General features: G+C 45.5%; 1 protein-coding gene across 1 annotated transcript; it reads right to left on the bottom strand.

The window, feature by feature from the left end:
* Positions 1–35,174: 35,174 nt before the first annotated feature.
* KIRREL2 (kirre like nephrin family adhesion molecule 2) lies at positions 35,175–93,442 on the bottom strand. The gene is made up of 15 exons (XM_068241849.1): positions 93,131–93,442; positions 57,538–57,687; positions 56,678–56,827; positions 54,871–55,028; positions 54,624–54,774; positions 52,554–52,659; positions 51,470–51,615; positions 51,243–51,370; positions 48,841–48,967; positions 48,626–48,726; positions 47,550–47,748; positions 47,324–47,428; positions 45,409–45,506; positions 40,362–40,427; positions 35,175–38,015 (listed from the first exon to the last, which is right to left on the bottom strand). The coding sequence occupies exons 1-15, from the start codon at positions 93,204–93,206 to the stop codon at positions 37,608–37,610; spliced, it is 2,169 nt and encodes a 722-aa protein (XP_068097950.1). The 5' UTR covers positions 93,207–93,442; the 3' UTR covers positions 35,175–37,607.
* Between the last annotated feature and the right edge of the window lie 50,737 nt (positions 93,443–144,179).

Genomic DNA, 144,179 nt, shown 5'->3' with positions numbered 1-144,179 from the left:
GCTATTCCTGGCTACCTATACTGGGGCAGCTATTCCTGGCTACCTATACTGGGGCACCTATTCCTGGCTACCTATACAGGGGCACCTATTCCTGGCTACCTATACTGAGGCACCTATTCCTGGCTACCTATACTGAGACACCTATGCCTGGCTACCTATACTGAGACACCTATGCCTGGCTACCTATACTGGGGGCACCTATTCCTGGCTACCTATACTGGGGCACCTATTCCTGGCTACCTATACTGAGGCACCTATTCCTGGCTACCTATACTGGGGCAACTATTCCTGGCTACCTATACTGGGGCAACTATTCCTGGCTACCTATACTGGGGCAACTATTCTGGCTACCTATACTGAGGCACCTATTCCTGGCTACCTATACTGGGGCAACTATTCCTGGCTTTCTATACTGGGGCACCTATTCCTGGCTACCTATACTGGGGCACCTATTCCTGGCTACCTATACCGGGGCACCTATTCCTGGCTACCTATACCGGGGCACCTATTCCTGGCTACCTATACTGAGACACCTATGCCTGGCTACCTAAACTGGGGACACCTATTCCTGGCTACCTATACTGAGGCACCTATTCCTGGCTACCTATACTGATGCAACTATTCCTGGCTACCTATACTGGGGCAACTATTCCTGGCTACCTATACTGGGGCAGCTATTCCTGGCTACCTATACTGGGGCAGCTATTCCTGGCTACCTATACTGGGGCAGCTATTCCTGGCTACCTATACTGGGGCAGCTATTCCTGGCTACCTATACTGGGGCAGCTATTACTGGCTATCTATACTGTGAGCATATATTCATGGCTACCTATACTGAGGCACCTATTCCTGGCTACCCATACTGGGGGCACCTATTCCTGGCTACCTATACTGGGGCACCTATTCCTGGCTACTAATACCGAGGCACCTATACCTGGCTACCTATACTGGGGCACCTATTACTGGCTATCAATACTTAGGCACCTATTCCTGGCTACCTATACTGGGGCACCTATTACTGGCTACCTACACTGAGGCACCTATTCCTGGCTACCTATACTGAGGTACCTAATCCTGGTTACCTATACTGAGGCACCTATTCCTGGTTACCTATACTGAGGCACCTATTCCTGGCTACCTATACTGGGGCACGTATTCCTGGCTACCTACACTGAGGCACCTATTCCTGCATACCTATACTGAGGCACCTATGCCTGGCTACTTATACTGAGGCACCTATGCCTGGCTACTTATACTGAGGCACCTATGCCTGGCTACCTATACTGGGGCACCTATTCCTGGCTAGCTATACTGGGGCACCTATTCCTGGCTACCTATACTGGGACACCTATTCCTGGCTACCTATACTGAGGCACCTATGCCTGGCTACCTATACTGGGGCACCTATTCCTGGCTAGCTATACTGGGGCACCTATTCCTGGCTAACTATACTGAGGCACCTATTCCTGGCTACCTATACTGGGGCACCTATTCCTGGCTATCTATACTGAGGCACCTATTCCTGGCTACCTATACTGGGGCACCTATTCCTGGCTACCTATACTGGGGCACCTATTCCTGGCTACCTATACTGAGGCACCTACTCCTGGCTACCTATACTGAGGCACCTATGCCTGGCTACTTATACTGAGGCACCTATTCCTGGCTACCTACACTGAGGCACCTATTCCTGGCTACCTATACTGGGGGAACTTATTCCTGGCTACCTATATTGAGGCACCTATTCCTGGCTACCTATACTGGGGCACCTATTCCTGGCTACCTATACAGGGTGCACCTATCCCTGGCTACCTATACTGAGGCACCTATTCCTGGCTACCTATACTGGGGGCACCTATTCCTGGCTACCTATACTGAGGCACCTATTTCTGGCTACCTATACTGGGGCACCTATTACTGGCTACCTATACTGAGGCACCTATACCTGGCTACTTATACTGAGGCACCTATGCCTGGCTACCTATACTGGGGCAACTATTCCTGGCTAGCTATACTGGGGCACCTATTCCTGGCTACCTATACTGAGGCACCTATTCCTGGCTACCTATACTGGGGGAACCTATTCCTGGCTACCTATACTGGGGCACCTATTCCTGGCTACCTATACAGGGTGCACCTCTCCCTGGCTACCTATACTGAGGCACCTATTCCTGGATACCTATACTGGGGGCACCTATTCCTGGCTACCTATACTGAGGCACCTATTCCTGGCTACCTATACTGGGGCACCTATTACTGGCTACCTATACTGAGGCACCTATTCCTGGCTACTTATACTGAGGCACCTATGCCTGGCTACTTATACTGAGGCACCTATGCCTGGCTACCTATACTGGGGGCACCTATTCCTGGCTACCTATACTGAGGCACCTATGCCTGGCTACCTATACTGGGGGCATCTATACCTGGCTATTTAATGTAGGGATTTCGCATCAGGGCCCCGAGGTTTGTTGCTACGCCACTACATGGGGGCGCCTGTCTGCCGCTCATGCTGAGCACTAGCAAGTGCCCAGCCAGTGGACAGGAGCAGCTGACAGGTGGAGAATTCACTGCCTGTCAGCTGCTCATGGGTAAAGAAGGCCTGAAGCCAAGCCAACAGAGGTGCTTAACTTGAATCCTTGTGCAGATCGCTTGATACTCCTCCCTGTATTGCCTGATGAAGCGGGATTGAGCCTGCGAAACGCGTTGCAAATTTTTTTTTGGGAGTTTCTAATAAATGTGTTTGACTGTCTGAATTGCAGTCGTTGAATCTGCTTGAGGGAGGTAAGACCACCACTTCCTCCTTCATTTTTGCCATTTGAGTTGGTTTTTAAGCTCATTTAATCTAATTTTATACTTTTGGCGCCTCTGTTCATTGTATACAAGGAGAGATTGGTGTCTCTTGGATCATTGCCTGCATAGCAGCAGCATTGAAGAGCTAATACTGTGATTGAGAAAGGCCCCCCCCCCCCAGGTGCAAGGGCCCCGATGCAGTCGCAACCTCTGCTTCCCATATTGCTACATCACTGGCTGCTAGATTTATTTCCTTTTAAACAATACCAGTTTCCTGGCAGCCCTGCTGATCTACAGGGGTTGGACAAAATAATGGAAACTCAACAAAATATATTTTAATATGGTGTAGGTCCACCTTTTGCGGCGATTTGAATTGTTTCCAAAGGAATTTTAGCCCATTCTTCAGTTAAAAAAACCCTCCAGTTCTTTTAGAGACGATGGTGGCGAAAATCGACTTCATACTTCAAGCTCTAACAATGACCATAAATGCTCAATAATGTTGAGGTCTGAGGATTGTGGCGGCCAGATGAGATGCTCAACTTCATTAGAATGTTCCTCGTGCCATTCTTTAACAATTCTAGCTGAGTGGATTGGGGAATTATCATCTTGAAAGATGGCATACCATAGGATGAACTTGGTCGCCCAAAATTCCTAAATAGTCTCGGCTATTTGGCTGCAGCAGTGGCTGAATCACACACCTGAAACAGGCATGCAGCTAATCCAGTCTGACTTCAGTCAGAGCACCTGATCTGCATGCTTGTTCAGGGGCTGTGGCTAAATGTATTAGGTTTTGTTCACACTACAAAATCGCTAAACGCAAACGCTGAGCGGTTTTCTCAATAGTATTTTGAGCGTTTTTTAACTGTATGGGATAGCTTGGTACTTATCCGTTAGCCGGGCGCATCCTCTAGGTGGCGACAAAACTCCACCAGAGTTACATTTTTCCCTACTATCCATGTCGGCCTGGAGGGGGAATAGTAATTAGCGCCACCTGCCGGATGCGCCGAGCTAACGGATAAGTACCGATAGCTTTTTCCTGCTTTTTCCAGCGCTTTGCATTTACCGATTTTACTGCACGTGTGTCGCTCTCCCATACAGGAAATGGCCACTACACAGGAAACAGGTGTTTTATGGGTAAACTGCAGTGTTTTATGGGTAATCTGCAATATTTACTGAGTAAAAGCGCAGGAAAAACGCTGATTATTATCAACAGCCCAGCGCTTCTGGGGCGATTTTGAAGTGCTCCTATCTTTAACATTGAAGTGCTAATCGCTCAAAATCGCCCAGAAATGGTGCAGGTTACGCGTTTGTGTTTCAGCTAATCACTGAAAAACGCAAAACGCTTAAATGAGAACAGCCACATTTACTTAACATTGACCAAACGCTTTTCAAAACGCTAGCGATTTCCAGCGATGCTGAAATCACCTGAAAAGCGCTTTAGTGTAAATGGGCCCTTAGAGACACAGGATCAGCAGGATAACAGACAAGCAAGAGGCAACTGGTATTGCTTAAAAGAAAATAAATATGGCAGCCTCCATAGCCCTCTAACTTCACGTAACTTTTAAAGTACACCTGAGGTGAGAGGTTTTAAAAATGTTATACATACCTGGGGCATTAGATTGGCCAGTCAGGGCATACTACACATGCGGGTCCCAGCCATGCGCACGCACCTGCCGCGCTCCCATTGCCGGCAGCGTTCTGCTCCTGTGCAGTACTACTTTGCAGACACCAAACTCTCCCGGCCGCTGGAGAGCGACGGGGGAGAGTGGGCGGCGGACTGCGCTGACTGACCCCAACTGGTGAATATAACGGGGCACCTACCGGACAATCCAGGAGGCGGAGGACGTCGGCAAAGGGAGCGATCGACGTGGAGGCAGTTGGAGTCAGGGCTCATTTCCACTATCGCGAATTCGCATGCGTTTTTCGCATGCAAATTCGCATAGCAATACAAGTGAATGGGACTGGGTACTTATCCGTTAGCCGGGCGCATCCGGCAGGTGGCGCTAATTACTATTCTCCCTCCAGGCCGACATGGATAGTAGGGAAAGATGTAACTTTGGTGGAGTTTTGTCGCCACCTAGAGGATGCGCCCGGCTAACGGATAAGTACCTGGGACTGTTTCCACTTGTCAGGATTCCTGTGCGTTTTTCTGTGCAGAAAAAATTCGGATGGCAGAGCCATCAGAATTCGCATACCGCATACCGCTATGCGAATCACATACAATGCATTTAATAGGAAATTCGCATGCGGTTTGGGTATGCGAATTTTCATGCGAATTCGCATACAAACAATGGAAAAAGCACACCAGCACTGCCATGGTTAAATTCGCATACATTGTCATCCATGCGAATTCGCATGCGACTTCGTATGAAAATTCGCATACACCCGCATGCGAAATTCGCATCTGCATGCGAATTTTTACAGCGGCGATTCGCACCGCACAAGTGGAAATGCAGCCTAAGCCCCAGGTATGTATGAAATGGTGATGGTCAAGTAGATGCAAATAACTTCGAGTTGATACAAATATATGCAAATTTATGTGCACATTTATGCAGCTTGAAAATGCACCAATCAAATTTTACCTCAGCAGTATCTGATTGGTTCATGTTCAAGCTGCATACATTTGCATAAACATGTACATAAATTTGCATCAACTCGAAGTTATTTGCATCTACTTGACCATCACTAGAATGAGGCCACATACACACATCAGACTATAGTCTTTGGAAAATGAAAGATCACAGACCAATTTTACCCCCTACCATGTAGTAGGAGAGCCATACTCTACACAGTCTATTCTATGGAGCTGAACTCCACATCAGATAGAAATCTTTGCAAGATGCTGCACACAAAGATGCTGTACACATGCAACAGATCAGTATCTGCAAAAGATCTGTTCCTGCCAAAGATCCGTTCCTGCAAATTGCACTCATAGTCTAGGAGATCTGCAGATCATCATACACACATGATTTAACTGACATTCATCTGCAGATCAGACAATCCTCTGCAGATCTGAAAATCCATCCTGGTGGATCTGATCTGCAGATCAATGTCAGTTAAACAAGGTGTGTACGAGATCTGCAGATCTCAGACTATGAATGCATTTTGCAGGAACGGATCTTTTGCAGGAACAGATTTTTTGCAGATACTGATCTTTTGAATGTGTACAGCATCTTTGTGTGCAGCATCTTGTAAAGATTTCTGTCTGATGGGGAGTTCAGCTCCATAGAATAGACTGTGTAGGTATGGCTCTCATACTACATGGAAGAGGGTAAGATTGGTCTGTGATCTTTCATTTTCAAAAGACTATGGTCTGATGTGTGTATGAGCCTTAAAGGTGGGTACACACGTCAGATAAAAGTCTTTGGAAAATGAAAGATCACAGACCAATTTTACCCCCTTCCATGTAGTATGAGAGCCACACCTACACAGTCTATTCTATGGAGCTGAAATCCCCATCAGGGCTCGTTTCCACTGTAGCGGTGCGGAATCGCCTGGATTCCACCGCTGAAGAAATTGCATGCGGCTGCGTTTCCCCATGCGGATTTCGCATGCGATTTCGCATGGCAAGGAGCCAGGCAAATTTAACCATGTCACTGCCTGTGTAAAGTTCCATTGCCTTTCATGCGAAATCGCATGCGAAATCGCATGCGAAATCGCGGGGAAATCCGCATGACAAATCCGCATGCGATTTCCCTATTGAATGCATTAGCGGCTATTCGCCCGCATTCCTGCCGCACGCGAAATCTGACGACCTTGGCGTGCAGATTTTTCCCGCACCGAAAAACGCCGCCGCCGCCGCACACGTGGAATCAGCCCCATCCACTTACATTGAGTATGCGAATCCGCATGCAGTGCCCGCATGCGGATTCGCTATAGTGGAAACGAGCCCTCAGACAGAAATCTTTGCAAGATGCTGCACACAAAGACCGCTGTACACATGCAAAAGATCATTATCTGCAAAAGATCAATTCCTGCAAAAGATCCGTTCCTGCAAACCGCATTCATAGTCTATGATATCTGCAGATCTCATACACACCTTGTTTAACAGACAATTATCTGCAGATCAGATCCACCAGGATGGATCTTCAGATCGGCAGATATTTGTCTGATCTGCAGATGAATGTCCATTAAACAAGGTGTGTATGATGATCTGCAGATCTCATAGACTATGAATGCATTTTGCAGGAATGGATCTTTTGCAGGGATTGATCTTTTGCAGATACTGATCTTTTGAGTGTGTGCAGCATGTTTGTGTGCAGCATCTTGCAAAGATTTTTATCTGATGGGGAGTTCAGCTCCATAGAATAGACTGTGTAGGTATGGCTCTCATACTACATGGAAGGGGGTAAAATTGGTCTGTGATCTTTCATTTTCCAAAGACTTTTATCTGATGTGTGTACGCACCTTAAAGGTGCGTACACACATGCGACTATAGTCGTTTGAAACAATCGTTCCCCGATCGTTTCAAACGACGATTGTTTAAAAAAAAGCAACCAACGATCATTAAGTCTAACGACGGACGAGCTAGATCGTTAAAAACGAACGATCTAGCTTGGCGGATTTTTACCAACGACGATCGTTTGCAAAAGTAGTACATCGTTGGAAACGGTCGTTCGTACTAGGCTTGACATGCGCATTTCGCTATTTCTCCATGAAACTTCTCATTTTTATGCGCAAGCGCAATAGTTGCTTTACGTGATGTAACGTTCGTTCTAACGATCAGATCGTTACACACATTTTAAAACTAACTTTACTTAGGTCGTTCTTTCATCAATTAAAAGTTCGTTCGCCGTTCTCAACGAACGATCGTTGTCGCATGTGTGTACGTAGCATTAGGGTGCATACACACATCAGACCATAGTCTTTGGAAAATAAAAGATCACAGACCAATTTTACCCCCTTCCATGTAGTATGAGAGCCACACCTACACAGTCTATTCTATGGAGCTGCACTCCCCATCAGACAGAAATCTATGCAAGATGCTGCACACAAAGATGCTGTACACATTCAAAAGTTCAGTATCTGCAAAATGCATTCATAGTCTATGATATCTGCAGATCATCATACACACCTTGTTTAACAAACATTCATCTGCAGATCAGATCCACCGGGATGGATCTTCAGATCTGCAGATCATTGTGTGATCTGCAGATGAATGTCTGTTAAACAAGGTGTGTATGAGGATCTGCAGATATCATAGACTATGAATGCAATTTGCAGGAACAGATCTTTTGCAGATACTGTTACAGCATCTTTGTGTGCAGCATCTTGCAAAGATTTCTGTCTGATGGGGAGTTCAGCTCCATAGAATAGACTGTGTAGGTGTGGCTCTCATACTACATGGAAGGGGGTAAGATTTCTGTCTGATGGGGAGTTCAGCTCCATAGAAAAGACTGTGTAGGTATGGCTCTCATACTACATGGAAGGGGGTAAGATCTCTGTCTGATGGGGAGTTCAGCTCCATAGAATAGACTGTGTAGGTATGGCTCTCATACTACATGGAAGGGGGTAAAATTGGTCTGTGATCTTTCATTTTCCAAAGACTATGGTCTGATGTGTGTATGCACCCTAAAAGTTTTATACCCTGTCATCTCAGGTACACTTTAACCACTTGAAGACCATAGGCCCCCTAGTGACCAGGCTTTTTTTTTACAATTTAGGCCACTGCAGCTTTAAGACCTTACTGCAGGGCCGTACAACTAAGTGATTTCCCCCCCCCCCCCCCCCCCCATCCCTTTTCTGCCCACAAAAAAAGAGCTTTCTGCTGGTGGGTTCTGATCACTCCCAGGATGTGTATTTTATTTTTTTATTGACTTTTCTTTTTTAAATAAATTTACGTATCTTTTTTTTTTTTAATTACAATCCCTCCCTCCCCCCACCAGCCAGTCACAGCGATCAGCCTATGACAGCTGGTCGCTTTTGTGCCTCCCAGGGGGACAGCCACGTCACACGGCTGTCCCCAGTACAGCGCTGCCTTAGATCGCAGCACTGTACTATGTAACAGTCTCCTAGCTGCGATCGCCGCTGGGAGGCTGATGACGGAGCGGAAATGCGCAATCTCCTGCAAAATCTCACCCCAGGACTTCATGCCAGTTGCCGTTGTGCGGTCCTGGGGCTGCCGCCGCGTTCACGCCAATTGGCGCAGATTTGAATCCGGTTTTTCACATGTGTAAATATCATACCGCCCATCCTGGGACACATTCGGTGTAAATTGAGAATTTTGGAGTTGATTCACCAAACCCCAGTAACATTTCTGCGGTTGTTTTACCGCTGTGTACATAGCGAGAGTTGCGCTACGTGCGCAGCACACAGTATCCTGCGTGCATTAATACCAGTGAAATTGCCATGCTCTGCCTTTATGTTCAGTGAATCCGCCCCATCGTTCTGTATTCTGTGCGGTTATCTGTGCGGCGTTAGAAGCAGGTCTTGTTCACGTCGGCGGAGCTGAGTGCAGAATTGGCCTCAATCTACGCTCGCTGTCTTGTCGCTCTTGTCACCGGCCTGTTCAGCCCCCCCTCCCACCTAGTCCAGCTCTCATTGTCCCTTGTCAGCCTGACGCGGCGGCAGATAGTGGATCGGCCGCCGCGTTTTGTATTCCTGAAAGGAAGTCCCATCAGCCACCTTCCTCTTATTGATGTCCTGCCTGTCACCGCCAATTAGTGGCATCCGAAGTCGCTGTCACTGTGACACTGTGGTCCGCTGTCAGCGCTGACGAGCGCCGGTGACCTCCCCCGCCCACGCACCGCGCAATTAGCCGCATGTTAATCCACTTAGTCTGCATTTTTTACAATAAAAAGTACAGGAATGATTTGTGTTTTCAGAGCAGAATAGACACTGCAGTCACAACCTCTTTTCAGGCAATTACAGTGAGGTCAGCTGTACCGGGTGAGAGTGTCTTGGCTGCATTCTCAGCGCTTCATGTCAATGCCAAAGACTTGATTGTTTATCTCCTGTGGCCTCAGTATAATCTTCCACTGGAAAGTCTCTGACACGGGAAATAGAGTGATACTGCTGCTTGCATTATGTCTGCTGTGTGTTATCAGTGACGATGATCAGCACTGACAGAGTACATAGTCATGTCACTGACTGTCCTCAGAGGAGCTCACAATCTAATCCTACCATAGTCATAGTCTAATCTCCTACCATATTATTATTATGTATTTATATAGCACTGACATCTTCTGCAGCACATTACAGAGTACATAGTCATGTCACTGACTGTCCTCAGAAGAGCTCACAGTGTAATCCTACCACAGTCATAGTGTAATGTCCTACCATATTATTATAATTATGTATTTATATAGCACTGCCATCTTCTGCAGCACATTACAGAGTACAAAGTCATGTCACTGACTGTCCTCAGAGGAGCTCACAATCTAATCCTACCATAGTCTAATGTCCTACCATATTATTATTATTATGTATTTATATAGCACTGACATCTTCTGCAGCACATTACAGAGTACATAGTCATGTCACTGACTGTCCTCAGAGGAGCTCACAATCTAATCCTACCATAGTCATAGTCTAATCTCCTACCATATTATTATTATGTATTTATATAGCACTGACATCTTCTGCAGCACATTACAGAGTACATAGTCATGTCACTGACTGTCCTCAGAAGGGCTCACAATCTAATCCTACCATAGTCATAGTATAATGCCCTACCATATTATTATTATGTATTTATATAGCACTGGCATCTTCTGCAGCACATTACAGAGTACATAGTCATGTCACTGACTGTCCTCAGAGGAGCTCACAATCTAATCCTACCATAGTCTAATGTCCTACCATATTATTATTATTATGTATTTATATAGCACTGACATCTTCTGCAGCACATTACAGAGTACACAGCCATGTCACTGACTGTCCTCAGAGAAGCTCACAATCTAATCCTACCATAGTCATAGTCTAATGTCCTACCATATCTATATATATAATAGACTAAGTGCCTCAACCTTCAAACAAGAAGAAGAAGTACTTTGCATGAGAAAATTTATGCACGCTCAAACACCAAGTTTAAGGCCTCTTTTCCACGGACTGTTGAGCTGTGTGCTCAGCAAGCAGTTACCAGGCAGCAGTGAGCAGATACCAGGCAGCAACAAGCAGTTACCAGGCAGCAGCAAGCAGTTATCAGTCAGCAGTGAGCAGATACCAGGCAGCAACAAGCAGTTACCAGGCAGCAGCAAGCAGTTACCAGGCAGCAGTGAGCAGATACCAGGCAGCAACAAGCAGTTACCAGGCAGCAGCAAGCAGTTACCAGGCAGCAGCAAGCAGTTACCAGGCAGCAGCAAGCAGTTACCAGGCAGCAGTGAGCAGATACCAGGCAGCAACAAGCAGTTACCAGGCAGCAACAAGCAGTTACCAGGCAGCAGCAAGCAGTTACCAGGCAGCAGCAAGCAGTTACCAGGCAGCAGCAAGCAGTTACCAGGCAGCAGCAAGCAGTTACCAGGCAGCAGCGAGCAGTTACCAGGCAGCAGTGAGCAGTTACCAGGCAGCAGTGAGCAGTTGTGAGAGTTTGAGAGCCATTTCACTGCCTATTCACAGTCCATGGAAAAAAGGGCTTACCCTAGCAAGTCTGACATTGCAAATCTGGCCTAATTGGCTATTCATGAGGCAATGCTCATGCAAATGCATGCACAAACCAATACCACAAAGCAGTCACCCTGCTACATGCTACATTAGCACTATCCGGCTTAGTGCACACCAGAGCGGTTCGGCAGCGTTTTGCGATCCACTTGCGGCTGCGGATACGCTTGGGTAATGTATTTCAATGGGCTGGTGCACACCAGAGCGGGAGGCGTTTTGCTGAAACGCATACTCCCGAGGTGAGGCATTTTTTGGATTGCGGAGGCGTTTCTGCCTCCAATGTAAAGTATAGGAAAAACGCAAACCGCTCTGAAAAACGGCAGTTCAGAGCGGTTTTGCAGGCGTTTTTGTTACAGAAGCTGTTCAGTAACAGCTTTACTGTAACAATATATGAAATCTACTACACCAAAAACGCTTTACAAAACCGCAAAATGCTAGGTGAAATGCTACAGAAAAATAAGAAAAAGCGTTTCAAAATCTGCTAGCATTTTGCGGATCTGCTAGCAGTTTTTGGTGTGCTCCAGGCCTCCAGGAGCGCCACGGGGAGGATTCCCAATGCCCCCTTTTTATACAACTGGGGGGAGCGCAGGGTCCCAGGCTCTCTCACTGCCTGGAAACCACAGCGGCATCCCGGAGGGGGAGGCTGGGTGGCGTGGACGACCCCCCCCCAAATGTGGCCAGCGCCGGGGAGAGCCGTCTGCACCCACCTCCCAATATTAAAAACAGGCACTTACCTTAACGTCCATTGCGTTCTGCTACATGCGCATTAATTTGGGGGCACCACATGAGAAAGGAGAGAAGCATGGGTCACCCCGAGCTTTAGAGCTCAGGGCTGCCTCACATACAGCGCTCCAGAGGGGGGAGGACAGGCGCACTCACTCCAGGGTTCACACCACCGGAGCAAGCCATCCACCACCTGCCTCCAAAGGATACAAACTGCATAAAATGCTTTCCATGAGAAAATTAATGCGCATGTAGCAGAACCCAATGGACGTTAAGGTAAGTGGCTGTTTTTAATATTAGGAGGTGGGTGCGGACGGCTCTCCCCAGCGCTGGCCACGCTTGGGGAGGGGGCTGCTGCGCCACCCAGCCTCCCACTCCGGGGTGCCGCTGTGGTTCCCAGGCAGCGAGAGAGCACATTGCAGTATTGGTTTTTTGACCCTGCATAGTTTGGCATGCGAAAGCAAATGCATATTTGCATGAGCATTGCCTCATGAATACCCAATTAGGCCGGATTTGCAAAGCCAGACTTGCTAGGGTTAAACTTGGTGTTTGAGCACACATACATTTTCTCATGGAAAGCCTACTTCTTCTTGCTTCAAGGTTGAGGCACGTACTCTATTAGATAGATAGATGCGGTGTATGCTACGACGCGGGTTGGCTAGTGTATTTATATAGCACTGACATCTTCTGCAGCACTTTACAGAGTACATAGTCATGTCGCTGACTGTCCTCAGAAGAGCTCACAATCTAATCTTACCATAGTCATATGTCCTACCATATCTATCTATCTATATATATAATAGAGTAAGTACGTCAACCTTCGAGCAAGAAGAAGAAGTAGCGCCCTGCCCCCAGGGCCGGTCCAAGCAAGAAGAAGGGGCTGGTCCAAGCAGGAAGAAGAAGTAGTGCCATATCAAACCAAGGGCGAAGAGGGATAATTTGCATATTCAGTAGCAGTGCATTGTGGGTAACCACAAATGTTCACTTATAGCTGAATTATTGCATATTTGCTTCTGTTTTAGGAAGGCATATTACACCAAGCTTTGCTTTTTTTAGTAGGAGGTCTTTTTCGTCCCTTTTATCCCCCTATACATTCCGAGTGGTTTGGGTCACCCTGAGCTGCTTGGTTACTCTGTTGTACTGGTCCAAGCCCTATCTCATACAGCCGTATCAATCCCGCTATGTACTGATGAGGACCAAAGGTTGAACCAGGCTGTCACATGTGGGTTTGAAATGGCTGTGTAAAATTTAAAGCTATAGGCTTGCTATACATCAGCGGTTCTGGATGCTTGCTTGGCTTACTAAGAGTGAAAAGGAATTATTTGCATATTTAGTAGCAGTGCATTGTGGGTAACCACAAATGTTACTTATAGCTGAATTATTGCATATTTCCTTCTGTTTTAGGAAGGCAAATTACACCAAGCTTTGCTTTTTTTAGTAGGAGGTCTTTTTGGTCTCTTTTATCCCCCTATACCAGGGATCAGGAACCTTTTTGGCTGAGAGAGCCATAAACGCCACATATTTTAAAATGTAATTCTGTGAAAGCCATACAATATGTTTCAAACTGGCACAGTGTGCATGCGCAGAGGGGGGCTCACGCCCCTGTTGCCATGGTGATGTTTATACAGATGATCCGCCGGGCAGCGGAAGTGTCAGACACGTCTTCAGCTTCTCTTGGGTTTCAGCAACATCAGCAATTTCCCCGAGAGCCAGACAGGAGAAATACTGACTAACAGCTTGTATAATTAGCTAGCTGGCTTCGGGGTTGATTCACTTTGTAGGACGAGATCCTCGCACTTTGGCCCAATAGGCTGCCCAACAGGCAAGTGACAGGCAGCCTGTTGGGCCAATCAAAGTGTGGGAATCTGGTCCTACAAAGTCATTGGACCTGACAGGGTCCAGTGTGGGGCAACTGGAGCAGCTGTTTGTTTTGGGGGAGTGTGAGTAAGTCAGTAGTGCATGCTACAGCAGTAGCGTTCCTACTTTGAAAATGTTATTTGCGCTTCCACACTAAGCTGTGCTGCTTGAGCAGTGTAGCTTAGTGTATCAACTCCTACTGATTTGTATGTGAGCCAGATGTAGCCATCAAAAGAGCCATATCGGGCTCCCGAGCCATACATAGGTTCCCTAGCCCTGCCCTATACATTCCGAGTGGTTTGGGTCTCCCTGAGCTGCTTGGTTACTCTGTTGTACTGGTCCGAGCCCTATCTCATACAGCCATATCAATCCCTGCCATGTACTGAGGACCAAAAGTCTGAAACAGGCTGTCACATGTGGGTTTGATATGGCTGTGTAAAATGTAAAGCTATAGGCTTGTTATACACCAGCAGCTCTGGATGCTTGCTTGGCCTACCAAGGGGGAAAAGGGGATAATTTGCATATTCAGTAGCAGTGCATTGTGGGTAACCACAAATGTTCACTTATAGCTGAATTATTGCAGATTTCCTTCTGTTTTAAAAAGTCAAATTACACCAATACAGTGTGCGGCATTGCAGGAAGTGACGGCAGTGGAACGCACGATGGAACACGGAAGAGGTGAGTCATCCCCGCCCACTGTTTCTTACTAATAGTGGCAGCTGCTGCTGAGCTTAAGCAGGAGGGGGAGCGCACATGGAGGACCCAGGTGAGGGGGGGGGGGGTTCCTGCTGAGCTTAAGGAGGAGGGGGAGTGCACATGGGGGACGCAGTTGAGGGGGGTCGAACCCCCCTCCCCGCCGCTGTGCCCAATACCCCCTTCCTGCCCTCTACCCTCTTATGTGGCGTATGCTACGCCGCGGGTCGGCTAGTTATTATTATTATTATGTACTAGCTGACTGCCCGGCGTTGCCCGGGTATGTATTTGGCTGGTGTTGGCTCCGCCCACTTTTTCTAGCCCTAACACACAATTACTCAATGACCAAGTTTGTGAGCTTTGCGGTCTTTGGTATCAATAATTTGCATTGAAATTAAAAAAATCTGATTGGCTGTTTGTAGCTCCACCCCCTTTTCTGAATTTGAACCCCAGTCACCCAATAACCAACTGTATCAGGTTTGAGGCCTGTGGCATTAACAGTGCAAGAATAGCAGCAATTAAATATTCCCCTTGAAAAGCAATAGGTGAAGATTGATTCACTTTTGTAGGCTCCACCCACTTTTCTGAATATTAATCCCAGTCACCCAGTGACCAACTGTACAAAGTTTGGGAACCCTGCCATTAACAGTGTAAGAATGGCAGCAGTTTACATTTTCCCAGTGAAATTTGTATTTGTCTCCACCCACTGATGACCTGGCCGGAATTGCCCGGGTATGTATTCCACTGGTGTTAGCTCCGCCCACTTTCTAACCCTAACGCACAAACACTCAATGACCAAGTTTGTGAGCTTTGGGGTCCTTGGCAACAATAATTTGTATATTCCAATAGAAATTAAACAAATCAGATTGGCTGTTTGTGGCTTCACCCCCTCTCCAGCATTTGAATCCCAGTCACCCAATGACCAACTGTAGCAGGTTTGAGGCCTCTGCTATTAACAGTGTAAAAATGGCAGCAATTTAAATATTCCACTTGAAAATCAACAGGTGAATTTTGATTGGCTATTATAGGCTCCTCCCACTTCCCTGAATATTCATCTGGGCAAAGTGTTATGATCGCTTCTGCAGCGTTTACTGCTGACTGCAGTGGTATTGCAAACCAAGCAGTTCTAATGTCATTACATGCATTTGCTTGCATAGTTTGGTTTGCACTTAAAGAGAACCAGAGATGAAGCACCCTCTTGTATTTTATCTTATAAATCAGTGGGAACATGACAGTAAACACCTAATCTGCCCTTTGTTTCATTGTTCTCTGTGTAATCTGACTGTTATCACGTCTGATAAGAATCCCCGACTGAGAAGTCAGGCTGCTCCGTCTAGCTTTGCTACAGAAAGATTATAGCTAAGTCTGTATTCTGTGGTGTTATTTCAAGCCCAAGCCTGCCCCCTTGTGGCTTTGCTATAATGACTCAGCTATAATCATTCCCAGCAAAGCCAGATTTAATTGCTCAGTCTGGGATTCTTGTGACTGCTGTTAACAGACACTTTTAGCAGTAAGGAGGAAACAGAGAGCATGGTAAGTGTTTTCTCTAATGTTCTTACTGATATACATGGTAAAATACACAAGGGTGCTTCGTCTCTGGTTCCCTTTAATGACAGTTTAATATGCTTTTGTGTAAACAAACATTGTCTGCTGCAATGGAGGGGCAGTCCCTTTCCTGCAGGCTGCATATCATTGTCTGCCTTTTCCTGCTATCAGCCTGTGATTAATTACCATTCACTTGTGTGGGAATCTGCAGGTCTGCTCCCATTGGATGACCTCAGTATAAAGAACTGCTTCCTGCAATGCCTCATGGGCTACCATAGTCTCAGATTCTGTCTGTTACTCTGCTCGTGCCCCACCTCGTTCCTAGTCCGTGTGGACTGCGCTGACTCCTGCGAAGGGGTCAGCGAGTCCTCCTAGTTCTGCTCTTGTTCTAGAAGTTGTTACTCTGCTTGTCTTGTGTCATATATTGGTTCATCGCCAATATATACGCATACTTGCGCATTTTGTTATTTTCCTTGTATTCGTGTTACGTTGATACATCAGTGTCGCTGATATATACGTACACGAACTGTTTATTTCCTGTGTTCAGTTAGTCAGCCTTCCAGCACGTTTTGGTAGTTTGCGCGTATCGTGAGCACCCGTGCTGAGCTAGTATCCTGCTCCTGGTCCTGTTTGTGGATTGCGTTCATCTCTGCGAGGAGATAACGAATCCTTCTGAATCCTGTCCTGTTACTGCTTGTGGATTGCGTTCATCTCTGCGAAGAGATAGCGAATCCTTCTGAGTCCTGTTCCCTGTATTGTTCCAGTGCTAGTCAGTGTTCCTGCTTATGTCATATATCGGTTCATTGCCGATATATACATATGTTAGTCAGACGTTACAAATAGTTTCATTGATAGCTGTAATTGTAATACGCTAGGAAAACATACTTGTTGTATATTTGTCTGTGTTACGTTCATCTATCTTGATCCTGCTATTTCCTGACTATCTTGTCCTGTCTTTATGAGGCACGCCATCGCTGCTAACGCATTGGCTGCCTCATTCCAGTCTGTCTTATTGTGGACGCTTGCTGTCACTAAGTAGTGGCTAGTTAAGCAAGCGTTCATTCTGTCTACCTGTCCTGATCTCCTCAGTCCTGGTTTATGCGCTCAGCGCTACTTTGCGCTGAGACGTTATTACGAAAGTGTTGTTTGTGGCTGTTCGGATCTGCACTGGCTCTGTGCACCACAATCTCCTATTGGAGTCAGTCCTCTCCTCCACTAAACTGGGGATATCCTGATCCCTTGTGCTGGTGTGTGTACCTCCTTCACGTCAGCCTTTGTGTTGCATGCTGACTGTGGAGATTACACCTCCAAGCCTAACACAAAGTTTGGGAACCCTGCCATAAACAGTGTAAGAAGGGCTGCAGTTTACATTTTACCAGTGAAATTTGTTTTTGGCTCCGCCCACTGTTTGTAACCTGGACATACAGTCTCTGAATGACCAAGTTTGTGAGCTTTCGGGTCCTTGGCATCAATAATTTGTATTTTCCCATGAAATGAAACAAATCTGATCCACTGTTTGTGGATCTGCCCCCTTTTCTGAATTTGATTCCCAGTGACCCAATGACCAACTGTACCAGGTTTGAGGCTTGTGTGCCATTAACAGTGCAAGAATGGCAGCAATTTTAATATTCTCCTTGAAAAGCGACATGTGATTTTTGATTGGCATTTTAGGCTCCACCCACTTTTTTGAATATTATTCCCTGTCACCCAATAACCAGCTGTGCATAGTTTGAGAACCCTGCCATTAACAGTGAAGAAAGGCTGCAGTTTACAATTTCCCAGAAAAATCTGTTTTTAACTCCACCCACTTTTTGTAACCTTGACACACAGTCACTCAATGACCAAGTTTGTGAGCTTTTGGGTTCCTGGCATCAAAATTGTGTGACTGGAAGCAGTTCATCCAGCAAAGAAATCTGGTTATTTATGGTTCCACCCCTTTACTGAATTTGAACCCCAGACACTTAAAGAGAATCTGTATTGTTAAAATCGCACAAAAGTAAACATACCAGTGCGTTAGGGGACATCTCCTATTACCCTCTGTCACAATTTTGCCGCTCCTCGACCGCATTAAAAGTGGTTAAAAACAGTTTTAAAAAGTTTGTTTATAAACAAACAAAATGGCCACCAAAACAGGAAGTAGGTTGATGTACAGTATGTCCACACATAGAAAATACATCCATACACAAGCAGGCTGTATACACCCTTCCTTTTGAATCTCAAGAGATCATTTGTGTGTTTCTTTCCCCCTGCAGCTATCTTCCACTGAAGTGTCAGGCTGTTTCTTCCTGCAGAGTGCAGACAGCTGTGCCTGTATGTAATTCCTCAGTATGTGAAAGCCCAGCCAGCTCAGAGGAGGATTTATCCAGCTTGTAAAAGATAAGAGAGAAGAGAGAAGCTGCTCTAATCTAAATAATACACAGGCAGTGTGCATAGAGGGGCCTGGATGGGGGAGATGCATCACAGAACCACAACACTGAAGAACTTGGCAGCCTTCCAGACACAGGCCTGACAAGTCTGACAAGAGAGAGATAAGTTGATTTATTACAGAGATGGTGATAGTAGAACGTGCTGCAGTAAGCCAGAACACATTAGAATAGCTTTTGGAACTTGTAGGATGATAAAAAACAGGATGCAATTTTTGTTACGGAGTCTCTTTAACGACCGACTGTAGCAGGTTTGAGGCCTCTGCCACTAACAGTGTAAGAATGGCTGCAGTTTCAATATTCCCCTTGAAAATCAATAGGTGAATTTTGATTGGCTCTTGTAGGCTCCACCTACTTTTCCAAATATTAATCCTAGTCACCCAGTGACCAATTGTGCAAAGTTTGAAAACCCTGCCAATAACAGTGTAAGAATAGCTGCAGTTTACATTTTCCCATGAAAAAAGTTAGTTGTTTTTGGCTCCGCCCACTATTTGTAATCTTGATATAGTCACTCAATGACCAATTTTATGAGCTTTGGGGTCCTTGGCATCAATAAGTTGCATTTTGCCATTGAAATTAAACAAATCTGATTGGCTGTTTTTGGCCCGCTCCCTTCAGAATTTAAACCCCAGTCTCCCAGTGACTGACTGTAGCAGATTTTAGGCCTCTGCCATTAAGAGTGTAAGAATGGCAGCAATGTAAATATTCCTCTTGAAAATCAAAAGGTGAATTTTGATTGGCTGCTGAAGGCTCCACCCACTTTCCTGAATATTTGTGCCAGTCATCCAGTGACCAACTGTGTCACCTACCCACCCAGTTTGAGAGCCCTGCCAATAACAGGATGGCTGAAATCAATCTAACAAATCTGATTGGCTGTTTGTGGCTCCGCCCCCTTTAGTGAATTTATACCCCAGTCACCCAATGACTGACTGTATCAAGTTTGAGGCCTCTGCCATTAACACAGTGTAAGAATGGTAGCAATGTGAATATTCCCCTTCAAAATCAATAGGTGAATTTTTATTGGCTGTTGTAGGCTCCACCCACCTTCCAAAATCTTAATCTCATTCACCCAGTGACAAACTGTGCAAAGTTTGAGAACACTGCCATTAACGGTGTAAGAATGGCTGCAGTTTATATTTTCCCAAGGAAATTTGTTTTTGGCTCCACCCACTTTTTGTAACCTTGACACACAGTCACTCAATGACCAAGTTTGTGAGCTTTCAGGTTCCTGGCATCAAAAATGTGTGAATGGAAGCAGTTTATCCACCAAGGAAATCTGATTGGCTGTTCGTGGCCCCACCCCTTTAGTGAATTTGAACCCCAGTCACTCAATGACCGACTGTAGCAAGTTTGAAGCCTGTGCCATTAACAGTATAAGAATGGCAGCAGTTTAAATATTCCCCTTGAAAATCAATAGGTGAATTTTGATTGGCTGTTGTAGGCTCCACCCACTTTCTTGAATCTTAATTTCATTCACCCAGTGACCAACTGTGGCAAGTTTGAGAACCCTGCGATTAACAGTCTAAGAATGGCTGCAGTTTACATTTTCCCATTTAAAATTAATGGCTGAAATTTGATTGGCTGTTTTATGCTCCGCCCACTTTTCCTGGATTTGTAACCTCAGTCACCAAGTGACCAACTGTGCCAAGTGTGGGGACTCTGGCTTGATTACTGTGAGAATGGCAGCCTTTTAAATTTTTTCCATTGACATGAATGGGTGGAATCTGATTTGCTGTTTGTAGCTCCACACACGTGTGCAGGGGGGACGCGAGACCCCCAGAACATATCATCCCAGGTAGTAAGGGATCTGTATACCAAGTTTCGTTCAAATCGGTCAAGCCGTTTTCGAGTGATCGCGGCACACACACACACACACACACACACACACACACACACACACACACACACACACACACACACACACACACACACACACACACACACACACACACACACACACACACACACACACACACACACACACACACACACACACACACACACACACACACACACACACACACACACACACACACACACACACACACACACACACACACACACACACACACACATACATCCGATTTTATATATATACTAGCTGATTGCCCGGCGTTGCCCGTGTATGTATTTGGCTGGTGTTGGCTCCGCCTACTTTTTCTAACCCTAACACACAATTACTCACTGACCAAGTTTGTGAGCTTTGCGGTCTTTGGTATCAATAATCTGCATTGAAATGAAACAAATCTGATTGGCTGTGTGTGGCTCCACCCCTTTTTCTGAATTTGAACCCCAGTCACCCAATAACCAACTGTACCAAGTTTGAGGCCTGTGCCATTAACAGTTCAAGAATGGTAGCAATTAAATATTCCGCTTGAAAAGCAATAGGTGAAGTTTGATTCACTTTTGTAGGCTCCACCCACTTTTCTGAATATTAATCCCAGTCACCCAGTGACCAACTGTGCAAAGTTTAAAAACCCTGCCATTAACAGAATGGCTGCAGTTTACATTTTCCCAGTGAAAGTTGTAATTGTCTCCACCCACTGATGACCTGGTGTTGCCCGGGTATGTATTTGACTGGTGTTGGCTCCGCCCATTTTCTAACCCTAACACACAAACACTCAATGACCAAGTTTGTGAGCTTTGGGGTCCTTGGCATCAATAATTTGTATATTCCCATAGAAAAAAAAAAAAAAAATTCCACGAAGCTGGCACCACCGAATGTAGTAAAAAAGCTCTTTATTCAAACGTCATTAAAATGACATTCAGTCAGTAATCAAAAATATATAGCAGTATGGCTTGACAAAGGACGTCAAGTTCGAAACAGCGGGCTGTCGCCATTGCTACATTTTTGATTACTGACTGAATGTCATTTTAATGACGTTTGAATAAAGAGCTTTTTTACTACATTCGGTGGTGCCAGCTTCGTGGAATTTTTGTTACTGGGTCACTAGGTACTGTGACCATGAGCTAAGGCACACAGAGGTCTTCTTGCATGGGTGCTTCTCCATTTTTGTGAATTGTGTATATTCCCATAGAAATTAAACAAATCAGGCTGTTTGTGGCTCCACCCCTCTCCAGCATTTGAACCCCAGTCACCCAATGACCAACTGTAGCAGGTTTGAGGCATCTGCTATTAACAGTGTAAAAATGGCAGCAATTTAAATAATCCACTTGAAAATCAACAGGTGAATTTTGATTGGCCATTATAGGCTCCACCCACTTCCCCTGAATATTAATCTCAGTCACTCAGTGATCATCTGGGCAAAGATTGGGAACATTGAAATAAACAGTGTAAGAAGGGCTGCAGTTTACACTTTCCCAGTGAAATTTGTTTTTGGCACCGCCCACTTTTTGTAACCTGAACACAAAGTCACTAATCAATGCCCACGTTTGTGAGTTTTTGGGGTCCTTGGCATCAATAATTTGTATTTTCCCATGAAATGAAACAAATCTGATTCACTGTTTGTGGCTCTGTCCCCTTTTCTGAATTTGAACATCAGTGACCCAATGACCGACTGTACCAGGTTTGCGGCTTGTGCCATTAACAGTTCAAGAATGGCAGCAATTTTAATATTCTCCTTGAAAAGTGACATGTGATTTTTGATTGGCATTTTTAGGCTCCACCCACTTTTCTGAATATTAATCCTAGTCACCCAGTAACCAGCTATGCTAAGTTTGAGAACCCTGCCATTAACAGTGAAGAAGGGCTGCAGTATACAATTTCCTAGAAAAATCTGTTTTTAAAGAGAACCAGAGATGAAGCACCCTCTTGTATTTTACCTTATAAATCAGTGGGAACATGACAGTAAACACCTAATCTGCCCTTTGTTTCATTGTTCTCTGTGTAATCTGACTGTTATCACCTCTGATAAGAATCCCCGACTGAGAAGTCAGGCTGCTCCGTCTAGCTTTGCTACAGAAAGATTATAGCTAAGTCTGTCTTCTGTGGTGTTATTTCAAGCCCAAGCCTGCCCCCTTGTGGCTTTGCTATAATGACTCAGCAATAATCATTCCCAGCAAAGCCAGATTTAATTGCTCAGTCTGGGATTCTTGTGACTGCTGATAACAGACACTTTTAGCAGTGAGGACGAAACAGACAGCATGGTAAGTGTTTTCTCTAATGTTCTTACTGATATACATGGTAAAATACACAAGGGTGCTTCCTCTCTGGTTCCCTTTAACTCCACCGACTTTTTGTAACCTTGACACACAGTCACTACTCAATGACCAAGTTTGTGAGCTTTTGGGTTCCTGGCATCAAAATTGTGCTAATGGAAGCAGTTTATCCAGCAAAGAAATCTGGCTGTTTTTGGCTCTGCCCCTTTACTGAATTTGAACCCCAAACACTTAACGACCGACTGTAGCAGGTTTGAGGCCTCTGCTATTAACAGTGTGAGAATGGCTGCAATTTCAATATTCCCCTTCAAAATCAATAGGTGAATTTTGATTGGCTCTTGTAGGCGCCACCTACTTTTCCGAATATTAATCCTAGTCACCCAGTGACCAACTGTGTGAAGTTTGAGAACCCTGCCATTAACAGTGTAAGAAAAGCTGCAGTTTACATTTCCCCATGTAAAAAGTTAGTTGTTTTTGGCTCCGCCCACTATTTCTAATCTTGACATACAGTCACTTACTGACCAAGTTTATGAGCTTTGGGGTCTTTGGCATCAATAAGTTGCATTTTACCATTGAAATTAAACAAATCTGATTGGCTGTTTTTGGCCCGCTCCCTTCAGAATTTAAACCCCAGTCTCCCAGTGACTGACTGTAGCAGATGTTAGGCCTCTGCCATTAAGAGTGCATGAATGGCAGCAATGTAAATATTCCCCTTGAAAATCAAAATGTGAATTTTGATTGGCTGCTGTAGGCTCCACCAACTTTTCTGAATATTAGTCCCAGTCACCCAGAGGCCAACTGTGTCACGTTTGAGAACCCTGCCAATAACAGAATGGTTGAAATAAATCTAACAAATCTGATTGGCTGTTTGTGGCTCCACCCCTTTAGTGAATTTGGACCCCAGTCACCCAATGACTGACTGTATCAAGTTTGAGGCCTCTGCCACTAACAGTGTAAGAATGGTAGCAATGTGAATATTCCCCTTGAAAATCAATAGGTACATTTTGATTGGCTGTTGTAGGCTCCACCCACATTTCTGAATATTTATCCCAGTCACCCAGTGGCCAATTGTGTAAAGTTTGAGAACCCTGCAATGTAAAAAATGAAGTTGTTGGTCCGCCCACTTTTTCAAACCTTGACATACAGTCACTCAATTATCAAGTTTATCAGCTTTGGGGTCCTTGGTATCAATACTTTGTATATTCCCATTGAAAAATAAACAAATCTGGCTGTTTGTGGCTCCGCCCCCTTCCTGAATTTGGACCCTAGTCACCCAGTGTCCAACTGTACCAGGTTTGAGGCATCTGCTTTTAACAGTATAAGAGAATGGTAGCAGATGAAATATTCCCTTTGAAAATCAAAAGGTGAATTTTTATTGGCTGTTGTAGGCTCCACCCACCTTTCAAAATCTTAATCTGTCACCCAATGACCAACTGTGCAAAGTTTGAGAACCCTGCCATTAAAGGTGTAAGAATGGCTGCCGTTTATATTTTCCCAGTAAAAGTTGTTTTGGCTCCGCCCACTTTTTGTAACCTTGACACACAGTCACTCAATGACCACATTTGTGAGCTTTCAGGTTCCTGGCATCAAAAATGTGTGAATGGAAGCAGTTTATCCACCAAGGAAATCTGATTGGCTGTATGTGGCCCCGCCCCTTTAGTGAATTTGGACCCCAGTCACCCAATGACCGACTGTAGCAAGTTTGAAGCCTCTGCCATTAAAAGTGTAAGAATAGCAGCAGTTTAAATATTCCCCTTGAAAATCAATAGGTGAATTTTGATTGGCTGTTGTAGGCTCCACCCACTTTCTTGAATCTTAATTTCATTCACCCAGTGACCAACTGTGCCAAGTTTGAGAACCCTGCGATTAACAGTCTAAGAATGGCTGCAGTTTACATTTTCCCATTGAAAATGAACGGCTGAAATTTGATTGGCTGTTTTATGCTCCGCCCACTTTTCCTGGATTTGTAACCTCGGTCCCCAAGTGACCAACTGTGCAAAGTGTGGGGACTGTGGCTTGATTACTGTGAGAATGGCAGCCTTTTACATTTTTTCCATTGACTTGGATGGGTGGAATCTGATTTGTTGTTTGTAGCTCCGCCCAGGTGTGCAGGGGGGCCGCGAGACCCCCAGAACATATCATCCCAGGTAGTAAGGGATCTGTGTACCAAGTTTCGTTCAAATCGGTCAAGCCGTTTTCGAGTGATCGCGGCACATACACACACACACACACACACACGCACGCACGCACGCACGCACGCACGCACGCACGCACGCACACACACGCACGCACGCACGCACGCACGCACGCACGCACGCACGCACGCACACACACACACACATACACATACATCCGATTTTATATATATAATACTAGCTGATTGCCCGGCGTTGCCCGGGTATGTATTTGGCTAGTGTTGGCTCCGCCCACTTTTTCTAACCCTAACACACAATTACTCAATGACCAAGTTTGTGAGCTTTGCGGTCTTTGGAAACAATAATTTGCATTGAAATGAAAAAAATCTGATTGGCTGTTTGTGGCTCCACCCCTTTTCTGAATTTGAACCCCAGTCACCCAATGACCAACTGTAGCAGGTTTGAGGCCTGTGCCATTAACAGTGCAAGAATGGCAGCAATTAAATATTCCCCTTGAGAAGCAATAGGTGAAGTTTGATTCACTTTTGTAGGCTCCACCCACTTTTCTGAATATTTAACCCAGTCACCCAGTGACCAACTGTGCAAAGTTTGAGAACCCTACCATTAACAGTGTAAGTATGGCTGCAGTTTACATTTTCCCAGTGAAATTTGCATTTGTCTCCACCCACTAATGACGTGGAACTGCCTGTGTATGTATTTGACCGGTTCTGGCTCCGCCCACTTTTTCTAACCCTAATGCACGAACACTCAATGACCAAGTTTGTGAACTTCGGGGTCTTTGGCATCAATAATTTGTATATTCCCATAGAAATTAAACAAATCAGATTGGCTGTCTGTGGCTGCACTCCTCTCCAACATTTGAACCCCAGTCACCCAATGACCAACTATAGCAGGTTTGAGGCATCTGCTACAGCCCCGTTTCTATGGGTGTGTGATACGTGCAATCGCCCGGGGTGCTTTATTGTGCGGCAGGAGGGGGGGCGCCGGAGCGGGGGAACGGACATAATAGTTATAACTCACCTTCTTCATCCGTTCCCCGCAGTTTCAATATCTTTCCTCTCCCGGCGTCCGTCGCCTGGTAACAGCGCCCCCTGTGATGGCATACCGCATGTCATCACAGGAAGCACTGTGACTAATGAGATAGATGCCGGGAAAGGAAGGACATTGAAGCAGCGCGGGTTCGGCGGAAGCAGGTGAGTTATTACTATTATGTTCGCTCCCCCCGCTCCTGCGCCCAACTCATACCGCCCATACCAACTAACCTAAACTGTGGGAACCTACCTAACTAACCTAAACTGCAGGAACCTACCTATTTATCCTACACTGCAGGAACCTACCTACCTAACTAACCTATACTGCGGGAACCTACCTAACTAACCTATACTGCGGGAACCTACCTAACTAACCTATACTGCGGGAACCTACCTAACTAACCTATACTGCGGGAACCTACCTAACTAACCTATACTGCGGGAACCTACCTAGCCAAGCTATACTGTAGGAACCTACCTAACTATCCTATACTGCGGGAACCTACCTAACTAACCTATACTGCGGGAACCTACCTAACTAACCTATACTGTGGGAACCTACCTAACTAACCTATACTGCGAGAACCTACCTAGCCAAGCTATACTGTGGGAACCTACCTAACTATCCTATACTGCGGGAACTTACCTAACTAACCTATACTGCGGGAACCTACCTAACTAACCTATACTGCGGGAACCTACCTAGCCAAGCTATACTGCGGGAACCTACCTAACTATCCTAAACTGCAGGAACCTACCTATCTAACCCATACTGGGGGGACCTACCTATCTAACCTATACTGGGGGAACCTACCTATTGAACCTATACTGGGGGAACCTACCGATCTAACCCATACTGGGGGAACCTACCTATCGAACCTATACTGCGGGAACCTACCTATCTAACCTATACTGCGGGCACCTACCTATCTAAACTATAATGGGGGCACCTACCTATCTAACCCACACTGGTGGCAACTATACGGGCTACCCTATACTGGAGGCACCAACGTAGATAACCTATAAAGCAGGCACCTACCTATCTAACCTACACTGGGGGCAACTATGCAGGCTACCCTATACTGGAGGCACCTACGTAGCTAACCTGTTCAACCTGTACTGCGGGCACCTATGCCTGGCTCCATGGGGGTGGGGTGGGGGGCGATTTTTACACCCTCGCCCTGGGTGAAATTTAGCCTAGAAACTGCTCTGATCTGCTAATACCAGTGTAAAAATGGCAGCAATTTAAATATTCCTTTTGAAAATCAACAGGTGAATTTTGACTATTTGGGCTATTTTGGCTATTATAGGCTCCACCCACTTCCCTGAATATTAATCTCAGTCACCCAGTGACCATCTTGGCAAAGTTTGAGATCCCTGCCATTAACAGTGAAGAAGGGCTGCAGTTTACATTTTCCCATTGAAATTTGTTTTTGGCTCCGCCCACTTTTTGTAAACTGGACACACAGTCACTCAATGACCATGTTTGTGAGCTTTGGGTCCTTGGCATCAATAATTTGTATTTTCCCAGTGAAATGAAACATCTGATTGGCTGTTTGTGGCTCTATCACAGGCATGGGCAAACTTGGCCCTCCAGCTGTTAAGGAACTACAAATCCCACAATGCATTTGCCTTTATGAGTCATGACTGTGGCTGTCAGACTCCTGCAATGCATTGTGGGACTTGTAGTTCCTCAACAGCTGGAGGGCCAAGTTTGCCCATGCCTCCTCTATCCCCTTTTCTGAATTTGAACCCCAGTGACCCAATGATCAACTGTACCAGGTTTGAGGCTTGTGCCATTAACAGTGCAAGAATGGCAGCAATTTTAATATTCCCTTTGAAAATCAACAGGTGAATTTTGATTGTTTTTTTTAGGCCCCACCCACTTTTCTGTATAATAATCTGTGCCATTAACAGTGCAAGAATGGCAGCAATGTAAATATTCCCCTTGAAAATCAAAAGATGAATTTTGATTGGCTGCTGTACACTCCACCCACTTTCCTAAATATTAATCCTAGTCACCCAGTGGCCAACTGTGTCAAGTTTGAGAACCCTGCCAATAACAGAATGGCTGAAATCAATCTAACAAATCTGATTGGCTGTTTGTGGCTCCACCGCCTTTAGTGAATTTGGTCCCCAGTCACCCAATTACTGACTGTATCAGGTTTGAGGCCTCTGCCATTAACAGTGTAAGAATGGTAGCAATGTAAATATTCCCCATGAAAATCAATAGCTGAATTTTGATTGGCTGTTGTAGGCTCCACCCACATTTCTGAATAATAATCCCAGGCACCCAGTGGCCAATTGTATCAAGTTTGGGAACCCTGCCATGTAAAAAATTAAGTTTCTGGCACCGCCCACTTTTTGTAACCTTGACATATAGTCACTCAATTACCAAGTTTATCAGCTTTGGGATCCTTGGTATCAATACTTTGTATATCTGATTGGCTGTTTGTGGCTCCGCCCCTTTCTGAATTTGAACCCCAGTCACCCAGTGCCCAGCTGTACCAGGTTTGAGGCATCTGCTATTAACAGTATAAGAATGGTTGCAGTTTAAATATTCCCTTTGACAATCAAAAGTTGAATTTTGATTGGCTGTTGTAGACTCTACCCACTTCCCAAAATCTTAATCACATTCACTCAATGACCAACTGTGCAAAGTTTGACAACCCTGCCATTAACAGTGTAAGAATGGCTGCAGTTTATATTTTCCCAGTAAAATGTGTTTTTGGCTCCACCCACTTTGTGTAACCTTGTCACACAGTCACTCAATGACCAATTTTGTGAGCTTTCAGGTTCCTGGCATCAAAATTGTGTGAATGGAAGCAGTTTATCCAGCAAAGAAATCTGATTGGCTGTTTGTGGCCCCGCCCCTTTAGTGAATTTGGACCCCAGTCACCTAATGACTGACTGCAGCAAGTCTGAAGCCTCTGCCATAAACAGTGTAAGAATGGCAGCAGTTTAAATATTCCCCTTTAAACGCAATAGGTGAATTTTGATTGGCTGTTGTAGGCTCCACCCACTTTCCAAAATCTTAATCTTATTCACCCAGTGGCGAAGTGTGGCAAGTTTGAGAACCCTGCGATTAACAGTGTAAGAATGGCTGCATTTTTTCCCATTTAAAAGGAATGGCTGAATTTTGATTGGCTGTTTTATGCTCCACCCGCTTTTCCTGGATTTGTAACCTCGGTCACCAAGTGACCAACTGTGCCAAGTGTGGGGACTCTGGCTTGATTACTGTGAGAATGGCAGCCTTTTACATTTTTTCCATTGACTTGAATGGGTGGAATCTGATTTGCTGTTTGTAGCTCCGCCCAGGTGGGCAGGGGGGCCGCGAGACCCCCAGAACCTATCATCCCAGGTAGTAAGGAACCTGTATACCAAGTTTCGTTCAAATCGGTCAAGGGGTTTTCGAGTGATCGCGGCACATACACACACACACACACACACATACACACACACACACACACACACATACATCCGATTTTATATATATAGATAGATATACCGTAGATTTATATAGCACTGAAATCATCTGCATTCCGCAGCACTTTACAGGGTACATAGTCGTGTCACTGACTGTCCTCAGGGGAGCTCACAATCTATTTCCTACCATATTATGCATTTATATAGTACTGACATCTTCTGCAGCACTTTACAGAGTACATAGTCATGTCTCTGACTTGTACTGCTGGAAGACGAGAATGTCATCCAGTGTCATGTTGCTCATGCAGTTAGTTAGATAGTTAGTTAGAAAAATGCTATTGTTTTTCAGAAGTTACAGCATTTTGTCACCTTTATTTGAGAAAGAGCTATCCTTCTATCCCATACTGAATGCTGGGGGGAGTGGACTGATCCTGAGGAGGGTACCTTGACAATTGACACCTGAAGCGAGAGAGACATGGTGGCTGACATATTTCCTTTTAAACAATGCAGAGTGCTGGGTTGACCTGCTGATCCTCTTGCTCTAATGCTTTAAGCCAGGGGTCTCAAACTCACGGCCCTCGATACAATATTTTGTGGCCCTCGCCTGCAAAAGCTTCCTTATAGTTCGCTTCAGTGCTCCCAAGTAATCCTCCGCATCCCCGCCGCTAAACGAGGGCTGCAGAGCCCCCAAATCGCCCGGGGGGCAATCTGCCGGCATTTCCTTGAAGGGGCAGAGCTTTCAGCTTCAGCTCTGCCCCTCCTGACGTCAATCGTCGCACGGATCGCCGCCTCTCCCCGCCCCTCTCTGTGAAGGAAGAGTGAGAGGGGCGGGCAGAGGCGGCGATGCGCCGCGATTGTGAAATTCCTTATGCGGCCCAGCCTCATCCTGACTTTGCCTCCTGCGGCCCCCAGGTAAATTGAGTTTGAGACCCCTGATTTAAGCCATAGACCCTGAACAAGCATGCAGATCAGGTGCTCTGACTGAAGTCTGACTAGATTACCTGCAATGCTTGTTTCAGGGCCCTTTCACACCGAGGCAGTGCGGTATTTTTACTGCACCCCACCGCCATGCAATGACGGCACAACGGAAGTGACGTTTTTGCCGCACCCCCAACGCAGGTCAAGAGCTACGTTACTGCGTGGCTTCTGCGTCGATCTGCATCAGCCCGGAATTCATGTTAGTCTATGGCGACGCGTGGATTTTTAAAAAATTACCGACGCGACGTTGCGGCGCGGATGTGTATTTTAACAATACACTTCCGCATACCCAAAGCATGAAGTGACGGCAACGAACGAGTCACTTGCACGTCACTTCCTGCTTGGCTGGTGACAAAACAGGAAACACCACGCAATAGTGCACACGATGTTCCCTGAAGGACTGTTTTTGGCATGCGATGCACCGGGCGTGACGCACCGCATCGCTAACGCTGGTTTCTAGTGTGAAATGAGCCTCAGGTGTGCGATAAAAGATCAGCAGGACTGTCAGACATCGAAGGCAGATGCCATATTCCTCTGACTTCAGGTGTCCTTTCATTTGAGAATGTTGCAGCTTTTTTTTTGGAGAACTAAGATTCTCCATTTTGTTTTGCAGAGGGGAGGAGGAGAGGGAATTAGGTTTTCACAGGCTGAGGGCTGGAGATGCAGATCAGCTTGCCTGTGTGTAATGTTTACAAACAACATGGCTGCCATCATTGTGTCACAGGAAGAAATAATCATATTCTATTGAAGCTGTTGGCAGCTCGATTTGCTGTGTAAACGATCTAAACTTTAGATAAGATATATAGACAAGTTACTTGTTATAGTTAGTTTTTCATCTCGGATCCGCTTTAATCTGCCCATCATCGCTACATGTATGGCTTTCTTTAGCTTAAACTAAGGAGTTTGCAGAGTTTTTCAAGATCAGCAGGAATTAAGAATGTGTGGAATTCTATGAAGGCTTCACCCATTCTCATGACATTTGCACACAAAGCTCAGTTTTTCCTTGATAACAGCAGAAATTTCACGCCAGTCTTTTCCAATGATTTAATTATTAAATATAAATATCTTTCATAGCTTTTACATATATAAAAAAAAGGATCGTTACGTCTTCTCATACATACGTGTAAAATCTCAGAGGAGGGGGTCATACAGGTGATGGCATTGCAATTTGTACAAATAATAATAATAATAGTAGTAATAATAATAGTTAAGGCAGGATGATGCAACTAACGGCCTGGAAGTGTCAGAGATTATCCTCCAGATAAGTGCAAAACACTTTATGATACAACACGCTTCAAGTCTTTTAAAACTGCAACTTTTTTTCTTTTTTACTTTGAAAAACTTGACATGTTATTAAAGGGCCACTATAGTGAAAAATTATAAAATTGAAAATACATGTAAACACATTCAAATAAGAAGTACGCAACTTCCAGAGTAAAATGAGCCATAATTTCCTTTTCTCCTATGTTGCTGTCAGTTACAGTAGGTAGTAGAAATCTGACATTACTGACAGGTTTTGGGCTAGTCCATCTCTTCATGGCCTTTATTCTTTATGAAGGCACTCCCTGAAAAGCATTTATACAAAGATACTAGCTAGTTTCCCTGCTCACCTTTTTGGCAGTTGGATGGAACAACTGCTATTCTTGAAATGCTTTTGCAAATAAAGAAAACACTTAGAACACCCCCATAAGGAGATGGACTAGTCCAAGTACGTGTCGGTTCTATCAGATTTCTACTACCTACTGTAAGTGACAGCAACATAGGAGAAAAGTAATTTATGGCTCATTTTACTCTGGAAGAAACATACTTCTTATTTGTATGTGTTTACAGGTATTTTACATTTTTACTATTTTCGCAATAGTGGTCCTTTAAAGAGGACCTGTATCCCAGGATTGAACTTAGCCCCTTTCCCATAAGAAATCTTAACCTTTCCTCTAATAGATCATCAGGGACATCTGTATGGCTGATATTGTGGTGAAACCCCTCCCACAGTGTGATGTCATGACCGTGGCCCTGACAGCTTGCTGTCTGTGAACCTCATTGCATTGTGGGAAATACGGCTTTTTCCAACTGCCAAGCAAGCAGTAATATCTCTCTCTGTACACAGAACTCTCAGTAATGAACATTCCGTACAGATCACCTGGCATGACTAAAGGTGTCGTCACCAGTGATAAATGTCAGACGGTAAATCAGGGAGAGGAAATATTTTACAATGTGCAAACACTGATTAAATAATCTATAAATAAATATTTTCAACAATTAGCAATTGTATTCAATGTTATTTTCAATACAATTCCTCTTTAAGAGTTGTGGTTAGTTGTGTAGCAGGACTCATGAAGAATTGAGTGATCAGTTTCATCAGGCACGGCTCTGATTGGCTGGTTAAGATCATGTGTCGCAGCTGTTTCCTGTGTAGAATGAAACAGGAAGTGATTGACGGCAAATCAGAGTCTTACAATCACATCACCTGATCAAGCCAGTCACATGCTACTTCCATGCGTTCTGCTGCACACAACTCTGCAGATTATTCCTCAAGTAAGGCCAATGTCGCCTAAAACCAAGTTATTTATGTTGAGTTAGAGTACTTAGCAGCTGTCTCCGCAGACCCCCCAGCTCACGGCTGGCTCAAATTTGACCTCGTTCGCGGCAGCACCCAGATCTGCTGAGCTGACAATGCTGTACAATATACATAGTATACACCACATTTAATGCCACGCAGTCCTCTAAAAGTTCTCTTTATACTTAAGTGTGCTTAAAATGTCTTAAAACTGGGCACTGACTATAAGCGCAAAATAATTTCCTTAGGCTTGGCTCACAGATAAATCTGCCACAAGAAAAAGTTGCCCTTCTGCTCACACTGCATTCATCATTTTTCTTTTACCAGGGAGTCTACCAGTCCGCACCCGGATCCTAAGGCTAATTTCACACCAGGACGTTGCGTTAGAGGGGGCGTTAAGATCGCATAACGTCCCCCTAACGAAACGCCTGGTGGTGCTGGATCTGGACGTCAGAGTGAGCCGCGTTGTGCAGCTCACTCTGGCGTCAGTGATGCCGTGATGCGTACTCTTGTGCGCATGCGGCATCACGTGGTCCCGCCGGCCAATCGCCGCTCAGAGCGGCTGCTCCAGGAAGTAAACACTGCACGTCGCACCGTGTAGTGCATATTAATTAGCCATGTCACCTGGCCGCTCTCCGCTCCTCCACAACATTACTGAGCATGTGCAAGCAGTCTAACGCGGCTCAGCCGCGTCTAAAGTACTGCATGCAGTACGTTGTCTTGTGACGCAGCGTTACAATGTAACGCAACGTGGGCACTGTGAACAGCCCCATTGATTTTTCATTACTGTGCGGTGGGCTGCGTTACAGGCTGCTCTAACGTGCGCCTGTAACGTCCCACTGTGAAAGCAGCCTAAGGGTGTGAATGCTGCAACCAAGGTAAGGAAAAATACACACGACGTTTCGGCCTGCGGCCTTTATCACTTGATAAAGGCCGCAGGCCGAAACGTCGTGTGTATTTTTGTACTATGGTATAAATAAATTATAGCAATTTTTGCACGAAATCCAGGTGGAGACCCAGTCACTTTTTCCCTACCTTGGTCACAGATAAATCTGTACATTTCCGGTCCAGTCAGTTTTGCATCAGTTTTCTATCAGTTTTACCTTACTGGACCAGAAAGGTACATCTTTCATGTGTAAACACACCCATAGAAACGCATACAAAACTGACAGGACTGGACATGTACAGCTTTTGTACACATCCACAGAAACACATTACAAAACTAATACCAACTGTCAAAGACTGACAGGACAGGACTGGACAGCTGTTTATGTGTGAAGCCAGCCTAACTGATTTTAGCCTCATTTTAGGATACTGGCGTGACACCGGGAATACGTACAGTGCAAGCTGTTTACTTTGTGCTTATACTGATATTAAACTAGCTGCAGTGTGTTCTGACATAAAAACAGTATGTTCACACTCTACATACTAAAGGGTGAAATGTCAGTATCTCAAAATGGCAGTGAGATCGATAATGCGACTATACTGCTTAAGGTCCTGTTTGCACTAAGTGCGAAATCGTAACGCAATTATTCGCATTGAAACCGGAACCAATGCATGTCCATGGAGTCATTTCTATTGAATGAATTTTCGTATGCGCAGATAATAAATATGGACTGCATGCTGCAGATTCCTACAACGCGTTTCCAATGTAATGATTGTTAGACGCATACACATTTCACATCAACTCACATTAAAATTCGCATTAAAATGCAAAAATGCGCATAGAGGAAAACATGTGCAAAATGTAATATCCTAGTGGAAATAGACCCTTAATGGTCAAAGTCTCAATTAAAGATATTTTAACTACACTTAAAGGGACACTTAAGTCAAACAAAAAAAATGAGTTTTACTCACCTAGGGCTTCCAATAGACCCCTGCAGCTGTCCGGTGTCCTCGCTGTCTCCCTCCGATCCCCCTGGCCCCGCCAGCAGCCACTTCCTGTTTCGGTGACAGGAGCTGACAGGCTGGGGACGCGAGTGATTCTTCGCGTTCCCAGACACATTAGCACCCTCTATGCTGCTATATGGTATATAATATATGCTATAGCAGCATAGATGGCACTATTGTGGCCAGGAACGCGAAGAATCACTAGCGTCCCCAGCCTGTCAGCTCCTGTCACCGAAACAGGAAGTGGCTGCCGGCGGGGCCAGGAGGATCTGAGGGAGATGGCGAGGGCACCGGACAGCTGCAGCGGGCTATTGGAAGCCCCAGGTGAGTAAAACTCATTTTTTTTGTTTGACTTAAGTGTCCCTTTAAGTATAATTACTTAGACACTTCTACTTGTCAGGAGCTCACAAAAGCCAGTAAGAATCAGCTAAACCTCTCCCACTGTCTGAAGCCAAATAGTTTTCTTGTTTTTCACTATAAAATTAAAGTTTAACGTTTATTCCTCTTTCACAGTAGGACATTGCGTTTTGATGCGACGTTAAAGTGGCAACGCAAATTACAACGCCCCCAAAAAGTAACAACGCAACTTATTGCCCCGTTACGGTCGCATACAGTGGAGCATACAAGCAATGAAAAGTATGCTTGCAAGTCCTTACTGAGCATGTGCAAACAGTCCAACGCAGCTGATAACGTGTATAACGCACTGCATTCAGCACTTTACCTTAACATGCAGTGTTTAGACACCAACGCAATGTGTGCACTGTGAGCGGCGCATTGATTTTTCATTGAAGTATGTAATTCTGCGTTAAATGTTGTTTTAACGTGCGACTTCAACGCCCCGCTGTGAAAGAGGCCTAAAATATAGAGTGGCAGCTGCAGGGAGAGAGCGTTGATGGTATTTCTACATGTCCCAGGTTTCTCTCCTCTGCACGGCCATTTTCACAAAATCACACTGGGATTTGCAGTGCTCCCCAAAATACTCATTTAGGTGAGCATAAGGGCCCAATCACACAAGGCTCTCTGCCACAGCCTTCTGGATCTTAAAGGTGCGTACACACATGCGACTATAGTCGTTTGTAACGATCGTTCCCCGATCTTTACCAACGACGATCGTTACAAAAAACGAACCACCGACTATTAAGGCAAACGACGAACGAGCCAAATCGCTACAAAAGAAAGTTCTGTCTCGGCGGATTTTAACCAACGACGATCGTTTGCAAAAGTAGTACATCGTTGGAAACGGTCGTTCGTACTAGGCTTGACATGCGCATTTCACTATTTCTCCATGGAACTTCTCATTTTTATGCGCAGGCGCAATAGTTGCTTTACGTGATGTAACGTTCGTTCTAACGATCAGATCGTTACACACATTTTAAAACTACCTTTACTTAGGTCGTTCTTTCATCAATTAAAAGTTCATTCGTCGTTCTTAACGAACGATCGTTGTCGCATGTGTGTACGTAGCATAAGAGTAGGACAGCTTTGGACTGAGCTAATCAACCTTTTATTTCCCTATTGTACACCTCTTTCACACTAAATCCAGGAGGGGATATACTAAAGTGGCAGCACAGGTGAGAGAAATCTGAGACACGTATAAATACCGCCAACTCCTTTCCCACTCTGTCCCTGCAACTGCCACACTATACATAAGTAAGTATTCCTATACAGTTCATTTTTCAATTTCTTAAAGATAAGCAAAAAACATAAAACAAAGCTATACAGTCTTAAAAATGTTATTTTTTGAATCCGTTAATCCGTCAAGATCCTGAAGCGATTCCGTAGCATAATTAAATATAACTCCATATTATTTACATTATCTATATATAGACGCAACATTTTGCACTTATCTGGGGAATATGACATATGTTGTGTCTCGCATGAAAACCACCTATAATAAATTAAATCATGTCCCAGAGTAATAATGTTTTGGATCTGGTCTTTGGAAAATGCAGGCACCATCTCGCGATTTCTGCCATAAAAAGGGTTAATAAAGAATCTACTGTCCTCTTCCTCAACGAACAGGGAAGGAAAAATAATTACCCCTAAGAAATCCCCCCCAAAACGGCCCCCCTACTATAAATGGTTTTTTATCGTGCCCTCTCAAATCACACAGTGCTCAAGAAAGCAATTCCTTATGGACATATGTACAGAATTTTCTTACCATAGATATTTACATTTTTAAGATCGATATATATATATATAGATATATATACACATTGCATCTAGTAGTAATAAAAATATATAAAAACAAAAAAAAATTGCAGTACATGTAGGAGCCACAGTGGGGCACTGTCTCTCCATAACAACTTCAAGGCATTCGACTTTAGTAATACCTAAGGAGTATCACTACGATTGACGTTATTAGCGTTGATCCGCAGTGGATTTTCGCAATGCTGCTTCAAAGCGCAAAAACGTTTTAATACCGCATTTTGCATTAAACTGGATCACTGCTCAGATTTTCAATTAATTAGAAATGCTCCAAAAATGGAATATTGGAGCTGTAGATAAAAACCCCAAAAATTCTTGTAAAACAAAAATTCTTATTCTAACTGGCCATCGGATTTTAGTCCAGTCTTAATTCCCTTGGAGATGGCCTCTTCTATATCGTTTCCCCAGCAAAGCTATTTCATTTTCTACGTAGGCTTTGGGTACCAAAAAAAAAAAAAATGTTCCTCAGCTTGTAACGTCAACAGGAAGACAAAAGCAGCCATTTTGTTCAAGATGGCCGACAGCCTGACTCTCCCAAGTCACAGTCCGTTTTGGACTTGAGATTCCTCAGTTGTGCCGAAGGGTTTGGCGGGACAATCCAGCCGGGTCACACATGAGTTTGCATGCGCTGTTGTGCCGGTCGCCCATAGTCACAGTGTGTGGTGAGTGAGGCGTAGGAGAGCCTCGTGGAACCCGTTTCCAGAGTCTCAAATCGGTCTGGGCGGACATAGCTGCAGAAGGCTCTGGCGTAAGGTGCTGGTTGGCTACCGGAGATGCTGCACGGGCCTTGAGGTATGTGGACCCGCTCACTTCCTTGTCGTGGGGTGGTGGCGTAGCGGTGGGCGTAGTCATAAAGTTTGGGAGCGCCGGGTAATGACGGCGTTGGACACAGAGGAGACAGACTTGTGGTTGCGGAGTAGAGAGGGCGAGGAGGGGAGGAGAACTCTGGGTAGGCAACTGTGGTTGGCCGAGAGTCATCGTGGGCCCGGACTTTATAATAGCCATTAGTCGGGTCCTAAAAAAAAATGACAAAAATTTCCAGATTAATACAAAGTCAATATTTTAAAACATAACTTCTCAAAATTTCCATCTCACACTATTCCATAAAATAACCTGTAGACCCCTATGAAATGAGTTTGTTTTTCCGTAGAAACGTTGTTTCCTCACACATGTACCTCTTAAATAAAGAGAACCTAAACTGAGAGGGATATGGAGTTTTCCTTTTAAACAATACCAATTGCCTGGCTGCCCTTCTGATCTCTTTGGCTGCAGTATTGGCTGAATCACACACCTGAAACAAGCATGCAGCTAATCCAGTCTGACTTCAGTCAGAGCACCTGATCTGCTGCATGCTTGTTCAGGGGCTGTAGCTAAAAGTATTAGAGACACAGGATCAGCAGGAGAGTCAGGCAACTGGTATTATTTTAAAAGGAAAAATCCATATCCTTCTCAGTTTAGGTTCCCTTTAAAGCACAGCTGAAGTGAAAGGAATATGGAGGCTGCCATATTTATATATTTTTGAACAATGCAAATTGCCTGGCTATCCTGCGGATCCTCTGCCTCTTTTCGCCATAGGCCCTGAATAAGCATGCAGATCAGGTGCTCTGACTGAAGTCTGACTAGATTAGCTGCATGCTTGTTTCAGGTGTGTGATTCAGACACTGCTGCAGACAAAGATATCAGCAGGACTGCCAGGTAACTGGTATAGTTTAATAGGACATATATATGGCAGCCTCCATTTCACTCTAACTTCAGATGCCCTTTAAAGACTGAGGTTGCCAAGAACTGTATGTTGTAGGTAACATTTCAATCCCCCCCCAAACACTTACATCTCTGATAGAAATACTTTATTGGCCTCTTTCACATCTAAAAACGAAAACGCAATTGCCGCATTGTGCGTTTTTATAAGCGGTAAGCGCTTTTTCTATACCTTCCATCATACGAAAAACGCCCCAGAAATGGTACAGGCACCGCTTTGCTGACCGCACAGCGGACGAACCACGCTGATATGAACCTTCTCATAGAGATTCATTGCACAAGCGTTTTGTGGGCGATTTTGAAAATCGCCGCTGCTGGAAAAAAGGTGGAAAACGCCCCTAATGTCAATAGGCCCTAACAGTGTATACATTCTTTTCAAACAGTCCTTTACACTTTTAGTTAACACATGTATTGACAAGTTCAAGATCCTACCAAGATTAGCCTGTGGGGTGTATATATATGTGTGTGTGTGTGTGTGTGTGTGTGTGTGTGTGTGTGTGTGTGTGTGTGTGTGTGTGTGTGTGTGTGTGTGTGTGTGTGTGTGTGTGTGTGTGTGTGTGTGTGTGTGTGTGTGTGTGTGTGTGTGTGTGTGTGTGTGTGTGTGTGTGTGTGTGTGTGTGTGTGTGTGTGTGTGTGTGTGTGTGTGTGTGTGTATATATATATATATATATATATATATATATATATATATGTGCCATAGGTTGAGAAGCTGGGATCTACAACACAAACACAGTATAACCCTAGGCCCATCCAAGATAGGCAGCTAGCAAGGAGGGCGGAGCTAGTAAGCTTTCGCCTGCAGATCTTATATATCCCCCTATAAACGACCACTAGGAAGTCCCAGCTTACCATGTAGGCATGCAATGCATTATGTTCTACTCAACGCACGTAATTCCGCTTAACGCAGTTTAGTGCACGTAATCCATGGTTGCTACTGCAATGCAGGGATGCTGGGAAATGCAATTTATCATTCCTTCTTTTTCTATGCAGCATGGTCAGACCTGACTAGCAGCTGCAGACAGACAGGACAGGAAGTGGGCTGCACTGCAGTGTCCAGCATATCTGACTCATAACACATGTATTCTTCCAATCATGTCACTCCTATTCACAGTTTATATTTGCTTATCAACCTGTTTGCTGTTAGAATTCACTGCGTCCAGATTTGGATTAAAGTGGACCTGAACTCTTGCACAAGACAGAAGGAAAACAGAAATAAATGCACCCTGTATGTATTTAGTGAGTTTAGCTCTGTCATATTTCAAAGAATGTGTGATTGAGCAAAAACTATAAAACAGTTAAAACTTAAAAAAGTAGATTTAAACATAAAATATAACTGTGGAATATCTTAAAAAGTCTTTTTTAGGAGAAGGAGGATAAATACAATCATTTATTTAATTTGTCTATTTTCGCCTCGGGTGTCCTTTAAACATTATTATGCCATATCTTTTACAGCAGAGAGGAAGTTCTGAGTTCAGGTCCACTTTAAGTTGCACTTTCTTTCTCTCTCTCTCATTCTGCACATGAGAGTTACATTTATCCTAATTTGAATTACGATTGTTATGTGGGCGGCACAGGCCACCTACGCAATGACAGGGCCACTTACCTGCGAGTCATCGGGGATGTCGCTGTGCTCCGTCTGGGAGGTCCCCCGAGATTCGGTGTCAGTGTGCTGCGGAGACAGAACAATAGCGGTAATTAGGATTTACTGCAAGCGTTTAGGAGACGGTTTGTGTTCCTGCGTCCCTACAGAGCCGGGGGAACGCGATATATAACGCTCCGCTAATCGGAGACATAAACACCACAACTTTCCTAAAGGAAGAGGGAACTTTCACGGTGTCCACTTTAAAGAGGCCCTGTAGTGACATACAGTACAATGCAGTAAAGAGGCCCTGTAGTGATATATACAGGGACGGATCTAGGGGGGAGCAAGCGGGTCTCTTGCCCCAGGCGCAGTTTGTTGAATTCTTAAAAAGGCGGCAAAATGTGGATGGGGAATGGCAGTTTAGGCGCCAAAACCTGACCTTGCCCCAGGCGCAACTTGGGGTAACTTGGTCTAGATCCGTCCCTGGATATATAGTAGAATGCAGTAAAGAGGCCCTGTAGTGACATATAGTAGTAAAGAGGCCCTGTAGTGACATATAGTAGAATGCAGTAAAGAGGCCCTGTAGTGACATACAGTACAATACAGTAAAGAGGCCCTGTAGTGACATATAGTAGTAAAGAGGCCCTGTAGTGACATATAGTACAATACAGTAAAGAAGCCCTGTAGTGACATATAGTAGAATGCAGTAAAGAGGCCCTGTAGTGACATATAGTAGAATGCAGTAAAGAGGCCCTGTAGTGACATACAGTACAATGCAGTAAAGAGGCCCTGTAGTGATATATAGTAGAATGCAGTAAAGAGGCCCTGTAGTGACATATAGTAGTAAAGAGGCCCTGTAGTGACATATAGTAGAATGCAGTAAAGAGGCCCTGTAGTGACATACAGTACAATACAGTAAAGAGGCCCTGTAGTGACATATAGTAGTAAAGAGGCCCTGTAGTGACATATAGTACAATACAGTAAAGAAGCCCTGTAGTGACATATAGTAGAATGCAGTAAAGAGGCCCTGTAGTGACATATAGTAGAATGCAGTAAAGAGGCCCTGTAGTGACATACAGTACAATGCAGTAAAGAGGCCCTGTAGTGATATATAGTAGAATGCAGTAAAGAGGCCCTGTAGTGACATATAGTAGTAAAGAGGCCCTGTAGTGACATATAGTAGAATTCAGTAAAGAGGCCCTGTAGTGACATACAGTACAATACAGTAAAGAGGCCCTGTAGTGACATATAGTAGTAAAGAGGCCCTGTAGTGACATATAGTACAATACAGTAAAGAAGCCCTGTAGTGACATATAGTAGAATGCAGTAAAGAGGCCCTGTAGTGACATATAGTAGAATGCAGTAAAGAGGCCCTGTAGTGACATATAGTAGAATGCAGTAAAGAGGCCCTGTAGTGACATACAGTACAATGCAGTAAAGAGGCCCTGTAGTGATATATAGTAGAATGCAGTAAAGAGGCCCTGTAGTGACATTATAGTAGAATGCAGTAAAGAGGCCCTGTAGTGACATACAGTACAATGCAGTAAAGAGGCCCTGTAGTGATATATAGTAGAATGCAGTAAAGAGGCCCTGTAGTGACATATAGCAGAATGCAGTAAATAGGCCCTGTGGTGACAGATAGTAGAATGCAGTAAAGAGGCCCTGTAGTGACATATAGTAGAATGCAGTAAAGGGGCCCTGTAGTGATATGTAGCAGAATGCAGTAAAGAGGCCCTGTAGTGACATATAGCAGAATGCAGTAAAGAGGCCCTGTAGTGACATATAGTAGAATGCAGTAAAGAAGCCCTGTAGTGACATATAGTAGAATGCAGTAAAGAGGCCCTGTAGTGACTTATAGTAAAATGCAGTAAAGAGGCCCTGTAGTGACATATAGTAGAATGCAGTAAAGAGGCCCTGTAGTGACATATAGTAGAATGCAGTAAAGAGGCCCTGTAGTGACATATAGTAGAATGCAGTAAAGAGGCCCTGTAGTGACATATAGTAGAATGCAGTAAAGAGGCCCTGTAGTGACGTATAGTAGAATGCAGTAAAGAGGCCCTGTAGTGACGTATAGTAGAATGCAGTAAAGAAGCCCTGTAGTGACATATAGTAGAATGCAGTAAAGAGGCCCTGTAGTGACATATAGTAAAATGCAGTAAAGCGGCCCTGTAGTGATGTATAGTAGAATACAGTAAAGAGGCCCTGTAGTGACATATAGCAGAATGCAGTAAAGAGGCCCTGTAGTGACATATAGCAGAATGCAGTAAAGAGGCCCTGTAGTGACATATAGCAGAATGCAGTAAAGAGGCCCTGTAGTGACATATAGCAGAATGCAGTAAAGAGGCCCTGTAGTGATATATAGTAGAATGCAGTAAAGAGGCCCTGTAGTGACATTATAGTAGAATGCAGTAAAGAGGCCCTGTAGTGACATACAGTACAATGCAGTAAAGAGGCCCTGTAGTGATATATAGTAGAATGCAGTAAAGAGGCCCTGTAGTGACATATAGCAGAATGCAGTAAATAGGCCCTGTGGTGACAGATAGTAGAATGCAGTAAAGAGGCCCTGTAGTGACATATAGTAGAATGCAGTAAAGGGGCCCTGTAGTGATATGTAGCAGAATGCAGTAAAGAGGCCCTGTAGTGACATATAGCAGAATGCAGTAAAGAGGCCCTGTAGTGACATATAGTAGAATGCAGTAAAGAAGCCCTGTAGTGACATATAGTAGAATGCAGTAAAGAGGCCCTGTAGTGACTTATAGTAAAATGCAGTAAAGAGGCCCTGTAGTGACATATAGTAGAATGCAGTAAAGAGGCCCTGTAGTGACATATAGTAGAATGCAGTAAAGAGGCCCTGTAGTGACATATAGTAGAATGCAGTAAAGAGGCCCTGTAGTGACATATAGTAGAATGCAGTAAAGAGGCCCTGTAGTGACATATAGTAGAATGCAGTAAAGAGGCCCTGTAGTGACGTATAGTAGAATGCAGTAAAGAGGCCCTGTAGTGACGTATAGTAGAATGCAGTAAAGAAGCCCTGTAGTGACATATAGTAGAATGCAGTAAAGAGGCCCTGTAGTGACATATAGTAAAATGCAGTAAAGAGGCCCTGTAGTGATGTATAGTAGAATACAGTAAAGAAGCCCTGTAGTGACATATAGTAGAATGCAGTAAAGAGGCCCTGCAGTGACATATAGTAGAATGCAGTAAAGAGGCCCTGTAGTGACATATAGTAGAATGCAGTAAAGAGGCCCTGTAGTGACGTATAGCAGAATGCAGTAAAGAGGCCCTGTAGTGACGTATAGTAGAATGCAGTAAAGAGGCCCTGTAGTGACATATAGTAGAATGCAGTAAAGAGGCCCTGTAGTGACATATAGTAGAATGCAGTAAAGAGGCCCTGTAGTGACGTATAGTAGAATGCAGTAAAGAAGCCCTGTAGTGACATATAGTAGAATGCAGTAAAGAGGCCCTGTAGTGATAGATAGTAGAATGCAGTAAAGAGGCCCTGTAGTGATAGATAGTAGAATGCAGTAAAGAAGCCCTGTAGTGACATAAAGTAGAATGCAGTAAAGAGGCCCTGTAGTAACATATAGTAGAATGCAGTAAAGAGGCCCTGTAGTGACATATAGTAGAATGCAGTAAAGAGGCCCTGTAGTGATAGATAGTAGAATGCAGTAAAGAGGCCCTGCAGTGACATATAGTAGACTGCAGTAAAGAGGCCCTGTAGTGACATATAGCAGAATGCAGTAAAAAAGCCCTGTAGTGACATATAGTAGAATGCAGTAAAGAGGCCCTGTAGTGATAGATAGTAGAATGCAGTAAAATATTCAGGATAGCCACTTTTATGGTAATTTTCCTGGTTTTAGCATCAGAAACATTTCCTATATGTATATATAGCTGTAAATTCGTATGTAACTCCTCCCTCCCTGATGCTTAGCCTAGGCTGTTTAGCTATGCTGAATTCTCCTCCCAGGGCATTCTGTGAAACCAGGTATAAGTTTCACTGGCTTTGGAACTCTCTGTAAACAAACATTCCACAGAGGTGCACCTGACAGGACTAAAGATTTTGTCACCTGTGATACATTTGAGAATGTAAAACGGGGTGAGAAGACTAAATAATTTATAAATGAATATTGTAAAAAATGAAGTAAATATTGTAAATTAATTGTATTTATTTTCACTACAATCCCTCCTTAAAGGGAACCTGAAGTAAATAAAATTATTTAGAATAAACACATGACGTAGCTGAAAATGAATATTACATACTAACCTCGCCGTCAGTTCCCCTCAGAAGCTCACCATTTTCTTCTTACAGTGATCCCTTCCAGTTCTGACAATATTTTGTCAGAGCTGAAATATACCAGTTGCTGTCAGTTATATATCAGCAGCTGTCAGTTACAAATGAATGTGTAAGGTAATGTCCATGTTTCCCTATGGCTCAAGTGGGTGATATTACAAATTAACAGTGTGCTGACCAGGAAGCTGTTATGGGGTAATGACCATTTTTAGAATGGAGGACTGAGAATTCCACTGATCACAGTGGACGAATGGGACGCAGGAGAGGAGAAAGAGATTGAGGAGTAGACTACACAAGAGGTAAGTATGACCTGTGTATGGTTATTTTGACTTTTTATTTTCAGTTCAGGTTCTCTTTAAAATGAACCCAAGGCAAGAGGTATATGTAGGCTGCCATATTTATTTCCTTTTGACCCTCTGCCTCTAATACTTTTAGCCATAGCCCCTGAACAAGCATGCAGCAGATCAGATGTTTCTGACATTATTGTCAGATCTGACAAGATTAGCTGCATGCTTGTTTCTGGTGTTATAATTATGGCAGCCTTAAAAATTCACCCAAAACAACCACCCAGGCTGTTTTACTGCGTATCAGGTGAAAAGGCGGAGGAAGGAGGGGGAGGGGGTGATGGAGGCAATTAGGGTTCTACTTCCTTTCCCTGACATCTGCATGGCCATTATTCCTATCAATCTTCATTAACTGTTGATGCTGCCAAAAATATGAACAAGATCTCTTCCATAATGAAGAAGTGTGAATCCTGTCCACTCTGTAGACACTCACCAACGGTTCTTTGAGGTCTTCTTCGGAATCGCTGGGGTGTCGGTCGCTGTGTTCGCTGCCCGAAACATCCACGGCAAGAATCTGGGTGTCCTTTACCTCTGTTGGAGGACACAACAAAAGAACTGTTGGAGCAGATGGAGGAAAACAGCTTTGGTAAAGAAAAAGAGACATCTATGAAACCTGAGAAGTTCCTGATGGCAAAACTGTGGATCATGTGAAATAGAAGACTGGAGGCCAAACAACGAGGGTTAAGGAGATGTGTTGAAAACATGAGAAGAAGGGCTGGTGACATCGTAAAAGAAAAAGTTGTCAGCGCTTCGCTTTCATGCTGGAGAAGTTTATCAAGAAGACCCTGAAAAGCTCTCAAGTGAGAGGAAAGCAGTTTGGAAACAACGTAGAGTAGGTTGGGGTGAAATTGAAGACAGGTGAGCGAAGTGAGCAGAGAGGGGTTTACTTTGAAGAGGTCCGTCCAAAACACTTGAAAATTTTCAGCTTTGTAAACTTCTGAAACGTAGACAAGTCATCTTGGAAGGGTCAAGACAACCCAACAAAAGGAGATTAGTGAGGAAACCGAGAGTGGAGAGTGGCAGATGTGTTTTTGAGAAGATATGGTCAGGTTAAACAATGGAGACAGTTTTTTAAATGTCTTCTTCCGCTGAATGGCCAGTTCACACCACAGTAAAAAAACCTGCATTTTTCGGGAATGTAAAAAAACGCAAAATTGGGCAGTGAACGCATCCTGTGTTATTAAAAGTTTGTTAAAGAGAACCAGAGACGAAGCACCCTCTTGTATTTTACCTTATAAATCAGTGGGAACATGACAGTAAACACCTAATCTGCTCTTTGTTTCATTGTTCTCTGTTTAATCTGACTGTTATCACCTCTGATAAGAATCCCCGACTGAGCTGGCTTTGCTACGGAATGATTATAGCTGAGTCTGTCTTCTCTGGTGTTTTTTCAAGCCCAAGCCTGCCCCCTTGTGGCTCTGCTATAATGACTCAGCTATAATTATTCCCTGCAAAGCCAGACTGAATGCTCAGTCCGGGATTCTTATCAAAGCTGCTAACAGACACTTTTAGCAGTGAGGATGAAACAGAGGGCATGGTAAGTGTTTTCTCTAATGTTCTTACTGATAAATATGGTAAAATACACAAGGGTGCTTCGTCTCTGGTTCACTTTAAACACACCATGGAAAAATCCCAACGTGCTGTATTTTTGAGCGACCAAATCACTTGCGCTGCAAATCAGAACGCAATGGAAGCTTGTCCGTTCCCACTAGGCTGATTGCAAAACGCTGACTCCCCTGTCCCGTGGATTTGGTTCCGCTGCCGTTTACACGTGGTGCACTGCAGGGAAGAAGCAGATCGGAGGCCAGCAGAACCACACAGCACCCCAATGGTTTGCAAAAAAATCAATGGGAATCCTGTTTCAATAGGGAAAGTTCTCATTGGATCATGGCGGACCAATGAGAATCCTCTCTGTTGCTAGGTAGAACTCCAGTTGACTTTTTAAAAAAAATTAAGATCAGTTTCAGGATGACCAGTAGAGCAGCATCGGTGGACAGTGCAGTTGACGAGCGGCGTTGCGATTGGAGCTGATGCAAAATGGCAGGTTGGTGAACAACGCACCATTTCTGCATCTCCTGTATTTGTGTCATAATGGGCCCTAACACCTAAATCATTTTCATGTATCTTGAAAGGTTCCCTAATTTTAGGGTACTTCCCAATTCCTTGCCCTACTGGACCTGCAGTATTTATTAGTATTGCAACTGGCTTCCATGTGTGGCAAAGAGCTGGAGGTGGAGTTGACCCTAGTCCTTCTGCTGAGTAGGGGTTATTTAGTTCTGCATTACTCTAGCTCCGTGGGTTAATCTTGGGATTTTTAAACAATTATTTAGTCAACAGGCCACCCTTACCTTTCCGTGGTCGGCGGCAGCAGAGGACGCAGATGGTGACCAGCACACACAGGCACAGCGTCCCCAGACCCAACGCGATCAGCAGCAGCATTAGAGGCAAAGTGGCTGGAAGAGACAAAAACACTGGTTAGATGTTGCCCTACCTGATGCCGAATGGTTATTGGCCAAATAATTACGGCAGAGGAAAATGACACTCTGGATGGAGAAATCAAGGGTTGCTCCTCACCTTCCTGTTTCAGGGAAATGAGTACGGAGTCCTCTCCGAACTGATTAACGGCGGTGCAATTGTACTGCATGGTGTAATCGGACAGCTCTGTCCCGTCGATAATGAGGTAGGAGGCGGCACCGGTATTGGTTACCCGTGTTTCCACTGAGAAGCGTCCCTGTGTCCCTTCATCCAGACTGTGCTTGTCCCACGTCCAGACCTGATGAAGAGAAGAGGAGAACTGTGAAGACTGGCGGAGTGGCCACCCATCAGAGCAGAACCAGTTTGTAGTAGGGATGGTCAACAATACGCTATTAACTCCAACTTCATGCAAATGTCATGTAAATGTATGCAGCTTTGGAAATGGATTTGGGTCATAGCCAAGTGCCATAAAATTAGCATCAACTCGGATTTCCTAGCATCTCATCGATCCTCCCTAGATTTTAGCTTATATCAGATGAACACCAACTCCAAACATCAAGTAAATAAGAGAGTTACAAAAGTTTGGAGGAGACGTCTAAAAGTCCGACAAAAGTTCTAAAAAGTTAAAGTACACGATGCTCCAGAAAAAATAACTCTTCATATAAGATAACAGATTGAATGCACAGAAGCCCAGATTATTATTAGCCTTGATCCTGTGAAGATTAAAATAAGGTCCCGTTTCCACTGAGCGCGATTCCCTCCGTTTTCCCGCACGCAAATTCCAATCCGAAATGACAGCCTATTGAATTCAATAGGCTGTTTCCAATTGTATCTGCAGCATTTTTTTTTCTGAAAATGCTTTAAAAAAAAAAAAATCACAATTGCAGTATATTGACACAGTAGGGGGATTTTGGATGCAATTTCGCATCAGCACAGGTGCGCCGTCCGTTTCAGAAATTAACGAGGCACTCAAGCGGAAGTGGAGTCTTAAGGTTTGTTGTACTTTTAGCACAAGGGAGGCATCAGTCTCTCTGGACTCGAAGTGTAAGAAACCACTTCTGTGTGACAGTTAAGCAATTTTAGTTTTGTGCAGAGTTGCACTTTAAAGCATTAAATGTATAAGACTTGATGAACATGGCTGGACTTGGGTGGTGGTCATGTCACATCGTACTTACAATTCTATCAGGAATCGGCGTGGTTTCAACGAGGCACTCCAGCCGAGCTTTTCCCCCAAGGACACTCTCGTAGTTTACTTCACTGGTGATGACAGGTGGTCCTACAAACAAACACACAAGGTCATCTCAATGGGCTGGATCCTCACAATAAAACAAAACAAACTACTGTTCCTCAGCTGAGGTGGCTTGTTGCTGTACAGAGCTGAACTTCTCACCTCGGACAACCAGGACCACTTCTTTCTCCATGGTTCCGATTCGCGGCACGATGGCCTTGCACACATAGGTCCCGGCATCCTCTCGAGTCACCTTGTTCAGAGATAAAGTGTTGCCATTACTCAACACCTGAGGGACAGAGATAGAAAGAGCTCTTCAGAACTAACATTCATAGAGATCTTGTGACTATCCACGTGCAAAATAAATGTTGGCATCTGTTTACAAAGAGGGAGGTTTGGGGATTTTATGGACTGCTCATAACGACATGTCTATGAAATCAGGAACAGGTTTTGTTTCTGGTAATCTGGTCTTGAAAACTGGAGAACTTGGGTACTGTACACACCCTAAAGTAGGTTAGGAACACAGTAGGTGGGTAGGGGTGGGGGGGACAGAGGGATGCGTAACTGCTCAGCTGTACAGTTAGGGCATTGATGAGGGAGGGTTAGGCCGAAAGGAACAGGGGGTGTTTTGAGGGCTTGCTTGAAGGTGTTGAAGGAGGGGTTGAGTCTGATGGAGGGTTGCAGGGGGCTCCAGAGAGTAGGGGCAGCTACAGAGAAGTCATGTACTCTCAAATGGGAATGGGTGATGCAGGTCATGGGAATGTAGTCAGGCGCAGGTCAGATCAGATGTTGATTAGATATTTTGGGTGGAAAACAAATCATTGGAACTTTTATTTAACTGGAAATATTGACCAATGTATGGCCACCGCCTGGCCTCAATAACAGGGCTAGAAAAGTCTCGTTGCTGTGTGTTCTGTATTCTGCTCTTGTAGTAGCACTTCTCTTGGTCTCCAACCAACACAGCTAGTTGGCTTTCATCCCGGGACGCCCACAGCTACTACATTTATCCCATTACCATATGTGACAAACGTCACTTTCTCCTCATTATTAACACTGACTCAACCCATTGGCTAGGCTTAGACATAAAATAAGTGTCTTCAGAAATGATCATTACTGATAGCATTGGGAGATGAAGTACTAATATTACCCCTACAGACACATAGCCTCTGTCTTCTGCCATATGCTTTGCTACGGAGAGAGGAAGGTGAAGGAGGAAAGATCCAATGCGGCTGCAGACTGAGTGGTGAAGGTTTATTTCTCTACAGGTCGGCTCAGTGGTAAATAAGTCGCCTTCACTCTCGCCTTGCAGCGTTTGAGTCCATAGTTTCCATATGATTTCTATAAAGAGAACCAGAGATGAAGCACCCTTTTGTATTTTACCTTATAAATCAGTGGGAACATTACAGTAAACACCTAATCTGCTCTCTGTTTCATTGTTCTCTGTTTAATCTGACTGTTATCACCTCTGATAAAATTCCCAGACTGAGCATTCAGTCTGTCTTCTCTGGTGTCTTTTCAAGCCCAAGCCTGCCCCCTTGTGGCTCTGCTATAATGACTCAGCTATAATTATTCCCTGCAAAGCCAGACTGAATGCTCAGTCCGGGATTCTTATCACAGCTGATAACAGACACTTTTAGCAGTGAGGATGAAACAGAGAGCAGGGTAGGTGTTTTCTCTAATGTTCTCACTGATATATATGGTAAAATACACAAGGGTGCTTCGTCTCTGGTTCCCTTTAAGGCGGTTTTGCATGTGGTCACAAAGAACTGACTGCACCAATTTATTTATTTCAGAAACTGGGGTTCCAGTGCATCCCAACAGTCCTATAAAGATCTTATGCAAAAACTACATTCTGAAAGTTCCAACTTTGAAGGCATCTCACCAAAATTTGTGTTCTGGTGTAAAAACCACTCATAGGAGGGAGTGACTGGACTGTCTACTACCCCGATGACTGAGATTTGCGATGGGGGAGGAGGTCACAGGGGTATGCTAGGTCCCCAAAAAATGTAAATGTAACTTACAAAAGAAGGACTACAAAAATATAACCAGATGCTCAACCCCTCCAGTAAGTCTCCTGCTGATTCCATGTCCTCTTATGCAGGTCTTTTCTCCTCCCAACACCACTGTGACATAGGAGAATATTCTGCAAAGCATCTCTGAAGATATCCCACCCCTTCTAAGAACAGGCACTCTGGATTGGTGAGAAGAAAAACTGATTGGTCTCCTTTCCTTAGTTACAGACTACCCAGCAAGCTTATGGTGAACCAGAACTCCTAGGAGTGTGTAAGGGGGCTACAAAGGACCAATAAGCCCTCTTACTAAAAAGTTAAGCAAAACAAAAGTTTGCCAGAAGGTATTGTGACGAGAAGAAGGATGGACTCCCACCAAAGATGAACACAGAGTGACACATGAGAGAAAAGACCTGAGAAGGGCGGGAGCAGCGAGAGCCTGACTGTAGAGGTGAGTATTAATTGTTATTTTCGACTGTTTAAAGCTCATTTAAGCTTTCACTGAAACCCTTTGTGAAGAAGTCCCCCAGAAGTCAGGAGAAAGCCACTACTCACGTCTATAGAGCCTTTCTTGTTCCAGAACTGAGTAGGAGTTGGATTTCCAGTCCATCCACAGAAAAAGGAGGCGTCTCCCCCCACATCCACGGTCATGGGGCGGGGCTCGGTCAGAAGGCGAGGGCCGACTGTGATAAAAAGGAAACAAGGGACACGAGTTACAGTGAGGTCATTTTCCCCAGTATAAGAAGCCGTAGACCGCTGCGATCAATCGACATCAGGCTTACATAGAACGTTGACGGCGGTGCTCACGTTGCTGCTCCCGACACTGTTGGAGACCTCGCAGGAGACGGGAGCCGTGAAGAACGTGTGATCCACCGTGGCGTGATAGCGGTCCCCCGATACAGGAAGTGCCACGCCTCCCTTTGCCCACCTGGAGGGAAACAAACAACAAGGCTTGAGGGTCCATTCTACTTTTCTACAAACTTCTAATCAAACTGATAAAACTGGACTTTACAGATTGAAGGAATTTTGGGATGATGATCAAAAGATGATCAGGCCGTTATCCTGTTATATATCGACTCCCCAGCCTAATATGGATCGCTAATCAATAACTTGATCACCCCCAGAGTTCAACTAAAAGCCTTTAGAGCCAGAGCCTTCTGTCATGCTGCCCCTACCCTGTGGAATGGCTTGCCAAACTTAATCAAGACAGCTCCAACCCTGGACACATATAAATCAAAACTGGAAAGCCAGCTGTTTAGTCTGGCATTTATGACCACATAACTTTCCCCTGTACACATCACTACGTACTGATCTGACACCAGCTTATGCGCTTTGGGTACGCAGGGAGAAAAAAAACGCTTTACAAATGTTTTGTAGTTGTTGCTAAACGATGACCAAGCAGATCAAGTCCTTGTTTTCTCCCGTGCCGCAGGACGCTGTTCACTCAACTAACATCCATTGTCCCCGTACCACGTGACATTAGCGCATGTGGTGACGTCACTGTGGCAGAGTCATGTGGTACAGATGCTTGCGCTGGCTATTCACTTTGGGGGGCCGTCAGACATGGCAAAATCGAATGCCATAACCACCAGGCACCAATCGAGCCCTTGCAACAGATTTTCCAGCATGTCTGTTCGATATCCCTTCAGTTGATTTTGGTGCAAATTGGTCAAAACGAACGATTGGGGGGCCATGTTGCAACCAACATCTGCCAGATGCCAACTTAATGATCGAACTGGCCGAACATGGATACTGACAATCAAAGAACTTATGGGCGCCCTTAGTGACATGAACCGCTGTATCCTGTAAACGGGTAATATTAGTAATCTGCCATAAACATATGATGCCATGTGATCACTGCATTACCTGTATGTGGTCACTTCGGGGTTGGAGACCGCGCTGCACAGGAACGTCACGGATCCGCCTTCGGAGACGGTCGGTGGATTGACAGAAAGTGTCACTTTGGGGGGATCTAAAAATGAGAAATAAAGTTAGGAATGAAGAATTATGCAGAGAGCTTTCTCCGACGCGTAGGATTCATATTAACCTTTTTATGATGTAAAAAAACGAAATATTTGCAGTGCTAAATCATAGATCGCCATCTCCTCCTCAAAAACCTCCAGCTGCCTGTTTACCACCCTCTCCCAATCCAACCACTCCTCCTTAAAGCGGAACTCAAAACTTCCTCTCTGCTCTAAAAAGTAAGCAACAGCATGGTAACCGTTAAAGGAAAAACATTTTTTGTTACATCTTACAGAACTCCTGCAACAAATCCGCAGTCTGTCTACTTCCTGCTTTCATGGAAGCAGGTATGGAGGTGATACCCTGTGTTTACATATTAGCTGTGTCTGCCGAATTTCTGTGCTGACACAGCTGAGAGATCAAATTACAGTTGTGATTACTTGAAGTTGAAGGGGGAATTAAACAGGCTAAACTCTTTAAATACACACAGGGTGAATTTCGGTCTGCTTTCCTTTTGTCCTGTGCAAGAGTTTAGGTCCACTTTAAAGGACAACTGAAGTGAGAGGTATATGGAGGCTGCCATATCTATTTACTTTTAAAGGGATACTGTAGGGGGGTCGGGGGAAAATGAGCTGAACTTACCCGGGACTTCTAATGGTCCCCCGCAGACATCCTGTGCCCGCGCAGCCGCTCACCGATGCTCCGGCCCCGCCTCCGGTTCACTTCTGGAATTTCTGACTTTAAAGTCAGAAAACCACTGCGCCTGCATTGCCGTGTCCTCGATCCCGCTGATGTCATCAAGAGCGCACAGCGCAAGCCCAGTATGGTCTGTGTCTGCGCAGTACACTTCTGGTGACATCAGCGGGAGCGAGGACACGGCAATGCAGGCGCAGTGGTTTTCTGACTTTAAAGTCAGAAATTCCAGAAGTTAACCGGAGGCGGGGCCAGAGCATTGGGGAGTGGCTGCACCAACACAGGATGTCTGCAGGGGACCATTAGAAGCCCCGGGTAAGTTCAGCTCATTTTCCCCCGACCCCCCTACAGTATCCCTTTAAGCAATACCAGTTGCCTGGCTATCCTGCTGATCCTCTGCCTGTAATAGTCTTAGCCATAGCCCCTAAACAAGCATGCAGCAGATAAGGAGTTTCTGACATCATTGTCAGGTCTGACAAGATTAGCTGCATGCTTGTTTCTGGTGTTATTCAGAGACTACTGCAGCCAAACAGACCAGCAGGGCTGCCAGGCAACTGGCATTGTTTAACAGGAAATAAATATGGCAGACTTCATATACGTTTTTACTGCAGTTGCCCATCAATTACAATTTCATTTGAATGATGAAAATAAAAGACGGGAATTATAAATTGCAACTGAAGCAGTCCATCGATGGAGCAAAATAAACTACAATTTGATCACAATCGGGAAAATGAAAATTCCAAGGCTCCGACTCACAAAAGGTGTTCTAAACAATCAATAATATGCTAGTTCAATAATCTATAGCACTAATTCCTTCTACACACAATTTGATCTTCTCACTGGATCAGACTATAGAATCGCTGGTATGAAATTGTAGTGATCGTTTTATACTGATAACGTCTATTTTTAATCACACGCACCCAGGAAGAAAAAACTAGATAACTTTATCAGAAACATTCCTGCCTCTCATGCTGGGAATACACAATTAGTTTTTTCAGCAGATCTACTGGCCGAGCAATTTTCTGATTAAAATCGATTTACTTCTATGAGAAAATCTATCAGAAAAACGATCAAAATCAGATTGGATCTGTCGGAAATTATCTATCGAGCCATTTAACTGCCAAAAAAAAATCACATTTTGTATTCCCAGCATAAGTCAGAAAAGTCAGAGGGGTTCTATGTATTGTTACAGTAGTTATTATTTTCCTGTTTTCATTTTGCAAAAGCTCCCACTTTCGTGGTACTGAACAAGTTTCAAGTCAGACAATTTCCACAACTCACACTGCACGCTCAGCGACACGGATCTCTCGCGTCCTTCCGGCAGGGCGGAGTTTCTTACGTGACAGGTGTAGCTGGAGCCGGCGTCCGAAAATATTGGCGTGATCAAGAGGCTGCTGATGGCGTCTTCGCTCTTCCCGTCCGACAGCAGGTGCTGGAGGTGACAGGAAGGAAGGAACGGTGAGATTGGGGGGAAGGGAAGAGTTTACCATACAGAGGAGGCAGGAGATGCGTTGGGGTGGAGCCTCACCTTGGTGTAGACTGCTCCGTGCAGTTGTTTTCCGTCACGGGACCACGTTATCTCGGCGGCTGGTTTCGCCGCGGGGGCCAGGCAGGTCAGGTTGTAGGGGGTGTCGAGCAGCACGTGGAGTATGGGGGCTCCCCGGATCAGTGGGTCTCCTGGCGGTACTGTCAGAAAGAAAGAGAAATTTGTGATGAAAATCCTGATAAATCTCACATTGTGTAGATAAACTCTCATACTACATGGAGGGGGTAAAATTGCCCAATCAAAATTGGATGTGTGTACCAAGTCAGGCCATTGTTTTCGCTCCGATAAGGATCTTGTCAGAAGGCAGCCAGGAGGACAGTGTGGATCAGTTCATACATGACAGGAATTCAGTGACGCTGGTGGAGGGGACAGTGGCGGTCCTGCTGAGGTCAGAGTGTGTGGGGGGCTCTCATACATCTCATCATTACACATTGTTTACACTTAGGCCTCGTTCACATCATTAGCGCAGATGGCTGTGCGATTGGAACGCAACGCGTCCGATCGCACGCCATCTGCGCTCCTATGCGCTGCGCTGCAGATCCCATTCATTACAATGAATGGGATCTGCGCTGCGATTCCCAAAAATGCGTGCAGCACGCGATAGCGCAATCGCGCTGCCGCGCAGCGCATATGATGGGAACGGTAGAAGGGCTGTCTATGCCCTTCTACCGTTCTTGCGTGTCGCACACTATACGCGCTGCCAAAATGCGCACGGCAGCGCGTATAGTCTGAACGAGGCCTTACTGAGCAAGGCTTATGGTGGGAGGAGGATGGAGAGATATTTGTAAAAACACTGGAAGGTGGACAGAGGCCTAATATACAAATTTGTCACCTCCCCCATCCTACTGTAGAGTAAACAGTACAATATTCTCCTCAGATGCGATAATTCGATGAGATTTTTACAGTCAGTTTTAGAATTGACCAGAGAGCCAGGCAGTATATGGGAAAAAATCAACATGAAACAATTCTATGGTCGACTGGAATACAATCGTATCTGAAGAGAGAAAGGGCCCTCATCAACACGTTTACGAGAACAATAGAGAATAACCTTCTGATGAGTTCCGATCTTGCAAATCTGATGGAATAATTGCATCTTAGGAAAATGTTGTACCGTTAATGGGCAAAATAATGTTTAAAGCCAGCCAGAACTCAGGGTTTAAGTGCATCTTAAAATGTCAGTGTCACAGGAATTTCAGGGAGTCACAACAGAGCTGATGTTTAGGGTGCCACCGCAGGGGCGGGTCTGTAGGGTGCCACCGCAGGGGCGGGTCTGTAGGGTGCCACCGCAGGGGCGGGTCTGTAGGGTGCCACCGCAGGGGCGGGTCTGTAGGGTGCCACCGCAGGGGCGGGTCTGTAGGGTGCCACCGCAGGGGCGGGCCTGTAGGGTGCCACCGCAGGGGCGGGCCTGTAGAGTGTCCCCGCAGGGGCGGGTCTGTAGAGTGTCCCCGCAGGGGCGGGTCTGTAGGGTGTCCCCGCAGGGGCTGGTCTGTAGGGTGTCTCCGCAGGGGCGGGTCTGTAGGGTGTCTCCGCAGGGGCGGGCCTGTAGGGTGTCTCCGCAGGGGCGGGCCTGTAGGGTGCCACCGCAGGGGCGGGCCTGTAGGGTGCCACCGCAGGGGCTGGGCTGTAGGGTGTCCCCGCAGGGGCTGGTCTGTAGGGTGTCTCCGCAGGGGCTGGTCTGTAGGGTGTCTCCGCAGGGGCGGGTCTGTAGGGTGTCTCCGCAGGGGCTGGTCTGTCGGGTGTCACCACATGGGCTGGTCTGTAATGTGTCACTACAGGGGTCGTTACTCACCCAGTACTGACAGGTGTGCCCGCTGTGACCGGAGCGCCGCCTGGGTCGCTTGGCATTCGTAGATGGCGTCGTCGCCCAGCTCCACGGCCTCGATGTGTAGATTGTGCTCTCCTATAGACGGATCTCCCACAATAGAGTATCGGGACCAACCTGCAGAATCCAACACAGATCAGACATGACCAATACAAGATATAATAATATACAATCACAGATGCACAACCTGGGTGGAGCTCATGAAATGTCTGTGTGGGAGTGTACTCTTTCCTCTTCCTAGCTGGAAAAGTGCTTTTTCTTCCCTGGTTTCTGTTAAACCACCCCAGGTATATGGAGGCTGACATTTGTGTTCCTTTTAAACAATGCAGATTGCCTGGCTGTCCTGTTGATCCTCTGCCTCTAACACTTTTATCCATAGACCCTGAACAAGCATGTGGATAAGATGTGTCTGACTGGAATGTGACTAAATTAGCCGCTGCTTGTTTCAGGTGTGCTTTGCAGCCAAGCCAAAGAGATCAGCAGGAGTGTTGAGCAACTGGCATTGTTTAACAGGATATAAATATGGCAACCTCCATATCTGTCTCATTTTAGAGGTGCCTTATCAGATACCAGGGAAGAAAAGGCATTCAGAGATCGAAGCTGTCATATTTACTTCCTTTTAAGCAATACCAGTTGCCTGGCTGCCCTGCTGATCCTCTGCCTCTAATACTTTTAGCTATAGACCCTGAACAAGCATGCAGGAGATCAGGTGTTTCTGACTGAAGTCTGACTAGATTAGCTACAAGCTTATTTCAGGTGTTTGATAGATTCATTTTCAGCCATGATACTTTTGTACAATATGCTTTTTTGTTTGTTTGTTTCTTTACCTGGAAGATCTCGCTCTGCCCCCAGCGCCAGGCCATCCATAGTCCACTGCACCGTCCCTCGATAGCCAATCACCACGCAGGGAAGAGTTACTGACTTTCCAGCGACCGCCACCAGATCCGAGGGCTGCTGTGCGAAGTGCGCTGCCAAACCTGCGGGGACAGAGGAGGGAGGTGATTGGGTTTCACCCCTGCAGCTACACAGAGATCAGTGAGCAGCCACGCCGCCTGTACGCCATATGGTAAGTATATACGTTTCTATACACCGCGGCCAGAGATCGGGTTCTGTCTATCCAGTCCAGCTGTCAGACGCACGGCGTCAAAAGTAATGCCTCGCCCCAAAATAAGACCTCCACACCCTCCTCTGACCCCAATTCCCTCTAAACAATTGGATTTTATTCACGTCATTTCACTTTGGGGCAAATATAATAACAAACAAGCAAATCCATGTGTTTGATGTTATGAAACATACAATCATTCCTGCATGTGTCTGTTTACAGCTTAAAAATGGTGTTTCACTTTTAATTTGCAGCCAGCTGAGAGTTGGCAGAACTGCTTGTAAGTACAAATTCCTCCTTTTTGGAAACCATGACAACATGACTTTGTTTAGAGTATAGACTGATCAGAAAGTCCTAGCTTGCTGTAATGAGCTGCAGGAAGCAGGAGCCATAGTTATTTCAGGACAGAATACAGAATGAAAACACTAATGATAGTGGGAACTGAATTTAAAGCTACGTACACACAAGAGAAAAGTCGACCATAGCGGTCTATAACGACCGTGTAAGCCAAGGATCATTTGTCCCTCTAGTGTGCACCCTCAGAGCTCACACTCTAATCCTACCATAGTCATAGTCTAATGTCCTATCATATTATTATTATGTATTCATATAGCACTGACATCTCCTGCAGCACTTTACAGAGTGCATAGTCATGTCACTGACTGTCCTCAGAGGAGCTCACAATCTAATCCTACCATAGTCATAGTCTAATGTCCTACCGTATTATTATTATTATGTATTTATACAGCACTGACATCTTCTGCAGCACTTTGCAGAGTACATGGTCATGTCACTGACTGTCTTCAGAGGAGCTCACAATCTAATCCTATTCCCTACCATAGTCTGATGTCCTACCATATTATTATTATGTATTTATATAGCTCTGATATCTCCTGCAGCACATTACAGAGTACATAGTCATGTCACTGACTGTCCTCAGAGGAGCTCACAATCTAATCCCTACCATAGTCATTGTCTAATGTACTGCCATATTATTATTATTATGTATTTATATAGCACTGACATCTTCTGCAGCACATTACAGAGTACATAGTCATGTCACTAACTGTCCTCAGAGGAGCTCACAATCTAATCCTACCATAGTCATAGCCTAATGTCCTACCATAGTATTATTATGTATTTATATAGCACTGACCTCTTCTGCAGCACTGTACAGAGTACATAGTCATGTCACTGACTGTCCACAGAGGAGCTCACAATCTAATCCTACCATAGTCATAGTCTAATGTCCTACCATATTATTATTATGTATTTATATAGCGCCGACATCTTCTGCAGCACATTACAGAGTGCATAGTCATGTCACTGACTGTCCTCAGAGGAGCTCACAATCTAATCCTACCATAGTCATAGTGTAATGTCCTATCATATTATTATTATGTATTTATATAGCACTGACATCTTCTGCAGCACATTACAGAGTACATAGTCATGTCACTGACTGTCCTCAGAGGAGCTCACAATCTAATCCCTGTCATAGTCATAGTCTGATGTCCTACCATATTATTATTATGTATTTATATAGCACTGACCTCTTCTGCAGCACTGTACAGAGTACATAGTCATGTCACTGACTGTCCACAGAGGAGCTCACACTCTAATCCTACCATAGTCATAGTCTAATGTCCACCATATTATTATTATGTATTTATATAGCACTGACATCTTCTGCAGCACATTACAGAGTACATAGTCATGTCACTGACTGTCCTCAGAGGAGCTCACAATCTCATCCTACCATAGTCATAGTCTAATGTCCACCATATTATTATTATGTATTTATATAGCACTGATATCTTCTGCAGCACTGTACAGAGTACATAGTCATGTCACTGACTGTCCACAGAGGAGCTCACACTCTAATCCTACCATAGTCATAGTCTAATGTCCACCATATTATTATTATGTATTTATATAGCACTGACATCTTCTGCAGCACATTACAGAGCACATAGTCATGTCACTGACTGTCCTCAGAGGAGCTCACAAACTAATCCTACCATAGTCATAGTCTAATGTCCTACCATATTATTATGTATTTATATAGCACTGACATCTCCTGCAGCACTTTACAGAGTACATAGTCAGGGAGTACAGTAGTCACTGTCCACATTCGAATCCCTGTCATAGTCATAGTAAAACCCACACAAACACAGGGAAAACATACAAACATCATGCACATTAGAACCGGGGACTCTAGCGCAGTAAGGAGAGAGTATTAACCACTAAGCCACCGTTGTGGATACACAAATACGCACCTCCATACATGCTCACACACATGCTCACACACATGCTTACACACATACGGTGGCGCAGTGGTTAGTACTCTCGTCTTGCAGCGCTGGGTCCCTGGTTCAAATCCCAGCCGGGGCACTATCTGCAAAGAGTTTGTATGTTCTCCCTGTGTCTGTGTGGGTTTCCTCCGGGCACCTACGGATAAGTTAATTGGCTTCCTCCTAAAATTGCCCCTAGACTAAGATACATACATGACACATACATAAACATATAACTATGATAGGGATTAGATTGTGAGCCCCTCTGAGGGACAATTAAGTGACACGACTATGTATTCTGTACAGCGCTGCGGAGGATGTCAGTGCTATAGAAATAATAATAACAATGCGCACACATGACTGGGCAGTACAAGCAGTATGTGCTAGCCTCAGGGGATTTTCAGATAAAATATAATCAGAGGGGGCTGCAGCTCACAGCATCCGTTTATAAAAAAAAAAACACCAGAGGATCTCAATCACGTTTTACTGCAGTAATCCGATACATGCTGACCCAATACTTCACGCCGGCCCCCGTTCCTCGTGGCAAAATGCCTATTTATTTTCTGGTTTTTTTCTTTACATATAAATTGGACGGAGAAACAGTTGATGCAAAAGCTGAACACTCTGCAGATTTAAACCCTTCGCCTTCTCGATGGCGAATACGGAAAACAGACCTCTGCCACAAACGTTTATATACCTCCTATATATATATATATATATATATATATATATATATATATATATATATATGTCACACACACACATACACATATGTTAGTTCCAGCTGTCTGAGCACAGCCTCTGCTTAATGCAAAAGTGAATCATTTTTACTTCCTCGACAGGCCGGTGAAACATGACAAATCAGATTTATAAACAGATTTTTATATCCTCCTGTCCGCGGACGGTTTCATTGTTATCTGGCTGTCATAGTCTGAGGCCTCTGCAGTATTGTATCTCATCTCTGTCTGCTGTGTAATTACTCAATCTCCCGGACTCCAATAGACACACGCACAACGCTCAGGACATTCTCCCAGCTGTGCCGTTTCCAGGCATAGGTGAGGCAGGCGGGGGGAGAAAATGGAAGAGAGAGAGAGGGGAAAAAAAACACATTTCAATTTTCTTACTTCTCCAGCACATGCAATTGGTTTTGAAGGAGTTATTTTATTTTAAGGCGGCTTCCAAGTTCCATTTGTTCCCAGGAGGTGCTCGGGCTCGACGTGTGAATGAAATGTTAGATCAAGCGTAGAGAGAATGAGAGACAGGTTTCCGCGCCACTTTCTGTTTTACCGAACCCGCGGCGATGACGTCCAGAGCACCGGGGACTCCAGAATCTATATCCATGGCGCTAAAAAACGTGATAGAGGGTCTCCGAGAGGGGGAAAGAAATGACGCCAGGGTTGACGCATTAAAGTCCGCGTTTTGCGAATGTGCGAAAAACAATTCACATTTTTCTCATGTAAGAAAATTAATGTTCTTCTTGCAGCATAAATGCGCACGTCGTTTGTGACCTCGAGCAGCTTTATAAAAATGTGTCTTTTATTAGGGGTCAGAAATGTGCCACTCTTACCTGGGTCATATCACAACCCAGCAAGGGCTGGTGATGGGTTGTTAAAAGTTGAGTGACCGATGTCACATGTGGAAACTCTGCCCTGGGTTTATTCCGGCGTTAGGTATTGTTTCACATAGCGAGTTATTGGATGGCGCACACTGCTTGGTTTCTGGCGGTTGTCGGCCCAGCAATAGGGAATGACGGGGAGAACGCCCACTGTAAACTGGGGCGGCACGGTGGCCTAGTGGATAGCACCCTCACCTTGCAGCATGTCCCTGCACCATCTGCATGGAGTTTGTAGGTTCTTCCCATGGCTGTGTGGGTTTCCTCCAGGCACTCCAGTTTCCTCCCACATTCCAAAAACATACAGAAAAGTTAATTGGCTTCCCTTTAAAATTCTCACTTGACTATGATGGCCATATGACTATGGTAAGGATTAGATTGTGAGCTCCTCTGAGGACAGTCAGTGACATGACTATGTACTCTAAAGTGCTGGAGAAGATGGCAGTGATATATAAATACATAATAATAATATGGTAGGACATAGGACTATGGTAGGATTAGATTGTGAGCTCCTCTTAAGGTGCCCATACACTCGTCAGATTGGCAGCAGATAGATAAGAAATGCATCTGATGATCTATCTGATGCGTTTTTAGAACATTTTTTATCAGGATAGAATTCCAATAGATTTCAGTTGAAATCTATTGGAATTCTATCTGATGGCATTTTTTTGCCATCAGATTTCCATTAAAGAGACTCTGTAACAACAAAAACCTCCCCTGGGGGGTACTCACCTCGGGTGGGGGAAGCCTCCGGATCCTAATGAGGCTTCCCACGCCGTCCTCTGTCCACGGGGGTCTCGCCGCAGCCCTCCGAACAGCCGGCGACTGTGCCGACTGTCAGTTCAATATTTACCTTTGCTGGCTCCAGCGGGGGGCGCTGTGGCGACTTTCGGCACGGAAATAGACGGAAATACCCGATCTCCGTCGGGTCCGCTCTACTGCGCAGGCGCCGGAAACTTGCGCCTGCGCAGTAGAGCAGACCCGACGGCGATCGGGTATTTCCGCCTACTTCGGCGCCGAGAGGCATCAGAGCGCCTGCGCAGGAGCCAGGAAGGTAAATATTGCGTCACCGCTGCACGGAGGGCTACAGCGAGACCCCCGAGGGACGCAGGACGGCGTGGGAAGCCTCATTAGGATCCTGAGGCTTCCCCCACCCGAGGTGAGTACCCCCCAGGGGCCGTTTTGTCGTTACAGTTCCTCTTTAAGGCCAATGCAAACTGATAAGCAATGTCGTTACAGTTCCTCTTTAAGGCCAATGCAAACTGATAAGCAATCTCATCAGATCGACCTAAATTTTCCACCCTGCCAGTTCGATGGAAATCCATCGAAATCGATCGAAATCGGCCATCGATCGGTCGATTGGCCAACCGATTTGCAATCGATCTATCGATCGGGATCGATCGGTCGGCCAGAAAATCGGCTGAGTGTATGGGCCCCTTTAGGACAGTCAGTGACATGACTATGTACTCTGTAAAGTGCTGCAGAATAGGTCAGTGCTAATGCATGATAATAATATGGTAGGACATTAGACTATGACTATGGCAGGATTAGATTGTGAGCTCCTCTGAGGACAGTCAGTGACATGACTATGTACTCTGTAATGTGCTGCAGAAGATGTCAGTGCTATATAAATATATAATTGTGAGCTCCTCTGAGGACAGTCAGTGACATGGCTATGTACTCTGTAAAGTGCTGCAGAAGATGTGTCAGTGCTATATAAATACATAATAATATGGTAGGACATTAGACTATGACTATGGTGGGATTAGATTGTGAGCTCCTCTGAGGACAGTCAGTGACATGGCTATGTACTCTGTAAAGTGCTGCAGAAGATGTGTCAGTGCTATATAAATACATAATAATCATATACCTGGGTGACACCATACAGGAAGTGAGGAGAAGTCACCCCAACATGGAATAAACACAACAGTAACCAACACAAATAAGACCTTCCAACCCTCTGAAGCTCTATCCAAAAATGTAAAAAAATAAATAAATAAATGAAGTTTGGATTTCAAACGAACGCATTCCTTCTGTTCTAAAACAAACCGGGCGAATTGTCGGCTTCAAGCGGAGGGAGCTTTTTAGCCGAGTTTTTGAGGTACGAGAAAAGAGTCTGTCCGAACGCCTTGTCCCCATATGATTAATGTCTCCCCCTGCAAAAAAAGCAGAGCGCAGCAGTCAGCGATCTATTCAGAGAGGCCCCCTTTGTGCTGGTCCCCTGCTTTGTCCCCAGTCTCCAGGCCTCTCTCTCAAAGTCCCCTTCCTGTCCCCTGAGTCATTTTAACAGATTTTTAAAAGCTGTTTTTGCAGAGTTAATCTACTTTCCCTCTTTTCAGGCTTTCTCTGCTTTTGTGTCAACTGACAGCGTGAAACTTGGCAGGGGTGATTGGGCACTGGAGGGGGGGGGGGGGGGGGGGGAGAGGGAGGGCATGGCAGCCTCCTAATCTCTTAGTCCACAGAGAAAAGCTCCATGGGGTGAGAAAACAGGGCCTTAACCTCAGATCTGCCAGCGATAAATCTACACATTCTTGGAATAAATTACCATCCTGCTGAATTGCTGCAAATATTGCATCTCCAACTGATGTCACAAAAATCTGTGGCCCACTAGAAGTCGCAAATCGTTAATTAATCGACCCTTTTAGCCAGAAATCAATCACATGGCCATGTTGTAACATCCTTCTATTTATATAGCACTGGCATCTTCTGCAGCACTTTACAGAATATATAGCCATGTCACTGACTGTCCTCAGAGGAGCTCACAATCTAATCCTACCATAGTCATAGTCTAATGTCCTACCATATTATTATTATGTATTTATATAGCAATGACATCTTCTGCAGCACTGTACAGAGTATATAGTCATGTCACTGACTGTCCTCAGAGGAGCTCACACTCTAATCCTACCATAGTCATAGTCTAATGTCCCCATCATATTATTATTATTATGTATTTATATAGCACTGACATCTCCTGCAGCATATTACAGAGTACATAGTTATGTCACTGACTGTCCTCAGAGGAGCTCACACTCTAATCCTACCATAGTCATAGTCTAATGTCCTACCATATTATTATTATGTATTTATATAGCACTGACATCTCCTGCAGCGCTTTACAGAGTACACAGTCATGTCACTGACTGTCCTCAGAGGAGCTCACACTCTAATCCTACCATAGTCATAGTCTAATGTCCCACCATATTATTATTATGTATTTATATAGCACTGACATCTTCTGCAGCACATTACAGAGTATATAGTCATGTCACTGACTGTCCTCAGAGGAGCTCACACTCTAATCCTACCATAGTCATAGTCTAATGTCCCCATCATATTATTATTATGTATTTATATAGCACTGACATCTCCTGCAGCATATTACAGAGTACATAGTTATGTCACTGACTGTCCTCAGAGGAGCTCACACTCTAATCCTACCATAGTCATAGTCTAATGTCCTACCATATTATTATTATGTATTTATATAGCACTGACATCTCCTGCAGCATATTACAGAGTACATAGTTATGTCACTGACTGTCCTCAGAGGAGCTCACAATCTAATCCTACCATAGTCATAGTCTAATGTCCTACCATATCATTATTATGTCTTTATATAGCACTGACATCTTCTGCAGCACATTACAGAGTACATAGTCATGTCACTGACTGTCCTCAGAGGAGCTCACAATCTAATCCTACCATAGTCACAGTCTAATGTCCTACCATATTATTATTATGTATTTATATAGCACTGACATCCTCTGCAGCACTTTACAGAATACATAGTCATGTCACTGACTGTCCTCAGAGGAGCTCACACTCTAATCCTACCATAGTCATAGTCTAATGTCCTACCATATCATTATTATGTCTTTATATAGCACTGACATCTTCTGCAGCACATTACAGAGTACATAGTCATGTCACTGACTGCCCTCAGAGGAGCTCACAATCTAATCCCTACCATAGTCATAGTCTAATGTCCTACCATATTATTATTATGTATTTATATAGCAATGACATCTTCTGCAGCACTGTACAGAGTATATAGTCATGTCACTGACTGTCCTCAGAGGAGCTCACACTCTAATCCTACCATAGTCATAGTCTAATGTCCTACCATATTATTATTATGTATTTATATAGCACTGACATCTCCTGCAGCGCTTTACAGAGTACATAGTCATGTCACTGACTGTCCTCAGAGGAGCTCACACTCTAATCCTACCATAGTCATAGTCTAATGTCCCACCATATTATTATTATGTATTTATATAGCACTGACATCTTCTGCAGCACATTACAGAGTATATAGTCATGTCACTGACTGTCCTCAGAGGAGCTCACACTCTAATCCTACCATAGTCATAGTCTAATGTCCCCATCATATTATTATTATTATGTATTTATATAGCACTGACATCTCCTGCAGCATATTACAGAGTACATAGTTATGTCACTGACTGTCCTCAGAGGAGCTCACACTCTAATCCTACCATAGTCATAGTCTAATGTCCTACCATATTATTATTATGTATTTATATAGCACTGACATCTCCTGCAGCGCTTTACAGAGTACATAGTCATGTCACTGACTGTCCTCAGAGGAGCTCACACTCTAATCCTACCATAGTCATAGTCTAATGTCCCACCATATTATTATTATGTATTTATATAGCACTGACATCTTCTGCAGCACATTACAGAGTATATAGTCATGTCACTGACTGTCCTCAGAGGAGCTCACACTCTAATCCTACCATAGTCATAGTCTAATGTCCCCATCATATTATTATTATTATGTATTTATATAGCACTGACATCTCCTGCAGCATATTACAGAGTACATAGTTATGTCACTGACTGTCCTCAGAGGAGCTCACAATCTAATCCTACCATAGTCATAGTCTAATGTCCTGCCATATTATTATTATGTATTTATATAGCACTGACATCTTCTGCAGCACATTACAGAGCACATAGTCATGTCACTGACTGTCCTCAGAGGGGCTCACACTCTAATCCTACCATAGTCATAGTCTAATGTCCTACCATATCATTATTATGTCTTTATATAGCACTGGCATCTTCTGCAGCACATTACAGAGTACATAATCATGTCACTGACTGTCCTCAGAGGAGCTCACACTCTAATCCCTACCATAGTCCTATGTCTATGTATGTATAGTGTACACAGTGTATGTATCGTACTCTAGGGCCAATTTAGGGGGAAGCCAAATAACTTATCTGTATGTTTTTGGGATGTGGGAGGAAACCGGTGGTGCTTGGGGGAAACCCACACAGACACGGGGAGAACATACAAACTCTGTGCTGATAGCGCTCTGGCTGGGATCTGAACCAAGGACCCAGCGCTGCAAGAGAGTGCTATCCAGGCATCCTAGGCCACCGTGCTGCTACATTCGATCATTATGATCAAATCGGCTGGATTTCAGTACCAAAAGTCGAGTAAAGAAAAACTGTAGTGAGAGTTATACGGAGGCTGCCATATTTATTTCCTGTTAAACAATACCAGTTGCCTGGCAGCCCTGCTGGACTATCTGGCTGCAGTAGTGTCTGAATCACACCAGAAACAAGCATGCAGATAATCTTGTCAGATCTGACAATAATGTCGGAAACACCTGATCTGCTGCATGCTTGTTCAGGGTCCATGGCTAAAGGTATTAAGGTTCATACACATGTCCAACTTAAAGGGACACTGTAGGGGGGTCTGGGGAAAATGAGCTGAACTTACCCGGGGCTTCTAATGGTCCCCCACAGACATCCTGTGCCCGCGCAGCCACTCCCCAATGCTCCGGCCCCGCCTCCAGTTCACTTCTGGAATTTCAGACTTTAAAGTCAGAAAACCACTGTGCCTGCGTTGCCGTGTCCTCGCTCCCGCTGATGTCACCAGGAGTGTACTGCGCAGACACAGACCATACTGGGCCTGCGCTGTGCGCTCTTGGTGACATCAGCGGGATAGAGGACATGGCTGCACAGGCGCAGTGGTTTTCAGACTTTAAAGTCAGAAATTCCAGAAGTGAACTGGAGGCGGGGCCGGAGCATCGGTGAGTGGCTGCGTGGGCACAGGACGTCTGCGGGGGACCATTAGAAGCCCCGGGTAAGTTCAGCTCATTTTCCCCAGACCCCCCTACAGTATCCCTTTAATGCACAACCAACCATACAACACGACCAACCGTACAACAAGTTGTTTACCTGACAAGTACGTACACACACGCCAACCAACTAAACAACCGACCCACTTCAATACTATGCGCACAAGCTAAAGGTCCGTACACACGCCGGACTTTAGGCAACGACGGGTCCGTCGTTGCCTCCCGCTGGGTGGGCGTGCCAGCGACAGTCCGGCGTGTGTACGCTCTGTCGTCAGACTGATACGGCTGTTCCTGAGCGATCCGCCGGGCGTGTGTACGGACCTTAAGTGACAAACTGCACAACATGTCTGCATTCAAAAAACAATAGAAGTTGTTCAAAAGACTTGTACACACATTCCAACCTGCCTGATAGTTGGTCAGATTGATCCACTGGTGGGATCTGGCAAACAACCTGTTATCAGTTGGTCATCTGGTTGTTTGCCAGCCGTACACACGCCCAACTTATCTTCCAACAGACAAGTTTGGAAGATAGTAGGACAGATTGTAGGTACGTGTGTATGAGCGTTTATTATGCTGGGAATACACCATGAGACTTTTTGGCAGATAGACGGTTCGAAAGATAATTTTTGACAGGTCAGATCTGAATTTCGATCGTTTTTCTCATTGATTTCTCATAGAAGTGAAAGAAAAACGATTGGACAGTAAATCTGCTGAAAAATCTCATCATGTATTCCCAGAGTTTGAGGCAGATGATCAGCAGGACAGCCAGATAACTGGAAATAAATATGGCTGCCATTAGGGCTGCTCAAATCTGGATCCGGAAGACATTCGGATACTTCTATCCGGATATCTCCCAGTTACCTGTGCGGGGTGGGCGAGGGGGTCAATCTTACCTGACTTATGTCTTCTTCGGTCCGTCCCTTGGCGCCTCTCACGATGCGGTCCAAGCGGCGGTCACGTGATTACAAACACTTCCTCCTTCCGGGTTGAAGGAGGAAGTGTTTGTAGTCACATGACGCGCGTGGACCGCATCGTGGGAGGCGCAGAGGGATGGACCGAAGAAGACATAAGACAGGTAAGATTGGCCCACCCCGCACAGGTTTACTGGGAGATATCCGGATAGCAACTATCCGGGTATCTCCCGGATCCGGATTTGAGCAGCCCTAATGGCAGCCTCCATATCCCTCTCACTTCAGTTGTCCTTTAAGTAATGGACGGTCACCCTCAGGCTCTTGTTTACGGCAGCAGTACAGCGATACTTTCCTTCCAGTCACCGGCAGCTGCAGAGCTTCATAAAAACGAGATGTCTATTTGTAATATTTCATATATTCCCAATTTTAAAAAAACAAAAAAACTTTTTAGAGATAAATTCAATCTATAAATAAAATGAGTGGGCTAAAAACAAAACAAAAAAGACATTCCTTTTAAACCGATACCCCAATGTATAAAACTAATACAGCACTCAAAGTTAAATAATTTTCTTTTGTGCCTAAAAATGCAAATGGATAAAAAGAAGGGGTGGAAAAAAAACATTTATCTTGTCCTGATCATTAGCGAGATATCAAGCTGTTTAGAGCTATAGACAAAATATTCTATTTAATTGCAAGCTCTTTGGAATGCTCCCCCCCCACACACACACACAGCACCAGCCAGCAGCCTGTAGGGGGTTGAACTGTGTTAAGTGGAACTTAATGCACCATATGGTGTGTTTAAGAGACAGTTTGTCTTGTGTTGCCTGTGATAAGGTTACTGGAGCGTGAGCAATGCTATTCACAGATATGGCGCTGGGGTCACAGGCCTCGCAGTGGGAGTGTCCGGACAAATAAGGGGGACATTGAGTGTGAGAATGGAGCCAGGACATTGTGAGGGCTCTGTGTACCCGTGTTAGACAGCGCACTAACACACCATGCCAGCCAAATCACATTAACTCCCTAACAAGCTTCTTTCTCTGGCCCTGTACATCGCTACGGAACAGGTTGTCTTCAAACCAAAGTCACCAAATCCCTCCAGGACCCCCCCCCCCCCCCCCCTGACAGCATTGTACCCTCCAAATCCTGCTAATACCCTTCACTGCCAATCCACTGGGGTGGCATGATGGAGAAGAGGATAGCACTCTCGCTTTGTTGTGTCAGAGCCTACAGTTGTACCAACCACAGTCTACATGGACCTTTGGGGCCCATTTACACTGAGGCGATTTACCGCATGTTGCCGGCGTTCGCCAGCGCTTTGAAAAGCGCTAGTGTAATTAAAAGTAGTTGTCAGTGTTCTCACTGCAGCAGGCGGCTGCGATTCGCGATAAACGTAAATGTGGTGCATGCAGCGCTTTTTCACGATTTTAGAGCGTTGGCGATTGAAATGTGAAAAACAATCATGAATCGCGATCGTATAATGATCACAACACTGTATGGTGAAAAATACGCAAAAAACATTTAAAAAATGCCCAGTGCGAAACACTAGCGATTTTGGTAGCGTTTTTGCAATCCCCAGTGTAAATGGGGCCTATCGTCTGTTGTTGTTTTGGATTTTCTCCAGGGACTCCGGATTTCCACCCATAACTGAAAAACACAGTGAGGAGCTAGGCGGATTGGCCTAAAACCATAACATCAGGTCCGCGGCAGGGGCCAGACGAGTTCTACAGGACCGACTTCCCAAGCAAATCCCCACCGACTTGAGGCTGAGCCAGTAAAGTCTGGTAGAGGTTGGTTAATTAGATGACAGCTGGTTAATTAACCGGCACCTACTGGGCTTAACTGGCTCACTTTCAAGTCAGCGGAAATTTGCATGCCGAGTCAAAACTGAAGCTTACCTCTAGCAGAGACGGTCAGCGATATAATTCCAGATGGAGTGCAAATTTACTGAGAACTGTATGCAACCTGGAACTGGGCCAATCAAAATTCAGCAGGAAGTGGATGCGATTGGCTCAATTCCAAGCTGCATGCAATTGGTATGATATCTGTATGGAAGTCAGAATGATCAGCACTCTGACCATCTCTATTCAGGGTAACACATTGCAAACCCCTCTGAGGGACAGGAAAGTGATGTGAACTCCTCTGAGGGACAGGAAGTCATGTGAACCCCTCTGAGGGACAGGACGTGATGTGAACCCCTCTGAGGGACAGGACGTGATGTGCACCCCTCTGAGGGACAGGAAAGTGATGTGAACTCCTCTGAGGGACAGGACGTGATGTAAACCCCTGTGAGGGACAGGACGTGATGTGAACTCCTCTGAGGACTGAGGCCCAGGAAGTGATGTGAACCCCTCTGAGGAACAGGAAGTGATGTGAACCCCTCTGAGGAACAGGAAGTGATGTTAACCCCTCTGAGCGACAGGAAGTGATGTGAAACTCTGTGAAGGACAGGAAGTGATGTGTACCGTTCTGAGGAACAGGAAGTGATGTGAACCCCTCTGAGCGACAGGAAGTTATTGTGTACTCCTCTGAGGGACAGGAAGTGATGTGTATCTATCTGAGGTACAGGAAGTGATGTGAGCCCCTCTGAGGAACAGGAAGTGATGTGAACCCCTCTGAGTGACAGGAAGTGATGTGAAACTCTCAGAGGGATAGGAAGTGATTGTGTACTCCTCTGAGGGACAGGAAGTGATATGTATCCCTCTGAGGTACAGGAAGTGATGTGAACCCCTCTGAGGAACAGGAATTGATGTGAACCCCTCTGAGGAACAGGAAATGATGTGAACCCCTCTGAGGGACAGGAAGTGATTGTGTACCCCTCTGAGGGACAGGAAGTGATGTGAACCCCTCTGAGTGACAGGAAGTAATATGAAACCCTCTGAGAAACAGGAAGTGATGCGAACCCCTCTGAGTGACAGGAAGTAATGTGAACCCCTCTGAGGGACAGGAAGTGATGTGACCCCCTCTGACGCACAGAAAGTGATGTAAAGTCTGCTATGTACTCTGTATAGAACTGGCATACTCTTATAGAAATTAGGGAATAAAAATAATAAAAAATGATCTACAAGAGTTTTTCTGATCAATGCTTGGCAGTTTATCATTTATATATCACTAACACTTTCTATAGCACTCAAAACAATCCATGTCAGTGACTGTCCATCAGAGGAGCTCACAATCTAACCTCTATAATGATCTACAGCCAGCGTGCCATAGCAAAGCGGATTAACCCACTGGTATGTTTCTGAGTGCCCAGAGGTAGCCCATACAAACACGGTGAGAACATACAGACTCCATGCAGATAGTGTCCATGGACAAGATCCAAACCCAGGACGAGAAGTTCTAGACCCTTTTATTATCGTTTTGGCTTTATTACAGAGCCACATACAAACATCACAGTCAGATCATGAACAGACAGTTTGCTTTGTTGTCTGGAGCTGAGATGGATTTAGGTTAAACAAGGCTCTAGGCAAGGTTGCAGCACTGACTCGGATTCTGACCTGGTTTTGGCTAAAGACGGGTGTCAGGAGAGATGGCAGGCAAGCCCCTGACATGCACTAAGCCCTGGACACCTGCCACAATGCCATTGCAGCTCTGGCCTACAGGGGAACCTACAAGCATAGCTTACGTGTCCAACATGGCCCACAGGAGTCACATCCGGTGACTGACAATTACGCTGTTACTCTAAAGCGGACTGGAACTCAGAACTTCCTCTCTGCTGTAAAAGATAAGCATCAGCATAATAACCTTCAAAGAAAAACATTTATTTGTTACAACTGATGCAAAACCTGCAGTAAATCTGCAGTGTGTCTACTTCCTGCTTTCACGGAGGCAGACATAGGGTTAACATCCTTTGTTTTCAAATTAGCTGCTTTGCCGTGGCAGCCAGCTGACACAGCTTAGAGATCAAATTACAACTTGTGATTAGTCACAGATGAGGAAGAATTAGACAGGCTAAACTCTTTAAATACACACAGGGTGCATTTCTCTCTGTTTTCCTTCTGTCCTGTGCAAGAGTTCAGGTCCCCTTTAAATTAAACTCAATACAGAGGCTGCCATTGCTACCCTCCATCTGAAATTGCTAGGTGCCTGTTGGGCGGGCCAGTCGGGTGTAATCATGTGACACGCGAAACGGGAAGAACGATAGATGCACAATACATTTCCCAGCAACCCAACAGAACCTGTGTCACTGTCTACATGAGGAAGTGAGACTTGTAATCTCAGGAAGTCGGTATTTGAGGTAACAAGAAACTAACAGGCTCTAGAGGTCCTGAGCCTATATAGATAGGTGCTCAGCTGCAGTAAACTCCATTACTCAGATTTTTCATTTGGAAAAGTTAATGCAAAGGCTCGTACACACGTGCAACTTTTCCTACCAACTATTGTCCAAACTTGGTCTGTAGGACGATAGTTGGGCGTGTCTACGCGTGACAAAGGACTAGACGAGTGACTGATAACAGGCAGTTTGCCCGCCGATCCAACTGGCAGATCAACTCACATGACTGTTGTTCTGATATCTTTCAGGTTGCCACGTGTGTACGTCGTTTGAACGATTTGTACTTGTTTTGAACATGGAGATATTTCATGCAGTCCGTTGTTCTGCTTGCATACGCAGTACACAAACATGTTGGCCATTCAGTTGGGTGGTGCACAGAAAATACAAGTCGCGCAATCGCTTGGTCAGGATGTTTGTGTGCGCTTTTGTTGGATGTGTATATGAGCCTATTCTGCCTTATCAGCATGATCGCATTCGGGATTTGCATTGATCGATCTGGAAGCCATTGACTTGTTGTTAGTTGATTGAGGACCTTGCAGTCATCAGTTAACCCTTCCAGTGTATTTGTGTAGCTGTTGTACTAGCAGGAGCATTGGATTGTAAGCTCCTCTAGGACAGGTGTGGACCCTTCTAGTGTATCGGTGTATCGGTTGTACCAGCAGGGGCATTAGATTGTAAGCTCCTGTGGGACAGAGGTGAACCCTTCTAGTGTATCGGTGTAGCGGTTGTACCAGCAGGGGCATTAGATCGTAAGCTCCTGTGGGACAGAGGTGGACCTTCTAGTGTATCGGTGTAGTGGTTGTACCAGCAGGGGCATTAGATTGTAAGCTCCTGTGGGACAGAGGTGGACCTTCTAGTGTATCGGTGTAGTGGTTGTACCAGCAGGGGCATTAGATCGTAAGCTCCTGTGGGACAGGGGTGGACCCTTCCAGAATCAGAATCAGAATCAGAATCATCTTTATTGTCGCCAAGTACACCGATTGGTGTGCCCGGAATTGCTTGTGGTTCACATGGCAAATGGCAGTTCGGGAACATATAACATATAACAACGCAAGGCAAACATACAAAGCAAACATTTAAAGCAACAGCAAACATATAAAGCAATGGCAGGATTGAGTCTTGGGAGGGTCAGAGTTTACAGCTATGAGGGAGGGTTTCCCTGAGGGCTAGAGTGTCTCAGTGGTCGGACCTGGTGGTGGTGGGGGGGGTCTTGAGTTTAGCGAGTTCATCAGGAGGACCGCTTGGGGAAAGAAGGTGTTCATGCGCCTGGTGGTTTTGGAGGGGATGGATCTGAAACGGCGTCCTAATGGTAGTGGCTCGAAGTAGCGCCTGCCTGGGTGGGAGGGATCGAGTAAGATCTTGGAGGCCCTTGCCTTCATTCTCATGGAGTAGAGGAGATCTAGCGAGGGTAGGTGGGCGCCAATGATCTTTTCTGCTGTGTTTAGCACTCTGTTCAGTTTGTATTTGTCCCTGGCGGTTGCTCCTGCATACCAGACGATGATGGAGCAGCAGAGGATGGATTCGATAGTCGCGGTGTAAAAGCTGGTAAGCAACTCCCGTGGCATACCGAATTTCTTCAATTGTCGCAGGAAGAATAACCTCTGCTGTGCTTTCTTCTGAGTTCTGGTAATGTTTTGCCCCCATTTGAGGTCGCTTGTTATAGTTGTGCCTAGGAACTGGACGCTTTGAACTCTGGAGACCTCAGACCCATCAATAAGCACGGGGAGAGTGTATCAGTGTATCAGTGTAGCGGTTGTACCAGCAGGGGCATTAGATTGTAAGCTCCTGTGGGACAGAGGTGGACCCTTCTAGTGTATCGGTGTAGCGGTTGTACCAGCAGGGGCATTAGATTGTAAGCTCCTGTGGGACAGAGGTGGACCCTTCTAGTGTATCGGTGTAGTGGTTGTACCAGCAGGGGCATTAGATTGTAAGCTCCTGTGAGACAGGGGTGGACCCTTCTAGTGTATCGGTGTAGCGGTTGTACCAGCAGGGGCATTAGATTGTAAGCTCCTGTGGGACAGAGGTGGACCCTTCTAGTGTATCGGTGTAGCGGTTGCACTGGCAGGGGCATTAGATTGTAAGCTCCTGTCGGACAGGGGTGGACCCTTCCAATGTATCGGTGTAGCGGTTGTACCAGCAGGGGCATTAGATTGTAAGCTCCTGTGGGACAGAGGTGGACCCTTCCAGTGTATCGGTGTAGCGGTTGTACCAGCAGGGGCATTAGATTGTAAGCTCCTGTGGGACAGAGGTGGACTCTTCCAGTGTATCGGTGTAGCGGTTGTACCAGCAGGGGCATTAGATTGTGAGCTCCTGTGGGACAGAGGTGGACCCTTCTAGTGTATCTGTGTAGTGGTTGTACCAGCAGGGGCATTAGATCGTAAGCTCCTGTGGGACAGAGGTGGACCCTTCTAGTGTATCGGTGTAGTGGTTGTACCAGCAGGGGCATTAGATTGTAAGCTCCTGTGGGACAGGGGTGGACCCTTCCAGTGTATCGGTGTAGCGGTTGTACCAGCAGGGGCATTAGATTGTAAGCTCCTGTGGGACAGAGGTGGACCCTTACAGTGTATCGGTGTAGCGGTTGCACTGGCAGGGGCATTAGATTGTAAGCTCCTGTGGGACAGAGGTGGACCCTTCCAGTGTATCGGTGTAGCGGTTGTACCAGCAGGGGCATTAGATTGTAAGCTCCTGTGGGACAGAGGTGGACCCTTCTAGAGCATCGGTGTAGCGGTTGTACCAGCAGGGGAATTAGATTGTAAGCTCCTGTGGGACAGAGGTGGACCCTTCTAGTGTATCGGTGTAGCGGTTGTACCAGCAGGGGCATTAGATTGTGAGCTCCTGTGGGACAGAGGTGGACCCTTCTAGTGTATCGGTGTAGTGGTTGTACCAGCAGGGGCATTAGATTGTAAGCTCCTGTGGGACAGAGGTGGACCCTTACAGTGTATCGGTGTAGCGGTTGCACTGGCAGGGGCATTAGATTGTAAGCTCCTGTGGGACAGAGGTGGACCCTTCCAGTGTATCGGTGTAGCGGTTGTACCAGCAGGGGCATTAGATTGTAAGCTCCTGTGGGACAGAGGTGGACCCTTCTAGTGTATCGGTGTAGCGGTTGTACCAGCAGGGGAATTAGATTGTAAGCTCCTGTGGGACAGAGGTGGACCCTTCTAGTGTATCGGTGTAGTGGTTGTACCAGCAGGGGCATTAGATTGTAAGCTCCTGTGGGACAGAGGTGGACCCTTCTAGTGTATCGGTGTAGTGGTTGTACCAGCAGGGGCATTAGATTGTAAGCTCCTGTGGGACAGAGGTGGACCCTTCTAGTGTATCGGTGTAGTGGTTGTACCAGCAGGGGCATTAGATTGTAAGCTCCTGTGGGACAGAGGTGGACCCTTCCAGTGTATCAATGTAGCGGTTGTACCAGCAGGGGCATTAGATTGTAAGCTCCTGTGGGACAGAGGTGGACCCTTCTAGTGTATCGGTGTAGTGGTTGTACCAGCAGGGGCATTAGATTGTAAGCTCCTGTGGGACAGAGGTGGACCCTTACAGTGTATCGGTGTAGTTGTTGCACTAGCAGGGGCATTAGATTGTAAGCTTCTGTGGGACAGAGGTGGACCCTTACAGTGTATCGGTGTAGCGGTTGCACTGGCAGGGGCATTAGATTGTGAGCTCCTGTGGGACAGAGGTGGACCCTTACAGTGTATCGGTGTAGTTGTTGCACTAGCAGGGGCATTAGATTGTAAGCTCCTGTGGGACAGAGGTGGACCCTTACAGTGTATCGGTGTAGTTGTTGCACTAGCAGGGGCATTAGATTGTAAGCTCCTGTGGGACAGGGGTGGACCCTTCCAGTGTATCGGTGTAGCGGTTGTACCAGCAGGGGCATTAGATTGTAAGCTCCTGTGGGACAGGGGTGGACCCTTACAGTGTATCGGTGTAGCGGTTGCACTGGCAGGGGCATTAGATTGTAAGCTCCTGTGGGACAGAGGTGGACCCTTCCAGTGTATCGGTGTATCGGTTGTACCAGCAGGGGCATTAGATTGTAAGCTCCTGTGGGACAGGGGTGGACCCTTCCAATGTATCGGTGTAGCTGTCGCACTGGCAGGGGCATTAGATTGTAAGCTCCTGTGGGACAGGGGTGGATGTGAGAGCTGCTGTGTCCTCTATAATAGCACAAGCAGCATGTCAGCACTATAGGCTCACAGCGGACGCACATCAATAATGTATAAATCACACGTGTTGCGAGGTAAATGACGGTTTCCATCGGATCACGCAGGGGACGCGGTATATCCACTATTGCCCAGCTCAGCAAGCGCCGCCCGCGTCCACTTCACGCTGTATTTATGGAAACGTCTTGCGATTGACTCAGCCTCAGTAATTGCACAGTGATTACAATAATCAATGTCTTATTAGCCCCACGATTTCTATCTATGTTTCAATTTATCTTAATTACGCTATAGCTAATGATCTGCATTCTATATGAGCTGCTGATTTATTTCAGACAGATGAAGCATTATATAGTGTGGGCTGCAGAGCGTGGCGGCAACATAGGATGTATATGCTGTGTGTGTATGCCGTGTATATGCTGTGTGTGTATGCCGTGTATATGCTGTGTGTGTATGCCGTGTATATGCTGTGTGTGTATGCCGTGTATACGCTGGGTATGTACCATGTGTATGCCGTGTATATGCCGTGTATATTATGTGTATGCCGTGTATATGCTGTGTGTGTAACGTGTGTATGCCGTGTATACGCTGGGTGTGTACTGTGTGTATGCCGTGTATATGCTGTGTGTGTAACGTGTGTATGCCGTGTATACGCTGGGTGTGTACTGTGTGTATGCCGTGTATACGCTGTGTGCGTACTGTGTGTATGCCGTGTATATGCTGTGTGTGTACTGTGTGTATGCCGTGTATATGCTGGGTGCGTACTGTGTGTATGCCGTGTATACGCTGTGTGCGTACTGTGTGTATGCCGTGTATATGCTGTGTGTGTACTGTGTGTATGCCGTGTGTACTGTGTGTATGCCGTGTATATGCTGTGTGTGTACTGTGTGTATGCCGTGTATATGCTGGGTGCGTACTGTGTGTATGCCGTGTATACGCTGTGTGCGTACTGTGTGTATGCCGTGTATACGCTGGGTGTGTACTGTGTGTATGCCGTGTATATGCTGTGTGCGTACTGTGTGTATGCCGTGTATACGCTGTGTGCGTACTGTGTGTATGCCGTGTATATGCTGGGTGCGTACTGTGTGTATGCCGTGTATACGCTGGGTGTGTACTGTGTGTATGCCGTGTATACGCTGGGTGTGTACTGTGTGTATGCCGTGTATATGCTGTGTGCGTACTGTGTGTATGCCGTGTATACGCTGTGTGCGTACTGTGTGTATGCCGTGTATACGCTGGGTGTGTACTGTGTGTATGCCGTGTATATGCTGGGTGTGTACTGTGTGTATGCCGTGTATACGCTGTGTGCGTACTGTGTGTATGCCGTGTATATGCTGGGTGTGTACTGTGTGTATGCCGTGTATACGCTGGGTGTGTACTGTGTGTATGCCGTGTATACGCTGTGTGCGTACTGTGTGTATGCCGTGTATACGCTGGGTGTGTACTGTGTGTATGCCGTGTATACGCTGTGTGCGTACTGTGTGTATGCCGTGTATACGCTGTGTGCGTACTGTGTGTATGCCGTGTATATGCTGTGTGCGTACTGTGTGTATGCCGTGTATACGCTGTGTGCGTACTGTGTGTATGCCGTGTATATGCTGGTTGTGTACTGTGTGTATGCCGTGTATACGCTGTGTGCGTACTGTGTGTATGCCGTGTATACGCTGTGTGCGTACTGTGTGTATGCCGTGTATACGCTGTGTGCGTACTGTGTGTATGCCGTGTATACGCTGTGTGCGTACTGTGTGTATGCCGTGTATATGCTGTGTGCGTACTGTGTGTATGCCGTGTATACGCTGGGTGTGTACTGTGTGTATGCCGTGTATACGCTGTGTGTGTACTGTGTGTATGCCGTGTATATGCTGTGTGCGTACTGTGTGTATGCCGTGTATATGCTGGGTGTGTACTATGTGTATGCCGTGTATACGCTGGGTGTGTACTGTGTGTATGCCGTGTATATGCTGGGTGTGTACCATGTGTCTGCCGTGTATACGCTGTGTGTGTACTGTGTGTATGCTTTGTATACATTGGGAGTGCACCATGTGTCTGCCGTGTATATGCTGTGTATATGTTGTGTGTACCATGTGTATGCCATGTATACCCTGTGTGTGTGCCGTGTGTATGCAGTGTGTATACTGTGTGTATGCCGTGTATTCACTGTAAGTGTACCCTGTGCATTTTTAGAGAGAAGTGCCTGTCTAATTTCCCCCTTATCTTCAAGTAATCACAAGTGTAATTTGACATCTGAGCTGTGTCAACACAGAAATTTGGCAGTCCTTGGCAGACACAGCTAATACGTAAACACAGGACGTTAACCCTTTGTCTGCTTTCATGAACGCAGGAAGTAGACACACTGCAGATTTATTGCAGGAGTTCTGTAAGCTGTAACAAAGAAATGTTTTTTCTTTAAAGGTTATTATGCTGCTTCTTATCGTTTAGAGCAGAGAGGAAGTTCTGTGTTTAGGTCCGCTTTAAACTACACCTGAAGAGAGAGGGATACGGAGGCTGCCATATTTATTTTCTGTTAAACAATACCAGTTGCCTGGCTGCTCTGCTGATCTCTTTGGCTGCAGCAGTATCTGAATCACACCAGAAACAAGCATGCAGCTAATCAAGTAGAAACACCTAATCTTCATGCTTGTTCAGGGTCTATGGCTAAAAGTATTAGAGGCACCGAATCAGCAGTAAAGCCAGGCAATCTGCATTGTTTAAAATGAAATAAATATGGCAGCCTCCATATCCCTCCATCAGTGCCAAATAACAACGGAGAATGAGCGTTTTGTCACCCAGATCATCCTCACTGACAGACAGAGCTGTCAAAAGTGACATTTCACGTGGAAAAACAGATAAATGGCAATCTGTAATAAATAGACCTCTTGTACTGTAGAGAAGCCCTCCCCCCAGCCCCGGAATCGGCCCCAACTTGCTATCTCTCCATTCAGAGCTGTGATCAGCCCAGGGATTACACTCTGCTCAATGCACTCTTGAGTGGTCACACTTTAAGAAAATGCAGAATTATAACACAGTAGAGTCAAAAGGATTTCAGCTGCATCTTCCAACGTGAAAAAATATATATGTATAAGCCCGCTATATCGCCAGTCTCAGGAAGACTGCGGAGAGGGGGGGCAGCGGATCAGACCCCCGATAGGAAGAAGTTATTAAACCTGCCAGAGCCGGCAGCGCAGTATCACCCACGTACCACGCTCCTTTTCAATCACATCTCCGCTTCACTTAAACCCGCTCAAACCTCTTCACACGTTTTTATAATTAGAAGCGGCGTTCTTTGCCGCAGCGGAGGGTTGCTAGGTGCGGGTGCTGCGCTTGCCTCTGACCTCTCTGCAGATTATGTACAGAACGCTCACATGATGAACAATTAGCCGAGGCCTTCTGATAGAAGAACGAGCGTGGTCCTTCAAAGTCACCCGGGGGTCAATGAGATGCCGAGGGCTCAGAACCTCAATCAGCATCATCGACAGGACGGCGGGACGTGACTGACGGCCCAGGCCCGGATATCTGCAGAGGCAGAGCAGGCTGCAGCCTAGGGCGATTGCTATATATAAGGGGAAAGGCACTTAGGCAGTGTGTATAGGAGAGTACTGTCATTGCTGTACAGTGAGGAGGGAGACTGCACATAAAACAAGTAGTGATAGTTCGTACTACATTTCCTTTGGGGTGACCACCAAATTAGAGCAACTTTACTAAAACATAGTAGGAGAGGAAAAAAAAATCCAGACAATGCAAAGTGAGAAGTTCAAAAATAGGAGATAGATCAAGAAACGATTGAAACACGCCCACTAACAATGTAATAGTTTACTTTGCAGTTGAAATCAACTGTGGTTTCCCACAATGCCACGAGGCTCACAGACAGGAAACTGTCATGACCATGGTCCTGACATCACACTGTGGGAGGGCTCTCACCACAATATCAGCCATACAGACGTCCCTGATGAGCTATTTGAGAAGAGGCAACAATTTCTTCCCACCCTTACTTTTAAATTACAACTAATACATACATAGAATGTAGATTTTTTCCAGAGTAACAAACACTACATATTACCTTTTTCCTTTGTAACTGTCACTTACAGTAGGTAATGAAAATTGTATAGATCTGACTTGTTTTGAACTAGTCCATCTCCTCATGGGGTATTCTCAGGAATTCCTTTTAATTTACAAAAATATTTACTAAACAGCAGTTGCTTAGTCCAACGGCCAAAACAGTGGGCAAGTCAGTAGGGAGGCCGGTTGCCATCTTTGTATAGATCCTTTCCAGGGAGTGTTATTGTAAAAAATAAAGAAAATTGTGAGAATCCCCCATGAGGAGATGGATAAGTCCAAAACCTGTCAGCTTTTTACTACCTGATATAGGTGACAGCTACACAGGAAAAAATAGTAATTTACAGTGCAATTTAATCTGGGAGAAAAGTACATTTTTTTTATGTATGTGTTTTAAGTTTTACAGTTTCCCGCAATAGCGGTCCTTGAAGGCAAGGATTCTTTCTTCTATACAGACTGAATATATTACAGGGATAGAAAGGTCTGCGGCTGATATTAGGAGGACATCTGAGCCATGGGTCGCTTTGCATAAAATTCTGCAATAACGTTTTGCCAAAAACTATAACCCGTACGATCCCTGTTAAGCAAGACTTTTAAAATTTATGAATGAAGGTAATGCCCATTTTTTTAAATAAAGGCTCTCGAGTTTATCTCTGAAAGGTGATGGCAGAATAGAGGACCTCCGATAACGCCACTCAGATCGTCAGACAGCTTAAACCGTACGGCAGACAATAAGGGCCATTGTCAGTGACACGGGATTCCCGTGGGACCCGAATCTTGTGTGAACTGATAAGTCATGCCAAGTCCCCTTCTCACATACCTGAGAGCAGCCCTCTGTTATCACCCCCCCCCCCCCCCCCAATACCAGCTCCCCCTTCCTCAGGTCTACCCTCTTCAGGAGATGAAAGGAGCAAGGTTTGTGTTGCCCCTTATCTTGTCTTCGGGCCCCTGTCCCGATTGACAGACAGACATTTCTGCAATGTGGCCTCTTGGCCGCTCCGCTATCTCTCCGGCGAGGAGGTGGCGTCAGTGCGCCGGAACGCCGAGCGTAGGCACCTTTATGGAAAGTGTCAGAATGGATTCTATTTGTGGAACAAGTGATAAGGGAGCTAGCGCCACAGTTTAACCCTATAAAGGGTGGTCGTTAGCGACAGGAAATCATGGCTCCAGTTCTGGGCCAAGTGGATCTATCTTCTGAGGGACGATGACCTGAACAATACCAGTGGACAATGCCAGTCTGTAGCCCCCAAAGCTAGCCAGATAAAGTGTTATATTATAAAGCAAACCTGTAGGGACCTAAAACAAAAGACTCAGATACTCACGTATGTAGAAGGATCCCACAGAGCCTTCCATGTCCCCTGGTTCCATAGCTGTCCCCTGGTCAAAATTTGCACCTTCAGGACTTCTCAGCCTTCAGAAGACAGGTGCATCTGACTGCGCATGCGTCAGCCCGGACTCATGCGCACAGTATGGATCCGTCCATGTTCAGAAGTACACGGGGACTTGAGTACCTCCAAAGGCTGTCCGAGGAGGGCTGAAGTTGTATTCAACCGGCTGGTCACAGGGAGGGATATCGGTGGAATGAGGACATGGAGAAAGGCCTGGGATGGGTCTAAGAGATCCAGAGCTTTCAGTTTTCCTTGGTTGAGTATCTAAGTCTTTTAAGGCCTATTCAGGTTCACGTTAAAGTAACGGAGGGGAGAGAGAAAAAAAACAGAATATTTTGCCTCTGCATAAAGGTGGTCATTAACGGTACAATTATTTCATCAGATGCAATCACGATTTGAAAGATCATAACTAATTAGAAGGTCATTATCGATTGTTCCCATTAACGGAACGATTTCAGAAGGTTTTACATTCTGATTCGATCATAAAATCCAACTTTTGGATCAATAATTTTTCCTTTTCCGATCGACCAAAGAATCACATCGATTTGGGCCACAAAACGGCACAATTTTCTATACAATTTGATCATAAATAATGGGCACCTTAAGGATTAACACAAAGTCATCTGAAGTAGGCAATTCAATTTTGGCCACCAACTTACAAGATCACCTGTAGCCGGAGAACTTAAAGAGGAACTCCAGTGAATATAATGTAATTAAAAAAGTGCTTCATTTTTACAATAATTATGTATAAATTTAGTCAGTGTTTGCCCATTGTAAAAGCTTTACATTGATTTACATTCAGACATTTATAACTTGGTGACATTTCTACTGCTGGAAGGTGATGTCACTGGAAGGTGATGCTGCTTGCTTTTTTGGCAGTTGGAAACAGCTGTAAACGGCTGTTATTACCCACAATACAATGAGGTTCACAGACAGGAAACTGTCAGGGCCATGGTCCTGACATCACACTATGGGAGGGGTTTCACCACAATATCAGCCATACAGCGCCCCCTGATGATCCGTTTGTGAAAAGGAATAGATTTCTCATGTAAAAGGGGCTATCAGCTACTGATTGGGATGAAGTTCAATTCTTGGTCACGGTTTCTCTTTAAAGTGGACCTGAACTCTTGCACAGGACAGAAGAAAACATAGAGAAATGCACCCTGTGTGTATTTAGAGAGTTTAGCCTTTCTAATTCCCCCTCATCGGTGACTAATCACCATTGTAATTGGATCTCTTAGCTGTGTCAGCTAACTGCCTTGCAGAGCAACTGATTTGCAAACACAGGATGATTAGCCCTATGCCTGCTTCCATGAAAGCAGGAAGTAGACACACTGCAGATTTATTGCAGGTGTTCTATCAGCTGTAACAAAGAAATGTTTTTCTTTAAAGATTATTATGCTGTTACTTATCTTATAGAGCAGAGAGGAAGTTCTGAGTTCAGGTCCACTTTAAAAAGGGACATCAGCTACAAGAAATGCTATCTGCACCGAATTAATTCTCATGAAATAAACTCACTTGTATGAACATGCAAATAAAATGAAGTGGGCGGGTGTTCTCAATAAGGTCGTCTTTTGCGTCTGAAACAAACGAGTTGAAGTTGGGACAGTAGAGAGGAGCTCGTGTGGCTATAACTGATCATTCGTAAAAAAAGGCCCAGTGTTTTCCAGGGCTGTGGAGTCGGAGTTGGAGTCGGGGCAATTGTGGGCACCCGGAGTCGTGGTTTTCAGAAACTGAGGAGTCGGAGTCGCATGATTTTTGTACAAAATCCACAGCCCTGTTAAGTATTAGACTGTCGGAGTCGAGGAGTCGGAGTCTGAGCAATTTTGGGTACCCGGAGTCGGAGTTGGAGTCGTGGTTTTCAGAAACTGAGGAGTCGGAGTCGGAGTTGGAGTCAAAAGATTTTTGTACCGACTCCACAGCCCTGGTGTTTTCTGTAAAGATCAATCAATCAAGATAACGATTAGGGGAATTTTCCCATTTCCGTAAGATTTCTCCAGGGAGACTGAATTGGACCGGGATTTATGAAGATCTCTGGATCAGCCGGGGGTATCTTCAGAGACCGGTTCTCTTCTCCCAGAGGAGATCTCTTATTTTTAACCTAACTGTGTAAATAGTGTCACTATGCACACATGTAGGTCGTGAACACGCATGCTGATGGGGGGGATCCGACAGACCCCCTGGTGACAGGTTGGAAGAAACTCATATCTGTCTGTTTGCTTTAATCATTCCCATGTCAATCATCATCTCCTGTGTGTGGGAGGCTGACCAGGGCTTGGGCCTCAGTCACATGACCATCGCAAAACTGAAACTCCATCAGGGAAATGAGAGGTACATGTCTATACTTCTGATCGGGCCTTCAGCATAAAGGGTCACCCCGGAGGCTGCAATTTCACCAGTGCAGGAGGGGAGGAGACACAAACTACTGCAGGGAAATATCACCATTGTGGGAGGGGAGGAGACACAAACTACTGCAGAGAAATATCACCATTGTGGGAGGGGAGGAGACACAAACTACTGCAGGGAAATCTCATCATTGTGGGAGGGGAGGAGACACAAACAAACTACTGCAGGGAAATTTCACCAGTGTGGGAGGGGTGGAGACACAAACTACCGCAGGGAAATTTAACCAGTGTAGGAGGGGAGGAGACACAAACTACTGCAGGGAAATATCATCATTGTGGGAGGAGTGGAGACACAAACTACTGCAGGGAAATGTCACCAGTGTGTGTGTGTGTGTGTGGGGGGGGGGAGACGGGGACAAACTACTGCAAGGAAATTTCACCATTGTGGGAGGGCAGGGGACACAAACTACTGCAGGGGAAAAAAAACTTACCCATGAGGGTGGAATGGAGACACAAACTACTGCAGGGAAATATCACCAGTGTGGGAGGGGTGGAGACACAAACTACTGCTGGGAATTATCACCAGTGTGGGAGGGGTGGAGACACAAACTACTGCAGGGAAATCTCACCAGTGTGGGAGGGGAGGAGACACAAACTACTGCAGAGAAATCTCACCATTGTGGGAGGGCAGGGGGCACAAACTACTGCAGGGAAATCTCACCTGTGTGGGAGGGGAGGAGACACAAACTACTGCAGAGAAATCTCACCATTGTGGGAGGGGAGGAGACGCAAACTACTGCAGGGAAATATCACCAGTGTGGGAGGGGTGGAGACACAAACTACTGCAGGGATATTTCACCAGTGTAGGAGGGGAGGAGACACAAACTACTTCAGGGAAATATCATCATTGTTGGAGGGGAGGAGACACAAACTACTGCAGGGGAAAAAAACTTATCCATGAGGGTGGGATGGAGACACAAACTACTGCAGGGAAATCTCACCATTGTGGGAGGGGTGGAGACACAAACTACTACAGGGAGATCTCACCATTGTGGGAGGGGATGAGACACAAACTACTGCAGGGAAATCTCACCAGTGTGAGAGGGGAGGAGACACAAACTACCACAGGGAAATCTCACCAGTGTGAGAGGGGAGGAGAGACAAACTACTGCAGGGAAATATCACCAGTGTGAGAGGGGAGGAGACACAAACTACTGCAGGGAAATATCACCAGTGTGGGAGGGGATGAGACACAAACTACTGCAGGGAAATCTCACCAGTGTGAGAGGGGAGGAGGCACAAACTACCACAGGGAAATCTCACCAGTGTGAGAGGGGAGGAGACACAAACTACCACAGGGAAATCTCACCAGTGTGAGAGGGGAGGAGACACAAACTACTGCAGGGAAATATCACCAGTGTGAGTGGGGAGGAGACACAAACTACTGCAGGGAAATATCACCAGTGTGAGAGGGGAGGAGACACAAACTACTGCAGGGAAATATCACCAGTGTGAGATGGGAGGAGACACAAACTACGGCAGGGAAATATTACCAGTGTGAGAGGGGCAGAGACACAAACTACTGCAGGGAATTCTCACCATTGTAATAGGAGAGGAGACACAAACTACATGCGATAGCGGTTTAATTGTGCCCTCCCCAAAATGTCCCCTCCTACAGTCTATACAGTTGCGCACCAAAGAAATAATATTGGACGCCGTTTCGCAGATCGTCTCGTCATCAATTCACGTACGTAGGCGCGCTGCACAATTCTAAAATAAAACCAGCAAAAACGACATCAACTTCCAGCTGCGAGCGCCAGACGGTTGCGCTTTATAAAGCAATATTTGATCGGATTTACTGCGCACCGTACAGCTTGCGAAAATATAGAAAAAGGAATCAATTAAATATATATACTCCCTCTATACATTATTAACTATACGGCTGAGCCTGCACTCCATATGCACTACAAGTCCCAGCGCACCTCCCTCCCTCGGCAGCTAGGTGTCACCCAACGCACAGGTAACTGCTGCAAGACTACAAGTCCCAGCATGCCAGAGCACGTGCTGGCAGCTGCCGCTGTGCAGTAGCCGCCAGATGTTGGGGGCTGCTCAGCTGGAGTACTGTGCGCACAGCCCCAGACAGATCACCCCTGCAGCCGCACAGAGTGCTGAGCCTGGGAGCTCGATAACCGCCAGGCTTTGCTATCCATCAGCAGGCTGCAGACAATGCTTTGTGCAGTAGTGCAGGTCAGCGTGCTCAGTGTGTGTGTGTGTGCGCAGGGGGAATGTATTTAACAAAGCACTGCAGCATTCCTGGCTGAAGAACAGGCTGTTTTCAGCAACACAACCCTCCTCCTCATCAGCAGATCTCTCAAACGAGAACAATGCTAACCCAGACCGCGGTACCCGTCCCACCGCCTTCCCCCCGTCCCCATCCCACCGACGGACATCAAAGGTTCTGCACCTTTCCGCTACAGGAAAACGGACAGACTGGCCAACAAGTTTAGAGATCTTAGCGTGGGATTGCTTTTCGTTTTTTTAATTTTATTTGGCTTTTTTGCAGCAACACGGTCGGATTCTTGAAGGCGCTTTGGATCACTCTTATAGGACTGGAACCCACTAGAGCGATTTTTTGAGCGTTTAGGGAGCGTGATAAATCGCTAGCGATTTCCCTAAACGCTCTGCCAATGTAAATGGATGGTGCAAATTCCACAGAAGCGATTGCGATTAGCAAAATCACAAACGCAGGACATGCAGCATTTTGTTAGCGTTTGCGCTTCAATGTAAAGTATATAATCGCTGGCGTAATCGCTCATCAAAACCTGCACAGAGCGATTTTGCTAGCGTTTTAACGTTATTGCACAGCGTAACAAAATTAAAATTGATTGAAAGGAACAATCAGACTTTAAAACGCTAATCGCTAATCACTACACAACCGCTGGCAAATTGATACACTTTTTAAAATCGCTTACAAACTGCTCATACAAAACGCTAGCGATTAGCGATAGCGTTTTGTAGTGGGTTGCAGGCCATAAGCGGCGTATGGTCTTAGGGCATGTACACACTGAAAATCGCCATTCGCAAACGCAGTGCGATTGCGGTTTTTAATAAAAATTCTACTCGCTATTTTTGTGCGTTGTGCGATGTGATTACGATTTTGAGGATTCTATCTTTTCCTAGTTTTCTGACTGTTTATTTAACATGCGTTGCGTTTTTGCCACGCTTTACAAACGCAAGCGATCAAAAAGCACTGCGATTTTCTAAAATCGCATCGCACCACTATGTATAGCGCCTCGCAATTTGCTTTGTTTTCCTGAGGGCTGTGCGATTGAAAAATCGCACACAATGCAGCCAGTGTGTATAGGAACTTAAAATTGTGCTGGATGTATTCCAAAGCCAGACGACCAATGAACCCTACTAGCGCTTTCCCACCAAGCACAACGATTTTGCAGCATTCCCAGAAATCGCATTGAGGCATTGCGGTTAGCACTCTAATTGCGGCGCCCTTTTCCCACTGTGACAATCAGGCACTACGCGATTTTTACCGAATCTATGGTAGCATGCGAAAATCACATAGCGAGTGCGGTACTAGGCCTTGTTTGTGATACTCACCTACTCAGTGTGAAGCCCCGCCCCTTCATTTCCTGAAAATCACACTCACACCAGGCATAATGCCAGTCACATGAAAAATCGTGCCGCAAAGTATGGGACATGGCGTTTGGAATCTCTGCAAATCAGCATCAGAATCGCATTTGCAACTTGCAGTGGAATAGGGCTCTTAGTATTTGACGGATCCCACAGATGGACTAATTCCTCGTACAATCCCATGGCCAATTCACCCAATCATTGTCTCAATTGGTAATCAATCGGACGGGAACCACATATTAATGTACCCAATGGTTCTTTCGATCGATCCATTGCTTCCAAGCAAATTCACGTTCCACTGATCGATCCATCGAAGTACATACAGTACAACATGTATACCGCCATTTATCACCACATCCAATCGCTCAACAACCCATCATAGACTCAGTTATCAGCCACTTCCTCCCATCCACTGATATTCACCGGCACATCCAACCGTTCAACAAGCCATCGGAGACTTGGTTATTGGCCGCTTCCTCCCATCCACTGATATTCACCGGCACATCCAACCGCTCAACAAGCCATCGGAGACTTGGTTATTGGCCGCTTCCTCCCATCCACTGATATTCACCGGCACATCCAACCGCTCAACAAGCCATCGAGGACTCGGTTATTGGTCGCTTCCTCCCATCCACTGATATTCACCGGGACATCCAACTGCTCAACAACCCATGGAGGACTCGGTTAGTGGTCGCTTCCTCCCATCCACTGATATTCACCGGCACATCCAACTGCTCAACAAGCCATCGAGGACTCGGTTATTGGTCGCTTCCTCCCATCCACTGATATTCACCAGCACATCCAACCGTTCAACAAGCCATCGAGGACTCGGTTATTGGTCGCTTCCTCCCATCCACTGATATTCACCAGCACATCCAACCGTTCAACAAGCCATCGGAGACTTGGTTATTGGCCGCTTCCTCCCATCCACTGATATTCACCGGCACATCCAACCGCTCAACAAGCCATCGGAGACTCGGTTATTGGCCGCTTCCTCCCATCCACTGATATTCACCGGGACATCCAACCGTTCAACAAGCCATCGGAGACTTGGTTATTGGCCGCTTCCTCCCATCCACTGATATTCACCGGGACATCCAACCGCTCAACAAGCCATCGAAGACTTGGTTATTGGCCGCTTCCTCCCATCCACTGATATTCACCGGGACATCCAACCGTTCAACAAGCCATCGGAGACTTGGTTATTGGCCGCTTCCTCCCATCCACTGATATTCACCGGGACATCCAACCATTCAACAAGCCATCGGAGACTTGGTTATTGGCCGCTTCCTCCCATCCACTGATATTCACCGGGACATCCAACCGTTTAACAAGCCATCGGAGACTCGGTTATTGGTCGCTTCCTCCCATCCACTGATATTCACCGGGACATCCAACTGCTCAACAAGCCATCGGAGACTTGGTTATTGGCCGCTTCCTCCCATCCACTGATATTCACCAGCACATCCAACCGCTCAACAAGCCATCGGAGACTTGGTTATTGGCCGCTTCCTCCCATCCACTGATATTCACCGGGACATCCAACTGCTCAACAAGCCATCGGACACTTGGTTATTGGCCACTTCCTCCCATCCACTGATATTCACCGGCACATCCAACTGTTCAACAAGTCATCGAGGACTCGGTTATTGGTCGCTTCCTCCCATCCACTGATATTCACCGGCACATCCAACTGTTCAACAACCCATCGAGGACTCGGTTATTGGTCGCTTCCTCCCATCCACTGATATTCACCGACACATCCAACCGCTCAACAGCCCATCAAAGTCTTGGATATCGGTTTGCTTTCCTACAATCCACAGGTATTCACTAAAACATCCAACGACTTAACAGCCCATTGAGGACTTGGTCATCGGCCGCTTCCTACCATCCACTGATGATCAATGACACATCTAACCGTTCAAAGACCCATCGAGGACTTAGTGATTGGTGTTCCTGTTGGTCTGCAGCGGAATATCATCCCGTGTGTAGTAGGCCAAACTTTTCAATTTCCCTGCAGTTAAGAAAAAGTTTTTTTGACACACCAGCCCATGAATCTCAGATGGATTTGTGTAGAACGCCATACCAAAAGGCCTTCGGCTGATATACAACTTAACTTTTAGGCCCGCTCTGATCGGGTATGTCCAGCATTCGGAGCACAACAAGTCCCAGCATCAGCGTGATGTAACAGACAATCGCAAGGCGCGATAAGCTGGTGTCCAATGCAGCAGGAGCCGTGGCAGGACTCACCGGCATTCACCAACTTCCTCCACACATGGTTGGCATTAACTATCCACGGTTGCTGAAAACAAAAACCAGCCACGTTGCCCATTCGCAGCAATCTTCCAGCAAGCTGGCCAGTCACTGCCTGTTAATGTGTTCCTCCAACAGGCAGCATATTAATGTGTTCCTCCAACAGGCAGTGACACCTCCTCCAGGTGACAGTGACAAGGCCTGACTTTTGTACCGCGAAGTCAAGCTCAAGTACACCACCACACCATCACCAGGACATATCGTGGCTTTATGTTCCAATTTGGCGCAGCGCCACGATGTGGGATTGGTAGCCTGAAGTCGCTGCACTTTGCCGTCGGTTGAAGCGGCCCCCGCGTCTAGCCGTCCTTTGTCACCCAACTCCCAGCGTGCCCCCAGCACTGGTAATGGAAAGTGTAATCCCAGCAGGACTCGACTGCACGGTATAATTACTGCAGAGAAACTTGGCAGATGACTACAGCGCTCATTAGAATCATATTATTAGGATGTAGCCGCTACTCCGTGGGGAAAAAAAAATCCAGAATAGAACGATCGCAGCCAACCTGATAACAGCGAGAATTGCAATAACTATATTAATGGAAAATTGGAGGGGGGGGGGGGGTTGTGCAAACTCAGCTGTGTCCTGCAGGTACATTGTTCCCATAAACTAAACATTATGCAGTCAGGTCCTCCTCTCTCTCCAAATAAAGCAAAAAAAAAAAAGAAAGAAAGAAAGAAAAAAAAAACACTCCATATTAACTAAAACAGGCAAACACTGCAGTGAGGATCTGAGGCTGGCCACAGACTGCAAGATCGCTCTGTACTGATAGGCAGTACCGCTTGCTCCTGGCTGGCACGACATCATGTGACCACAAGCGCTTTCCAACCAATCCTGCCCTTTCCTCTGCTTAAAAAAAAGCACAACCCTCCAGCCACAGCATAGAATTTCCAGCACGCGGGGCGATTTCCGCCACCAACACCAATGCCCTATTTCTCCACGGGCTTTTAGGCATTGCGGTAAGCCTTCGCCAAAAGCCTCAAATCTGGCGCACTGGGGCCCTGCCTGCTGTGGGGCACAAGGGTCGGTCACAAAAAACCTGCCGCCGTGCTGGAAGCTTTCTGTTGCCAGTGACAGGGGGACTTCTTGGCGTAACTTTAAAACCTGATACAGACTTTCAATCACGATTGGCCAATCACTGACCAATTTTACCACCCCCATGCAGTATCACAGCCTACCTACACAATCTGCTCATAGTATTCAATATCTCTTGACCCTCAATACTATCCGGAGGTGTGAAAATCGGTCAGTGATTGGCCAACCATAATTGAAAGTGTGTACCAGGCTTTCGGCTATGGGTTCAGGGGTGCCTATGAAACCCGCCAAATCTGTCCCATCTTTAAGGGGGCAAAGCCAACACACTAAAAATCCAATATAAAAAAAATAAAAAAATACTGCAATGGCAAACTCCTCCAATGTCCACAAGGACTGGCACAAAATAATAATAATATCAACAATAAATAATAATCACCATAAAAATAACATTAAATAATATAGCAGTGATGACTGTAGCAAGATAATATCTATCTATAAGGGTTTTATTTTAAAAATATTTTTTTCTCACTCACAAGACATAGCCATATAGATCAAACATAGCATCTAAACATCATATAAAAATGACATTAGCGCAGAATAATAGTAATAGGCTGCCAGCACAATGCACACTGCATTAACTTTTGTCTCAGCCCCCATAGCAGATGATACATCAGGCTGGAGATTCTATACATCAGGGGGTATGGCTGGAGATTCTATACATCAGGGGGTATGGCTGGAGATTCTATACATCAGGGGGTATGGCTGGAGATTCTATACATCAGGGGGTATGGCTGGTGATTCTATACATCAGGGGGTATGGCTGGAGATTCTATACATCAGGGGGTATGGCTGGAGATTCTATACATCAGGGGGTAAGGCTGGAGATTCTATACATCAGGGGGTATGGCTGGTGATTCTATACATCAGGGGGTATGGCTGGAGATTCTATACATCAGGGGGTATGGCTGGTGATTCTATACATCAGGGGGTATGGCTGGAGATTCTATACATCAGGGGGTATGGCTGGAGATTCTATACATCAGGGGGTATGGCTGGAGATTCTATACATCAGGGGGTATGGCTGGTGATTCTATACATCAGGGGGTATGGCTGGAGATTCTATACATCAGGGGGTATGGCTGGTGATTCTATACATCAGGGGATCTAGAAGGGGGATCAGCACTTACTTGCTTGCAGCATGCTTATCAGCACAGATAGCTGTACCAGTGTTTGATGTCCCTCCATCCTCATGGGGTCCAGCATTGGGCTCCTGACTTTAGTTTATCCCCCCCTGTGTCAGTGCGGCAGAGCTCCCCTGTTGGTGCAGAGCGCTCAGTGCTGTGCAGGCGGGTCGCCCGACTTGGCTGGCAGCGCAGTGGAGAGGCGCTGAGCGGAGCTGCAGAGAGAGAGGAGAGTTGGATGCGGGATACGGCGTGTCTGCAGAGCGCTGCCTCCTCTCTCCTCTCTCTGCAGTGGGTTTAGTGTGAGGCTGAATTCCCTCCTCTCCTCGCTGCCCATTGGAGGGAAAGTTCATTCTGCTGTAGAATAAAAGGAGTGAGTCTCCTCCCCCCCCCAGCCCTGTGTGTGTCTCTCCCCCGCCTCCTTCTGCTGCCTCCACCAACTTAGATCATCTTCTATCTGCAAGAAGCACTCGCCTGCTGGGTGGGAGGCAGCAGAGGCGGGGGGCTCACGTTTCCTGGCATAGGGGGGCTCACACTACTACTCATCACTGTGTGGGCTCTGCTGCTGCCATTTAAGAGAAAATATCACCCTGTAAACTTTTGTCCTCACATTTTATTCTCACCCCTATAATGCTAGCTACACACCATACAATTTTCTGTGAGATTTCCCTGCCAGATAGATGTTGAAAAAAATCTATCTGGCAGGTAAATCTAACAGAAAATTGTATGGTGTGTACCTAGCAGACTTTGATGAATTGATGCCATGCTACGGTAGCTACACACCATCCAATTTTTTGTGAGATTTACTTGCCAGATATATTTTTTTACAACTTGTAAATCTAATCTAACAGGAAATTGGATGTTGTGTACCGAGCATGAGGTGCCCACTAACAGTACAATTTTTAGCGAAGCGATTGAATTAATACGATTGGAATGAAAATGTTGTAATAAAGCGATTATTTCCCCGCCAACGAACCAATGTGTACTATCTATCCATAGCAATCGGTTATAAAAACTGTTTTTTTTCCAATCGACTGAGTATCAACGCAGTTCGTTGCAATCATATCACTTTCCATTTCCGCTGCCACCATTGCGCCATGATAGGCCGTGTACAAGCACAACCACAACGAAAATACCACAGGATGGCAATTGCGATTTGTGAAAAAACGAATTGCGCTAGTGGAAAAACAGAAGCGATTTTCATGTTTAAAGGACACATCTGATTAAAAAAAATCCCTGAGATCTACTTACCTGGGGCTTCGTCCATCCCCTAGCAGCCCATCTGTCACTCGCCCCAGCTCGGTTTCTGGGGTCCCCTAGCTGCAGATGCCGACCTCGACAGGTCGGCATCTTCTGCGCGAGTGCACGGCCATGCCACTCACGGTCACTCTCACATGGCCATGGCAGGCGCAGAACGCCCCAGGCTACGTGAGCGGCATGGCCGCGCGATCGCGCAGCCGACCTGGCGAGGTCGGCAGGGGACACCGGTGCTGAGGCTAGGGACAGATCGGTTGCCAGTCAATCGGAAATAAAATGTGATACTTCAATGATTTCACCATCAGCGAACCAATCTGCACTCCTAATCCATCACAACTGATTATAAAAAACAAAACATTTTTCCGATCGGCCAAATTGTCAAACGTTCACCATTAGAATCGTTCACAGTCGATTTAGGACATCAGCGAAGTGTATTTTCTACCCATCTGATCGCATTTCTCTGAACGTTTGGGCAATTCTTTGCTGAAAACTATATACCATTAGTGGGTGCGTTGAGACTTTTTCTTCAGCAATTGCAAAGTGAACTGAAAGCGCTGTCTAGCGTACCTCCTAGGAAGACAGGAGTGCCCTGCCTGGACAGAGGAGCTAGCACTCTATCTAGTGTCTATTTGATTATCTTGTGTTTGTGACGTTCCCCCTTTCATGTACAGCGTTGTATAGAGATACAGTATGTTGTTTTATAAACTCTAAAGCAGGGGTCTCAAACTCAATTTACCTGGGGGCCGCAGGAGGCAAAGTCAGGATAAGGCTGGGCCGCATAAGGGATTTCACAAAAAAAGTCAATCAGCAGCTCCCAGTTCAGTGCTCCCATTACAAGTAATCTGCCGTGTCCCCGCCGCAAAACGAGGGCTGCAGAGCGCCCGGATCGCCCGGGGGGCAATCCGCCGGCATCTCCTGGAAGTAGCAGAGCTTTCAGCTTCAGCTCTGCCCCTCCTGACGTCAATCGCAGCGCATCGTCGCCTCTCCACGCTCCTCTCTGTGAAGGAAGAGTGAGAGGGGTGGGCAGAGGCGGCGATGTGCCGCGATTGACGTCAGGAGGGGCAGAGCTTTCAGCTTCAGCTCTGCCCCTCCTGACTTCGCGTCATCGCGTCTGCCGCTCAGCGCCATCACGGCGGCCGGTGTGACAGTACTGTGCATGCGCAGTTTTCTAACTATGATCCGCGCATGTGCAGTACTGTTACGCCGGCCGCTGTAATGACGCTGAGCGGCAGGCGCAATGACACGAAGCGGGCGCCAAGGATTCCAAGCCCGACCCGGGTGTTGCCAGCAACGGAGCTGCCAGCAGGACCCGCAGAAGAGCCAGGAGGACGGCGGGGGACCTCACAGCCTATGGTGGGCTGGAGGAAGCCGCAGGTAAGTGAAAGTTTTGATTTTAATTACTGCTAGGGGGTCCCTTTAAATCGATTTCCTTGCAATGAAGCGCAATCGCCCAGAAAATGGTGCAGGACCCGCGTTTGCAATTGGAAAAAAAAGCTCCTCGCTCCTGTAAGGACGCTCACATAGAATTTCATTACACAAGCGCTTTTAGAAATGCTAGCGATTAAAGAAAAACTCAAAACGCTCATAGTGTGAACCCACCCTCATTCACTTGTGCTGACCACAAAAGTTTTCTTGTCCTTATTTTTATCTGTGGAGAAGCTCCTTAATTATTGGATATTAAAAATATAATGCTGGTTACACACGATGCGTTTTTTTCCGGTCGATTTTCCGCCCAATCGATTTCCGGTTTGATTTTCTGATCGATTTCTGATTTGATCCTCTTATCTTTTCTTATCTATTTCCATTCACTTCTATGCGAAATCGATCATAAAACCATCGAAAATAAGATCGGACATGTCGGAAATTATCGAACCATCTATCTAAAGGTGGCCACACATCATACAACAAGATGATCCGATTTTACGGCAATTCGATAAAAACGATCGGATCTCCCGAAAAATTGAAAGCTTTTTTTCCATTCGACTGAAAAATCCGATCGGATTTCCTATTTTCTTCGATTTAAATCGATCCGGAATGCCAGATATTCTTCTTCAATCTTTCTAAAGATTGTATGGTGTGTGTTAGGGCTTGTTTCCACTGTTGCGACGCGATTTCGGCCGCATTCCGACGCTTGTAAAAACGCATGCGGATGCGTTTCCACATGCGTTTTTACCCGCGATTTCGCGTGCGATTTCGCATGGCAGGGTGCCATGCGAAATTAACCATGACACTGCCAGGGCAAAATAAAATTGGAAAAGGTGCGAAATCGCACGCGAAATCGCGGGTAAAAACGCATGTAAAAACCGCATGCGTTTTTACTATTAAATACATTAGCGGCGATTCGCATGGATTCCCGACGCAGGCGAAATCGTTGGCTCTTTTGTGCGTTTTTTTCACGCTGAAAAAAACGCACATCACCAACGCTACAGTGGAAACAGGCCCACCCACTTGCATACCATGTGCGAATCTGCATGCGTTGGACGCATGCAGATTCGCGATAGTGGAAACAAGCCCTTAGATTGTCAATTTATTAATATACACACCCTAGCAATTTTCTCAGAGTTTTCAATCATTTTTATCATAATTGGGAATAATTGCACATAGGTGTGTGGTACATTGGTCATATTTTTGAAATGTTACAATCCGTCAGAAAAATTGATTGCAATTCTTAAATTGAACAGATATTTAAAAAATTGTATGGTGTGTGGCCACCTTAACACAAAATTGTATGATGCGTACCTAGCATAAAGGTGCCCATACACTCGTCAGATTGGCAGCAGATAGATAAGAAATGCATCTGATGATCTATCTGATGCGTTTTTAGAACATTTTTTACCGGGATAGAATTCCAATAGATTTCAGTTTGAAATCTATTGGAATTCTATCTGATGCCATTTTTTTGCCATCAGATTTCCATTAAGGCCAATGCAAACTGATAAGCAATCTCATCAGATCGACCTAAATTTTCCATCCTGCCAGCTCGATGGAAATCCATCGAAATCGATTGAAATCGGCCATCGACCGGTCGATTGGCCAACCGATTTGCAAACGATCAATCGATCGATCGATCGGGATCGATCGGTCGGCCAGAAAATCGGCTGAGTGTATGGGCCCCTTAAAGAGACTCCGTAACAAAAATTGCATCCTGTTTTTTATCATCCTACAAGTCCCAAAAGCTATTCTAATGTGTTCTGGCTTACTGTAGCACGTTCTACTATCACCATCTCTGTAATAAATCAACTTATCTCTCTCTTGTCAGACTTGTCAGCCTGTGTCTGGAAGGCTGCCAAGTTCTTCAGTGTTGTGGTTCTGTGATGCATCTCCCCCCTCCAGGCCCCTCTCTGCACACTGCCTGTGTATTATTTATATTAGGGGAGCTTCTCTCTTCTCTCTTATCTTTTACAAGCTGGATAAATCCTCCTCTGAGCTGGCTGGGCTTTCACATACTGAGGAATTACATACAGGCAGAGCTGTCTGCACTCTGCAGGAAGAAACAGCCTGACACTTCAGTGGAAGATAGCTGCAGGGGGAAAGAAACACACAAATGATCTCTTGAGATTCAAAAGGAAGGGTGTATACAGCCTGCTTGTGTATGGATGTATTTTCTATGTGTGGACATACTGTACATCAACCTACTTCCTGTTTTGGTGGCCATTTTGTTTGTTTATAAACAAACTTTTTAAAACTGTTTTTAACCACTTTTAATGCGGCGGGGAGCAGTGAAATTGTGACAGAGGGTAATAGGAGATGTCCCCTAACACACTGGTATGTTTACTTTTGAGCGATTTTAACAATACAGATTCTCTTTAAGAGAAGTACATCTTTCAATGGCCTGGCCTGGAGCATGGCGAGCAGTTATTTTTCTGCAGTGCAGACTGTCAGAGCAGCGAGCTGCAATCTTGCCTATAGTTTAGTCTGGGCCCCGCCCCCTGGAAGTCAGAACAGCACTAGTAGCCCCGCCCACATCATTTTCTGCTTTAGGACTTGTAACTAAACTTTAAACACAGGATTAGGCACAGAAGCCTGTTTGCTTGTAGGAAAGGTCACACCTGACCACGCGGCTTGCTAAGCAGATAATGTAATAGGATTGCAGCCTTCAGATGGGATTTAAGGTTAATGGAAACAATGCTGTACGTTTACTTCTCTCTCTCTATGACTCATCATTAGTCAGGAGCGCCAGGTACATTCATTGCAGGGTAATAGTACATTTATATTACTTTCAGTCTGAGTAGTGTGAAGTCATCCCTCTTCCCCACAGGATGCCCGTGGCACTGGTAATGGTCCCGGTAACTTCGGCCAGTTAGCGCAGGCGCAGTAAGCCCCGACTGGCCAAAGTTACTAGCAGCAATAATGGGAGGATCCAGGAGGCGGAGGATCCAGGAGGCGGACGAGCGTTGAGGCTGGCCAAAGGGCGCTGGAGAAAGCCCCAGGTATGTATTTCTTTTTATTTCACAGCGCCACGGAATATGTTGGCGCTTTAAAAATAAATTATAATAATTTTATCTCAGGCACACTTTAAACAGGCACTTAAAGGGGTTCTGTGGCTTATTTAAAAAACAAAAACTGTCACTTACCTGGGGCTTCTATCGCCCCCTGCAGCTGTCATGTTCCGCGCCGTCCTCCTACGATCCTCCGTTCCCCGCCGCCGGCACCAGTCAATTATTTGTTTAACTAGCCGAATAATGCTCGCTCCCGCTCGCGTCTCCAGGAGCCAGAGACGGGACAAGGTCCTCTGGCACCCAAGGCTGAGACACCAAAGTGCGCCCCTCCATCCCTCCCACCCCAGCCATCACACACTGATTGCTATTAGACTAAGAGGGCCACAGGGCCCGCAACCTCCCCAACACCTTAATATCTAGTTATCTGGCTTGCAGTCACTGCCATGTATCCCCTTTTCTTATTTCTTTCTGCTTCAAACACAATTAGGAATGACACCTGAATGAATTCTGCGCCCCCTCCTACACTGCGCCCTGAGGCTGGAGCCTCTCTTGCCTATGCCTCGGCCCGGCCCTGCCAGGAGCTTACTGCGCAGGCGCAGTACAAAGTTTTCTTGCTGAGAAGGAGAGGCGTGGCCAGACCTGAGCAGGTGCTCGAAAACAAAAGTCACTGGCGGCGGAGGACAGAAAGATCTGCGAGTGACTGCGTGGGCATGGGACGGCTGCAGGGGGCTGGTAGAAGCCCCTTCTGAGTAAAACTGATTTTTTTTTTCCCCAGGCTTAAAGAGAACCTGTACTGAGTAAAAATATTTAAAATAAACACATGAGGTAACTTCAAATGAACATTACATAGTTACCTTGCCATCAGTTCCTCTCAGAAGCTCACCATTTTCTTCTGACAATAATCCCTTCCAGTTCTGACAATATTTTGTCAGATCTGAAATATATCAGTTGCTGTCAGTAAAATATCAGTTGCTGTCAGTTATAGCTGAGAGAAAAACTGATGTACCAGGTAATGTCCATGTTTCCCTATGGCTCAAGTGGGTGATATTACAGTTTAACTGTGTGCTGACCAGAAAGCTGTTATGGGTAATGGCCATTTTCAAAATGGAGGACGGCGAATTCCCTTGATCACAGTAGACAAAGAGGACGCGGGACAGGAGAAAGACACTGAGGAGTAGACTACATGGAAGGGAAGTATGACTTGTGTATGCTTATTTTGACTTTTAATTTTCAGTTCAGGTTTTCTTTAAGGATCCCTTTAAGGTTTGGTGCCCACTAAAAACTGAAAAACCACAATGAGATTTTGTGGCGATTTTTGCAGCATTTTCTGGAGCGCTTTTTCTGTAATTTTGCGATTCATATAGCGATTGCGATTTGAGATTTCCATTACAGTTTTATGGCTACAGCAAATGGATGGGTAGTAAAAGCGCTGCAGAATGGCTTTGCACAGCGATTGACAAACAATTGTCCTATACTTTCATTGAAAAACAAATGCTTTAAAATGTTGCAGGCAGGTGATTGCATTTTCGGGAAAGCGCTCTAGCGAGGCCCAGGCCTAAAGGTGCTTATACACCTTTCATGGATGTCGGCCGTCAGGGACCAGGATCCCCATAGGTGATAGTGCTGGAGTAGATCCACTGGGCCTGCCGTACACACACCTATCAGCTGAGGAGGTGGCTATAGGCTGGAACGCCAGTGAAAAAAAATGTCATAGAAAAAGTGCTTTATTTTTACAATAATTATGTATAAATGATTTAGTCAGTGTTTGATTGTTGTAAAATCTTTCCTCTCCCAGATTTACAATCTGACATTTATCACATGGCGACATTTTTACTGCTGGCAAGTGAAAGTGATGTCACTGGAAGGAGAAGCTGCTTGTTTTTTTGGCAGGTGGAAACAGCTGTTATTTCCTGTAATGCAACAAGGCTCCCACACTGTGATGTCAGAACCATGGTCCTGACATCACACAGTGGGAGGGCTTTCACCAACCACAATATCAGCCATACAGCGCCCCCTGATGATCCGTTTGTGAAAAGGAATAGATTTCTCATGGGAAAGGGGGTATCAGCTACTGATTGGGATGAAGGTCAATTCTTGGTTACGATTTCTCTTTAAGTCAGGCGTGTTTATGGGCCTTAATACTTTTAGGCCCCGTTCACACTAGTAAACGAAAAAGGCAATTGCAATCTCCTGCATTACTTTTTCTGGCTATTTTTCGGCAATTGCGTTTTGCGATTCTCACTCTAAGTGAATGCAATAGTCGGGATAATGCTGCATGCCGCACATTTGCGATCGCAAAGGCGACACAATCGCTGCAGTGAGAGTAATCCCATAGGACTGGATTATTCACATGGTTCCAGGTATGTGATTTACGTCTGATGCACACCCAGAGCGCTTCTGAACGCTTTTAAAAACCGCTAGCACTTTCAAAAGTGCTTGGCTAATGTTTTTCTGTGGGATGGATCACACCAGAGCGATGTGATTTTTAAAGAAACGCGAAGGCGGGTCCTGCAGTATTTCTGCGGAGATTCAGCCGCAATGTTAAGCATAGGAAAGTGGAAAATCGCTCTAAAAAACGCTAAATCATAACGATTTTCCAAGCGTTATTTTTACAAAAGCTTCCAGCTCTATTGTACAAAAAACCCCAAAAATTAATACACAAAAAAAGCTCCAAAAATCGCTAGGCACGTGCCTAGAATCACTCAGAAAAATCACTTCTGATAACGCTGAGCGTTTGCGATTACGGTAGCGCTTTTAGGTGTGCACCAGCCCTCAGGCAATATATAGATGCCAGAAACATCAGCATTGTTTGAAATGAAATAAATATGGCAGCCTCCATATCTCTCTCACTTCAGGTTCCGTTGAAAATAATTTTGTTACTATTAAATTTCTACAGAAAAAAACCCCTGTGGCTGAAACTGGTTAGCATGAGAGCGCTATTTGTATCATCAGAGTCCTGTCATGAATGGCGGATTGAGGTTTGTACATTGATAAAAATCCAGCTTGCTACGCTTGTCCCTGGAGTGAAGATAAACAGGAGATACAGGAATAGAATGACTGACAAAATACAATGATGCAAACCGCCCCTGGGAGACCTGCAGCGGTACAGATCTTTTTCCATTCCCCGCTCTCTCCCCTGGGAGGTTAAGTTACTGGAGGGGGGGACAGGGACTGGGTGTCATGGCAGCAGAGCGGTGTGCCAGGACTCTGCCGACACCTGGCATGATCCGGGCCTGGGAAGGTGAGGCCAGTCACCTGGACGGTGTTATTAACGCCCCCCTCTCTCAGCGGGCAGCGGGGTCCTGGAAGCAAAGCAGAGATGGATTGCTGAGTTGGAGGGGAGCCAGCCTTGCAGGGACAGATAGATGACAGAGGGGACATGGGTGCCACTGCCAGATATGTGCAGAGCACACGTACTGGCTGCAATGTGCTGCTGATTTTAGGCTGTCTGTTCCGTAGTTGTGCACAAATGGGAAATGTTTGGCACAGAAGCACAGCTCAGTAACTCTGCAGACAGTGTGCTGGGCTACAATGACAGGGCAGGCACTGTGATTGCAGGGCAATATGATCCTCCTGCACTCTGCTCTAAACAGCTGCACTTCACTTCTCCCTACATTTATGATGCGTGTTCAGGTGAGGAAAGGACACATTGGGGAATGCTTTCTTTCACTGTGAGACGTTTGCATTCAGAGTATACAGATGAACATATAGGTGAAATATATTTAAAGCATATGATTGCAACATGTAGGTAATGTGTGCAAAAAAAACATTTCTGCTCTCTGCTCACCGTTCACCTCCTCCTTTCTCTGTTCACTCCCTGCCCTTCTCTGTCCACTCCCTGCCCTTCTCTGTCCACCATCTTCCCTTCTCTGTGTGTCCACCCCCCTCCCCTTCTCTGTCCACTGCAGGGAAAGTCCTGTCCTGCTAGTCATTTCACCCCCGAATGCTTCCCTAGTAAAATGATCCGAGATTCGCATCAAAGATCCGGATCTTTTCAATGATCCGATTCGAATCATCCGAATCATTGAAAAGATCCGGACTTCCCATCTCTAGTAACTAGACTTAACAAGATCCCCCTGCAAAAATGATAGCATGGGGCCCCCTTGTCCCTAAACTCCATGCAGGTCACGTGATCGGGGCCGGCGAATGGCAGCAGAAAGTGTTTTGCTGTGAATCAGCATCTGGATAAAGGAAAAAAATGACAGGCTCTCCTGCTACTCTGCATGGCGGGAGGAGGTAGCAGGGATATTTTTTGTGAGCTAACGGGGAGTTTCTTTTGCTAATTGTCAATTAACTGTCCCTCAGAGGAGCTCACAATCTAATTCCTACCATAGTCATATGTCTATTTTCACCTGAAGAACATTGCAAAAATCAAGCACCTCATCCCCCCAGAAGATCTACCAACTTTAGTTCATACCTTCATCACATCCCAACTGGACTACTGTCAGGGCCGGTTTAAGCAACAATGGGACCCTAGGGCAAAATAAACCTGGCAGTCCCCCCAACATGTACCCCGGAACAAAAATCGGCATTAGGGGACCTTTTTTGCAGCTGGTATAGTCAGGGTGTGAAGTCACAATCGGTCGGAGCTCCACATTCTGGCTATCCCAGCCTGCATGGGGGACAAGGGGTTAAAAAGTTTCAGGAGGGGGGACCCCACATAATTTTTTTTTTTTTAAATTCCCACACTCTAAACATAAAATTTTTTTGGGGAAAATAGGAAAAAATGCCAGCGATCTTCATACAGCCATATTGCGGCTGTATAGCGATCCCTGGCCAAAGCGCTGCGGCTGCATATAGATCCCCTGGAAACCCCGTCAGGAAATTTATTGCGCTTTCGTTTGATGCATGTAAAATTACACTACCGTTAGGTTTGCTACTAAAAGTGACATTTACCGCATTTAAAAGTATACTTTTTTCCTTCAAAACTTTAAAATCTATTTTCTCAAAAACTATAAGGTCTTTTTGAAAAATTGTTTTTTTCCTCTTATTCCTAATGATCTCCTTAACATATCCTGCAAATTTAGGGTTTCTAGCATTTAAGGTGGATTTGCTATTAACCATTAAAGTCGGCAGGTTTTTAAATGTTTATTTTTTTTCCTTTGAAACTTTAAAAATCGATTTTCTCAAAAACTATAAGGCCGATTTGAATTTTTTTTTTCCTCTTGTAGCCACTGGGGGCCCCTACAAGCTCTGGGGCCCTGGGGCAGCTGCCTCCTTTGCCTCTATGGTAGCGCCGGCCCTGACTACTGTAACATTCTCTACACTGGCCTTCTAAAAAAGGACTTGTACCGCCTACAGCTGATACAGAATACTGCTGCCAGTCTGCTAACCAACCAAACCCGTCACTGCCACATAACGCCAGTCCTGTACTCCCTTCACTGGCTACCTATAGAATGGAGGGTCCTATTCAAGATCAGCCTACTGACATATAAATCCCTGAATAAGCTGGGCCCTGAATACATGAAAGATATGTTGCAGTTGCGAAGCAATCCCTGCAATCTCAGATCCACAGGTTCTAATAATTTAGTCATACCCAGAGGCCACTTGGAAACTTTTGGTCCTAGAGCCTTCTGTCATGCTGTTCCTACGTTTTGGAACTCCTTACCTCAGCAGATCAGGACGTGTACGTTAAAAAGGGGCGCTGGGAAAAAAGGGCGCCGGGTTTTTAACGATAAGCATGGATAACGTTTAAAATTGTATTGTACTGTATTTCGTTTAAAATTAATGTTTTTTAAAGTTATAAATCATTAAATAATGTGCATTAAATCGGCAATTGTAAAAACGTTAATCTTTCGTTTAAATAGTGAAACGTATAATAACGTTTAAAAAAAAAAATTACTAAGTAACCCTCCCTGTACCTACCCCTAACCCCTAGACCCCCCTGTTAGTGCCTAAACCTAAGACCCCCCCTGTTGGTGCCTAAACCTAAGACCCCCCTGTTAGTGCCTAAACCTAAGACCCCCCTGTTGGTGCCTAAACCTAAGACCCCCCTGTTGGTGCCTAAACCTAAAACCCCCTGTTGGTGCCTAAACCTAAGACCCCCCTGTTGGTGCCTAAACCTAAGACCCTCCTGTTGGTTTTTTCGTTTAAAAATAATGTAAAAAAAAAAAAAAAAAAGTACTGTTTGTCGTTTAAAAATAATGTTTGGGAAAAAATATTGTACAGTTTTTCGTTTAAAAATAATATTTAAAAATGTATAAATCATTAAATAATGTGTAATCATGAGAAACAGTAATAAAACATTAAGTCTCCGGGCGCCGCTTTTAAAACGTTAGTTTTCTCCGGCGCCCTTTTTTCCTATCGGGCGCCCATTAAACGATATTTATTATAGGAGTGAATGGCGGCGCCCGATTTGTCCACTAGCCTCAGGCGCCCGAATTTACTGTTTCCGATCAGGACAGCTCCATCCCTGGACGTGTTTAAATCCAGACTGAAAACCCACCTGTTCAGTTTGGCATTTGCAGAAATATAACTTTTGTTGTGTGAATACTTCATCCTGCTACCAATTACTGAATCTGAGAGAGCCTAAGCGATTTGAGTCCTATGGGAGAAAAGCGCTATAGAAATGTTATTGTATTGTATTGTATTGTGTAGTGCAGGTATTGCAGTCTAGTGCCAATTTAGTGAGAAGTCATTTAACTTATCTATATGTTTTAGGGATATGGGAGGAAATCAGATTGCCCGGGGGAAACCCACACAGACACGGGGAGAACATACAAACTCTGTGCAGATAGTGCCCTCGCTGGGATTCAGAGCACTAACCACTACACCTCCCTGCTGCCCACACAGATGGATCCATCACACCGCACTGCTAACGTGATAAAGTGATTGCACCATTACAATAAAATGCCATCATGTTAGCCATGTGTCTATATTGCCCTCCACATCACATCACAGTGAGTGAAAGTAGCCCTAATATTGTCCTAAGAACTCAGAGGTATAAAGACAATCAGGAAAAAACAATCTAAAACAATTAGGAACATAATGAGAACAATAGCAGCACCTCCCCTCCTATTTGCATGCTAATCAGGCCATGTCATGTTGTTAGGTAATTGGGGGAAACAGTATTTAGATGTTAACAAGTTGCTGGGCTAGTGAGGTGTTTTTATCCTGCGAACTTATTGCTGAGTGATTACACCACTTCCCTTACAATACATAAACACCTAGCAGAACACACCTGAAATAAACTAGAAGGGCCAGTACACACCAAAAACCGCTAGCGGATCCGCAAACGCTAGAGGTTTTTGAAGCAGATATTCAGAGTGATTCTAGGCATGTTCAGGCCCCATTCACACTTAGGAGCGCAAAACGCCAGCGATTTTTGCTGGCATTTTGCAGGAGTGATTTTTCGCGGGAAAAATCACTGGACAGTGCAGCGATTTCTCCCCGATCGTGTTTAGCGTTCAGCGCTTCTATAGCACTGAAACACGATCGCCGAGAAATCACCTGAAAATGGGGCAGGCTACACGTTTGCGTTTCACGATTTTGGGAGATTTGCGGTGATTAGCGCAAATCGCCCAAGTAAGAACGGGCCCATGGGGTTTCATTATACTAGCGCTTTCAGAAGCGCTAGCGTTTGAGCGTTTTGTGAATGGGGCCTGAGAGCGATTTTCTAAACATGCCTAGTGTTTTTTGGAGCGATTTTGTGTAGCAGATTACAAATATTGTTACAGTAAAGCTGTTACTGAACAGCTTCTGTAACAAAAACACCTGGAAAACCGCTCTGATCTAGCTTTTTCCAGAGCGGTTTTCCACTTTCCAATACTTAACATTGAGGCAGAAACGCCTCAGAAATCTAAAAAATGCTGCAGCCCCCCCGAGTTTGCGTTTGTGGGAAAAAACAAACCGCTCTGGTGTGCAACATCCCATTTAAAGAGAAACTCCGACCAAGAATTTAACTTTATCCCAATCAGTAGCTGATACCCCCTTTTACATGAGAAATCTATTCCTTTTCACAAACAGACCATCAGGGGGCGCTGTATGACTGATATTGTGGTGAAACCCCTCCCACAAGAAACTCAGAGGACCGTGGTACTCCTGGCAGTTTCCTGTCTGTGAACCTTGTTGCATTGTGGGAAATAGCTGTTTACAGCTGTTTCCAACTGCCAAAAAAGCATGCAGCAGCTACATCACCTGCCAACAGTAAAAATGTCACCATGTAATAAATATCAGGATGTAAATCAGGGATTTAAAATATTTTACGATGCGCAAACACTGACTAAATCATTTATACATAATTATTGTAAAAACGAAGCACTTTTTTTTATTACATTATTTTCACTGGAGTTCCTCTTTAAATACATTAACATTTCAAACCGCTACCGATTTTCAAAACGCTCCAGAACCGCTCTGGTGTACACCAGCCCAAACACAAAGATTTCCTGAGGAGACTATGCTGGGGATAGACCATTAGTTATTTTCAGCAGATAGATGGCGCGATAGAAAATTTACGACAGGTCCGCTCTGATTTTGATTGTTTGTTTTTCTGATCGATTTTCTCATAGAAGTGAATGGAAATTGATCAGAAAATTGATCGGAAAAGTGAGCGTACAGTAAATCTGCTGAAAAAACTCTTTAAAACGATGGTCTTGCTGATGATAAAGTGGCAAGGCAATATACTCTGTACAGAGCTGCGGAAGATGTCGGTGCTATGTAAATACCAATTAATAAAATAATAATAACAATAAACTCCAGTGGGTTGGGAAATGGTCTTAGCAAGTAGCCCCAGCTTACACTGCCATGTAAATATATACCCCCCCCCCCCACATACACACAAGTACTACATGTTTCAGCCCCTCAAATGGGGGCTTTGTCAGGGGTGCCTAGTGCTAAAGTGCATAATCTACATATAACATTCAAAACAAATATCACATATCAACAGATATTTGAAAGTTATATGCACTTTAGCACTGGGCACTTTATACCCCTGATGAAGCCCCCTATTTGAGGGGGTGAAACATGTAGGGGTTGTGTGTGGGGGGTGCATATGTTTACATGGCAGTGTGAGCTGGGACTACTTGCTAAAGCCATTTCCAAACCCACTGCAGTTTGATCACTATTTATGTCTATTAATCAGCATGACCATTGAATCAAAATTTTTATTTATTAAAAGTTAGGTTTTAGCTTTTAGTTTACTCTAGAAAAGGTTATATTAACCACGTAAGTACCAGCGGTCTCTGCCCCTTTAAGGACCAGAGTCCGCTGGTACAGAGAAGGCAGAATCCCGACAAATCGCTGCACACACCTATCGTCACCGCCGCACTCAGCCACCCACTCTGCCGTCTCAAGTTCCTGACTTCCTGTGAGCCGGTCAGGAGCTGCTTTCATTGGTTCCTGACCCTTCCTATTAATGTAAGCCAATGGGAGTTGCTTACATTGAAAGACAGGGCCAGGAACCAATGAAATTGGCTCCCGACCCGCTGACAGCCATCATAGAGACAGGCAGAGCCAGTAAGCGGGAGACAGCAGGGATTCAGCGGGGAGATCGTCAGGAGCGACGAAAAGGCCTAGTGCACACCAGAGCGGTTCGGTCGCGTTTTCAGATCCGAGTGCGGATGTGGAAACGCTAGGGTAATGTATTTCAATGGGCTGGTGCACACCAGAGCGGGAGGCGTTTTGCAGAAACTCATACTCCTGGGCTGCTGCAGATTTTGGATTGCAGAGGTGTTTCTGCCTCCAATGTAAAGTATAGGAAAAACGCAAACCGCTCTGAAAAACGGCAGAAGCTGTTCAGTAACAGCTTTACTGTAACAATATATGAAATCTACTACACCAAAAACGCTACACAATACCGCAAAATGCTAGCTGAAACGCTACAGAAAAATAAGAAAAAGCGTTTCAAAATCTGCTAGCATTTTGCGGATCTGCTAGCGGTTTTTGGTGTGCACCAGGCCAAACAGCGGGTTGGAGCAGCGGCGGCAAATTGATATCGACGCCCTGCCAGCCACGTAACCACCAAAACAGGGTGTAGATTTCAATTAGTTTAAGTAGTTAATAATAATCCTATACTGTAGAGAAAAGAGTTCTGCGAATAATCAATAAGATGCTAATTTATGCAGGTTTGAAATGGATCAATCAGATGCAGCAACTGACCTCGCCATAGTTCTCTGGTGCCCCACGCGCAAAGTGAGGCCCTAAGCAACTGCCTATGGTGGTCATGTCTGAAAAACAGCCCTAAGCTGCCAAGTTTGTAAGGGCTCTTTTCCTCTGCAAATTGCAATCACGATCACAAACGCGCAGCGATGCATTAGCAATCTGCTTCTATTTAACAGATGCAAGTTTCCATGCGTTGCAGGGTGATTTTAAACGCGATCAGCCAGGCTCATGTCGTGATTACGATTGTTCCGAGGAGGGGTTGGAAGTTAAATCAGGAAACTGCTACAAACTCACTTAATACTGCGCTATGCCATTTCTCTGCACTCCCACTGACTTAATATGGCAATGCATAAACAAAAAACAAAAAAACAAGACAGGTTATAATAGTCTTGTTAAAATCCTGCACATTGCATGCAGCAAAAATGCAAACCAACACGCTTGTCATTGAAATCAATGGCATGCTTTGTTTGCGTTCGTATTCTTTTTGTTGCAATTTGTTTTAAATTCGGGCTGCTTTTTTGCCGCAGGACAGCAGCGTTCCCAATTACTATATATTTTGCTACAACAGATAAAATTGCGCACATGGAAAATCGTATATGGAAAAACACAATCGCAAACACGATCGCAGAGTAACTGAAGCACTGAAGTAGCACGAAAAATACACTAGGACAAGTGTGACATCTGCCCAAGTTTGCATTTGAACAAAAATCGCACCGTGATAAATCGCAGCAGTGCGAACAGGGCCACCGCAATGACATTGAAAATTACAGTAACCTGCGGTCGGTGTAGTGCTTGCAAATCGCTTGCGATACGACTTTGGGATTGAAACACGGCCAGCAGGAGAAGGAAGTCTACTCACTTCAAAGAAGGCAAGAAGAAAGCCTGACAGGGACTGACTGTCCCCCTCGCAAATAAAAAATGATATTTATTCCTGCGTCTGTCCTGCAGAATGATTTATCCACTTCCTGACAGGACAGGACATTTCTGGCGGATGACGACAGAGATGATTATGAAAATAAAACACCAGCAGAGATTTTTTTAACCGTCTCCCAGACCATCCAAAACTTAAAGGGATACTGTACGGGGGGGGGGGAGAGTTGGGGGAAAATGAGTTGAAGTTACCCGTGGCTTGTAATGGTCCCCCGCAGACATCCTGTGTTGGCGCAGCCACTCACCGATGCTCCAGCCCCGCCTCTGGTTCACTTCTGGAATTTCAGACTATAAAGTCTGAAAACCGCTGCGCCTGCGTTGCCGTGTCCTCACTCCCGCTGATGTCACCAGGAGCACACAGCGCAGGCCCAGTATGGTCCGTGTCTGCGCCGTGCGCTCCTGGTGACATCAGGGGAATCAAGGACACGGCAACGCAGGCGCAGTGGTTTTCAGACTTCAAAGTCGGAAATTCCAGAAGTGAACCGGAGGCGGGGCCGGAGCATTGGGGAGTGGCTGCGCAGGCACAGGATGTCTGTGGGGGACCAATAGAAACCCCAGGTAAGTTCAACTCATTTTCCCCCGACCCCCCTACAGTATCCCTTTAAATAAAACTTTTTTCCCCCTTGCTTTGGCCCCCAGCATCTTCTTGTTCATTTAGCGAAGGGTCCTTTTACTCTGCGCCGCTGCGTAACGAATAATATAATCGCACTGCAACGGAATTCAATTATATTTTTTTTCAGGATGCCCAACTGGTAGAGTGTTAAAGGACACCTGTAGTGGGAAGAATATGGAGGCTGCCATATTTATTTCCTGTTAAACAATACCAGTTGCCTGGCAGCCCTGCTGATCTATTTGGCTGCAGTAGAGTCTGAATAACACCAGAAACAAGCATGCAGTTAATCTTGTCAGATCTGACAATAATGTCAGAAACACCTGATTTGCTGCATGCTTGTTCAGGGGCTATGGCGAATCGATCTGTTTGACATTTTGGGCAACAAGCGTATATGGCCAACTTTGCAGTAGGAAGTAAAAATCTCACAGATCTGTCAAGTTTTAGACTAGTCCATCTCCTTGTGTGGGAAGCTTAATTATTTCTTTATTTACAAAAGAACTTACTGTACCGCCGTTACTCAGTCTAACTGCCAAAATAGTGTGCAGAAAGGGTAGTAAGGCTGGCTGACATCTGTGTGTAAATCATCTTCAGCGGAATATAACTCTGCATTTCAACTTTGCTCTAAAACATTATTTACAGCATATTATATGCAACCAGCATTTTTTTTTTACTAGACCAGCATTGGAAGGGTTACACACAGAGCTTGAGGGCTCGTTCCCACTGTTGCGACGCGATTTTGGCCGCATTCCGACGCTTGTAAAAACGCATGCGGATGCGTTTCCGCATGCGTTTTTACCCGCGATTTCGCATGCAATTTCGCATGGCAGGGTGCCATGCGAAATTAACCATGACACTGCCAGGGCAAAATAAAATTGAAAAAGGTGCGAAATCGCACGCGAAATCGCGGGTAAAAACGCATGTAACAAACGCATGCGTTTTTACTATTAAATACATTAGCGGCGATTCGCACGGATTCCCGACGCAGGCGAAATCGTTGGCTCTTTTGTGCGTTTTTTTCACGCTGAAAAAAACGCACCTCAACAACGCTACAGTGGAAACAGGCCCATCCACTTGCATTACATGTGCGGATCTGCATGCGTTGGACGCATGCAGATTCGCGATAGTGGGAACGAGCCCTGAAAGTTCCTGGAGAGAACTGCTGCGGCATCTGAAGCTTACATAGATACATTTCAGCAAAACAAAATGTAACAACTGTGGAACGTGACTCACTCTCTCTGACTGTGCAGGAGCTGGAGTACAGCCAGAGAGTGTGTAACATTTACCACTTGCTACATTTTGTTTACTGAAATGTATCTATCTAAACTTCAGCAGTTCTCTCCACGAACTTTAAAGCTCTGTGTGTAACCCTTCCAATGCTGGTCGAGTAAAAAAAATGCTGGTTGCATATAATATGCTGTAAATAATGTTTTAGAGCAAAGTTGAAATGCTGGGTTATATTCCACTTTAAGTAAAAAATAAAGTTAATTCTGAGAGTCCCCCATGAGGAGATAGACTAGTCTACAAATTGTCAGATCTGCCTGTTTTTAAGTACCTACTGTAAGTGACAGTAACATAGCAAAAAGGAATTTATAGTGCACCCTGCTCTAGAAGAAATGTAGATTTTATATTTGTGTATTTAAAATTGTACAATTATTCAGGATAGTGGTCCTTCAATCAGCAATAGTCACTTCCGGAGACATTTTATACAACAACAACGACCAACAGAATATTTGTAAAGCGCTTTTCTCCTGTAGGACCCAAAGCACCTAAGCTTGTGTCTGATCAATACATAGTGATGTGTACAGGGGAAACAGTCAGGTGATCATAAATGCCAGGCTAAACAGGTGGCTAATCAGTCTTGATTTAAACATGTGCAGGGTTGGAGCTGCCTTGATAAAGTTTGGTAAGGCATTCCACAGGGTAAGGGCAGCATGACAGTTGGACTCTGGAGGTGGTGAAGTTATGACATCCTTTTGATCGGAGGTAGTGGGAGGTGTGATGCAGTTGATGCATCAAATCCTTCAGGTATCCGGGGCCTAGGTCGTGTAAAGCCCCATCTACACGGTACAATTTTCCATCAGATCAGCGGATCTATTAGATCATTTCCAACCTGTCCGATCGGATTCCGATCAATTTTGGGTGCTTATCAAAGCAACATCGATTAAAAATCGATCGGAAACAACTTGGACGTTTACACACGATGCAATTTCTTATCAGATCACTGGTCGTAATTTACAAATGTAGTATTCTGTATGTAACGTGATCGTATGTTACATGAAGTTTTGCACTATACTCATTGACCCATTATGAGCCCCACTAGCAGACAGTAGGCAAATTGGAACAATTTAGATTGGCCCAGTAATATGATTTGCATTATATCTGCATACAAGCTGCGTTTCTGCACCCCTCTCTAGCAGCCTGTAACGGGCAGAGATCTGTATGTGTGTGTAGGACGCCGGGCCCTCTCTGACCCCCGCTAAACCCTCTATCATTCCATCATAAGACGGGATATCCGGCGCTAAGCCTGGAATTAGATTGCAATCTCTGCGGGGCAGAGCGGCTCTCTGTTCTCTCGCTGACTTTGTGCTGCGTCTTCATCTGACGTTCTCTCTGCAGCTTATAAAATAAATTAGTAATTGCTTATCAGACATCTTTATGCAAATGCACAAATCCCTGGAAGGTTCTGAGAGGCAGCAATGCGTTACCAGTGGCAGCTCCTGTCTGTTCCATCGCTGTAAATATTATTATTAACCCGCATATGGCTACAGCGAGAGATCCGCCGCCGCGCCATTTATCACTGCTGCATTACGGGCAGGCGCTCGTTACCGGCGATCTGCGGGATACGGAAAGGGGGGGGGGGGTACTTGTGACTTGTGAGAGACTTAGAGCAAATAAATGTGCCAATACGTGCTAATGGTATATCGGAAGTCACAATTCCACGGTGACTGGTGCGCAAATAAGAAAATCTCCAAGGAGTAGACCGAAAAAGCGAGAGACATGGCAGAGAGGCAGAGGGCTGGTTGACAGGGAGATAGATAATACAGTATTATTTTAGGATTTATTTAGCACCAACATCTTCTGCAGCACTTTACAGAGTATATAGTCATGTCACTGACTGTCCTCAGAGGAGCTCACAATCTAATCCTATCATAGTCATAGTGTAATATCCTACCATATTATTATTATGTATTTATATAGCACTGACATCTTCTGCAGCACGTTACAGAGTACATAGTCATGTCACTGACTGTCCTCAGAGGAGCTCACAATCTAATCCTATCATAGTCATAGTCTAATGTCCTACCATATTATTATGTACTAGCTGATTGCCCGGCGTTGCCCGGGTATGTATTTGGCTGGTGTTGGCTCCGCCCACTTTTTATAGCCCTAACACACAATTACTCAATGACCAAGTTTGTGAGCTTTGCGGTCTTTGGTATCAATAATTTGCATTGAAATTAAAAAAATCTGATTGGCTGTTTGTAGCTCCACCCCCTTTTCAGAATTTGAACCCCAGTCACCCAATAACCAACTGTATCAGGTTTGAGGCCTGTGGCATTAACAGTGCAAGAATGGCAGCAATTAAATATTCCCCTTGAAAAGCAATAGGTGAAGATTGATTCACTTTTGTAGGCTCCACCCACTTTTCTGAATATTAATCCCAGTCACCCAGTGACCAACTGTACAAAGTTTGAGAACCCTGCCATTAACAGTATAAGAATGGCAGCAGTTTACATTTTCCCAGTGAAATTTGTATTTGTCTCCACCCACTGATGACCCGGCTGGCGTTGCCCGGGTATGTATTTCACTGGTGTTAGCTCCGCCCACTTTCTAATCCTAACGCACAAACACTCAATGACCAAGTTTGTGAGCTTTGGGGTCCTTGGCATCAATAATTTGTATATTCCAATAGAAATTAAACAAATCAGATTGGCTGTTTGTGGCTTCACCCCTCTCCAGCATTTGAACCCCAGTCACCCAATGACCAACTGTAGCAGGTTTGAGACCTCTGCTATTAACAGTGTAAAAATGGCAGCAATTTAAATATTCCACTTGAAAATCAACAGGTGAATTTTGATTGGCTATTATAGGCTCCTCCCACTTCCCTGAATATTAATCTGGGCAAAGTTTGGGAACCCTGCCATAAACAGTGTAAGAATGGCTGCAGTTTACATTTTCCCAGTGAAATTTGTTTTTGGCTCCACCCACTGTTTGTAACCTGGACATACAGTCACTGAATGACCAAGTTTGTGAGCTTTCGGGTCCTTGGCATCAATAATTTATATTTTCCCATGAAATGAAACAAATCTGATTCACTGTTTGTGGCTCTGCCCCCTTTTCTGAATTTGATCCCCAGTAACCCAATGACCAACTGTACCAGGTTTGAGGCTTGTGCCATTAACAGTGCAAGAATGGCAGCAATTTTAATATTCTCCTTGAAAAGCGACATGTGATTTTTGATTGGCATTTTAGGCTCCACCCACTTTTCTGAATATTATTCCCTGTCACCCAGTAACCAGCTGTGCAAAGTTTGAGAACCCTGCCATTAACAGTGAAGAAAGGCTGCAGTTTACAATTTCCCAGAAAAATCTGTTTTTAACTCCACCCACTTTTTGTAACCTTGACACACAGTCACTCAATGACCAAGTTTGTGAGCTTTTGGGTTCCTGGCATCAAAATTGTGTGACTGGAAGCAGTTCATCCAGCAAAGAAATCTGGTTGTTTGTGGCTCCACCCCTTTACTGAATTTGAACCCCAGACACTTAACGACCGACTGTAGGAGGTTTGAGGCCTCTGCCACTAACAGTGTAAGAATGACTGCAGTTTCAATATTCCCCTTGAAAATCAATAGGTGAATTTTGATTGGCTCTTGTAGGCTCCACCCACTTTTCCGAATATTAATCCTAGTCACCCAGTGACCAACTGTGCAAAGTTTGAGAACCCTGCCAATAACAGTGTAAGAATAGCTGCAGTTTACATTTTTCCATGAAAAAAGTTAGTTGTTTTTGGCTCCGCCCACTATTTGTAATCTTGACATAGTCACTCAATGACCAATTTTATGAGCTTTGGGGTCCTTGGCATCAATAAGTTGCATTTTACCATTGAAATTAAACAAATCTGATTGGCTGTTTTTGGCCCGCTCCCTTCAGAATTTAAACCCCAGTCTCCCAGTGACTGACTATAGCAGATTTTAGGCCTCTGCCATTAAGAGTGTAAGAATGGCAGTAATGTAAATATTCCTCTTGAAAATCAAAAGGTGAATTTTGATTGGCTGCTGTAGGCTCCACCCACTTTCCTGAATGTTAGTCCCAGTCATCCAGTGACCAACTGTGTCACCTACTCACCCAGTTTTAGAACCCTGCCAATAACAGGATGGCTGAAATCAATCTAACAAATCTGATTGGCTGTTTGTGGCTCCACCCCCTTTAGTGAATTTGGACCCCAGCCACCCAATGACTGATTGTATCAAGTTTGAGGCCTCTGTCATTAACAGTGTAAGAATGGTAGCAATTTGAATATTCCCTTTGAAAATCAATAGGTACATTTTGATTGGCTGTTGTAGGCTCCACCCACATTTCTGAATATTCTTCCCAATCACCCAGTGGCCAATTGTGTAAAGTTTGGGAACCCTGCCATGTTAAAAATTGAGTTGTTGGCACCGCCCACTTTTTCTAACCTTGACATACATTCACTCAATTATCAAGTTTATCAGCTTTGGGGTCCTTGGTATCAATACTTTGTATTTTCCCATTGAAAAATAAACAAATCTGGCTTTTTAGTGGCTCCGCCCCCTTTCTGAATTTGGACCCTAGTCACCCACTGACCAATTGTACCAGGTTTGAGGCATCTGCTATTGACAGTGTAAAAGAATGGTAGCAGCTTACATATTCCCTTTGAAAATCAAAAAGTGAATTTTTATTGGCTGTTGTAGGCTGCGCTCTGAAATTCTGCAGGGGGATTTTCAGGTGTCTGCTGCCCACATTACGATTTTCAGGTGTCTGCTGCCCACATTGCGATTTTCTGGTGTCTGCTGCCCACATTGCGATTTTCTGGTGTCTGCTGCCCACATTACGATTTTCTGGTGTCTGCTGCCCACATTACGATTTTCAGGTGTCTGCTGCCCACATTGTGATTTTCAGGTGTCTGCTGCCCACATTACGATTTTCTGGTGTCTGCTGCCCACATTACGATTTTCAGGTGTCTGCTGCCCACATTGTGATTTTCAGGTGTCTGCTGCCCACATTACGATTTTCAGGTGTCTGCTGCCCACATTGCGATTTTCAGGTGTCTACTGCCCACATTGCGATTTTCTGGTCACTGCTGCCCACATTGCGATTTTCTGGTGTCTGCTGCCCACATTACGATTTTCAGGTGTCTGCTGCCCACATTGCGATTTTCTGGTGTCTGCTGCCCACATTGCGATTTTCTGGTGTCTGCTGCCCACATTACGATTTTCAGGTGTCTGCTGCCCACATTGTGATTTTCAGGTGTCTGCTGCCCACATTACGATTTTCAGGTGTCTGCTGCCCACATTGCGATTTTCAGGTGTCTACTGCCCACATTGCGATTTTCTGGTCACTGCTGCCCACATTGCGATTTTCTGGTGTCTGCTGCCCACATTACGATTTTCAGGTGTCTGCTGCCCACATTGCGATTTTTAGGTGTCTGCTGCCCACATTGCGATTTTCTGGTGCCTGCTGCCCACATTACGATTTTCAGGTGTCTGCTGCCCACATTACGATTTTCAGGTGTCTGCTGCCCACATTGTGATTTTCAGGTGTCTGCTGCCCACATTACGATTTTCAGGTGTCTGCTGCCCACATTGCGATTTTCAGGTGTCTGCTGCCCACATTGCGATTTTCTGGTGTCTGCTGCCCACATTACGATTTTCAGGTGTCTGCTGCCCACATTACGATTTTCAGGTGTCTGCTGCCCACATTACGATTTTCAGGTGCCTGCTGCCCACATTGTGATTTTCAGGTGTCTGCTGCCCACATTGCGATTTTCTGGTCACTGCTGCCCACATTACGATTTTCAGGTGTCTGCTGCCCACATTGCGATTTTCAGGTGTCTGCTGCCCACATTGCGATTTTCTGGTGTCTGCTGCCCACATTACGATTTTCTGGTCACTGCTGCCCACATTGCGATTTTCTGGTCACTGCTGCCCACATTGCGATTTTCTGGTGACTGCTGCCCACATTGCGATTTTCTGGTGACTGCTGCCCACATTAGGATTTTCTGGTGTCTGCTGCCCACATTACGATTTTCTGGTCACTGCTGCCCACATTGCGATTTTCTGGTGTCTGCTGCCCACATTACGATTTTCAGGTGTCTGCTGCCCACATTACGATTTTCAGGTGTCTGCTGCCCACATTGCGATTTTCAGGTGTCTGCTGTCCACATTACGATTTTCAGGTGTCTGCTGCCCACATTACGATTTTCTGGTGTATGCTGCCCACATTAGGATTTTCTGGTGACTGCTGCCCACATTGCGATTTTCTGGTGACTGTTGCCCACATTGCGATTTTCTGGTGACTGCTGCCCACATTGCGATTTTCTGGTGACTGCTGCCCACATTAGGATTTTCTGGTGACTGCTGCCCACATTGCGATTTTCTGGTGAACTCTGCCCACATTACGATTTTCTGTCCCACATTACGATATTCTGGTGAACGCTGCCCACATTACAATTGTCTGGTGAATGCTATCCACGTTACAATTTTCTGGTGACTGCTGCTGACGTTACGATTTTCTGGTGACTGGTGCCCACATTACGATTTTCTGGTGAACTCTGCCCACATTATGATTTTCTGGTGAACTCTGCCCACATTATGATTTTCTGGTGAACTCTGCCCACATTAGGATTTTCTGGTGACTGCTGCCCACATTGCGATTTTCTGGTGACTGTTGCCCACATTGCGATTTTCTGGTGACTGCTGCCCACATTGCGATTTTCTGGTGACTGCTGCCCACATAAGGATTTTCTGGTGACTGCTGCCCACATTAGGATTTTCTGGTGTGTGCTGCCCACATTATGATATTCTGGTGACTGACTGCTGCCCACATTAGGATTTTCTGGTGACTGCTGCCCACATTACGATATTCTGGTGACTGCTGCCCACATTAGGATTTTCTGGTGACTGATGCCCACATTGCGATTTTCTGGTGACTGCTGCCCACATTGCGATTTTCTGGTGACTGCTGCCCACATGGCGATTTTCTGGTGACTGCTGCCCACATGGCGATTTTCTGGTGACTGCTGCCCACATGGCGATTTTCTGGTGACTGCTGCCCACATTGCGATTTTCTGGTGAACTCTGCCCACATTACGATTTTCTGTCCCACATTACGATATTCTGGTGAATGCTGCCCACATTACAATTGTCTGGTGACTGCTGCTCACGTTACGATTTTCTGGTGACTGGTGCCCACATTACGATTTTCTGGTGAACTCTGCCCACATTATGATTTTCTGGTGAACTCTGCCCACATTATGATTTTCTGGTGAACGCTGCCCACATTACGATTGTCTGGTGAATGCTGTCCACGTTACAATTTTCTGGTGACTGGTGCCCACATTACGATTTTCTGGTGAACTCTGCCCACATTATGATTTTCTAAAGGCCCACATTACGATTTTCTGGTGAACTCTGCCCACATTACGATTTTCTGGCCCACATTACGATTGTCTGGTAAAATGCTGCCCACTTTACAATTAATTTACAGTGAAACGCTGCCCCATTACGATTATTTGGCACCTATGGGGGGGGGGGGGGGGGGGGGGGGCATCCAAATATTCGCAGGGGGGCCCAGTGATTTCTAGTTACGCCCCTGAGTATAAGAATGGCAACAGTTTAAATATTCCCCTTGAAAATCAATAGGTGAATTTTGATTGGCTGTTGTAGGCTCCACCCACTTTCTTGAATCTTAATTTCATTCACCCAGTGACCAACTGTGCCAAGTTTGAGAGCCCTGCGATTAACAGTCTAAGAATGGCTGCAGTTTACATTTTCCCATTTAAAATTAAAAATTTGATTAGCTGTTTTATGCTCCGCCCACTTTTCTTGGATTTGTAACCTCAGTCACCAAGTGACCAACTGTGCCATGTGTGGGGACTCTGGCTTGAATACTGCGAGAATGGCTGCCTTTTACATTTCTTCTATTGACTTGAATGGGTGAAATCTGATTTGCTGTTTGTAGCTCCGCCCACGTGTGCAGGGGGGCCGCGAGACCCCCAGAACATATCATCCCAGGTAGTAAGGGATCTGTATACCAAGTTTTGTTCAAATCAGTCAAGCCGTTTTCGAGTGATCGCGGCACATACACACACACATACATCCGATTTTATATATATAGATTTATATAGCAGTGACATCTTCTGCAGCACATTACAGAGCACATAGTCATGTCACTGACTGTCCTCAGAGGAGCTCACAGTCTAATCCCTACCATAGTCATAGTCTAATGTCCTACCATAGTATTATTATGTATTTATATAGCACTGGCATCTCCTGCAGCATATTACAGAGTACATAGTCATGTCACTGACTGTCCTCAGAGGAGCTCACAATGTAATCCTACCATTGCCATAGTCTAATGTCCACCATATTATTATTATGTATTTATATAGCACTGACATCTTCTGCAGCACATTACAGAGTACATAGTCATGTCACTGACTGTCCTCAGAGGAGCTCACAATCTAATCCCTACCACAGTCACAGTCTAATGTCCTACCATATTATTATTATATAACGCATGGCTGACCCTCTCTGTGGCCAGTCCCAGAAATCCAGCCCCTCTTTGGCAGTCATGCTCAGCCCATCTCCCGCCCAGCAGTCAGGAGCAGAGCCCGTGTGTATCCGTCTAGAATCTGTTCGATTAGATGATGTCAAATAAATCCTGGCTTCCCCCGCCACACACACCCACGCCACAAAACATTACCAGCGCACCCAATCACTCCATCAATCAATACTCTGCCCAAAATCAATCAGAAGTTTATCATCCGGCCTTTCTGGTGTCAGATGGGCAGAGTCCATCAGTGGCTGATCCGTAGCTCTGATGTGTTACTCTGTTATATAGAGACAGCAGAGGATAAAGAGTGATTGTGGCAAGTTATAATAGTTTATTATTATTATTAATTATTATTACTGGTACTTATTCACTTAGGGATAATTGTCTTCTGGATTGGCTAATGGGATTTAAAATGACACAAAAACAATGTTTGTTTTTTTGTTTGGTTTTTTTGCAAAACAATGTTTGTTTTTTGTTTAGATTACCAAGAAGGCTCATGGTGATCCAGAACTCCTACTGGTAGCAGTGTGTAAACAGGCTACAAAGGACCAAAAAAGCCCTCTCTAGGGCCTGGTTCACATCAGCATTTTTTTTTTTTTATGGAACGTAACCGGAATGTATACTGTACAAATGGAATAGATGTGAAAGGATCCAATGTTACCCTACTGGACCGTTAACATGCATCAGTTGGTACGGATACGTTCCTTATGTTCCGTTTCCCGGACCAAAAAAATGCTGCAGGCCCTAATTTTCCGGACTGTTCTGCCCAGCGGAACAAAAAATGCTGCAGCATTGGGGCAATAGAAAACGGAGCGTTTCTTCACAGAAACGGACCGTTCCACGGGGGATGGAGGAGGTGGGGATGCGAACCTGAGTGGCGGGAGGGTGAGGGAGGGTGCAGCAGCCGGGCGGGTGGTGAGCGAGGGTGAACCGGGCCTCATATACATACCTAAAGGCCGGCGGTAGAGGCATCCATCTTCTTCCACATCATATGACTACATGACGCAAAGACTTGTGACTAGTCACATGACGCGCTGTGTAATCACAGCGCAAGAAGAGGAAACCTCTGCCGGTGATGTATGTATCTGGCAAATCCATCGTTGATCAGATCAGTTTTCACCAGAGCCGGGACAAGGTCCTCCAGCACCCAAGGCTGAGACACCAAAGTGCGCCCCTCCATCCCTCCCACCCCAGCCGTCACACACTGATTGCTATTAGACTAAGAGGCGCCACAGGGCCCGAAACCTCCCCAACACCTTAATATCTAGTTATCTGGCTTGCAGTCACTGCCATGTATCCCCTTTTCTTATTTCTTTCTGCTTCATACACAATTAGGAATGACAGCTGAATGAATTCTGCGCCCCTCCTACACTGCGCCCTGAGGCTGGAGCCTCTCCAGCCTATGCCTCGGCCCGGACCTGGTTTTCACAATCCGTTTGCCAATGTGCACAGAGCCATCCGGATCCGATGAAGCAAAGACCGGATTCTCTCACCGGATCCGTGTGCCTTATTTTTTCTAGTGTGAACCGGACCTTACTAATATGCTATGCAAAACGAAAGCTTGCATTTTTAAAGCAGAAGGTATTTGTGATTATTTAGGTTGGAGTGAGCATATGATGTTTCCCACAATGCATCACTGCTGAATATGCAAATATCTAAATATCTGAATATACAAACTATCCTTTGTTGTCCCTGTAAGCTAGCCACGCCCCCAGAACCGCTGAAATGCAATGATGTGTCAGCTTGCTAATTGTACAGAGCCACAATAAAGCTGACACATCATTGCAATCAAACGGTTCTGGAGGTGTGGCTAGCTTACAGGGATAACAAAGGATAATTTGTATATTCAGATATTTGCATATTCAGCAGTGATGCATTGTGGGAGACATCATATGCTCACTCCAACCAGAACAATCGCAAATACCTTCTGTTTTAAGAAGGCAAACTCTTGTTTTACATGTTTTTTTTTTTAATTTTTTTTTACTGCGTAATTCACATGAAACACAATTGTTATTAATGTACTAAAAGAAAAAAAAAACTGGGGCCGTACAGAAGTTATTGTTTTTTTCAACCAAACTAAACAAGCCCAGCGTGTGTAACCTTTCGCCGTCAGCGAAGTCTCTCATGGCCTTTATTAATTTAGCTGTCGTCCTCTGAATCCCCCCCAGAGTCTCTCAGGTAAGGCCGGGGTCAGAGGAGCCCCCTCTCAGGCACGCGGCTCTCAGTCTATTCTTATAATCCTCTGCGCCTGCACTGCTGCTACGGGAGTAAAGCTGCAGGCAACGGCATCAGCGAATGATGTAAGAACCGCTCACAAGGTGACAAGGCGGCGCACACATATCCTGCGGAGCTGGAATTAACACATAGCAGGGGATACGCAGGGACTGGGTGTTATACACAGAGACCTGCCAGGGCTGCTGATGCCGCCTCCCCTTCCCCCCGACCCCGTTTTCGCCACCACTGCTGCCTCTGCCAGCCCCCCCCCCCCCCCCCCTCCTCTTGGCCTAGCCACTCTCTCTATTATCTCTCATTATGAGAAATAATAAGGATTTACCAATGTTCTGCTCCACTTGCAGTTGTGATTAAGCCTTACTTGACAATGCGAGTGCCGGGATATTTTAATTTATACATTTTAGTGATGTTTTTGCCCGGGGGCGAGTAAATATTTGATGGATGGAAGGCGTGCGAGGCCTGCTCTCGTGTGTGCGCAGAAAGTTTAGGCTCGCAGACGAGCAAAAAAGTGCTCCGTCAGGCCGGCGTTTGCCATGTCGGGCACGAATGGTGGACGCCAAAATCATTGCTAAAGCTGGCCGGACACATATCGATTTTCCACCAGATGTTTCCAAAATGATTGATTCTTTTCTGAAATAAATCGATTCCTACCACACACAGCACATCGATTTTTAATAGATCCCAAATCTATTGGAAATTGATCAAACCCCATGATGGGCCGTTGATCTACCGCTGCTATTGCCCCGCCCCCGATTGACCTAGTTTTCCCATCCTGTCAGTCCAAATCTGGAATTAAGGGAATCGATTTACATCTGATTTGGGCTAGTGCACACCAGAGCGGTAGGCTTTTGCAGAAATGCAAACTCCCGGGCTGCAGCATTTTTTGGATTTCGAAGGCGTTTCTGCCTCCAATGTTAAGTATAGGAAAAACACAAAACGCTTGATAAAACGCCAGTTCAGAGTTTTCAGGGCGTTGTTACAGTGGCTGTTTAGTAACAGCTTTACTGTAACAATATCTGTAATCTGCTACACAAAAAAACGCTACACAAAACCGCAAAACGCTAGCAAAATGCTTCATAATAATAAGAAAAAATCGCTTCGAAAACCGCTAGCGGTTTTTGGTGTGCACTAGGCCTAACTGCTTACTTTTTCCACTGGAGTTATCCTTGAAAACAAAGCAAACCCTAAAAATCCCCTACGAGGAGATGGACTAGTCCAAAACCTGTCAGTTCTGCCATATTTTAATTGTTTATTTTTTTTTCGCTATAGTGGTCCTTTAAAGTGGGATTGTTACCATAAAAATCAAATTTCAACAGTAACTGGTCAGAGTGTATTAAGTGATAAAGATACTAATCGTGCATTGAAAACTTTCAAAACTTTTTGTGCTGTTATGATTTGGAGTTACCACATACCTTAGGAGCACTGGCCCTTTAATTGCCATTGCCATCGGCTGGCAAAACAGTTGCATGCTGGGGGGTCTTTTTATCCTACTAATATAATAAATGGGAAAGTTTGGATGTTTGTTACTCGATCACACAAAAATGGGATAGGATACTTTTTATTCCCATAACAAAAAGGGGGCGGAGACAAATACAAATTTCACTGGAAAATGTAAACTGCAGCCATTCTTACACTGTTAATGGCAGGGTTCTCAAACTTTGCACAGTTGGTCGCTGGGTGACTGGGATTAATATTCAGAAAGGTGGGTGGAGTCTATAAAAGCCAATCAAAATTAGCCTATTGATTTTCAAGGGGAATATTTACATTGCTGCCATTCTTGCACTGTTAATGGCACAAGCCTCAATCCTGGTACAGTTGATCATTGGGTGACTAGGGTTCAATTTCAGAAAGGGGGTGGAGCCACAAATAGACAATTAAATTTGTTTCATTTCTATGCAATTTATTGATGCCAAACACTGCAAAGATCACAAACTTGGTAATTGATTAATTGTGTGTTAGGGTTAGAAAAGTAGGCACAGCCAACACCAGCCAAATACATAATCGGGCAACGCCGGGCCATAAGTGGGCAGAGACAAATACAAATTTTACTGGGAAAATGGGATCAAACTTTGCACAATTGGTCACTGGGTGACTGGGATTAATATTCAGAGAAGTGGGTGGAGCCTACAAAAGCCAATCAAAATTCACCTATTGATTTTCAAGAGGGAATATGTAATTGCTGCCATTCTTGCACTGTTAATGGCACAAGCCTTAAACCTGGTACAGTTGGTCATTGGGTGACTGGGGTTAAATTCAGACAAAGGGGTGGAGCCACAAACAGCCAATCAGATTTGTTTAATCTCATTGAAAATTATTGATGCCAAAAACCGCAAAGCTCACAAACTTGGTTATTGAGTAATTGTGTGTTAGGGTTAGAAATAGTAGGCGGAGTCAACACCAGCCAAATAAATACCTGAACAATGTTAGGAAATAAGTGGGTGGAGAAAAATACAAATTTCATTGCGCAAGTGTAAACTGCAGCCATTCTTACACTGTTAATGGCAGGGTTCTCAAACTTTGCACAGTTGGTCACTGGGTGACTGGGATTAATATTCAGAAAAGTGGGTGGAGCCTATAAAAGCCAATCAAAATCCACCTATTGATTTTTAAGGGGAATATTTAATTGCTGCCATTCTTGCACTGTTAATCACCTGTACCTGGTACAGTTGGCCATTGGGTGATTGGGGTTCAAATTCAGAAAAGGGGTGGAGCCACATCCAATCAGATTAATTTTATTTCATTGCAAATTATTGATGCCAAAGACCGCAAAGCTCACATACTTGGTGATTAAGTAATTGTGTGTTAGGGTTAGGAAAAGTGGGCAGAGCCAACACTAGCCAAATACATATCTGGGCAACGCCGGGCGTCCAGCTAGTCTATAATATATTCCTCCTTTTCCCTTTATTTCCCCCTCCTTTTAATGACATAAGACAGCGCACTTCCTAGTATATAGACCTCAGTGGGAGTGGCTGAAGACTCTGGGAGGAGGGCAGGTAATGAATACACAATTAGCAAGAGGAGAAAAAAGAGTGAGGGAGGAAATGATGTCAGGATTAGCTTCATTCAAAGGTAACCAAGATGGAAACTGTCTAGAATAGGATTCTCTGCTTTTCCTTTATAAAATTCACAGGAATCATAATGTGGACAGTGCAATACATCTGTTATGCAAGTAGAACTAGTATATATCTACGTATATATGTGTTTTTTATTTCTAGGTTAGCATGGGTGTCACTTGTTCTTTAATAAAGTTTTCCGTGCACCGCAGCGTGATACGGACTTGTATAGCCTTGACTAATGTTACATCATTCTTTTCTCTCCATCAGTTCTCCATGCCTGTCCCAGTATAATATATGCAAAGCCCGTGCATTCTTCTCTGTCTGTGGAGATGGCTGCGGATTCACTGCAGGGTAATCCAATTTGGGGCAAATGATTACCTGCTGATGGCCGATTCCTGGATGATCCCATTACCTGGGAGTCACGCACCTCTCGGTGAGCGTTTGCTCGGGTCTCATTATAAACCCCCTCTCTGCACACAACCGGCAGGCCTGGATGTTTACTGACTGCTAATCTGCTGCAACTTTCCTGATAAACTGCTGCAGAATAACAATGACACAATCCATGCAGGCAGCAAGGTGGAACAAGATTCCAGGCAAATTAAAAGCCGGCGCGGAGGGGAGAACTGTGGCGGAGCCCACGCCGGCCGCAGAGAGATTCGTAACGCTGCGTCCGGCCTCACTCACAGATAACTACGCTTTTCACTGTCAGCGCCACGGCTATCAAACGCTGCAGTGGGCGATCAGTGCGGTGCGGGATCTATAAACTGGGAGACTTTGAAAAGATGGGTGGGAAGGGCGGAGTCCCCCTTAAGGCTGGTATTTCCAAATGTTTTTATTTTGATGGCATTTATTTTTTCTGCTGCATTTGTAGCTGTGCGGCATCATTTTCAGTGGTGCTGTAAATTGTTACCCACATCTAATTCCCAATCCCTCGACTTAAAGGAGAACTGTAGTGAGAGTGATATGTAGGCTGCCGTATTTATTTCCTCTTAAACAATACCAGCTGCCTGGCTGCCGCGCTGATCTTTTTGGCTGCAGTAGTGTCTGAATCACACCAGAAACAAGCATGCAGCTAATCTTGTCAGATCTGGCAATGTCAGAAATACCTGATATGCTGCATGCTTGTTCAGGGGATACAACTAAAATTATTAGATGAAGAAAATCAGCAGGACTGCCAGGCAACTGGTATTGTTTAAGAGTATATACAGTGGCTTGCAAAAGTATTCGGCCCCCTTGAAGTTTTCCACATTTTGTCACATTACTGCCACAAACATGAATCACTTTTATTGGAATTCCACGTGAAAGACCAACACAAAGTGGTGTACACGTGAGAAGTGGAACAAAAATCATACATGATTCCAAACATTTTTTACAAATAAATAACTGCAAAGTGGTGTGTGCATAATTATTCGGCCCCCTTTGGTCTGAGTGCAGTCAAGTGCCCATAGACATTGCCTGATGAGTGCTAATGACTACATACAGTGCACCTGTGTGTAATCTAATGTCAGTACCAATACACCTGCTCTGCGAGGGCCTCAGTGGTTGTCTGAGGGCTCGTTCCCACTATCGCGAATCCGCATGCGTCCAATGCATGCGGATTCGCACATGTAATGCAAGTGGATGGGCCTGTTTCCACTGTAGCGTTGCTGAGGTGCGTTTTTTTCAGCGGTAAAAAAACGCACAAAAGAGCCAACGAATTCGCCTGCGAGTGGAATGCATGCGAATCGCCGCTAATGTATTTAATAGTAAAAACGCATGCGTTTGTTACATGCGTTTTTACCCGCGATTTCGCGTGCGATTTCGCACCTTTTTCAATTTTATTTTGCCCTGGCAGTGTCATGGTTAATTTCGCATGGCACCCTGCCATGCGAAATCGCACGCGAAATCGCGGGTAAAAACGCATGTGGAAACGCATCCGCATGCGTTTTTACAAGCGTCGGAATGCGGCCGAAATCGCGTCGCAACAGTGGGAACGAGCCCTAAGAGAATATTGGAAGCAACAACACCTGGAAGTCCAAAGAACACACAAGACAGGTCAGGGATCAAGTTATAGTAGAATATGGCACAACTGTAAACCTACCAAGATAAGGCCATCCACCTAAACTCACAGGCTGAACAAGGAGAGCGCTGATCAGAAATGCACTCAAGAGGCCCATGGTGACTCTGGTCAAGCTACAGAGATCTACAGCTTAGGTGGGAGACTCTATCCATAGGACAACTATTAGTCGTGCACTGCACAAAGTTGTCCTTTATGGAAGAGTGGCAAGAAGAAAGCCATTGTTAACAGAAAAGCATAAGAAGTCCCGTTTGCAGTTTGCCACAAGCCATGTGGGGGACACAGCAACCATGTGGAAGAAGGTGCTCTGGTCAGATGAGACCAAAATGGAACTTTTTGGCCAAAATGCAAAACGCTATGTGTGGCGGAAAACTAACACTGCACATCACTCTGAACACACCATCCCCACTGTCAAATATGGTGGTGGCAGCATCATGCTCGGGGGGTGCATCTCAATAAAATTGATTCATGTTTGTGGCAGTAATGTGACAAAATGTGGAAAACTTCAAGGGGGCCGAATACTTTTGCAAGCCACTGTAAATCAGGCACCCTCCATATCCCTCTTGTTACAGTTGTCCTTCGAAGGGAACCTGAAGTGAAAGTGATATGATGGCTGCCATGTGTATTTCCTGTCAAACAATACCAGTTGCCTGGCTGTCCTGCTGATTTATTTGGCTGCAGTAGTGTCTGAATCACACCAGAAACAAGCATGCAGCATCCAGTCGGATTTTTGTCAGAAGCATCTGATCTGCAGACTTGTTCAGGGAATTGGACAGGGAAGAGCCTGTCCAATCCCCCCTCACCTTCAAGTGCTCACAAGCGTAATTTGATCTCTCAGCTGTCAACAAAGAAATTCGGCAGTCCTTGGCAGACACAGCTGATATGCAATCACAGGATGTTAACCCTATGTCTGCTTCCATGAAAGAAGGAAGTAAACACACTGCAGATTTATTGCAGGGTTGGTATCAACTTTAACAAAGAAATGTTTTTTCTGTGAAGGTTATCATGCTGTTGCTTATCTTTTCGAGCACAGAGGAAGTTCTGAGTTCAGGTCCCCTTTAACTCTTGCTGACTTTTCTATTGCAGGGATTGGGAATATTATTAGTGAATATGCTGATCCGGTGTCTCTTCGCTGGGGAAATCCTGGGGCCTCTCTGGGACGCTGTGTGGGTGTCGCACTCAGCATGAAAGACAAACATTAATCACATTCACTTTTAACTCTTTCTGTAACTTATCAGACTGTTACTGGCTATATTGGGCAACTGTCACCTGATGTCACTAAGGTTGGTGGGTGTCACCTGGTGTGGGAACTCATAGTGCCACGCCCCCTTTCCAAGGACCTCCTCCTAGCAGTGATAGGTAGCACGCATGCGCAGTATGTCCGCTTGGGCACCAGAGGGCATGCACACCGGCTAAGTCTTTCCGCGCACCCCCCCCCCCCCCCCCCCACACACACACACACACGGCGTCCATTGCAGAATTTATTAAAGAGACACTGAAGCGAAAAAAAAAAAAGATAATATAACGATTTGTATGTGTAGTACAGCTAAGAAATAAAACATTAGGAGCAGATATTGTTTCCAGTACAGGAAGAGTTAAGAAACTCCAGTTGTTATCTATGCAAAAGAGCCACAACTTTTAGGCTACTTACACACTAAGACGTTGCGTTAGGTGCTACGTTAAGGTCGCATAACGTGCACCCAATGCAACGTATGGTGGTGCGGGAGAGGACGGTAGAGTGAGCCGCGTTAGGCAGCTCTATCCGCATAAGGTCTACCAGAGTGGCGCTGATTGGCCGGCGGGACAACGTGATGCGGAGCAAGACACTCCGCATCACGTGGTCCCGCCGGCCAATCAGCGGCCGCCAGTGCAGTGCATATTAAGTAGCCATGTGCGCGGCTACTGTAGCGGCATCTCCCCGCCTCCTCTCGCCCCCCACTGAGCATGTGCAAACAGTCTAACGCGGCTAAAGCCGCTCAGAACGCACAGTACGCTGCACTTTGCCTGAACGTGCAGCGTTACTGTGTAACGCAACGGGAGCACTAACATGCGCCTGTAACGTCCTGGTGTGTAAGTAGCCTCAAAGTTGCAGAGAGCTCTATCTTCTGAAGCTTATTATCTCAACTGTCTGGCACTGTATTGTTTTTTTTTCCTGCAGAGAGCAGTTCAAAAGTTTACTTGCCTGCTCTGTAAAACATTTAGAATAGTGAGTAGTGTGCAAACTGCAAACATTAAGCAATGATGCAAGATTATTAAAAAAAAAACCAAAAACTCTATATAACTGAAAATATTTTTTTGTCTTTGCCACTAATCTTCTAGTAATTATCCGTACTACACAACCAATTCATGATATCATAATTTTTTTTTTTTGCTAAGGTATCCTTTAAAGGGGAACTGAAGTCAGGGTGATATGGTGGCTGCCATATTTATCTCCTTTTAAACAATGCCAGTTGCCTGTCTGTGCTGCTGATCTATTTGGCTACAATAGTGTCTAAATCACACCAGAAACAAGCATACAGCTAATCCTCTGCCTCTAATACTATTAGCCATAGCCCCTGAACAAGCATGCAGCAGATCAGGTGTGATTTTTCATTACTGTGAGTTGGGCTGCGTTACAGGCTGCTTTAACGTGCGCCTGTAACGTTCCACTGTGAAAGCAGCCTTAAAGTAAATAAATATGGCAGCCTTCACATCTCTCTCACTTCAGTTGCCCTTTTAGGGTCCTGTACACTGTGTCAACACAATTCAGTGCGTCGCTGCATTACAGTATTACTACTACATTATTTTGGATTTACTGTATGTAGCGTCAGTATCTTCCATGGCAATGTACAATATAGAATAGAAAACTACAGCCAGTTACAGGACGATGGGAAGCAGATCATAGACAGCTGAACAGGTCGGCTGCGGTACTGCAGTGCTCTCGCTTCTTTCCCAGACAGCGGCATCTCCTATCCGTGAAATGAGCGTTACGCAACCGCACCTGACTGCGAACGGATGATGCAACTAAACAAGTGTTAGCGCAAGGCATATACAGTGCTGCCCATAATTATTCATATCCCTGGCAAATTTTGACTTCGGCCTCGTTCACATTGTGTTCCGATCATTGGGCGTTTTTTTTTACGCGTTTTCCCCCTTCCTGGCGATTTCTGTGAGTTGGGCGGTTTTGGTAAGCGTTTTTGTAAACTCGTTTGCAGAGCGATTCCGTTTTTTTCACTTCCTGCCGTCAGTCAGGAAGTGAACTCTTTGATCCGGAAAAGAATAAACACAATGCATTTATTTTTAAAAAACGCAATCGCTGCACAAAGTGATTTTGTAAGCGTTGTGCGTTTTTCCTATACCTTCCATTGAGGCAAATCGCCTCAATGGAAGCAGCGCTTCTCTGAGCGGATCGGAAACTAACTGCTCAGATGTGAACTCTGTCATAGAGAATCATTGCACAAGCGCTTTCTGGGCGATTTGGAAAAATCGTCAGCGCTTAAAAAACTCCAAAAGCGCCTCCAGTGTGAATGAGCCCTAAAAGTTACTTTTATTCAACCAGCAAGTAATAGGTGTCTCTCAAAAGATAATAAGACGATGTACCAGAGGCATTATTATTGTGGGGAAAATGAGAATTCTCAGCTTTTATTTACCTTTGAGGGCTCGTTTCCACTATTGCGGTGCGGAATCGCCTGGATTCCACCGCTAATGAAATCGCATGCGGATTTTTCACATAGGTGAGGGTATATACAATTTTAACCATGTCACTGCCTGTGTGAATTTACATTGGTACCTATGCGAATTCGCATGCAAATTCGCGGCAAAAAACGCATGGGGAAAACGCATGCGATTTCCCTATTAAATACATTGCATGCGATTCGCCTGCATTCCACACGCAGGTGAATTCTGAGGGCTGTGCCGTGCAGAAAAATCCTGCACAGAAAAACGCACAGCAAAACTGACAAGTGGAAACAGGCCCATCCATTTGTATTGGCTGTGCGAATCCGCATGCGGACAACGCATGCGGATTCGCGATAGTGGAAACAGGCCCTGAGCAAAAAGTGTCCAGTCCAAAATGATTCACACCCTTCTCAATAATCAAAAGAAAAGCCTTTATTGGCTATTACAGCAATCAAACGCTTCCTATAATTGCAGACCAGCTCTTTGCATGTCTCCACAGGTATTTTTGCCCATTCACCTTTAACAATGAGCTCCAAATCTTTTACGTTGGAGGGTCTTCTTGCCATCACTCTGATCTTTAGCTCCCTCCACAGATTCTCAATTGGATTCAAGTCAGGACTCTGGATGGGCCACTCCAAAACGTTAATGTTGTTGTCTGCTAACCATTTCTTCACCATTTTTGCTGTGTGTTTTTGGTCATTGACATGCTGAAATGTCCACTGGTGCCCAAGGCCAAGTTTCTCTGAAGTCTGCCTGATGTTGTCGTTGAGAATCCTCCTGTATTGCTCTTTGTTCATGGTGCCATTTACTGTGATTAGGTTCACTGGTCCATTGGCTGAAAAACACCCCCAAAGCATTAGGTTCCCACCACCATGTTTGACAGTGGGGATGGTGTTCTTTGGGTTGAAGGCTTCTCCTTTTTTACGCCAAATGAAGGAAACATCATTGTGACCAAACAATTACATTTTTGTTTCATCTGACCATAACACAGAAGACCAGAAGACTTCTTTGTCCAGATGAGCATTTGCAAAGGCCAAGCGAGCTTTTGTGTGCCTTATCTGGAGAAGTGGCGTCCTCCTTGGTCTGCATCCGTGGGACCCAGCAGTGTGGTATGAATAATTTTGGACTGGACACTTTTTGCTCAAATGTAAATAAAAGCTAAGAATTTTTTTTTTCCACAATCATGCCTCTGGTACATCGTCTTATTATGTTTTGGGAGACACCTATGTAATTTCCCATCAAAAAATTATTTGCTGGTTGAATAATATATATACCCTCTTTCCCTGAAAATAAGACCTACCCTGAAAATAAGGCCTAGCTGGAATTTTGAGCATGCTTGAAATATAAGCCCTACCCTGAAAATAAGCCCTAGCGGAAGCTAAAGAGGAGGAAGAGGCAGCCAGTAAGTGGGGACACTGGTGCAGTGCCAATCAGGCACTGATCCTGTCATCCCAGCACCCAGCAAGGTTATCAGCTGTGTGCAGGGAAGACAGGACAGGTGCCTGATCAGTACAGTAGCATACTTTCAAATCCAGGAACATCACAGTACAAAAGAACAGGAAATGTTCTGCTAAGAGACACTTCCTAATAGAAATATAAGACATCCCCTGAAAATAAGCCCTAGCACATCTTTTAGAGCAACAATTAATATAAGACACTGTCTTATTTTCGGGGAAAGACGGGTATATACCTGTATATGTATGTATAAGTGGTGAACTGAAAATGGGCTATTTCTAATTGTGTAATTATAGATCAGTGGGGCCAGACCAAGGCTATTTATGGTATGTGATCACTGTTTATATAGTTTTGTTATGCTGTTGTGTTTTTGTGTAATTAAACTGAAATAGTGAAAATACTGAATAATGAAAACAGCCAATCACTATTATGCTTCCGTCCCTGCATGTCACATGATAGTGATGCAAGCCGCATAGTGATTGGCTGTCTGGGGCTTGTACACTGAAGAGTGAAGAGCACCTGTCCCACCACCGGAAGGAGGCCTGGAACTCACTAGGTAGGGAGGCAAACTTCTGCAACTTAAAGGATATCTGAGGTGAAAATAATGGTATGAAATAAACAAGTGCATCTTTCCTCCTTCTCCTAAAAATGACTTTTTAAGATATTTCACAGTTCTATTTTATATTTAAATCTACTTTTAAATGTTTACTGTTTTATTGTTTTTGCTCAATGACACATTCATTGAAGTATGCCAGAGCTAAAAATAATGAACTATTGACCCTTCTTTTTCCAGCTCTCAGAAGCCATTTTCTGCTAGAAAAGTGTTTTATAGTTTATTATCAGTTAGGGTCACACTGTAGTCTGACCCAGTCCTGACTACATCTTCCTCAGCGCTGTACTGAGTACATAGTCCTGTTACTTAACTGTCTTTCAGAGGGGCTCACACAATCTAATCCCTATCACAGTCATATGTCTATGTATGTATTGTGCAGTGTATGCATTGTAGTATAGGGCCAATTTAGGGGTAAGCTAATTAACTTATCCGTATTTGGGAGGAAACTGAAGTACCCAGAGGAAACCCACACAGACATGGAGAGAACATACAAACTCCATGCAGTTAGTGCCCTGGTTGGATTTTAACCGGGGACCCAGCGCTGCAAGGCGAGATCGCTAACCACTGCGCCACTGTAAACGGTGCTGGGGGAAGATGTCATCGGTTCAGAATATCCAGCCCGGGACATCGTCAGGAAATCACGCCCAGGGATATTTCAGTCGGGCGCCGCGCGGCGGCGAAATATCGGCGCGGGGGTTTATAAATACAGCTGTTATCGCGGCGACATCTAATTCCATCCTCTGAATAAAGCGTACAGCTGCAGAGCCCGGGCCTGCTCCATCTAATCTCCGCCTGACTCCTCTCTGCTCTGCAGATCTGCTGCTCTCAGCAAAATCTCTCATACTGCAAGAGAGGGGGGAGATTGGAAGAAAAAAAAAGCTGAGTTTTATCGTCTTTAACCCCTTCGCCGCCCGCCCCTGGTTGTGCTGATGACATCACTATTCAGCAGCCGCACAATTCCCTTTGTTTACGCACCAGAGGTTCCTCCATAGATCTGGGCAGCTGTCAATGCAGACAATCTGATTACAGTCCGGGGCTGGGCTGCCCCATCAGCGCTGACCAAGGGCTTTACCGGCGCTTTACACAAGAATAGTTCCTCCCGTCACACAAAAAAGCCTGCTGAGGGAGGGAGAAATAGAAAAAAATCTATGTGGCTTTTTCATTTTTGCTTCGTTTGACTCCCCTGGCCCTGTGCGCTGAGCAGAGCTTGTCTCTATCTGTGCAGAAGACTGCTTGATGGGTGGATGGTAAAAGAAAAGGAAAAAGAAAGTAAATGATGAGGTGATGTGGCCATTTCCTGATGCACAGACCTCCGGAAGGTCAGGCTACAGTGTTCCCAGACAGCTCTGTCCGTGCCCCGCCCCCTGTGCAGTCTGAGCCACCTGCTGCACGCCCCAGGCGCTGAGTTAGGCTGTAGAAACAATATGAAACTTTTTCTAAGTGTTTTTCTGACCATCAGCACTTTCTACTTTTTTATAAAAAAACGCTCCCATTGACTTGCAGTAAAATCTCAGTAAAATTGCATCGATTGCGATTTTTGAAACATCTTGATCACGTTGATTTTACCACAATTTTAATGCAAGTCAGTGGGAGTGTTTTCGGAACCCACTAGCAGTACATTACTAAGGCATTTCTAAGCGCTTGTGATTTGAAAAGCACTTGCTAATGTAATGCTATGGGTGTGTTCACACTGGAGCAATGTGATCTTATAAAAATCCCCCATAGCATTACATTAGCAGGAGCTTTCCAAATCACTAGCACTTAGAAAAGGCTGCTAGTGGGTTTGAGCTATTCACTCCTGATCGTTTTGCTGGCGATTTTGGCAAAACGCTCAAGCGCTAGTGCTTTTTAAATCGCTAGTGCAATCAAATTCTATGGGCCGGTTCTCACTAGGGCGATTTGCGTTAATCGCCGGCGATTAACGCAAATCGCCAAACGCAAACGTGTAGCCTGCCCCATTTTCAGGCGATTTCCCGGCGATTGTGTTTCAGTGCTATTGAAGTGCTAAACGCAATAGCTAAAAAATCGCCAGGTGTGAATGGCGATTTTTTTTTTGCGTTCAACGCAAAAAAAGCCAGAGCAAAACGCTAGCAAAAGCGTTAGTGTTTTGCGATTTGCAAGTGTGAATGGGCCCTAAGGGTTGGTTCAAACTCGGGGCTGGATTTGTACATTTTACACGGGATGGGGGGAAAACAGGACCCTCCACTGCTCAAGCAAGGCAGCCACGGACTGGTTTGTGACTGCTGCGGTTTACATGTTCGGCAGTTTAACTGCCTTAGTGTGCCAGCCCGCTATCCGCCCCTTGCTTCCTGGTGCCCTAGGCCATGGCCTGTGCTACCTTGGTTTTCAGTGCTGTGCTGATTGCCAGCTGATCGCTGCATCTAGTGTATACTAACAGAATCATTCTCACTGCAACGTTTGCGATTTGCATAAAACTTTAATTTTAGCGGGCGATTGCGTTGTGACTCTTGTTCTATTGAACGAGGATCGCAGATAGTGGTAAAAACGTAAAATTTCATGCAGCAAGCGAATCGCTATTTGCAATACCAGTGTAAACCAGCTCATAGCTCCTTATAAAAATCCCAGCTCTGACAGAGGTTTTTTTAATTCATTCAAGAAAACATTAATTTAAATGATTTATGCTTAAAAGCATGTGCCAAAAATGCGTGAAATACGCATAGTGGTGGAAGGGATCTGGAACTCTGTTGCTGTCGTCTGCCATCAGTGATCATACAAATAATCGTGGAAATGATGTCCACCAATCCCTTTCAGCATCTGTAACCTATAACTTTAAAGTGAACCTCCAGACTAAACATCTACTCAGCAGCACTGAAAAGGCTTGGTGTTTCTTTAACAGTATCACAGCATCAGAACTTTGTTTTTCTTCTCCAAGCCTAATTTTTAGCTGCACAGAAGCTAAGCTCCGCCCCATCAAAGAAAACTGCCCGGGCATTTTTCCCCTGTTGCTGTGCAAAGCATGATGGGATTTCTGATGTTGTTGTTCTCGTTGCCTAGCAACTGGGAGGAATGATCAGGACACAGGACAGTTGGAACTGTGTCTCATGCTCCCTGTCACCTCCTTTCAACCAAAAACATGGCTGCCCCCATGAAATCACTAACATTTGCCTATTCTTTTAAAACGGCGGGTAAGAGATTAAATGACTTATCTATTTTAATTAACATAACTAATGTAACTTAAGGACAGTATGTTTGTTTGGGCTGAAGTTCTTCTTTAAGAAAAAAAGTTAGATACCTAAATAGAGGAATGCCTCTGAGGTAGCAGGAAATATGGGCGCCCGCCAGCAGTTTGGGCGCCACTGTAGGCGCCTATTGAAATAGCGGTATAAAGGGGAAATTTGGGCCCCCGATACATAGCGGGCTGCCAAGCAACTAGTATTGTTTAAAGGGAAGGTTCAAGCAAAATAAAAAAATGAGTTTCACTTACCTGGGGCTTCTACCAGCCCCATGCAGCCATCCTGTGCCCTCGTAGTCACTCACTGCTGCTCCAGTCCCCCGCTGGCAGCTTGCCGACCTCGGAAGTCGGCGGGGCGCATTGCATACATTTTTACGCATTCCCGCTAGTGCAGGAACATTAACACATACATTTTTACGCGTTACTGGTTCAATGCGTACATTTTTACGCATTGAACCAGTAACGCGTAAAAATGTATGTGTTAATGTTCCTGCACTAGCGGGAATGCGTAAAAATGTACGCAATGCGTCCCGCCGACCTCCGAGATCGGCATGCTGCCAGTGGGGGGCTGGAGCAGCAGTGAGTGACTACGAGGGCACAGGATGGCTGCATGGGGCTGGTAGAAGCCCCAGGTAAGTGAAACTCATTTTTTTATTTTGCTTGGACATTCCCTTTAAAAGGAAATAAATATGGAAGCCTCCAACTTACCTCCGGTTCCCTTTTTATGCTCCCCTCCCCCCCTCCCCTCCTTATTCACACATTTTAAAATAGAGTTAAAAAAAATTAAATGTCGATATCATGCGCTAAATAGAACAACACAAATTCTGCTCAATTTATTGTGATCGTTATGCCAGATCGGTGTAAAAATAAAAACCCGCTTGTGCGTCGCCGGCGTCAGCATCCCGGGCCGCGTATATGAAAGCATGTTTTGCGAGATGCAGCCTTCGAGAGGCAAAAAGTCATTAGTGGGCTTGTTATCACTCTGCTGTCAAAGCGCTAATTGAATCTGTCATGTTCTCGTTATTTTTAGGCCGCGTTTGGGCGATCCGTCATCGTTTTTTCGGTGAAACATCTGACCATGGCTGGTCGCGTTGCCCCCCCCTCTACCCCTCCAGCGCCCCCCTCCCGACGCCCTCTCCTCTGCCCCCCCACACACGCTCGTCTGATGCAGATTGTTGGACCACAATGACATTAGAGATTCTATTGTGAAGATAATTGCAGACAGCGAACGCGGGGATTCTTATTATCGTGTCAATGGCTTGTTGTGAAAACACCGTGTGATTTGGGGGGGGGGGGGATTGTTTGATCCTTAATTACACCTTATAATGAATCTATAAACACACTATAATGATGCGACGTCCTGTCATCTCCGGAAATGAACACTTCCTCTGTAGCTTTGTGGAAAGGATTTGTTGCAGCACGTGTGGGGAGAAGGAAGCAGATCTAGTGTTCAGTCGGACGGGTTGTTATTCTGTCTAATGAAAGCTCGGCGATGTTGAGGTCCGTACACCGAAGCGGATAAATATGGTGCAGGACGGGTGCCTATAAAAATGGCACTATCTGCATGGAGTTTGTACAGGGCAGGTTTTAGACTTTTTGCTGTCTGAGCAGGGGCGTACCTCGAAATCAGTGCCCCCCCCCCCCCCTGCAAAACTTTGGTTGCTGCCTCAACACCCCCCTCCCGCCCACCTCACTTTCTGCACAGGTAAACTGAGCAGCAGTAAAGCACTGTGCATATTTTCTCTATCAATTACATTAGCTTCGGTGATAAAACATGCATGTTCTCACTCATACAGACACACATGGTGACCAGAAAAAGCATACAGAAAACTGACGAGTGTGCTCCTAGCCTCAGCTTATTACACTCACTCTGTCCATCTCTAATGGACAGAACTGGCTCTGCAGACTCCTCCAGCATCACTACAGTACACAGCACTTGGGGAAGGGTAGAAAGGCTGGGGGAAGAGTGCTGTACACAAGACCCTGCTGTACATTGAATAGGGACTGTCTACAAATCTTTGTCTGCAAAACTTTATCAGAGGTTGAGCAGACGCAGTCATTAGAACAATTTTGCAGAGAGCAGAACATTTTTTTCTCTCTCCGTGCCCTTAGTCGTCAGTCTCTCAGAACAGGAAAGACATGTGTATGTACACTGCCTAGCGCACAAATAACTATGCTGTGTTCCTTTTTTTCTTTCTCTGCCTGAAAGAGTTAAACATCAGGTATGTAAGTAACAAAAAATCCTTGCGCTCCTTTCTGGAAGCTGCAGTCACACGTGCACAGTAGTAGGTCTTCCTTGCTTGTGAGGATAATGTACTGTGCTGCTCCAAACAATAGGGTAAAGGAGGATATCTATAGAAAGAAACGGAGCGCACAATAGTGCATTACCCGTGTTTATTTTTAATAGTGAATTAAAAGTTGTACTCACAAAAGTTCAAAGTTAAAACGCTTCTCAGCGGTGAAGCCAACCGCTTGTTATCCCAGGCAGGGCGGTAGCAGCGCACTGTGGCCAGCAGCGCGGGACCCGGTGGTTGGGGAAAGCCGCCTCGCTGTCGGGATAGGCGTGGCTGAGGATCAGTAGGCGTGCAGCGTCATTACGCGTTTCGGCGCTCTGCGCCTTCATCTTCGCCTTGATCTGACGAAGGCGCAGAGCGCCGAAACGCGTAATGAGAAGCGTTTTAACTTGGAACTTTTGTGAGTACAACTTTTAATTCACTATTAAAAATAAACACAGGTAATTCACTATTGTGCGCTCCGTTTCTTTCTATAGATATCAGGTATGTAAGTGGCTGACTCAGTCCTGATCTCAGACAGGAAGTGACTACAGTGTGACCCTCAGAGATAGGAAATTCCAACTATAAAACACTTTCCTAGCAGAAAATGGCTTCTGAGAGCAGGACAGAGATCAAAAGGGGAATTTCTTATCAGTGAGGGTCACACTGTAGTCACTTCCTGTCTGATTCAGGACTGAGTCAGCCACTTACATACCTAATATGGAACACAGGAACACAGCATAGTTATTAGTGTGCTAGGCACTGTACAAACACATGTCTCTCTCATCATGTCACATGTCACTTCTAGTATCCTTTAATGTATTGAGTCAGGAAGGGAGTATATGCAATAACCTGAGACATGACATGCTGCAGCTCAACACAATAACACACGGGCTGGCTGACTGCAAGTCTGTGTCAAACAAACTGCTCACCCTCAGCTAGTCGGCTGTCCTCCATTCCTCCTTAGTCAGGACAGCAGTGCCACCTCCTCCTTTCTGCTGTGCAAGTCAAATGAAACACTGCTGCTCTCCTGCCTCCCCCCTCCTCAGTCACTGTCAGACTCCTCACACAGCACAACAAGCTGCTTTTCCCCAATGCTGCTCTCCTGCCTCCCCCCCTCCTCAGTCACTGTCAGACGCCTCACACAGCACAACAAGCTGCTTTTCCCCAATGCTGCTCTCCTGCGTCCCCTCTGTTCACTCACTATCAGACTCCTCACACAGCACAACAAGCTGCTTTTCCCAATGATGACCTCCTGCCTCTCCCCTCCTCACTCACTATCAGACTCCTCCTGATGGCCTCTTCACCTCGCTCTCCTCTCGCTTCTCCTCCTGCTCTGACTGCATGCTGTTAGTTAGAGTAATTGCATTGAGTATTTGGCTCTGTAGCTGAAGTTGGGCTTCAGAACCATCAGAAAAATTGCACTTCTGCTTGAGAAGAATAAGGCCAGTGTGAGACAATCTGCAATTTAAAGTAAGAAAGTGAGAGAGTCTGGGACTGATACAGCCTCAGATATTTCCCTGCGCCGTGTGGGATCACGATCTCTTGTTCCCGTCCTTTCCTTTGTCTGGAAGACGCATCTCTTGTACGCTAATGACGAGAGGCTTCAGCAATTATCTGTAACAGACCCAGATTCGCTAAGCCCGGCGCTGTGGAGACGAGAGCGATTGAGAGGAAGAGAGGAGGGATGATGATGAGAGAGACCAGAGATGATATTAAGAGACGAGAGAGGGATAGAGAGCGAGAGAGAGAGACGAGGAATGATGATGAGAGAGACGAGAGATGATGAGAGACGAGAGATGATGAGAGACGAGAGATGATGATAGACGAGAGATGATGATGAGAGAGGGATAGAGACCGAGAGAGACGAGAGAGGGATAGAGAGCGAGAGAGAGAGAGGCGAGGAATGATGATGAGAGAGACGAGAGATGATGAGAGACGAGAGATGATGAGAGAGGGATAGAGACTGAGAGAGACGAGAGCGATTGAGAGAGAGACCAGAGATGATGATGAGAGAGAGACGAGAGTGATTGAGAGAAAACAGAGATGATGAGAGAGGGATAGAGAGCAAGAGGGAGAGAGACGAGGGATGATGATGAGAGAGAGAGACGAGAGTGATTGAGAGAGAGTTTGAGAGAGAGACGAGGGATGATGATGAGAAAGACGAGAGTGATTGAGACGAGAAATGATGAGAGAGGGATAATGAGCGATTGAGAGAGACGAGGGATGATGATGAGAGACGAGAGATGGTGATGAGAGAGGGATAGAGACAGAGAGAGAGAGACGAGGGATGATGATGAGAGATAGATGAGAGCGAGAGAGAGAGAGACAAGAGTGATTGAGAGATGATGATGAGAGAGGGATAATGAGCGATTGAGAGAGACGAGGGATGATGATGAGAGATGGATGATGATGAGAGTGGAATAGAGAGCGAGATAGAGAGAGAGAGAGAGACGTGGGATGATGATGATGAGAGAGACGAGAGCGACTGAGAGAGATGAGGGATGATGATGAGAGAGAGAGATGAGAGCAATTGAGAGAGACGAGAGATTGATGATGAGAGAGCGAGTAAAAAACAAGAAGTAACAGGGAGAGGGAGACTGGGAGCGGCCACACTGAGTGTGAGATATCCCTTTATCTTCCCTTACTGGACTATCCCAAAACTCAACGTTCTCCCATTTTTCTTTCCTTGATCCTGCCAATAAATACTGAAGCTATGACACATATTCTCACATATTTACCTTTTTCCCATCACAACACACACAGTGGAGAGAGGCCTAGCAGGTGCACAGTGTGTGAGAGAAGGCGCCATTTTGTTTTACCTCCCCCCTCCTCTCTCGCTTGTGGTTCCATCCACTCCCGCCTGTACCCCCTCCACTCCTACCTATGGACCCACCCACTGCCGCCTCTGGCAACCTCCACTGCCACCTGTAGCCCCAACCACACTCACCTATGTACCCACCCACTGCCGCCTCTGGCAACCTCCACTCCCGCCTGTACCCCCTCCACTCCTACCTATGGACCCACCCACTGCCGCCTCTGGCAACCTCCACTGCCACCTGTAGCCCCAACCACACTCACCTGTGGCCCCCTCCACTGCCGCCTCTGGCAACCTCCACTGCCACCTGTAGCCCCAACCACACTCACCTGTGGCCCCCTCCACTGCCGCCTCTGGCAACCTCCACTGCCACCTGTAGCCCCAACCACACTCACCTGTGGCCCTCTTCACTGCCGCCTCTGGCAACCTCCACTCCCACCTGTGGCCTCATCTACTGCCGCCTGTGGCACCCTCCACTCCCACCTATGGCACTATCCTCTGACATCTGTGGACCTGTGGCCGCCTTCACTGGAGCCTGTGTCCCTCTTTTGTTGCAAAAAGTGGGCATGGCCATGACATTATGTGGGTAGAGCCAAATACAAGCGAAATACAGGTAGTCCCCGGTTAGCAAATGAGATAGGGACCGTATGTCCATTCGTAACCTGAATCCGTTCTATTTTGTCCCCCTCTGTTCCCCCTGTGATTCTTTTGTCCCCCTCTGTTCCCCCTGTGCCCCCCCCCCTCAGTTCCCCCTGTGCCTTTATTGTCCCCCTCTATGTCCCCCTGTGTCAGCTCTTGTCCCCGTGTCCTAACTAGGTATAGTTGCAGCCCCGAATAGGTATCCAGGTATAGGTACCCAAGTATAGGTTGCAAGCAATAGGTAGCCAGGTACAGGTGGTACCTCAGTATAGGTTAGCCCGGTGCCACAGTATAGGTAGCGGGCTATAGGTAGCCAGGTACAGGTGGTGCCACAGTGTAGGTTAGGCAGGTATAGTCTACATAACCTGGTTCCAGCACCAACTCTTCTGGCCACGCTCTCTGGCCTCTCGCCGCCTCTGTTTTCTACCACCGTGGTTACTTCCAGCGGCACCTCTGTTGTCATGAGAGACGGCGCCGGGGTAACCTTGGTGACAGGATGCAACCTGACGAGGTGGCAAGAGGAAGAGAGAGTGGCTGCAGCCAGAGAAGTCTGCTCTGGAACGGAGTATCGTAAGTTACTTACTGGGGGCCCCTGGGGCAGCACAGGGCAGACCGGCCACCACCAGCGAGAAAGTGAGGCCACAAACAGGGACGTGCCTTGCTTGTAGCTAGCGGTGTCCCTAAACAAGTGTAACCACAAAAACCCCTGATCTGAAGGACGGACCTCTTTATCGGAGGGAGGGATGGTTAGAGTAGTTGGGGGCCCAGAGCTGTGAGGGGGCCCGACTCCTAACTATCCTTAAGTGGTAGGGGCTTCTCCCCTGTCGTTATGCTTCTGATCCACACCCACCTGCGGCCCCCTCAGCTTCAGCCTCACTCAATGCGATAAAGAGTGAACACGTCCAATCGATGGTCAAACCATAAAATGCCCAATCAATATGTCCTTGTTTTCTAATAGATTTTCATTACATTTGATGTTCAAATGAACTCTAATATCTAACTTGTTGAAAAATCAAATTGCTTAACAACAGCAGAGAGATGGTGGAAGATGACAGAGAGAGAGGGGGGGGGGGGGGGGGGGAGAGAAATAGAGAGTGAAGGATGGGGGAGAGAGGGAGAGAGAGAGAGAAGAGAGAGAGGGAGCGAGAAAGGGGGGGTGGAGGAAGAGAGAGAGAGGGAAAGAGAGAGAGAGAGAAAGGGAGAGAGAGGGGGGGGGGGAGAGGGAGAGAAGAGAGAGAGAAAGGGAGAGAGAGAAAGGGGGCGGAGGGAGAGAGAAAGAGAGAGCGAGGGGGGAGAGAGAGAGGAGAGAGAGAAAGGGGGGGGGAGGGAGAAAGAGAGAGCGAGGGGGGGGGGGAGAGAGAAGAGAGAGAGGGAGAGAAAGGGGGGGAGAGAGAAAAGGAGGGGGTGGAAGAGAGAGAGAGGGAGATAGAGAGAGAAAGAGAGAGCGAGGGGGGGGGGGGGGAGAGAGCGATGGGGGAGGGGGAGAGAGAGCGAGGGAGAGAGAGAAAGAGGGAGGGGTTGGAAAAGAGGGAAAGAGAGAGAGAGAGAAAGGGAGAGAGAGAAAGGGGGAGGGAGGTGAGAGGGGGGAGAGGGAGACAGAAAGGGAGATATATATACAGTATATGTAGAGAGAGAAAGAGTGACAGGATGAGGCTTACCTCATCTGCACCATCCCGAATATATAAAAACATCTTCTTCAAGAAATTGTTGGAACTATTTCCAGACATTCACTCGTTGAAGGATGAGAGAAAACTCTACAGTCTACTGGAATAGTGGGAATCCACAGTGACAATCGCAGTACACTATGTCACAGCATGCCAAACACTGAGAGGAGGAACCCACAGTGACAATCCTTGTACGCTCTGTCACAGCATGCCACATAGGGATGATCGGAAAGAACGAATTTGCGGATTCTGCCAGGTCTAAATTCCG

This window comes from Hyperolius riggenbachi, chromosome 6 (genome assembly GCF_040937935.1).
Source record: "Hyperolius riggenbachi isolate aHypRig1 chromosome 6, aHypRig1.pri, whole genome shotgun sequence".
Taxonomy (NCBI): Eukaryota; Metazoa; Chordata; class Amphibia; order Anura; family Hyperoliidae; genus Hyperolius; species Hyperolius riggenbachi.
This window is presented reverse-complemented; position numbering and strand designations above follow the sequence as displayed.

What these genes read in the sequence shown, in the direction of transcription:
- KIRREL2 (XM_068241849.1), bottom strand. Translation starts at nt 93,206, where the DNA reads ATGCTGGACCCCATGAGGATGGAGGGACATCAAACACTGGTACAGCTA. An exon ending in CACCGCCGTCAACGTTCTAT is followed by an intron (nt 51,371 to 51,469) that starts GTAAGCCTGATG and finishes TTTTTATCACAG; the next exon opens with TCGGCCCTCGCCTTCTGACC. An exon ending in AGTGGTCCTGGTTGTCCGAG is followed by an intron (nt 48,727 to 48,840) that starts GTGAGAAGTTCA and finishes GTTTGTTTGTAG; the next exon opens with GACCACCTGTCATCACCAGT.